General features: G+C 38.6%; 2 protein-coding genes across 4 annotated transcripts; one reads left to right on the top strand and one right to left on the bottom strand.

The window, feature by feature from the left end:
- The first annotated feature begins 19,772 nt into the window (after positions 1 to 19,772).
- Positions 19,773 to 112,479, top strand: RNF13 (ring finger protein 13). 2 transcript variants are annotated; one of them, XM_036756345.1, is made up of 10 exons: positions 19,773 to 19,964; positions 31,326 to 31,448; positions 35,602 to 35,682; positions 46,808 to 46,933; positions 53,954 to 54,041; positions 66,870 to 66,960; positions 86,857 to 86,962; positions 90,590 to 90,683; positions 110,437 to 110,517; positions 110,978 to 112,479. In XM_036756345.1, the coding sequence occupies exons 2-10, from the start codon at positions 31,335 to 31,337 to the stop codon at positions 111,343 to 111,345; spliced, it is 1,149 nt and encodes a 382-aa protein (XP_036612240.1). In that variant the 5' UTR covers positions 19,773 to 19,964; positions 31,326 to 31,334; the 3' UTR covers positions 111,346 to 112,479. The 2 variants fall into 2 exon arrangements, with proteins under 2 accessions (XP_036612240.1, XP_036612241.1); XM_036756346.1 differs by lacking the exon at positions 66,870 to 66,960 and having other exon boundaries at positions 19,805 to 19,964; positions 53,954 to 54,051.
- Positions 112,480 to 114,850: 2,371 nt separating this feature from the next.
- PFN2 (profilin 2) lies at positions 114,851 to 125,223 on the bottom strand. Of its 2 annotated transcripts, none has more exons than XM_036755008.1 (3): positions 124,750 to 125,223; positions 120,782 to 120,974; positions 114,851 to 116,969 (listed from the first exon to the last, which is right to left on the bottom strand). In XM_036755008.1, exons 1-3 carry the CDS (start codon positions 124,879 to 124,881, stop codon positions 116,872 to 116,874), a joined length of 423 nt encoding a protein of 140 aa, XP_036610903.1. In that variant the 5' UTR covers positions 124,882 to 125,223; the 3' UTR covers positions 114,851 to 116,871. The 2 variants fall into 2 exon arrangements, with proteins under 2 accessions (XP_036610903.1, XP_036610901.1); XM_036755006.1 differs by having other exon boundaries at positions 114,851 to 116,659; positions 124,750 to 125,221.
- Positions 125,224 to 127,582: the final 2,359 nt, after the last annotated feature.

Genomic DNA, 127,582 nt, shown 5'->3' with positions numbered 1-127,582 from the left:
AAAAAAATGAAACAAAATGGAATTCTTTATAGCATTTTTAAATTGAATTATTACTACTTTTCCATTATAGTACTGTGGCATGGTTGGGTCCGTTTGCCTCAAGTCTCTCCCCACTTTAGTTCATCTTTCATTTAGCTGTCAAAAGTGATCTTCCCAAAGCTCAGGTCTGACCAAATCATTCCTCTGTTCAATAAACTCCATTCTCCCTATCTCTTCTGTCTATCATTCAAAGCCTTTCATAACCTATGCCCTTTCTTATATTTACAGTCTTCTCATACCTTACACTGCTCTATCCTTCACCCCAACCCATCACCATTTACTCCCTGTACTAGTCTCCTTGCTGTTCCTCACACAAGACACCCCATCTCCAACCTAGTGATTTTCACTGGCTCTGCCCCATGCTTGGAATGGTCTCCCTCTTCATCTCCACCTAAAGGCTTCCCTACCTTCCTTCAAGTCACAACTAAAACATCACCTTCGATAAGAAGCTTAACCTGACCTTTCTTAATTCTAGTGCCTTTACTCTGTGAATTATTTCCAGTTTATCCTGTTTTTAACTTGTTTGTACATATTGTTTGCTTGTGGTTGCCTCCATTAGATTGTGGGCTCATTGAACATGTTCACACTTTTTTCAGTCATAGATTAGGGACACGATACCCAGTAGTAAATGACTATAATAATCTGTTGTTCAGTTATTTTTCAGTCATGTCTGACTCATTGTGACCCTATTTAGAATTTTCTTGCAGAGATACTGGAATGGCTTGCCATTTCCTTCTCCAGCTCATTTTTTGGATGAGAAAACTGAGGCAAATAGCATTAAGTGACTTGCCCAGGGTCACACAGCTAGTAAGTGTCTGAGGCTGGATTTGAACTTAGGGAGATGAGTCTTCCACATTCAAGCTCATGCTCTACTTATTATGGCGACACCTAGCTGCCCTCCTTGAGGGTAGGGACTGTCTTTTACCTTTCTTCGTATCCCCAACACTTGGCATAGTTCCTAGCACATAGTAGGTCCTTAACAAATGTTTCTCGACTGACTGTAGAACTGTTAGAATGAAAAGAAAAATACAAAAAATTAATGAATGCAAATGACTGTTTTTGGCTCATAGAACTGGAAGGGACCTCAGAGATTACTTAGTCAAGCCCCTCCAGTTTTGTACAAGAGAAAACTGTGGCCTAGAGAGGTTAGCGGACTTGTCCAGAGTCACACAGCTAGTAAAATATCAGAAATTATATTCTTTATAATTATTGCAACTTTTCATTTATTTCGATCCATTGAATTTTTCTTCCTTCTATGAAAGTGTAAAATAGATGCTATGTTTTCAAGCTACATTGAAAATTGCAGGGAATGTTTGTTGTGGTTTAGAGGAAGCAGAAAAAAATTAATTACTAGAAGCTGTGCATCATAAATCTAAGTTTGTGCAGCTGTCTCCCTATTCAATGAGAAGGAAAATAGGAGAAATGTTTTTTTTTTCTTTTTCAAAAAAGCACCCTAAAAATAGTTTCACAAGAGCCCGGGTTTTCTGACTTGTTTGAAAATATTAATAGTAAAATAGAACAAAACACAATTTATTTAGATGTGACTAGTGATGACTGATAGGAATTGCCAAGGCCCATTTAGTAAGTTATTTAAGATATTTTTTTAAAAAAGAAAATAAGAGCCATCTGCAATTAAACAGATTTATTGAGCACCTGCAAGTTGTAAGGAGCCACACTACTCAGTGAGTTAAGTAGCAATATGAAGAAACCACCATTCTTGGCCTTAGGAAGTTTAGTAGGGGAGATAAGTTGGGCACAAATAGCTGTAGCCCAAATTAGAATGTGATAAATGCATGAAAATAATATAACTTACAAAATCTCAGGGTTGAGAGAGACCTCAAAGGTCATCTGCTCCGACATATCTTCCATAACAGAGAATCTTCTTCGTATACTTGATAAATTGACATCTAGTCTGTGCCTGACGAACTCCAGTGAGGAGAGCCTGTGGTTTGAATCTCCACAAGGGCTGCTTCTCAGGACTGTGGCTGGGACTGGCTAGAAATAGAAACTGTGGTCTGAGAAGATAGTGTCTTTTCCAGGGCTCATGGGCTGATCTTCCCATTGGTAGCAATTAGTTGATGGTTGTTGTTGGTGGTGGAGATGGTGGGTCTGCTTTCTAGTAGGATTGCTCTACTCAGTGCAGCATCAACTACATCAACTGCAGCATCTGGGCTGGAAGCAGGACCAGGGGGCTAGCCTCATCAGAGGGGTAGAATTTCAATATTTCAATAACCCTTTGACTGGGGACTAGCAGACAGAACAAAAAACTCCACCTTGCCCTCCCAAGTCTCCCTTTTTAGAGGGCTCAGATTTTCCAAGGATCTCCTCATTTCCCACCAGCTCTTCTGCTTTGTTTTGACTCCAACATCATCTGCCTTCATGGCACGCATCCTCCGGTGCCCCCATTCCCTTTCAGCTTCCTTTTGTTCTTTGTCTTCTCCCAGTAGATTGTGAGCACCTTGAGGGCAGACTTTCTTTTTTGTATCCCCAGCTCTTAGCACAGTGCCTGGCACATAGTAAGCACTTATTAAATATTGATTGATTCCTAACTACACCTGGGGGTGGGAAAGGTCATAGAAAGAGTGTAAGTCATGGAGAATCAGTCAAGGAGAGGGAAAAACCTGTATGTTTCTCTCCTTCCCTTGTTTCCACAACACTATTCCCTGCTGGATCTTCTCCATCTTTCTGAACATTAGTACTTGGTCTCCTGTGGCTCATTTTTTTTTCTCCAGTTCTTATATTCTGTCTCAAATGTCTGCTCCTCATGCCTAAATGAAATAATTCTCTTTCTTCATGGTCCCGATCATGTGCCGTCTCTTTCAGGAAGACTTGACCGAACGTGCCCACCAGAAGTCACTCCCTGCCTCTTTTTTGGTTAGTGAACTTTCTCTGGATCTCTCTTCTACCCTCATCATAGCCTATTTTGTATCATAATTGTACAAGTTGTATTTTTTCAATAGATTATAAGTTCCTTAGAGGCAGATTTTTTTTTGTCTTGGTACCTCCAGGGCTTAGCCTATGCAAATAATAGGCATTTAATAAATGTTTAGAAATTGAATCTAGATAAATTAATAAATTTAGAGGATAGTGAGCTGTTCAGTTTGCCTGGATCATCACATTTGGGAAGGAGCTGTATGAGACAAAAGTAGGAAGGTAGATTGTAGGCAGATTGTCGGGGTGGGGGGGGCACAGAATGCTAGGTTAAGAAGTTGGGATTATATTGGATAAGCAGTAGAGAATTTTGGAGTGAAATGATCAGTTTCCCATTTGTAAAACTGCTTAATAATGTAGGCTTTTTGTCAATGAAATTTGGTGACTTGTGATGTAGTAGAAATTTTTCAGCAAAGGTTGGACACCCACATGTCTTATCTTGCCCCCTTCCCTTAATTGAACATATTCTTCATGTCTTTTACCATAAGTACAGTTTATGACTCTTAATATACGTGCAAACATTACTATTTATAATTCTGCTTGTCAGCAAACTCCAATCCTTATTAACAATCAATCAATAAGTATTTATTAGGTGCCCTCTATGACCATGGTGGGAGCTGTGGATACAAATATGAGATGGTCCCTGTTCTCAACATGTTTACATTCCACTGGAATAATTTGTTTCAAGACCACTGTCCTATTTTTTTTTTGAGGCAATTGGGGTTAAGTGACTTGCCAGGGGTCACACAGCTAGTAAGTGCCTGAGTCACATTTGAACTCAGGTCCTCCTGATTGCAGGGCCAGTGTGCTATTCACTGCACCACCTAGCTGCCCCTTGTTCTATTCTTGATTTGAAATAAAGGTGTGCTACAATATTATAATCTTATAATAACCATCATATATGAATACAGCATTCTCCATGAGCAAAACCAATTTACTGATCATGGATATTAGAACTGTGCTGATTAATCATAGTACAATTTATCTTCTTTTAGTGTAGTCTCAAACACATGAGTTATGCTACAGAACAACACATGTGACATTTGTGTAGCAATTATAAAAATGAAGCAGTTCCTGGAGGTCCAATAATTTATTTCTCCTTTAGCAAAAACATATATATAATTCGGTTCATGACTTTAACAGGGATTACAACCAGCTATGGCATAACAATCTGGATGTGGTTCTGTAATGTCAAAAGGTTATTACCCAGCAGATTACTTTAGCAAAGCAATTTATATCTGAAAAAACCCTACCCCATCTGTTTCGACCATCCAATGTCCATATTACATAATAGAATGAAATAGAAATAAGACCACAGCAAAGAGCTTCTGGGCAGTGGAAGAAGTAAGCCAGTACCTGCAGGTCTGCCAGCACAATAAAATATTTATAGCTGGTATGACATTCTATTAGAAGGCAAGAGGAGACTTGTGTGCTGAGCCGTCAGAGCCTCCCATAGCCTTTGCATTCTGGGTTAGGACCATTGGGAAAGGACCTTGGAAGGAAAGCAAAGGTGTAGTTCAAGTGCTTGCAATATTAGACAATAAATAAAAAACACTGAAAGCGGAAGGGGGAAGGGAATAAGTATATATATTGCACCTACTGTCTGCCAGGCACTGTGCTAATTTTTTTTTTGCAAATATCTTATTTGTAAGAAGAGTCACATTTAAATAATTTTACATTAATAAAGCATCTATAGGCTGTTCCCCATGTGTGGAAATGGTTTTTCTCTCTGCTTCCACCTCTTGGAACCCCAGGCTCCCTTCAAGTGCTCCCTCTTTCCAGAAGTCTTTCGTGGTATGACAGAGAGAGGGAAGAAGGTAGGGAAGGAGAAAGGGGGGAAAGAGAAAGGGAAGTTGGAGAAAAGGAGAGAGGAGAGGAAAAGGGGGAAGGGGGAGGGGGAATGGAAGAGAGGAAGAAGGGAGTGCTGACTGAGAAACAGAGAAGATAGTGGAGGAAGAAAAGGGAGGGAGACAGAAAGGAGGGAGAGAGAGGGAGGGGGAAAGGGAGAGGTTGGAGAGAAAGGGGGATAAGGAGGAAGGGAAAGGGAGAGAAACCCATTTAGTGTGTACATTATTTCTCAAAAGGCAATGTTTACTTTTTCTTCTTAGCACTAATTCTAAGGGGAAAAAAGCCTTGAGAGCTGAGGAAAGCTAGGAAGTGTTTTATGTGGGAGAGGGAAATGTCTTTGGTGACCTTTATTTCAGAGACATTTTGCTAACTGGGAAAATGTTGAAAAGAATGAAGAGTTTTGCCAGCAGGGCCAGATAATAAACAATAGCTGAAATTCATATAGTCCTTTAGGGTTTGCACAGAACTTTACATACATTATCTCAGTTCTTTTCACCTAGTAAGTTCTTAATATTTATTCATTCATTCACCCACCCATTTCACTTGAGCCTCAACAAAATATCCTTGGGACACAGATGTTATTACTTCCTCCCATTTTAGAGATGAAACTGAAGCTGCCAGGGAAGTAATTTACTAAGAAAGTCAGTGTCTAAGAGGCGGTGAATCAAACCTGTCTTCCTCACTCAAAGTCTAGCACTCCAGATGTTTCTGCCAAGCTGCTTCTGTGATGAGACATTGTATGGATGAGGTGCCCTGGATATTGAGCCCTGCACCTAGAGTCAGAAGATCTGAGTTCAGATTTGACTTCAAACATTTCCTAGCCATGTGACCTCGAGCAAGTCACTTAACTGCTGTCTGCCTCAGCTTCTTCATCTATAAAATGAGAATGATAACAGTGCCTACCTCCCAGAGTTGTTGTATAAAACAATAAATTTAAAAAGTTGTATAAAATGATGAATGGGATGGATAATTGTGAAAACTTCACAGGGTATGTCTAAGGGAGTAGGAGAGGTTTGGGATTTGGCCTTGTGATTTTGGAAGGTCAGGGTCTGGAGTTGTGGGCATGCCCTTCCCCCTCTCTCTCAGATATTAGAAGATAATGAACTTCCTGTGAGCTATTTGTTCTCTGCTCCAGGAAGGTCTTTCCTTTCCCCCCTGCCCCTCCAACCCCATTTCTTCTCCTAGACTTTCAGAGGCCACCCCGGCAGTTGAGTTCCGATAAAGTAAAACTTGAATGGACCGGATCAACCTTGGTCCCCTGTCTAGTTTTCATGCCTAGACTGTAAGCCCACCTCCAAGCCAATGGAGAAGGGGTAGAGGTGGGTGGGAATCTTTTCATTAAAGAGTATAAATTAAGGCAGGTTCCCTTTTACCTCGCCTCCTCCATTATGGAGGTGTGCCCAAATCTTGCAAGGTTTGTAGAATAAATTTACTTTGTTTCTCCTAAAGATGTCTCTCCTATTATATAAAAATCCTGTCCCAAACAATGAGATGATATTTGTAAAGTATTTTGAAACTATTAAAGGGCTATATAAATACTAGCCCTTTATTATTCTTTGAAGGGTCAATGAGACTGCAGCAATCCATTTCCTCAGTTTTTCTCCAGGCTCTCATAGACTTGCTTCTCTCAAGGGTTTCTTGCTATTTAAAATCACTGATATCAGACATTAAATTTTAATTTAGAAGTGAAGGATTTCCCCTTTGGCCTAAGCAATTATGGTTATGAGGAGTTAGTCAGTTGGCTAACAAGCATTTGTTAAATACTTATTATGTGCCATACTTACTATATGCCACATCACACATGCTTAATACGTGCTAAACACTGGAGATACTAAAAAAGGCAAAATTATGGTTCCTGCCCTCAAGGAATCTTCATGCTAAAGGGGAGAGAACATGTAAATAACTATACATATAATAAATACTGTAAATTAAAATAATCTCAGAGGGAATGGGGGAAGGGAAAGGGCAAGAGGGGCAAAGACTAGGAAAGACCTCTTCCAAGAGGTAACATTTGAGCTGAGTCTTGAAGCCAGAAAAAACTAAGAGGAGGGGATGAGGAGAGAGAGCATTTTAGGAATAGAGGACAGAGTCCAAAGGATTGTAGTTTGGAGTCAGGAGATGACATATATCCCTTTTTCCCCTTTGTACAGGAAATGTCACTGACAGTATAAACATTAAGCCATTATCAACCATTGACCACAGGGTTCCTCATTTCTATTGTGGGTCTGTCATCATCATCAGATCAAAACATTTTAGAAAGAAGAAAATATGGGTTTGATGGTAAGAAATGCCAAAAGATACAATAAACACCAAGCAAGAGGGGGAGAAAATGTACAATTAAGAAAACAGAGGCACTATCCAGGAAAATAAGTTAGACAAAACACGGGATTAGCTAAATTAATGTTTAAGTTACCACTAGGCTGACTGAAAATTATTGAGATCAATCCAGTATTTCAATCAATCCAATATTGTTTGGAGCTGCCAACTCCAAATGACCACAGCTTCATTCAATATTGAGCAGGAAAATTAGACCCAAAGTGGCCTGCTGTTTTTCTTACTCTGTTCTGAGTCTTCTCCTCCACATTAATAATAGTGATAGGTAACATTTATATAGAGCCTACTATGTGTCAAGCACTTGCTAAGCACTTATCGTCACAACAATGCTGCAAGGTAGGTGCTATCATTATCCTCATTTTACAGCTGAAGAAACTGAGGCAAAGAGGTTAACTGACTTGCTTAGGGACAACAATCAGTGTGCTGGTAAACACTGGACAACTATTGCAGGAAATGTATATATGCTATACTTAATCCGCATTAATTTTTTTTTTTTGTTTTTTAAAATTTTTTTTGTGAGGGTGGGAGATGAGGCAGTTGGGGCTAAGTGACTTGCCCAAGGTCACACAGCTAGTAAGTGGCAAGTGTCTGAGGCTGGATTTGAATGCAGGTCCTCCTGACTCCAGGGCCGGTGCTCTATTCATTGCACCACCTAGCTGCCCCTGCATTTATTATTAACATTTTGCTCCATCACTTTCTTAAGTCTAGACAATCAGCAAAACAATAAATCAAACCCTGAATTATAGCATTTGCCAATTTCAAAGGTGTAAGTGCTTAAGTTGAAAATTTAACAGTCAGCTCCGTGGGTTCATCTGGCTCCAGTGAAGTAATGTCCGCTTTCTCCCTAAATATTAGTTTTTTTTTAAACATGTTTATCTTATGTTCTAGAAATGTCTATTGATCCCTTTCTTCCTGTTTGCCAAGAAAGTGTTCATCTCTCTGTAGCCAGCTTAGAGTAAATGGACTCTATGTTTCATTTTGTGGCATTTAAAAAGTTCGAGAGATATAATTTCTGGATGATTAGTCATGTTATTAATAATGCTAGCATTGTAATAAGAGGTCAGTGGCACTTTCAAATGCCAAAGACAATCATGGCTGAGGGCTCCTGGCTTATACGGTCTTGGAAAGGGGGTGTTCCTGAGGGTAGCAATCAACTCTGGTTAACAATTAATGAGAGAATGAATATTACAATGAGGGGCTGGACCTATTCTAATTAACTTTGATTATGTCACTTACCCCCAGCCTTGGGCAATTGCATTGGTAGTTAAGGAGGGCTTTTAGCACTTATTCAATCAAGAGCCCCCAGAAGAGTTTGGCCTTAAATTAGGAGTCCTTGATGACCTCCTTGCTTCAAGGGAAAGCCTAGTTTACATGGATTTGAGTGACATGTTTGTGACATCAGAGGCTTTTAGACCAGGTGGGTTTAAGTCCCATTTTTGTGACACTTTTAGGTCACTGGGTGAGTTGCATATGTGACTCACCTTTGACCCTGAACAAGATATATAAACTGGGAGGTAGGCAGCCTCCCTTGAGGCTCTCACTCTTGGAGGAGTGTTGGCGTGGGACTCTGGGCAGCTGCTGTAAGAGGCTCCTGGCTCACCCAGATGTTGATGGTTTCTTGGTAACTATGAATTGTATTTGGTCTGTTTATAATGTATGTTTGTAATTTATTTGTATTTGCTCTGAAGTTCAGGTTGCTGGCTTTTTCCGCTGAACTAAATGAATGATATTTGTATGTTGGGTTGAAGTAAGATTGTTAACCCCCTAACATTACTTTCCTGTAGTAAAGCAGATCAAAAGCCCCTGTGCTGGCAGCATTCTTATTGTTGGGCTCATGTTGGTCTTTCACCCCCACAGCAGCTGCTAGCCAAATTGTTCCAACAGCAATCTAGTCGAAGAATTCATCCCACCCAAACCTCAGCAGAGCACAATAGTTTCCCCACCTTGGTGGAGTCTGAACAAGATTGTTAAGAAAGTCTATCCAATCTCATTATTAGCAATGTCCTTCAGAGACTGAACTTTGAAATGAGGACTATAGAAAAAGGAGAAACGCTGGATCTCTTCAAATCATTGTTTATTAATGATCATTTCTCTCAATTTCTTGTGTTAGGACACTTTGCCAATTTATTATGATGCATTTAATAGCACATAGGTCAGTGCGCCACACACACACGCATTAATTTGAGAAGGGAAGAAAGCATTAGTAACTTGGATTATACATTTAGAGTGGCAAGGCAAGGTGTCTTAGGGACCATCTTCTCTAACACCTTCATTTTATAGATGAGGAAAATGGAGAGGCAGAGGGCTCAAGACACTTGCCCAGGTTGTAAGTAGCAGAGATGGAATTCAAATCCAGGTCATCTGACTACAAAGCCAGCCTTATTCCACTTGATGAATCGCAGACATCAGGGAAGACACCGTGGAGAAGAGGCACAGACACTAAGGTTTAAAAGCAGATAAGGATCATTAGAGGCAGAGATGAGTAGGAAGTAAATTCTGGGCATTCAGGTTGGATTGTGCAAATACCAGGAGGCTAGAGATGGAATGTCGATTTTGGGAAATGCCTACTAGTTCACTTTGGCTGAAAAATAATGACCATAGCTAGCATTTATATAGAGCTTTAAGATTTGCAAATTACTTTACAAATGTCATCTCTTTTGATCCTGTAGAGTATATGAAGGGCAATAAAAGGAAATAAGCCTAGAAAGGTAGAAAAACATTGTATTTATCTTGAATCCTTTTGGGAGAAGTTTATATTTTATCGTTAACAGAGAATCACCAAAAGCTTTTGAAAAGGAGAGTGACTTGGTCAGACCTGTGTCTTGGAAGGTTATTTTGGCATCTGTGTGGAGGATGGATTAGAGAGGGGAAAGTCTGGAAGTGAGGAGGTAGATTAGGAGGCTATTATAGTTGATTAGGTGAGAGGTGATAAAGTGGCAGCCTAGTAAGTGAAGGAAAAGGGGAGATACTGGTGAAATAGAATACATGAGAATTGACAACATTAGGACTATGAGTGTCTGTGTGTGTGTGTGTGTGGGTTGGCAGGTGGGGAATAAAGGCCAGAGAAGAATCAAGGATGAATCTGATGTTACAAACTAGAAGTGGGGTACCTGGAAAGATGGAAAGCCTTCAATAAAAAAAGGAATATTTGAATAGGGGGCAGATTTAGGGGGAAAGAGGATGAATTCTCTTTCAGGTATACAATAGGAACCTGGCCAGTGGGAGGCTCCATCATGCACAGCATGTTATTCTGCCTGCTGCCAGCCCATTTCAAAGAGGCTGGGGAGCCTATTTCTGGGAATGCATTATGATATAGAATAGAAGGCCCTGTTCCCCAATTTAGAACATGCACAGGTGTTCTGGCTGCTTCTGGTCCCGTTAATGTGTAAAGAAGTCTTTTGATTGGCTGATGAATGAGAAGTGCGAATGTATTCAGGAGTTACTAATCAGCCAAAGCTTTTCTCTTTCCTCTCTGCCTGCCGTCAAGATAAGGCTCCGGAAACCTTGGTGTGAGGTGAGAGCACTTGGACCTTTAGTTCTCCGCCTGGACTTCTGAACTGTAGCCAATGAATATGGGCCCCTGTTCTTGCCTCTTTGCATTGACCAGGCTACAACCTTGTAAGCTGGGGAGCCAGAGTCCATGTCAGTCCCTGGAGACAATGAAGATCAAAGTCCTAAGCACTCTGTCTAACCTGGCATAAGGGTGGATCAGAGGCATCCAAGAGAATGTAACAGCAAATCTTTGGCTATGTCACACTTTCAAATGAACTTGGTACAGCAGCCACTTTAAATCTGAGCTCACTTTCTCTAGGGATCAAGGTTGTGTAAAGGAGAGTGTGCCTCCACTTGTTGGAGGGAAATATTCATACCTCTGTTCTTGTTATAATTTCCAAAGAAATATCCTGTTGTGATAGCAAATTGAAACAAATTGGTTAAATGATACTGGGGCCCTAATCCCTGGTGGTTAAGAGTAGGGCAGAACACACTGGAATGAGTGTTTCATCTGATGACATTAGAGAGAATCACTCTGACCTCCTCAGGGGCACCCATAGAGTCACAAAGGGGGAAATGTAACCTTACTTGGGTAGGGAGAAGGAAGGGACCTGAGACTGGGAGTTAGGATAAGAATTCTTAAGTTTATAAAGGCAACAAGTGTGTTGAGTTTGAGCTGCTGATGGGACATCTAGCAAGCAGGCAGTTGATAGTGTTAGGCTGGATTTGAAGAGAGATGCTGGGCCTGGATATAGCTGGGTAGTATTTCTTCATGGATTTAAAGGCTGTTATATAGAAGAAGGATTAGATAGGTCATTTCTTCCTTTATAGAATTATGGTCAATTATTGCACTGATCACAGTTCTTATTGAATAAATTGTTTTTCTGATTCTGGGTCACTGCTCCCTACATCAGTTCATACAACTTTCTCAAGGTTTCTTGGGAACTGTCCCTTTCATCGTTTCTTATGGTGAAATATGCTACATTTCATTCATGTACTATAACTGGTTCAGCCATTTCTCAATAGATAGGAACTCCTTGAATTTCCAGGTAATTCTTACTAAAAGTGAGCTGCTAGATACATTTTTGTATGTACTTTTCTCCCTCTTTCTTTGATTTCTTTGCAATATAGACCTAGTAGTGGGATCATTCAGTCAAGAGGGAGGTAAAGTTTAATACCTTTTGAGGCATCGTTCCAAATCAGTTTCCAGAATGGCAGGAACAATTCACAGCTTGACCAACAGTGGACGTGCCTGTTTTCTTGCAGCCCCTCCAACAACTGTCATTTTCCTTTTTTGTCATCTTTACCACTCTGAAGGGTATGAGGCAGAACCTCGAAGTTGTTTTATACATACTTAAGTTGTCAGTTTTATTCACATAATTGTGTAAAAGGCTTTCTAATACTGTAGTTTCCTTTTAAAAATTTTGTTAATTCTCCTTTTTCATTTTTGATACTGGTAATTTTTTTTCTTTGCAAAAATCAAATTAGCTAGTAGTTAATGTTTTTAAAAAGCTTTTAATATCTCAACGGTTTTCTCCTTATAATTTTGTTAATCTCTCTGATTTTTTCAGGATTTCTAATTTGATGTTTATTGAAGTTTAAATTTTTTTTGGTTAGTTTTCTTTCAGTTGCCCACTCAATTCACTGATCTAATTTTAAAAATGACACAAGTGTTTAGTGATACATTTTCCTCTAAGAATTGCTTTGATGGCATCCCCATAATGTTGGCGTGTTATCTCATTGTTGCTATTTCCTTTGCTGAAATTATCTGTTGTTTCTATGTTTTGCTCTTTGACCTATAACTATTCTTTAAAAATAAGTAATTTAGTTTCCAATTAATCTCAAAAAATAAGTAATTTAGTTTCCAATTAATTTTTTAGAATTACATATTTTTTAATTAACAAAAAATCTACCTTCTCTCCTCCCCACCAAAACTCTCCTCTCCATTGAGAACAAAAGAAAAACAAAAACACTTTTGCAAATATGGAGTCAGGAAAAAAAAAATTTTCACATTGGCCAAGTCAAAAAAAATCTGTCTCATATGTTCTGAGTGTTTCATTTCTCTATCAGGAGGTGGAGCATGTGCATGTTTCCTTGCTATGGTGGTTAGTCATTACATTGTCATCAGCCCCTAGTTCTTTCAAAGTTGTTTGTCTTTACCATGTTATTGTTATTGGATAAATTGTTTTACTGATTCTATTCACTTTACTATGTATCAGTTCATATAAGTCTTCCTATATTTCTCTGTAATTACCTCCTTCATCATTTCTTACAGCACAATAGTATTATATTGAATGTATATACTGTAAATGGGTCAACCATTTCCCAAATTTATGCCTACCCACTCAGATTCCCACTTTTTCCTATATCACAAAGAACTCTAAATATTTTTGTACATCTTTAATTAGAGTTTGTTGTACTTAGGGTTGCTTCCTACCTAAATCTAAATCTACTGTCTCTCTAATTCTCCCTTCCCCCCCTTTCCCAACTATTTCCCAATCTGTGTGGGTGTTCTTCTCTCCTTTGACCAGTTCAGATGAGGGTGACCATTCAAATGTCAGCTGCTTCCGCACATCCCAATCATGTGGGATAATTTCCCCTAATCTTCCTTTCCCTTCCTCTCATCCTCTCATACCCAGGATAATCCTTTTCCTTTCTTTCTATTCTTCTCTTAAGACCATCAAGACATAATGGAACCACTTCCGGGCCCTTGTTGAATTAGAATCCTTCTATGACCTTTCATGATGCTAAGGTTCAGAAGGGGCATAAATGTCATCTCCCCATTTTAGAATGGAAGTATTTCTTCCTTGTTTAATCCTTTATGACTGTTAATTTGAGTTTACGTTTTTATGTTGCTCTTAACATCTGTATTTGAACTTCAGAGTTTTCTATACACCTACGTTTTTTTCATCAAGAATGTCTTGAAATCCTCTATTTTCATTCAGGTCTATTATTTCCCCTATAGGATCATACTCAGTTTTGCTGGGTAAGTTAGTTTTGGTTGTAAGTCTATACATTTTGCCTTCTGGAATATTGTATTTCAAGTTTCCTTCTTCTTTATAGTGGTAGCTACTAAGTCATGTGTGATCCTGACTGTGGCTTCTCAGTGCATTCATGCTTCATTTCCGACTGCCTGCCTTTCTTTCTTTGACCTGAAAGCTCTGGATGTTGTTCTTGGGATTTTTCATTTTGAGGTTTCTATCAGCAGGTGACTGAATTTTTATTTTCATTTTGTCTTTTGTTTCTAACAGATCTGGGAAGTTTTCTTTTAAGACTTCTTGAAATATATGTCAGTTCTTTTTCTAGTCATGTCTCTCAGGTTGTCCAATGATTCTAAATTCCCCCCCCACCCCACCCTGCCATGATCTGTTTCCCAGGTTAGTTGTTTTTGCTATGATACCTTACATTTTCTTCTGTTTTTTATCCAGTATTCTTATTTGTTTTTAATATTTCATGTTGCTTATAGAATCATTAGCTTCTATTTGGTCTAATTTTCAGGGCTGGGTAGCACAGTGGATAGAGCACTGGGCTTGGAACCAGGAAGACTCATCTTCACAAGTTCAAATGTAGCCTCAGATACTTACTGAGTGACCTTGGGCAAGTCACTTAACCCTGTATGCCTCAGTTTCTCATCTGTAAAGTGAGTTGGAGAAGAAAATGACAAATATCTTTGCCAAGAAAACCCTAAAATAGGGTCATGAAAGGTTGGACACAACTGAAGAGTTGGACACTACCGAAGTGACTCAACAACAACAGCAATAAAAATTTTCAGGGAGTTTGTTGCTTTGTCAAGTTGTAACCCTGTTATGCCAACCTGTTAATTTCCTTTCCAAATCTATCTTCCATAGCTCTCATTTCTTTTCCAAATTTTTCTATAGTGATCATTTTATTTATAAAAGAAACATTTTTACTCTGTGAAATTAATAGTTAAGAATTTTATTAATCACAACAATAGCCATTGTAACCAATTTTTAATGACTTAGAGCTAGAACTATTTTGTATAGGCCTTGGTAGTGTGGTACTTGATAGAAAACTACGTATGTGACTTTGAGCAGTATAATACTTGATAGGAGACTATGTATGTCACTTAGAGTGAATCTACTTCTTGAAGGAGATAAAGAAGATGAATGGGAAATGATTCAACCTGGTCATGGGATGTTTTTCTTAGTATTGGGTTTCTTTGGTACAAAGGAGTGTGGGATTAGGGACTTTCCAAGGATATTGACTAACTCTGTGTTCCTGTTACCATTGGCTTTGCAAGACCCCTTTTGCAAGTCAGTGTAATTATGGACCAATCGCAGTCTTAGTGTAGTTGGCACCAGTTGACATAATGTAATGAACTTATATCACCAGACTGCATGAAAGGATGTTCTGTATGGGTGGGTCTTTGATCACTGAGGGATCATTGGCCTTAATTATTGGTAATTGCTAGCCTTACCAAAAATAGATTATGCTCAGACTTTTGTGACTCAGTTTCCCTTAATCAAAGATTTATCTTGACAGCTCTTTAAAAAAAAAACTCCAAATATTCTTAGGTGGGAAGTGATTATAAACAATGTGGTATAAGTCTAGTTCATTACCAGATTGGGGGTGTGGAGGTCTTTCATATACTTGAAGACCATTGTTGAATTATCCTTCATCCTTTTCCAAACTATGTAATTTCAATTATTTTCATTTTATAGATCTATTTTTCCCACCTCTCCTTTTTGCTGTCCTTTCAGCCTTACTAATTTGGTTAAGTAGAATAACTTAGATTATGATGATCTTTGTTTTTCTTCTAATTAATGTCATTGAGAAGCAGAGGATAATTAGGCTATCAAAGCAAAACAAGTGGCATGTGGTCTTGTTCATTAGATTATTCCCCATTTGAAGGTAAGATCCTTGAGGTCAGGGACTGACTTTTGCCCTTTTTTTTAATCCCTAGCTCTTAGCACAGTGCCTTATACACAATAGGTATTTAATAAATGCTTATTGATCGATTGTTCATAATTGTGTTAAATAATATTTCTGAATACCAGATTTGGAATGAGAAATGTTGGATACTTTTTCATGTCTTTATTTGATTTGAATAAACTTAAGGAAATTTGCCTCATTTGTGCCTTATATTTTTCTTTCTATAAAATAGGGGGAAAACCTTATTAGTTTGCTATGAGGGTCACACAAAAAATCATGGATTTAAATGCATAAGTTATTTTGAGGAAAGATAATGACATATCAATAAATCTACAAGTATTCATTAAGCAACTGCTCCATACCAAGCCTGTTTTAGACTCTGGGGATACAAGTACAAAGAATGAAACAATCCCTACTTGCCTGGGCTTACATTCTAATGGAAGAGATAAGTAAATATAAAAATCTATGTGGGATAAATACAAAGTTAATAAATACCAACAAAGTCATTAAATATAAGGAAGCATAAGATTGGATTCCTGGCCAAGGGAGAAAAGCAAGGCTAAAACTAGTCCTTGCTGTCCAGGAACTCCCAATTGAATGGGGGCAAACAACCATGAGCAGACAAGATACATGCAAGATAAAGTGGGGTGGTTGCAGACGGAAGATATTAGCATGAAGGGGATCTGGGAAAGGCTTTTTCCAGAAAGTAAGACTTGAAGCAGGGGAAGCCAAAGACATTTTAGGAAGGTTTATCTAGGAGGTTTAATGTAGAAGGTGGTGCTTGAGATCCATCTTAAAGGAAGAGAAGAACTCTTTGAAGGGTGGAGGTAAAGAAGAAGTACATTCTAGGCATGTGGGATGAGGGATGGAGATAGGAAATAGGGTGTTGTGTGTGAGGGATAGAGAGACCAATTTGTCTGGATCTTGGAGTGTGGGAAGCAGCCTCTAACAATGCTGGAAAGATAAGGCAGGGGCAGGTTGTATATGACTTTCAAAACTGAACAGAGGAATTTATGTTTCATCCGGGAGGACTTGATGGAGTAGGGGAATCACATGGTGAAATCTGTGCTTAAGCAAAAAATTCTTTAGCAGCAGTATGAAAGATGGACTGGAGTGGGGCAGGACTCAAAGTGTAACAACCAATTGACAGGGTGTGGTCATAATCTAGCTGAGAGGTGATGAGAACCTGAGCTAGGGTGGTAGCCTCGTGACTACAAAGATGTCAGATGGAGGAGATACTGGGAGATAGACATGGCATGATTTGCCAGTGATTGGCAATGTCCCATGAGAGAGTGAGGAGTCCACAATGATGTTGAGATTATGAACCTCTGATGGAGAATGGTGGTGCTATCGATGCTCGAGAAATAGAATGTGATCGTCTTAAGATTAAAATTTGTGATGCCACAAAAATTCACCCAGGAGAATAGTAACACTATTACCATCAAGTTACATATATTTTTAGACTTGTATTCATTAGTTTTTCCTAGGAAACAGTGTGGCAAAGAAGAAAGAATACCAGGTTTGGAGTAAATAGCTTGGAGCTGTCGGTCATTTTATCTATTTATCTGTCTATGTATCTAGTTGGTTTTCAGTTAGGTCTGACTCTTTCCTGACCCTGTGGACCATACTGTCCATGGGGTTTTCTTGGCAAAGATTTTAGAATGATTTGCCATTTCCTTCTCCGGCTCATTTTATAGATGTGGAAACTGAGACAAACAGGGTTAAGTGACTTGCCTTAGGGTCACACAGCTAGTAAGTGTCTAAGGCTACATTTGAACTCAGGTCTTCCTGACTCCAGGCCCAACACTCTATCCACTGAGCCACCTAGCTGCTTCAGTGTGTGTGTCACGGTCCTCTTTGAGATTGAAGGACAAATCACACACAAGCTAAAGAATGTAGAGGAACAGAGAAACTGTTGGCTTATTCAAGCTTATAGGTTTTAATTAAAGGACCTTTGGCAGTAAAAATATTGTAGATGGGTAAGACTTTCTATGTACTGGTAGTTGGAAAATACAGAGAGGTCCAAAAGTCTTGGTGTAGTTTTATGCTTTCATAGCTTAAAGTAGATGATCATTAATTAGTGCCAATATTCTAATGGTTCCTTTCCAATTCTACTGGAGCCATTTAAAGCCATATTCAAGGGTGTGCTGGAGCCAGCCTGAAACACCTCAGATATTGTTGAATTTTCAGTATGAGCATTAACACTTTGAAAACTGGCAAATGCTATAAATCAGGGCTTGGTTTTTAGATTTTTTTTTTTCTTATCTAGACTTAAGTGATGGAGAAAATGTTAATGTGGACTATTCTGTCATCAGATTCCTGTGGTACCTTGGGATTACATTCTTTTTTATACAGTTGTCAGGAAAATGAGAGCTGATGATCTTTCAGGTCACTTCTACCTTTAACATTCTATGAAATGTTTTTAAAATTAATAACCAATTTGGCAGCAGAGAGATAGGTTGGCATTGTGGAAACAGACGGGATTTTAAAGTGAGAGAACCCGAGTTCAAATCCAGCTTCCTGACCTAAGCTCTGCAACCATGAGTAAATCATTTAGATCCTTTGAATTTGTTTATGGTGAGGGTGGCAGGTGGGAGGAAGGAAAGGGAGGTAATAAAACATTTTCAAACTGTGAAGAGGGCATTCCTCAGCTGTTTTGATCTTATTAAAGGCAATGGAAATTCATTTGCAGTGAAGTTGCCCGGTAAAGCATTGGGTAAAAATAAAAACAAAGGAACAAAACAAGCAAAAACCAACCAACCAGAAAGGAGGCAGAGACTAGGTGACTTGTAATTCAGAAGTCATGAGTTCAGAATCATCCGGAGACACTTACTGGATCAGTGTCACCCGACCTGTGGCTCATACTTAACCTGTGTCTTCATCTGTTGAAATGGGGCTAATAATAGCACCTACCTGGGCAGGGTTGAGAGGGTAAAATGAGATAGTAGCTATATCATGCTAGTTAATGTTATTATAATAGTGAGTAGTAGTATTGGGAACTCTTTCTTGCTCCGTCAGTTAGCTGTGGGACGTGCTTTATCCCACCTCGCCACAAAATATCCAGAGAATTGTGCTCAGTTCTTGGCAAGCCAAAAAGCTTCTATTAGGAAGCATATATGCCAGTCACTGCCCTAAGGCCCTGGGGATTAAAAGGAAGGCAAAAACTAGTCCCAGCTCTCAATCAACCCGAAGTTGAATGGGGCAGACAACTTGCAAACAACTGCAAGCGAACAAGATATACGCAGGCTAAATCGGGAATAATATCGGAGGGAAGACACTAGCATCAAGAGGGTCTAGGGTGACAGAAGGTGGCATTTTAATGTGACTTGAAGGAAGCCAGGAGGCACATTTTTAGGAAGGTTTTATCTGTGAACTAGAAGGGTGCCAGGAAAATGTCCGTCACGGTGGTGGACTGCCCAGAGAAGGTATGGTATCAGGATAAGGCGAAGGAGCAGGAATGTTTGGCTTTATAAACATTATCTCATTTGATGGTGGGTTCCCCCTTTCTGGAAATCTTCAAACCAAAAAAGGCTTTTAGGGTGTGTTCTGATTGTATGATATAGGCTGGGAGGCTCGGACTACGGGGTCTCCAGCATTTCTTACAATTTCGAGATTGCTGGACTCAAGTGTTTTCCTAAAACCAGGTCTGGCGATCTCGTCGCCAGACTCCTCCAGCCTCCGATGACAAAACAGACCCCAACCCACCCCAGCCCTTGGGCATATTTTGGCTTCAGTTCTTAGTAGCAGGTTCCAGGGATTTCACCTCCCACAGAAGTCAATAAAGGAGCCGCCTCCCCAGCTCAGGGGCCGGGAGCTGTCTCGTGGCCTGGCCTTCCACTCCCCGCAGACCAGTCCAGTCCTGCCTACGCCGTGGCCTGGGACAGCCAACCCCGTGGATGGGCGTGGGCACTGGAGAAAGGGGGACCCAGCGGGTGCTGCCCAGCCGGCCTCAGCAAGTCGCTGAAACTCTCCAGGCCTCCGGGGTCCGCATCTGTAAAATGGTTCCAGTTCAGCGCTTAGGGGCTGCGACTGCTGCCGCGGGCTGCCAGGGTAGCCCCCTGCCAGCCTCACTAAGCCACCCCTATGCAGCAGGGCGGTTGCGGCGGGGAGGAGGAGAGAAGGGGCGGAGAAGAGGGAGTTAGACTGCCCCGCTCTCTTAACGGACAGCCCGGCCGACCAATCACCTTCCCCAACCCCGCCCTGTCCCCTTGCGCTTCCGCCAATGAGAGCGCCAAGAAGGCGGGATTTCCGCCTCCTCGCTGTGTTGTCGTCTCTTCTCTGGCTTCTCCACCGTTGGGCCCGCAGAGCGAGCTCGGGGGTCATGGATGCCGCTTAGGGTCTCCTGACGCAACTGAAGAGAGACTCGAGACGAATTCGCTCTTGGCCAGGAGGGTCCACCCCCTCACCCCTGGCCCCTCCTCCCTCAGGTGAGAGCCTGCAGTGCGGGGCGCGGTTCCCACTCCTCGGCGGGGGCCTACGCTGTCCGTCCGTCCTTCGGTCCGCCCGCCCGACCTTCTATCCGCCGTGCCATCGGTCCCGGGAGCGCGGAGTTCCCCGCTCCCTCCCTCCCTCGTTCTCTCCGGGGCGCGGCTGGGTGCGGGCGCCCTTGCGGGAATTGATCCCTGGAGTGACCTGTCCGCCCCTCCCCCCTACTCCTCTTTAAAAGGCTCCATGAGTGTGGCAAAGTTTTAATGTGTTTCGGTTTCTTCTGCCCAGCCCCCGAGTCGGGCTGGGGCGCCCCCGGGAGGGCTGTGGCTGTGGGAGGAGGCCACCCCCTGGGGCGCTCAGAGCACCCTGCTCTGCCTGGCCGGGGAAGGGTTAGCTCCCCCTCCGCCTGTCAGTGCCGCTCACTTTAAAGGGCGAGAGACCCCGGCGAGAGGAGAGCGAGGGTGGGCTGGGAGTTGGGGTGATGGTGGGGTGAGCAGGCGGGGCCCCCCCACGCTCCCCCACGCCCCTCCACCTCCTCTTCCTCCTCTCCAGGCTTGTCCCTCTGGTTCAGCACCCTGGGCAGCTGCCCGGGTCCGAGCGCTCTCACCTGCCTCCCCTCCGGGATGCAGCCCGAAAGCGGGGGCCCCTAACGCTGAGGGGTGCGGGGCACCGAGACCCGGCCTTCTGCTTCTGACCTCTGCTCCAAGCCTCGATGTCCTCCTCCGTGCCAGGAGGAGCGTGAGGAGCGCCCCCGCGCAGGGGCCGAGCGGGGCACGGGCCCAAGTCTCTGCAAACTTCAGACTATAGAGATGCGAACTGTGACAAATTTTCATTATGGTGAGGTCTGTTTCCCTTGTTTTTAGTGGGAGAAAATGAACAGTTGAATCACTGTGGCTGATTCTTAAGGGAAGAGCCTGATTGTCCTGGCAGCAGCTATAGCGACTTTGTGAAGTAGGTTGTTCCACCTCTAAAGGCACAGATTCTCCGGAGCAGTGGGTCCGTATTACCTGCATCTGCTTTAGCCCGGTAGAGTTTGGTCAGCTGTGCGACTAAATAGAATCAGACTAGGTGCTACAGAAGCAAGTTCTTGGTCGGAGAGGTAGTCCGGGGTAGTGGATAGATTGCTGGCATTAGGAGTCGGGATGACCTGGGTTCATATCCGACCCCTGACTCTGTATGACCTTGGCCAAGTCATTTACTGTCTCGGAGGCTCAGTTTCTCCATCTTTAAAATGAGAGCATTGGACTAAGTAGATGATCTTTGTGGTTTAGCTCTAAATTTATGAGATTTAAAACCTGAGGATTCTGGGAGAGCCATCAAATGCCCTTGTTTAAAATTAATAGGTCCTAGCCATTAGGGACAATCCCACAGCTCTTCTTAATGTGCCTTTACTTCCTGAGCACGGCTCATCAAAGGTATTTGAAACGCTGATGCCAGGAAGCTGATGTTAGGGCTAGTGGCTTGCCTTGGGTGCTCTTCCTTGAATCCGTTTGAGCAATATAATGTAGTGTAATCAATCAGGCCTAGGCCTTAATACCTATGTGACCTTGGGCAAGTTTTTAGGCTTCAGTTTTCTCAACTGCAAAATGAGGAAATTGAGCTAAGTAATATTTCAAATCTCTTCTAGCTGCAAATCTGTGATCCTATGACAGTATAATACAATTAGATACTTTTTGTTGCTTCCTATATAAATAATGGAAACAAAAAGGGTAAAAGAATTTTCTGTTTACTTTGTGTGACTTTTCCCTTAAAAATGATTACATTTTAAATGAAAAAGAAAAGCTGTCTTGAACATTTTTATGTGTAAATTCCTGGCCTATAGTCCCCTCTTACCTTTCCAGTTTTCTTACATCTTATTCCTCTCCACATACTCTTCAGTCCAGTTGAAGCTGGCCTCTTGGCTATTCATGAACAAGACATTCCATCTCTTGGCTCTAGGCTTCTTCTTTGGCTGTCCCCTGTGCCTAGACTGACCTCCCTGGCTTCCTTTAAGTCCCAACAAAAAAATTTGTGTGTGTGTGTGTGTGTGTGTGTGTGTGTGTGTTTATTTGTTTGCATCTGGTCTTCCCCATTAGATTGTGAGCTTCTTGAGGGCAAGAACTGTCTTGGACTGTCTTTTCCTTTTTTTGTAGTCCCAAAGCTTAGCACAGTGCCTGGCAGGTAGTAGGTGCTTACTAAGTGTTTATTGGTTGATGGGACAGTAAATATTTTTACTAGGAAGTAGTTCAACCAGTTCATACCGTTTCTCCATACCATATCACATGGTATTTTGACATGAGGCATTACAAAAAAATTGTATTAATTGGGAAAATGTTAGGATTCTTAAAAGAGAGGGCCAGAATTATTATTTAGACAAATTATTACTTGTTAATCAAAAGTGTTTCTTAAGTACCTTCTATGTGACAGGCACTATACTAGGCATTGAGGATACAGTGGCAAAAATGAAACATTCCCTTGTCCTTAGGCAACGTCCATTCTTTTGAAGGAGACCACATAGACATAAATAAGTATCTACATGGTAAGTTTTTTGTGGGGAAGGTGCTAGCAGCTGGGTGAGCATCAGGTCATGTAAAAGATGATGCTTGAGCAGAGTTTTGAAGGAAAAAAAGGGTTTCTAAGATACGGTGTGCATGCCAGGTATGTGTCTGTGAGGTGTGCAGTTCATGCAAAGGAGATGGAAAGTTGTATATGAACTTCAGGAAGGCTAGTTTGGTTTTACTGAAGGGTGTATGAAAGAGTAATGTGTAATAAAGTTGGAAGGTAAGTTGAGGAATCATAGTGATGAATATATAAACCTAAAAACTATAGTACTGAATATCTTATATGTTCTATTAATGAAAAAGCAACTGACTTTTAATAATTTTGATATTTTGTACAGATGAAATCACATTCATATGTTACTTGTATTTACCATTTAGATTTACTGTTTTTCCAAGCTAGAAATCCTGGCTAGTCATTTTGAAAATGTGCATTTAGTCACAAGGAAGACTGGATTTGGGAGTGGGAGAGGGAGAATACAAGATTAGTGCAAATCTGTTGCTACTACTGGAAATAAAATCCAAATCCAGTTTTCTGCAGGGGGAAGGGAGAGGGGTTAGCAGCATCATTCCAGTATGCAAATTTAGCCACATTTTCCTATTGCTATGAAGCTGATTTTTTTAGTTCTCTTTACTCATACAATCATTAGACTTTTACTAGTAGATGTTTGTACAGAAAGGTTTAGTGCTTACTATCTTCATCAAAGTGTTCTAGTTATTGTATGGAGACAGGTAGAAAAAGCTATGTGGTGATGTGAAATGAGTGCTGTACTTGGGTTTAAAATGCTTAGTTTGAACACTGGCTCTATCACTTAATATCTGTATGAACAAAATTTTAGAATGTCTTATTGAAAGAATGTTTAAAAAAAGAAGTCAGTGTGGCTGTATTTTTCAACTTTTCAAATTTTTTTTTATCCTGAACTTGATAAATACCAAGTGGGAGCTTTTTTATTTACAAAACAAAACAGGATTGCCCACAAAACTAAATACAATAACATATAGCTTGTTTTATTAAAGCATATCCTCACTCAATTCAGCACATTAAGTGCCAAAAGCTGTCCCACTTGTCAGCACTCCCTTGGAAATTCCTTCTGTTCTCTTCTGTGTATATTAAAAATAGCTTCATTGATGCTCTTATCCTTTTTTGTTTTGTTTTGCTCTCACTGGTTAATCAATAAGCATTTATTAAGCCTTACTATGTTCCAGGTGCTGTGCTAAGCATTGAGGATACGAATATGTGGTGGTGGTGGTGGAGGTGGTGGTGGTGGTGGTGGTGGTGGTGGAGGTGGTGGTGGTGGTGGTGGTGGTGGTGAGGTTTGCTGCTTTATTTTAATGGGAGAAGACTACACTTAAAAAAGGAAGCTGAAAAAAGGAAAGCCTCAGGGGGCATATTGGAGAAGACCAGGACTGCAATCTTATGAGAGATGGAGAGATGACTGGCCTTAAATCGAGGCACTAGGAGGAGCCATCCAGGGAGAGGGAAAAGCTACAGGGGCTGAAGATAAATTCCTAGGTGGGAATTCCACTGCTGAAGTGTTTTCCAGGATGAAGAGGTTTCTGGGACATGGTGAAGAATGCCACAGTTCAAACTGAATCTTGACTATGGAGAACCGAAAGTCATTCCCTCCTTATCCTTTATACAGTATTGCTTTCTTGGGGAAGAACATCTACATCAGCAGGTTGATTTTGTCCCAAACACTGGGGACAAGCTTACCATGGTCACCCCTTCCTTGCAGTTCTCACTGTTCTGACTTCACTCGAGTCCTTTATGCATATTCAGAATGATCAAGAAATGGAGTAACACCTTCTAGGATTTGCACCTTGATATTCAGTGCTGCCCTGAAGCTCTGGTGAAAGGTCTCTGGGCAGATGTCTTCTCAGGGGTAGGCCTCCTTTTCTTGGGGGTGTCCTCTACCACCTTCACATATTAAGGCAAGGGCCCTGCTGAATTGGGAGCAGGTAGTCTGACACCCACAGGGCACCACACCCTACTAGTCTTGTAACAAGTTCACATAGTCACAAAAAAATCTGAATTACATTCGCATACTGACCATGTCTAAAAATGTGTACCTCTAATCCATCACTTCTCTGTCAAGAGGTGGGAGCAATGCTTCATCCTCCCTATGTCTTCTGGAATTGTGGTTGGTCATGGCATTTATTCTTTTAAGTCTCTTTCTTTGTAACATTGTAGTAATATGAGTTATTTTCTTTGTTCTACTCACTTCACTCTATCAGTTGATCCAAGTCTTTTTCATGTATCCTACTGTGCAATATTATCTAATTACATTCAATACCATAGTTTGTTCAGCTATTCCTCAGTTAGTAGACACTCCCCTAGTTCTAGTTCTTTGTTAAAAGAGTGCTACTGTAAATATTTTTGCACATGAGAGTCTTTTCCCTCCTTTCTGTCTTTGGTGTAGTGTATGGGTAGTAGTAGTATTGTTGGGTCATAGGGTATCCATCGTTTTCTGACTTTTTGGGTATAGTTGTAAATGTTTTCCATAGTGGCTCTACATTTTGCAGCTCTACCAGCAGTGCATCAGAATTTGTCTTCCCACGTCCTCTCCGGTCATTTTCTCTTTTTGTCATTTTTGTCATGGGTATGAACTAGATCCTTGGAGTTGTTTTAATTTGCATTTTTCTCATTTAGTGATTTGGAGCATTTTTCATTTTGAGAACTGCCTGTTCATATTCTTTGATTATCTGCTGGGGAATAGAAGGTGGCCTATGGGACATGGCAGCAATATAAAAAAAGATCATTAATAAGTGTTTACAAAGAAAAAAAAAGAAAATGAAGGAGTTATCATAGAGATCCAGCATGGTGTGGCTTGGCTCCCACTCAGAACTTTTTAGCTTTGGGACCGTCACAGCCGTGAGGACATAGAGTCACCCTTAAATCATCATCAGAGTAGGGAGTAGGACTTGATGGAAGAACTGGATGGTAATCTGACTAAAAGAAGTACTTTTATGTTTGTACATCCTAGTAGTTATTCTATATTTTCCTGATATAGCGATGGGATAATTTCATTCTCTTTAAACTTAGTGAAAAGGTCAAAATTCTTTAAAAAAAAAACCCAACAAACTAGCTCCCTATGGATATGTTTTTTATATTACTGAAATAACATGATGTAAGTTGATTAATCCATTACAGAGGACCACAAATATAGATGATGAATTTGAAGATATATTGTCTTGAAAACTTATTTGTCATTTCTAGAAGTAACTTGTTTTTAGCATATCCAGATACATATATCCAGATATACACATATTTTATATATTTTATTGGTATATTGATTTTAATAGCAGGACCAGTTCCCATTTGCCAATTCTCTCTTCCCATTAGTAGTGGTGAAGTAATTGTAAAGATGTTTGCTATCTAATGGAAAAATACACAACTTCCAAAATTGTTAGTAATTTTTAAATACTAAGACTCAGGATTTCATTAACAGGTTGGTGAGTAATATAGAATAATATGAAGAAGAAAGAGGTTATTGGTTGCTTAAAACCATGTATTCACTCATTGATGAAGCTAGGAATAGGACTCTCAGCCTAGTTTTGTATTTGTAAACCTGAAGGTGTAATTTTAAAAAGCTTACTGCATTAGGTTCTGAAAGCTACCATTATACTTTTTACATATAATAAACATTGATTATTTTTACTGTTGAAGTAGAATAGTTTGTTTTGGACTTTAGAATGCATTATAGAATTAAGATTATTACTTGTTCCCTGTACCTATAGTGATTGGTAGAGATTGCCTAGAAGTGAACCCATTATAGGTAGAAGCAGACTGAGATTGATTATTGTTGGGAATGTTCCACACATAAAGAAGAGCAGATTTTATTGCTTTTTGGAATGCCATTTTGTTACACTACCATGAATCATCTGATTATTACATGTCTATGTAGAGAAGTCAGTGTCGGTAAAAAAAAAAAAATTTCCAAACCAGGACCAGTAACCACTCTAAGATACAAATGGAATATTGTCCTGTCAAATGTATTGTGTACTTTCTCCTTTAATGTAGAAATTCAGCTAAGTATATTACAAAGCAATAAAAATTAAAACTCTTCAGAACTGTTTACAAAATAGAGGTTCATTAATGCAACAGATTACACAGCATGTAACAGCATAATGTTCAGTAAAGCCAAAGACCAGACCAACTGACTGCAATGAGGGCTCACAGCCTGACCAAAACTGCTGTGAAACTGGAAAGCACTGACAGAAGTGAGGGTTAGACCAACAATATTGGTTATATAAAATTAAAAAGTTGTTACATAAAGAAAACAAATGCACTTGCAATTAGAAGGGAAACAGTTAATTGGAAAATAATCTTTGCAGAAAGTTTCTCAGATAAAGTTCTCGTTTACTATATTTAAGAAAGTGATGCAATTTTCTAACAAGAAATCCAAGCTATTACTATCTATTTTAAGAAAAAATGCTCCAAATTACTAACATTAGAGAAGTGAAAATTAAAACAACTTTAAGGTTTCCTCTCAGTGTAGTCAAGAAGACAAAAGAGGAAAATGGTACTTGGAGGAGGAGCTTTGGGAAAATAGGAACATTAATTTACTCTTGGTGGAGCTGTGAATTAATTGGTTCAGCCATTCTGGAAAGCAGTTTGGAGCTATACCTAAAAAGTCACCGACTCTGCATACCCTCTGATCCAGTGATAACCCAGGATATTCCCCAAAGAGAAAAAACAAAGAGGAAAAAGATCCATATGTGCAAAAATACGGGGGATAGTAGCACAGAACTCGAAACTAATGTTGTCCATCAATTAAGAATAATAGCTAAACAAATTATGGTATGTGAATATAATAGAATAGTATCGTGCTATAGAAGAGATGCCTTGGAAAACTTGTATGTATGTATGTATAGAGTGAAATGAACAGCACCAAGGAATAAGTTACATAATTAAAAACATTGTAAAGAAACTTTGAAAGATTTAAGAACTTCGATCAATGTAGGAAGCATTCTACTTCCTTCCTGACATGAATGCAGAATGAGACACATGTGGACAATGTGGGAATTAGTTTTGATTGACTTGATTTTCTGTTACAAAGGTTTTGTTTTTGTTTCTGTTTTTCAATAGAAGGGGGAGCTTTGAGGATGAGTAGAGGTTAGGGATAGACTTCCCCCTTTCTCAACAAAGAAAGAGGAAAAGAGAATAAATAGAAGGAAGTCTAGAAATAATAATAATAGAGAAGCAGAACAGCTTTGAAAATTACATGTTGAATTTATTATATATTGAAAAGTAAACTCTATATGATAGAAATTTATAGTTTTAGGTACAATCACAATATTTTGGAAATGTTCATTTTATTTGGTGGCTAAGTTCAGAATTACACAAACTATTAAGCATTTAGATGCTTTTGTCTTTGAAAGACACTGAATCTCTTGGCAAAACAACTGATAAGTTATCAGTAGCTTGATAGGGAATTAGAATATTCCTTGCAGGTTCTGCCTCCACCTCCATCACCCATGCAATCCACATCTTCCACCCAAACAAAATCCTGGTGGTTTTTGTCTACAGATCTCCAGGACACTGCCCTTCCTTCCTTAATGCATCGGTACCTGGCTCACAATCTTTCTCTCCTTCCTAACTCCTACCCTAATATTTTGGGACTTCAGCATACATATTGACACTCCCCGAAACACCCTAATTGTTAATTCCTCAGCCTACTCACTTCTCATTACCTAATTCCCCATTCCACCTCAGTTATACACAGTGATGGGCATAATCTTGATTCCATTACTGATAAATGCACTACTTCCATGTTGAAGAACTGAAATCTCCTTATCTGACCACATTCTATTGACTTTCCACCTTTCCCTCTGCCTTCCCAAACCAAATCTCATTCTTTGTTCACACTGTGACCTGTAGTCCCTTAACCCTTCAGTTCTCTCCTAGGATATCATCCCTGAACTGCCCATTCTCTTTTTTTCCCCCTCCATATTGACTCTCTGGTGAACCAGTTAAGCTCTATATCATCTTCTCTTTAGTCCCTAGCCTCCTTATCATATTGCTGATTGTTCCCTGAAGCCAAACCTCAGCCTTGCATCACTACCATCATCTGATGCCTTTGCCCCTACACACATAACTGCCAAACATGGTTGGAGAAAATCACGTACCCATTCTGAGTCCAGTACAAATTTATGTCACACAACCTCTGTTGGGCCATTGCTGCTGCTGGGCAGTTCTTCTATACTTCCATTATCAAAACTCACTATCCCATTTCCCTTTTCAGACCTCATCTGGTCTCACCTGACTGCTCACCTGGCCTTCATCATTATCTCCAGAAATTCATCTTTTTAAAAAAATTAATTTTTTATTTTCAGCATTCACTTCCACCACAAAAAGAGCTGCTATATTTTTGTACATGTGGGTACTTTTCCCATTTTTATGATCTCTCTGGGATACAGACCTAGAAGTGATATTGCTGGATCAAAGGATACACATAATTTTAATAGCCCTTTGGACATAATTCCAGATTACTCTCCAGAATGGTTGAATCAGTTCACAACTCTACCAACAATGTGTTAGTGTTCCAGTTTTCCCACATCTTTTCCAACACTTATCATTTTCCTGTTTTGTCATGTTAGCCAATCTGATAAATGTGATGTGGTACCTCAAAGTTGTTTTGATTTGCATTTCTCTAATCAGTAGTGATTTGGAACATTTCAGAAATTCATCTTCTTGAAAAATGAGATCAGCTTTGAAACTCAAACCTCCTGCCTCCTTGGGCCTTTTCTTCCCTCTGATTGGAGAGGAGGAGAGCTCCCAGATCTTCTATTTAAGGAGGAGGCCCAGAGCAGAAACCTCATCATTTCCTGCAGGACTTTATCATGCCCCCTTGTGCTGGGTACTCTTTCCCCTCCCCGTGCTTTGATTGTGAGCTCCTTTCAGGCAAGGACTGTCTTTTTTATTTTTATTTTTGATTTTCCTAGTGCTTAGCACAGTGCTTGGCACGTAGTAGACTCTTAAACGTTTTTTGATTGATCGCAAACCTCTTATCTATTCCCCTTCTCTCATCCTTTCAGCAGAGAACCTTGCCTCATATTTTTCAGAAAAAATTGATGCCATTTGCCATGAGTTCCATCTTCTCCTCTCTTTCTTATCTCATATCACTCAGATGCCGCCTGCCACTTATCAGTTCAACTCTTGTCCTTCGCCTCTCTCACAGGAAGAGCTAGCTCTATTCCTTGTCAAGGCAGCTAGCCCCTACCTGCACAAGTGATCCCATTCCATCTGGTCTCCTCCAGCAGATTGTCCTTTTTTATCATCCCTACTGTCTCACTTTTCTTCAATCTCTTTCTCTTTGCTGACTGCTTCCCTACTGCCTACAAATGTGCCAGTGATTGCTCCAACCCCTAAAAACCAGATACCTCACTTGTTCCTTCTATCTCTGCTAAGTATTATCCTGTATCTCCTGCTTTCTGAAGCTAAACTCCTCAGAAAGACCATTTATAACCAAAAGGTGTCTCCACTTTCTCTTCTCTCATTCCTTAACCCCTTACACTCTGGCTTCTGACCTCATTCCACTGAAACTACCCTCTCCAATTACCAGTGATCTTCCAGTTGCCAAATCCAATGGCCTTTTCTCTGTCTTATTCTTGATCTCTCTGCAGCCTTTGACACTGTTGATCACCCTGTTCTCCTTAATACTCTCTTCTCTCTAGGTTTTCAGGGCACCAGTCTCTCCTAGTTCTCTTACATTTCTATTGTTCCCTTGCTGGATCCTCAGCAAGGTCATGTCCTCTAACTGTAAGTGTCCCTCAGGGTTCTCTCCTGGGCCCTCTTCTCTTCTCCCACTATAGTACTTGGTGATCTCATCAGCACCCATGGATTTACCATCTCTATGTCATTCCTGAATCTACCTTTCCAACCTAACCTCTATGCTGATTTACAGTGTCACATCTTCAGCTGTCTTTCAGACATTTTGAAACTGAACTCATTATCTTTCCCCTTTAACTTTCACACTATTCGAATTTCCTCCAAACTTTCCAATTATTATCAAGGGTACCACTCCTTCCAGTTTCCTAGGCTCTCAACATAGGTTTCATCCTCAACTTCTCACTTCCTCCCTTGATATCCATTGCCTCCAATCTATTGCCAAGGCTTTTCTGTTTCACCTTGTTACCAGCTTTCCCACTGGCTGCTAAATTAATATTCCAAAGACATAGGTTTTATTAATTTAGCAGCCAATGGGAAAGCTGGTAACTGGCCCCCTCCCCAAAAGTTTTGCTGTTTCTCTCTTGAAATTACTTTGTACTAACATACTTCTATATGTGTTATAAGCAGGTGCTTTTTCTTTTCTTTGTATGTCAGGTTCCTAGCATATATTTTGCACATACCATAATAAGTACTTGATATATATTTGTTGACTTGGATTAAATTATACCTGTAAAGTGGAAATAATTATAGTAGTACATAGGGTTGTTGTTATGGAAATGTTTTATCAACCTTTTATCATATAAATATATTATTACTAATTAGTTTTTCATAATAAAAACTTCATTTTAAAATGTGGGTTTGACCTGAAACTTTAATAGCATATTTATAATAGATAAGGATACTTTGAAAATTTAAGAATTTATATAAATGAGTTTATATGTATATATATGTATATATTCCATTGAATAAGGAACCTATGCTAGTAATGTCATAAAACAATGTTTAAGTATTTGATTACTAATGAATGTATAGCTGTTTTTCTTTAGTCAATACATGCTCCATTGACAAGATCAGTCAAATATTGTGAATGCTACCTTAAGAAATCAGTAATTTTTTGGTCTACTCATTGTTCTTATGTGTTTATTTTTCAGGTGATTAAGATGCTGTTATCCATAGGGATGTTAATGTTGTCAGCCACACAGATATATACTATTTTGACTGTCCAGCTGTTTGCATTCTTTAACCTACTACCTGTGGAGGCAGACATTTTAGCGGTAAGTGCATCTGAAATAAATTAATGTGTCTGAAGTAAGTGTAAGAAAAATTTAACAAAACACTACCCAAGCTAGGTGTGTGTATGTGTTTGTGTGTGTGTGTTTTGACTTTTATGATGTGGAATAGGTAGTTAACAATTAGAACTTCATGGTTTTCCAAATGGTTTGAAACTGTCTTGCCACAGATGTTTTGTGATTCAGGTAGAAGTGATCTTTACTGAAAAAATGACACTAAGAGGGATTGAGACTGTGCAGATATTTTATACTTCTGTTGCTTTTACCAATTCTGCTGAGCTATGAAGATGGTTTGGGAAGAAAGCCCTCAACGAATGGGACTATTGCATAGACCTTAAGATGATTTTCTCTTTTAAAACATTTTAATTGATAACTTTTGTTTCTAACTCACATACATTCAATAATATTGCTCCTTCTCTACTCACAGAGCTGTCCCCACCAAGAGAATAAAAAAGAAAATCAGTAAAATTAACTTAGCACATCAGCCAAATCTGTCATTATATGCAGTGTTTACATTCCAATTCATTCACCTCTGCAAAGAAGGGGAAGTGTGGTCTTACATCTCTTTTTGGAGTTCAAGCTAGCTCATTATAATTTTGCAGCTATTCCGTTTCAATTGTTTTGTTATTTCTATTCCATTGTTACAGTCATTATTGTTTTGCTGGTTCCCCTTCACTTTGCATCAGTTCATATAAATCTTACTATACTTCTCTATAGTCATCATATTCATTGTTTCTTAGAGTGCTGCAATAATCCATTGCTTTAATGTATGATGATTCACTTAGCCCATTCCCAAGCTGAGAGGAATCCACTTTGTTTTTAGGGCTTTAGTACTACTAAAAGTGTTGCTATAAATACTTTGATCCGTATGAGACCTTTCTTTCTTTCTTTCTTTCATTGACCTCCTTGGAATACCTGTCATGCATGGATCAATGGTTATAGTGATTTTAGTCACTTTCTTAGAATAACAACTGGTTGGACCAATTTTATGATTTCTTCTTATACTTGGAAACACACTTAAACTTTTCTAGCTTCATTTCTTTGAAGGGTTACTGTCCCAGATAAGTTACAGTTTTATTGATTATTGCTTATTAGAACTGAGCTAAGAATTCGAAGTGTGATAAAATGACTAGGAGCCTTTAGGGCTAGTAAGAAGCTGATCTGCATGGTCTTGCTGGAACTTATGCATACAAATACACATTCTGAATGAGGTCTCTGAAGGTCTTGGAGTCTTTTCAGGATGTGAGACTGAATTAGGGACTCTTTGTGGTAGTCAGCATACATTAGGGTGGGCCCCCCTTTTGACTTATACTGTTGGTTTATGTTCATTACCTGCAAGACTAGAACTTTGGGTATCCCTTGATATTATAGGAATAGCCTTTTAAAATGTGCCAATTTTAGCCTAACGTTATTCTTATGTGGGGGTATTGAGACTTTGTGCCTGGAGACCTACATATGGCGTGGGAGTGTGGGTCCTCTTCCACAGTGCCTAGACTATGTAGGTGCTACTGTGTACCAGGGCTTTCAGTACTTATTTCATGTTGCCATGGTGTTCCCCTCCTTTCTCCAGGTGATGTCTGAGGTCTCTTCCAATTCTATGATTCTTTGAAATGTGCCACTTTCAATAGTCCCAAATTCTCAACTCTTCACTATTGTTTATCCAGTAGAATGTAAGATCCTCTAGGACAGAGACTGTTTTATATTTCTTTGTATTCCCAATACCTAGAACGTAATAGGTGCACAGTACATTTTTGTTGACTCCAACACTAGGGTCTCACTTTGTTTTCTTGGGGCTTCTGATAATCTGTATACCTCTCTCTGTAACTAATTCCTCCAAGCTCTCTACAAACATGTCCAGGACTACCTTATTCTCAGAATCTCTTATTTTGACCCTAGCCGTCTCTGAAGCTATTGTTGTCCCCTCCTGCTTATGGCCAAACTCTTTGACACATTCTGATTTCTGTCAAAGACATCAAACTTTCAGTCACCTAAGTTCAAAATCTTGGCATTAGCAGCTCCTTGACCTCCTTCACTTTACATACTAAATCACTTTCCAGTTGTTTTTGATTCTGTCTGGGATATGGACTGCACCCTTTCATGGGCATGAGAGCCCAAGGTTGGACTCTTCCTGTCCTGGACTAATAACTTAACTAATAGAATAACACTAATAGAATGTTCTTTCATCTGGATGAAGACTTCTAGGCATGGAGGTGATACTATTGGAAATGACTCATTAACTCGTTTTTTTATGAGATATTCTAACACTGTAAATATTGGAAGCTATTCAACATCACTAGATCTCAATTTCCTTATGGATGTCTAAGGTCTCTTCTAGTTCTAAATCCCATGATCCATTCTTACATATGTAATCTGTACATATAACTTCTTGTTAGTGGGTAATTTTCTTTTCTTTAAAAAAAAATTTTCTTCTCCTCTTTCCCCGTTTGAAACATTACATCATTCTTCATGTAAGAATCTAAAAATGACAGAATCAAAGAAATCTAGAACCAGAAGGGATCCTAAAGATTGTCCCTAATTTTCCAGATAAAGAAACTGAAGCTTAAATAGGTTAAATGACTTGCCAAGGTCATATAGCACATTATGGGCAAAGTTCTGAAATAAAGAAATGGCATTGCTTTTGTTCTGGTCTAGCATGAAAGACAGGTCATAGAATGTGTGTGTTTGTGTGTGCTGTTCAAATACTGTCTTAGAAATATAAGTAATAGGAGGGCAAGGTAGTGGGTAGAAGTAAAGTAGAGGAGTCAGGAGGAATAGGAAATAAGAGATACACACAAAGATATACACAAAGATTAGGAGTGGAATCTGTTAGGGAAAGCATATGTTTATACATGTATATGTGTGTGTATATATCTGTATATCCATGCTTAATTGTAGCCTTTGGGGGTGGAGGGGAGGGTGAAAAAAAGAACAAAGTAAAAAGTGTACAGCAGAGAGCAAAAGAAAACTTACAAGGACGCAAAGAAAAGATAGACAGCTCTCAACATAACGTTTAGTGTTATTTAATGTATAGGCTTTCTTTAAATGGAAATTTATCGCTATATATTTTGATAATAGGTTTCTTTTTCCTTTCTTATTATATATTTAAGTTTTAGTATTTAAGCCTGAGGTAAAAAAGGATTAAAAAATATAAGAACCTGTTTGAGTGTGTGTGTGTTTTTGTAAATATGTATATATATGTATGTGTATATATACACACAAACACATATATGTTTTTGCTCGGTTCTGCCTAGTGCTTTATTGTTCTTGAGACTTAGAAGTTTAAAAATGAATAAGTAAATATATTGAAGCAAAACTTTTGCTTTCAAAAGTATATTTGAAACTCTTATTAGGAAACATGGTTATAAGAGTATTGATTGGGGTCAGAAATGCTTAAAGTCTGTTTCCAGTGATCTCTACAAAATGAAGAATATCAAAAGGATGTCTTCTGAGGAGTAAATTGTGTGTAAATTTGTAAATCTGTGTGTAAATTAGTTCCCATAGAAGTTGTTATGCTAATTGTCTGAGAAGATACCATCCAATTTGAAACCCTGATCTGTGTGTGTATGAAATCATTTAGGATTTAGTGATTTTGCTAAATTATAGGTCACTAGAAATAGTTTATTAATTTTAAATGGAAATTCTCCCCTGAGATCCTCTTGTGCCTTACAGTGGCATGCAAAGTGCCAGAAGGTCCTACTAAGTTGTTAAGACTTCATATGTGGACTTCTTAATGTCTTCAAGGACTAGCCTAGTTAAATTTGGGGGAAGTTCATTACCAGGTTGGTTGTAATGTGTTGAAATTTTTGTCCAAAAAAAATCTCATGAATATGATCTAAGGTGGTAGAGGGCTTGTGATCTGTATTGGTGATGGGAGAATGCATACCACTGATATTGTAGGTGCTTGACATGTTAGTATTGATGGAGAATAGGCGTTAGGCATATTTCTTTGCAAATTTTATGTGAAAATGCATTTGTAGATGAGAAATTACAAGGATTTTATAGATATGTACAGATATGTATATATATGCATAGAATAGATGAGATACCAATAGAACTAGTTGAATATAATTATAAATGCATTGTTTTCATTCTGTTGCATAATGTGAATCTAACTTGACCATTTTAATTTTATATTTAGTATAATTTTGAAAATGTATCACAGACATTTGATGACCTTCCAGCAAGATTTGGTTATAGACTTCCAACCGAAGGTTTAAAGGTAAGAAATAGTATTTAGAATATAGTTAAACTATTAATGTCATTATTTTATCATAGCATATTTTGTTGATGATGTTTAGAGTATCTAAAAGTATGGATATATAATTCTCTACAAATTTTATAATATTTTGTACCAGTTAAACCTCAATTTTTGATCTCCATCATAGGTTATCCTCAGTTTATGTGAAACGGTTATGTTTCAGAAATTCATTTTAATGCCAACATTTGGAATTCTTGAGTGCATTTCTCTCTAATAATAACTTATATTTGCATGGCACATTAAGATTTATGAAGTACGGTCTTCTCAACAAAACTGTGAAATAGGTCATGCAAGTATTACTATCTCAGTTTTACAGATGGACCTTGAAGCTTTGAGGAGCTGAGCAGCTTGCCCAAAGTCCCACACTGAGGGCTTCAGGCCTGAGCTTGCATTTGAAGTGTGGTCACCTGACTTAAAAAAATCTAGCAGTCTTTTCATTGTACCAGGCTACCATATCAATGATGTAAATGACATTTGGCTCAACAGACCCTCATACAAAACCTGATTTTTAACTCATTGTATAGCAGATATTTGCAATTAAAAATAGTAAATCAAAACTGTGGAAGCACACTTTTCTGTGAGCATTGTAAAATAAATTTAAACATAGCCAAACATTAAAATAAAAAATGTCAACATATTCCACAATGTCCTTAGCATAGTTGACTTGGCACTAAATCTAATAATAATAAGTCTTTGTATTAAGACCAGGAATCTACTTCACTTTGAGTCATGTCTAATCCCCTTTGGCTTTGCTTGCTTCACTTTGCATCAATTCATATGGATCTTTCTGTGTTTCTCTCTTCATCATCTCCATCATTTCTTGTAGCACAGTGATGCTTCATTTCATTCTATGCTATAATATGTCTAGCCATTCCCTAATTGGTGTATGTCTATTTTGTCTCCAGCACTTTATAATCACAAAAAGAGCTGCTGTAAATATTTTGAGTATGATGACTTTCTTGTCAATGGCCAACTTGAAGTGTAAGCCTAATAGCAGATTTTCTGGGTCAAAAGGTATATGGTTGTTTTAGTCACTTTATTTGTAGGATTCTGACTTGCTTTCCAGGAATTATTTTACTGATTTGCAGCTCCACCAGCAGTGTACCAGTGTGCCTATCATTCCAGGCTGATGGGTGGAAGCATTGCTATTCCTATGAGTCTTAGTTTCTGGGTCCTGGGCTATCTCCATCAGGTTCTGAGGGGAGATGGTAGCTAAGGTGGTGATGTACTTGGCACCTGCTGCATCTTGTTTCTCAGGGCATGTTGCTGTGTAAGCTAGGCAAGGTTTACTGCTCTGTGTATGGCATTTGCTTGGCAGTTGGTGAGGATGGCTGGCACTTTCTCCACAAGGGTTGCTTCCCCTGATATGGCTATGAGGGTGGGGCTGAAAGTGGTTTAGGGGATGCTGCTATTCTCAAAGCTTTTGGGATCAGGATCCTGGGCTGTTTTCATTAGAGCCTCAAGGGAGATGGGAGTCAGAGTGATGGTGGTGGTGGTTTGACTCGCCTGGTACTGCTGCCTCCTATTAACATTTTTATTCTTGAAGCATAAAGACAAAGTGAGCTAAAATAAGAGACTAGAGCAATAACTATCATACTTTAGCTGAACTTTAAAAAGTAGCAATCATTACCTTAGACCAAATAGCAGCAAATCTAGGTTTGATTAAGAGATAGTGAAACTACATTTTGCTGAAAGAAACTATTGACAGTGAATTAATATCAATACTTAACATATGAACTCAATGATATTACATTTGAATACTTAAAGTAAAAACTAAATAAGATACAAGGAGAAATAGGCAGTAAAACTGTAATAGTTGGGGAAATCAATGTAGTCTAGGTAAATAACCAAAAATAAGCAGGAAATAAGTGAATGACATGAAAAGAATTTTAGAAAAATTATGTATGGTAGATCTCTAACAATTACTGAATAGAAATTAAAAGGAGCGTGCATACCCCTTAGCTGTGTAGGGCACCTTCTCAGAAATTGATATTGTAGATCACTGGCAATCATTGAATAGTAATAAGGAGCATGTATGTCTCTCTGCTGTATATGGCACCATAACAAAATTGACCATGTATTAGGACATAAAAACCTTATAAACAAATGTAGAAAAGACTAAACAACTTTTGTTGACTGCAAAGCAATAAAATTTATATTCAGTAAAGGGTCTTTAAAGAAAATTCAAAATGAACTTCATTCTAACAAATGAGTCCAAGAAAAAATAGAAATAGTACATAATTTTATCAAAAAAAATTATAAAATTGAAGTTACACAGTAAAATTCATTAAATGCACCCAAATAAATCCTTAGGGGAAAATTTATTTCAACATATTCATTGACAAAAGGGAGAAGTAATTAATCGATGAATTGTTCATACAGTGAAAAAAGCCCCCTAGAAAATAAATTAGACATCAAAATAGAAAATCGTAAGGCTTCAAGAAGAAATTAATAAAATTGAAAGTAAAAAAATGCCATTCAATTAATGCTTATAGCTAGTAACTGGTTTTGTAAAAATATTTTTAAAAATTTATTTAGTTTGTTTTCTGCATTCAGTTTTATAAGGTTTTGAGTTCTAAATTTTTCCTCTTCCCTCCCCTCTCTCTTCCCCAAGATGGCATGCTATCTGATATAGGCTATACATTTACAATCATACTAAACATATTTCCATATTAGTCATGCTGTGAAAGAAGAATTAGAACCAAAGGGAAAAACCATGAGAAAGAAAAAATGAAAAAAAAATAGTATGCTTTGATCTGCAGAAATGGGTGGAGAAGACAGGATACTTTTTAAGTAAGTAGTAAATAGTCTGGTTTGTTTGAAACATGTCTACCCGAAGGAGAGTAGTAAACCAGGGAAATGTGTTTTGGAGTCAGATTTTGTAGATCCTTTTATACTCTGCCTTTTACTCGATCAACCCTTTGGTCCCCCTTAAACTAATCCTGTATTTCTCTTCTGTTTATTAGTCAAATTCTTTGAAAAAGTTGTCTGCATTTGGTGTTTCTAATTCCTCTCTTCTTTCTCCTAAACCCATTGTTATCTGCCTTTTAACCTCATCACTAAACTGTTACTTTTCTCACCAAAGTTCTGTGATATTTTTAAAAAAAAAATTTTTTTTCAACCAACAAAAATCTGCCTTATCTCCCTTCTACCTCTTCTTTCCTCCACACCAAAGAAAAATAAAGCCTCCCTTCCCCCATTACAAACATGAGTAGTCAAGCACAACAAGTTCCCACATTGTGCTTGTTTAAAAAAAAAAGGTCACAATCTGCACTCTTGAGTTTGTCATCCCTCTATCAGGAGGTGTGGGTAGCTTGGTGCATCATAAGGTCTCTGGAGTTGTGGCTGCCCAATGTGTTTATCAGAGTTCCTGAATCTGTTTTTCCCTTGTTAAATAGTATTTTATATTTTTCAGTCGCATGTAAAGACAATTTTTACCATTAATTTTTTAAATAAAATTCTGAGTTCCAAATTCTCTTCCTCCCTTCCCTCTTCCCTAAGACAGTAAGCAATTTGATACAGGTTATATATGTGCAATTATGTAAAACATTTCTATATTAGCCATATTGAATAAGAAGAAACAGAACAAAAGGAAAAAACTGCAAAAAAAAAATAAAGTGAAAATAGTATGCTTCAATCTGTATTCAGACTCCATCATTTCTTTCTCTGCATTTGGATAGCTTTTTCCATCATGAGTCTTCTGGAATTGTCTTGCATCATTGTATTGCTGAGAAAAGCTAAGTCAGCCATGGTTGATCATTCTACAATATTGCTGTTACTTTGTACAATGTTCTCCTGCTTCTGCTTGCTTCACTCAGCATCAGTTCATGTAAATCTTTCCAGGTTTTTCTGAGAACATCCTGCTTATCATTTCTTATACCACAATGGTATTCCATTACATTTATATACCATAATCTATTTAGCCATTCCACACTTGATGGACATCACCTCAATCTCCAATTAATTCTTTGCCACCACAAAAAGAGCTACTATAAATATTTTTGTACATGTGGGTCTTTTTCCCTTTTGTATTATCTCTATGGGATACAAACCTAGTAGAGGTATTGCTGGATCAAAGGGTATGCACTTTGTTTGCCCTTTGGGCATAATTCCAAATTGTTCTCTAGAATGATTGGATCAGTTTACAAGTCCACTAACAGTACTATCAGTGTCCCAATTTTCCCACATCCTCTTCAACATGATATCATTTTCCTTTTCTTTACGTTAGCCAATTTGATAGGTGTGAAGTGGCACCTCAGAGTTGTTTTAACTTGAATGTCTCTAATCAGTAGTGATTTAGTGGATTTTTTCATATGACTATAAATAGCTTTGATTGCTTTGTCAGAAAGCTGCCTGTTCATATTCTTTGACCATTTATCAATTGGGGAATGACTTGTATTCTTCTCATAAACTCTATATGTTTGAGAAATGAGGCTTTTATCAGAGACACTTGCTGTAAAAATGGTTTCCCAGCTTTCTGTTTTCCTCCTAATCTTGGTTGCATTGGTTTTGTTTGTGCAAAAACTTTTAAATTTAATATAACCCAAATTATCCATTTTATAAGAGTTCAGGAGTCTTTCAGAAATTTTTGTCTTTACAGTATTATTGTTATTGTATAAATCATTCTTCTGGTTCTGCTTATTTTACTCTGAATCATTTCATGTAAATCTTCTCTGGTTTTCTTCAAATGAGCTCCTTAGTAATTTTTTATAATACAATGTCATTCCATCACATTCATATACCAGAGCCTGTTTGTGTATTTCTCAGTTGTTGGGCACCCCCTGAGTTTCCAATTCTTTGCCAATATAAATATTTTTATACAGTGTTACAGTTTATTTTATTATTTTTTAAATTTTATTTATTTTATTTATTTTATTATTCTTTCCCCCTTTTCTTCCCCTTCCCTTTTTCCTACTTTTTAAAAAAATAAATTATTTTTAGTTTTCAATTTTCACTTCCATAAGTTTTAATTTTCTCCCCTCTCCGTCCCTTCCTTCTCCCCAAGATGGCACACAATCCCATATAGGCTCTACATATACATTCCTATTAAACATTTTCACATTAGTCATATTGTATAGAAGAATTAGAACCAATGGGAGTAACCATGGGAAAGAAAAACATAAAACAAAACCAAAAAAAGAAAATAGTCTGCTTCAATCTGTATTTAGACTCTACATTTCTTTTTCTGGACATGGATGGTATTTTCTAGCATGAATCTTTTGGTATTGTTTTAGGTCCCTGCATTGTTAAGAAAAGCTAAGTCTTCTCAAAGTCAGTCATTTCACACTGTGGTTGTTACTTTGTGCTTTATTACTTTTGTACTATGTACTTTGTTACTTTTGTTCTCCGGGTTCTCACTTCACTCAGCATTAGTTCATCGAAGTCTTTCCAGGTTTTTCTGAAGTCTGCCAGTTCATCATTTCTTATAGCACAATAATATTCCCCTTTTTCCTACTTTTACTCTGTTCATTTTATGTGTTACATCTTGCCACCATCCTAGCAGAAATACATATTGAAATCAAGCCTTAGGCACCAGTTTTTTTTTTCTTGTAGCACTTTTATTTCTATGCCCAAATCTCTGTTCCCTTCTTTGATCAGTTTAGATGAGAGTGAAGTTCAAGTGTAGCTTGCTCTTCCCCTCCTTGTTGCCTTCTTAGATGCAGTGGATATAGCGCTGGGCCTGGGGTCAGGAATACTTGAGTTCAAATTTGGCCACAGACACTTAATAGCTCTGTGACCCCAGGCAAGTCATTTAACTTCTGTTTGCCTCAGTTTGTTGCAAGGCTCAAAGTTGTTGCAAAGATCAAATAAAATAATATTTGTGAAAGCACTTAGCACAGTGCCTGACCCATAGCAGGTGCTATAGAAATGCATGTTCTCTTCCCTCCTTGTTCATGTGTTCTTAAATATGTGAGTTTATTTTCCCAATCCTTTCCCCGTCTCCCCAGCCCCCCCCCCCCAGTCCTTTTTTTCCTCCTAGTCCATTCTACTTTAAGATCATTGAAACATAACAGAACTAGTCCTAGACTTTCTGTCTAATTAGACTCTCCCTATGACCTGATTATGATAAGATTTAGAGGACTTACATGTATCACTTCTCCATATTAGGTAGTTTATCCTTATTTAGTGTGTTGTCATTGTTTCCTCATTTTTACCTTGCTGTGTTTCTTTTGACTCCTATGTTTACATTTTAGAGTTTCTGTGCAGCTTTGGTGTTCCCATCAGGAATGCTTTATTTCATTGAAGATCCAACTTTTTCCCCTGTGGGATTATATTTGTTTTTTTTGGATAAGTTTTTCTTTATTGTAAGTCTGTATCCTTTGCCATGTAGAATATCATATTCTAAGTTCTGCTCTTTTACAGAGATAGTCGCTAGATCATGGGTGATCTTGACTGTAGCTTCTTGATATTTGAATTTCTTTGACCCGGAAATTATGGATTTTGACTTATGATCTCCTTAGCAGTTTTTCATTTTGAGGTTATTTCAGGGGAAGATATCTCAAATCTCTTAAATTTTTAACCTTTGCATTATCCTGAACTCCTTATTCTTTCTCATTCTATATATCCAATTATTTGCCAAATCTTGACATTTCTACCTTTATGATGTCTCCCACATCTAATCACTCTTCTCTACTTACTCAGATACCCCCTTCGTTTCAAGTTCTCATCACCTCTTACCTAGATTATTGCAACAGCCTTTTAGTTGGTTTCCTTGCTTCAAGTCTTAACTCACTCCAGTTCATCCTACACACTGCTGCCAAAATAATATTCATTAAATGGGAATATGTGACTTCCCTATTCAGTCAACTGAAGTAGTTTCCTCTGGCCTCTAGGCACATTTTCACTATACTCAGTTTAAGAACTGGAAATTCAAATCAAAAGTCCCTTTAAAGGCCATAATAAATAAGTAGGGCCATCAAAGGAAAGAGGTCACTTCTTAAGGTTTGAAGTGGATTAGGTTTGAATCCTGCCCTCATATACTTTCTAGGTGGGTCACCCTGAGCAAGTCACTTAACTTTTCTGTACTTCACAATAGAAGTGTTTTGAAGTAGAAGATGAAAAAAGAGCAGAGGCTGCTTTTACTCACTATCCACTTGATTTCCTAGTTGATTAGATAGATGTAGTAGCCAAGGGCAGTGCGATTTTAGAGTATAAACTTATTTGTAAAACACTACAGAAGTTTCATTGAAGCTTGCTTGCAGTATTGCCTCATAAGAGAATGAAAAGCCCTGAGCACAAAAACAAGTATATAGAAAGTATGGCATGAGACTCAACTAAGCCAGCTCTCCTGGAGAAGAGGGTGATGGATAGCGTCAAAGGGTGCGTCAGATGTTGCGTAAAGGTCAGGAAACACATGGATTGAGAAAAATGCCATTAAATTTGTGAGATAAAATGTCATTGTGTTGGAATTCATATTGCACAAGGTTTAGAATTCAGTAAGAAGAGAGAAGAGCACTTAGGTGGTGCAGTGGATAGTGTCCTGGGCTGGACTCAGGAAGTCTTGAGGTCAAATCTAGCTTCAGACACTGGCTTGTGACCCTGGGCAAGTCATTTAACCCTGTTTGCCTAAGGTTCATCATCTGTAAAATGAGCTGGAGGAGGAAATGGCAAATAGTTCCAGTATCTTTGCCAGTAACACCCCAAATGGTGTTATAAAGAATCTGACACAACTGAAACAACTGAACAACAACCACAAAGAAGAGAGAAACTGGAAGTATGGAGGGTACACTACTTTATTGAAGTGTTTATTTGAGGAAGAGAGAGGATAGGGAGAGGTGGTTCAAGCCAAAGTTTTTTTTAGCAGTGGAAGACTTTGATATATCCTTGTTTGTATAAAAGGAGCCAGTAGACAGGGAAGGATTGAAGATTTAGGAGTGAGAGTCTGCCAGAGATGGGAAGAGATGGCATCAAGGATGCATGTAGATTGGTTTGCCTTAGTAAGAAGGTCCCCCTTTTCATGAGAGACAGGGATGAAAGAAGAGGGCATCTGAAGTCAGGAGAAGGGAAGAAGAGAGAGCTCTTGCCAAAAGGCCTTAGTTTTTGTAAAACTCTTAATGCCACTGCATATTCCTGAGAAGGTGAATGAAATTGTCAGACCTCTGTTTTAGAAATATCAAATTTGGATGGTTTGGATGGAAGGAGGTAGGGAGACCAATTTAAGAGACTTTGGAATATTGTAGGCCAGAGGTACTCCTAAATGCAGGTACCTGTGGTGTGTGTGTGGAGAGAAGAGGATGAAGGCATTAGATGATGTGGGGGTACAAGATATCCAATTGATGACCTACGAGGGGATGAATGAGAGTAATAAGTTGAGCATGACTCCTGATTTGTGAAGGTGGATAATTAGAAGAATGGTGATACCCTTGATAGAAATAGGGAAATTAGAAGAAAGAATGGGCTTATTTATGTAAAGATGAATTCTGTTTTAGATGTATTAAGGTGAAGATGCCTAATGGGACCTCCAGGTGGAATGTCTACATGCATTTGAAGATGTTATACTTGGTCAGGTGACAGATAATGACTACTTATGTACATTCTTTCCTTTGCTGTAGCAGTTCTCTATGGCGTCTTGCTAAGTAGGAATTTAGTTCTTTCTCCATCCTTTTTGGTGCAGCCTTTTTGGACTAGAATTTCAGGGCCCGAGGCAAATATGTTTTTACCACCCTTTTTAAGATTTACCCCATTTCTAGCCAAGATCCCAGTTTTCCTATGTTTTAAACTGCGTCCTAGAAATCCAAAACCCAATTTTCAGCCACTACCTTCCTAACTAGCTGTTCACTTTCTTCTCTGAAACACTTGCCTTTATGCAGCAGCACTTGATGAAAACAGCTGCACTCCAGCATCTTCATAAGCTTCAGCAAGACTTTCTAGATTTCCTAAGACATTGCAAAATCATGACGTACAGTCTAAATCATCAAACAAAAATATATCTTGTTCATTGTAAGTTTAGATGTTATATGTTTTATTACATTTTCAATTTGTAACTCATTTATATATTAGGTAATTTAGCTAGAGTATTTGATAAGTGCATCCTAACAATAACCATCTTGTATAATGAAAAAAAGCTCTTGAAGACTTTGGTAATTTAATATGTTGCTTTTTGACATTCAGGGAGTTTGCGGTAGCTTGAAGGAATTCATATTGCTATCGTGGGGTAAAAGGAATGTCACTTTTAGACCCAGAATAACTTATGTTTGAATCATGGCTATGACACTTACTGTCTACATGTCCTTGGTCAGAGACCATTGCCAATTCCTTAAATTCAGAGGGGCTGCCCAGGCTGAGAGCAATAAATAAGATAGATCTGAGCTATTTCAGCTTAAAAAGCAGTAAAACCTCAGGTAGCTGTTTAAGCAATGTTTTCCACTTACCTTTCCTGGCAGCTATTTATAGAATACTTCAGTTATACTGAATTCATCTTTACCCTATACCTGATTCTGTACTACCAAATACAAATCTTTCGACTAAGAATTATTTCTTTTGGCCTATGTCCTACTAACTGGCATGGCAGGATATAAGGGATTCAAGAGTAGTGTGATGTGACTTGGTCAAACATTATGGGCAAGTCTGCAAAGGAAGGAGAGACTAGAGCAAGAGGGAGACCAGAAAGAGGTGGAGTGACTAAAGCTTTAAGGTGAGGATAAAGAATGGCAAAGTAAGAGTGAATCATAGAGAGCTGGAAGGGGAGGGCTAACCCTCAGAAAGGTTATTGTAGAATTCGAAGGATGTTGGTAATGTATCAGGCAAAAAACAAGTAAAAAAGCTCTTATTATTTGAAACTGCATTAAAAGAGGTTTAGCATCCAGTTCTTCTCAGACCATATCCGGAACAAAATGTTCAGTTGTGTGCACCACAACTTGGGAAGGACATTTGATAAGCTGGAGGGTCCCAGTGAAGTGAAACAAGGATGGTGAAGGGCCTCTAGATAAGTTTATTGGAGGATCAGTTTGAAAGAACCAGGGATGTTTAGACTGAGCGGAACAAACTTAAGCAAGTTGGGGAATGGGAGAACTTATCTTCAGGTAGATGAAAGGCTTACTTATGGAAGAGAATTTTGTTGTCCTTTTTGGTCCCAGAAAGAAGAACTAGGAGCAATGGGTAGAAGCTTTTAAGAAGCAAATTTTGGGTTGCTGTTGGAAAAGATGCAGTGACCAGACTATTCAGAAATGGGGCAGATACTTCTGGTTGGGTGGGATCCTCAATTCTGACATTGCACAGCAGAAGTCAACAAGTACTTCTTGGCCTTTGTAGAGCAGGCTCTTGTTCAGCCGTGTGCCAGTCTATATGGTCTCTGAGTAGTCTACCAGCAGCACCATGGTTTTGTAATTCTGACTAACCTTGCCCACCATTTAGTGCCTTTCCCCAAATACTTCCCACCTTGTGACTCAGCAGCAATTTTGAAACTTTATAAATGTTAGCACTCTGTTAGCTCTTATCAAAGACTGACTAGCCCAAGTACCACAGACATTAATTTAGTTGGCTTTATGGGTTTCATATCTGAGGAGAGTATTAAGTTTTGTGGCTGGCTTTACTGGGTCAATTTATTCAGTAATTTTAAAAGGTATACCTCATATGTGTTTTATAATTCACTAGTTAATTTTCTTTGCATCCTGAAATTGCTAATAGACACATTCTAGTTTCTTGGCTCTTAACATAGACATGTGAACTTACTTTTATTGTCTTTTACAATATGCAAAAAAAGGTATTTATTGCTAATTAAGTAAAAAAAGGTAGTATGTGGCATAGTATCTTTGAGAGTGTTGGACCTAGTATGATCAAAACCTTGGTCTCAATCCTGTCTCTGCCCCTTTAGTTATATGTAAGTCATTTAAGCTTTCTAAGGATCAAGTTTCCTCATTTTCAATGGGGATAATAACACTTATAATACCTACCTCATACAGTTTTTTTTAGATTCAGTTGAGGTCCTGTAAAGTACTTCACAAAATTTAAAGTGCTATATAATTGTCAGTTACTATTTCAAAATAAAAATCAGCTATGTCCTTGGCTTATTTATGTCTTTGGAGTAGAAAGGACAAATTTTAAGTCTTCATTATTAAACAACTTGTCACATCTTTCTTTGTTTCAGGGATTTCTGATAAACTCAAAACCAGAGAATGCCTGTGAACCCATAGCGCCTCCACCACTGAAAGACAACTCCACCAGTGCCTTCATTGTGTTAATTAGAAGACTTGATTGTAATTTTGATATTAAGGTACTTGTATAATTTCTTGTCATTTTTAAAGGACAGTTTTAGGTTACTGTTTTATGCCAACAGACTCTTGTCTCAGCTGGACCTGGGAACCTCCAACTCTTAGTTTTAAATCTTGAATTTTACATGGGAGCAGGGGCAATATTGATAACATGTGTAGTTCCTTCCTCATTTTATTTGTTTGATCAAAGACCCTCCTGTAGTGAGTAGACTGGCTTTACCACCTCTGTCAATTTGACTGGCTTGGATTGGCGAGGCTTCCAGTAGTTTTATTTTAGTGTGATGTGAGGTAGTAAAATGAAGTAGGGCAGGAATCTCTTCTTTGCACGTGAATTTGGTTGTACAGTTATCACTGCTTTACAAGACAAGGAGGTTGCCATTTCCACATAGCTCTCTTTTTCTCCCCTGGGCTGGCTGATGAATGTTGTCATGAATTTCAGTTTTCTTGTTTTTTTTTTTTTTTAGAGGGGGGAGGGCAGGGCATTTGGGGTTAAGTGACTTGCCCAAGGTCACACAGCTAGTAAGTGTGTCAGGTGTCTGAGGCTGGATTTGAACTCGAGTCCTCCTGACTCCAGGGCCGGTGTTCTACTCACTGTGCCACCTAGCTGCCCCATGAACTTCCATTTTATATGTCTTCCTCTCATGTTTTCAAAGAAGAGAGTATGATATTTGCCACAGACAGACAGAAGCAACAGAGACATTTCTTTTAAAATTGTGTTGATAGATCTGGTTCAGGAAAAGCTTTAGGGGAATAACCAGTTAGTTTGGCCTATATGAAACAGCCCTAAGGTTTACTAAACCACTTCTTTTTCATTATTGGTCTAAGGAAAATTTTAACACATCAAATGATTGACTAAATACAGCATAATTACACATGCATGCTTGCATACATGTATGTATGTATGCAATAGATACAGAAGTCTTTCAGAAATTTCCTATGGCCTATCCTTACTCGGTTCTGTACTAAAAATAGTTTTATTATGGCTACACTTTGATTTTATTTTTTCATTTTCAATATGTAAAACATGGCAGAAATGATGTCTAGAGAATAGTCGTGTTGAATGAACTAATTATTGTCGGGTGATTCCAGTCCAGTGCCCAATTATAGTCATCATCCTGGGAAGCAATCCCTGTGGCGATGTATCCTGGCAACTGTTTCAGCAAGTTGCTATGGGTATAGCTCCTGAAGACCCAGAAAGCAGTTCTTGTCATCCAAGTCCTTGTCACTGTCAAAGTGTTCAACACCAGACATTGATAAAATTTTATCGGTTGAAACTGCATTTAAGAAAAGGCTTTGCTATCTGTTTTGTCACTGTACCCTAGGGACCATGGGACTTTTCCGTGGACCGGCAGTTGAAATCTCCCATATGGGTTGTCTCCTCTATTAGAATGTAAGCTCCTTAAGTCAGGGACTGTCTGACTTTTCTGTGCTGTGCATGTAGTAAGCACTTAGGAAATGGGTTTTTTTCCCATTTAGTTATATTTTCATTCATCAGAGAAGTATATGATAAAGAAAAAGATGGCTGATCATGTGTCAAGAGCAAAATGTAACTGTTGGATGGTCATTGTATTACATTGGTGTCCCCAGGTTGTAAAGTGATTGAGAGGAAAGCTCTTAAGATGTTGGGTGAATTCCTTGTGGCAAGTTTATGTGAGAACATGGACAAAAGTCACACAGAATGGGCAGGCAATGTACAGCTTGGATTCTGTGTTATTTGAAATAATATCTACGACAATGAAATCACAGAGCCATTTCAGTGAGTAAGAGCAAAGCATTGTATTCTAGTCGTTGAGCCCCTGGCCTCTAGAAGTTTACATTCAACTAGAGGGTTATAAAATATACACGAGGGTGAGGTGAAACCTTGTACTAGTGATTTGGGGCATTCTTTTATGAGATTCTTAATAGCCTGAAGTTCATTTGAGAACTGTTGTTTCATGCCCTTTTGCCATTTATCTATTTGGAAAATCAGTCATTAAGCATTTATTAAGAGCCTACTATGTGCGAGATGCTCTGCTAAGCTCTGGGAATATAAAGAAAGGCAAAAGATAGTTCTTACCCATAAGAAGCTCACAGTCTAATAGGGGAGACAACATGCAAGCAAGTACGTACAAACATGATATACAGGATAAGTAGGAAATAACAGAAGAAAGGAATGAATTAAGAGGGATTGGGAAAGGCTTCCTGTAGAACATGAGATTTTAACTAGGATTTGAAGGAAGCCCAGGGGAATGGGAGGCATACATGAGGAGGGAGAGCAATCCAGGCATGGGGGACAGCCAGGGAAAATACATAGAGCTGAGCTATGAGGTGTCTTCTCTGAGGAACAGGAGGCCATTGTTACTGGATCAAAGTGTATGTGATGGAGTGTAGTAAGGTAGAAGAAGACTGGAGGCAGGCAAGACAGATTAGGAAGGCCTCTGAACACCAGACAGAGTTGTGTATTTAATCCTGAAGTTCTGGTGTGGAAGTGTCAGACCTGAACTTTGGGAAAATCACTTTGGGAGCTGAATGGAAGATGGACTGGAGTGAGGAGAGATGAGTCTCTCAGGTGCAGGTTATTGCAGTAGTGTAGGCATGGGGAGATGAGTCTTTTTCTTGTGTGACGATAGGGAAAAGTCTGGGCATTGATATAGTAACAAATACAAATCAATCTAAAGAAATCCTATGTAATGAAAATAGAGTCTTTGAAAATAATTCTAAAACTAAGCCTGAGTTGCAGAGACGCTTCCAAACTTGCTTTGGAAGAGAGTTTTCTTATTCAGGAGTTCTATGTATCAATGAAATCATAGGCCCAGATCCAGAACAAAGACACACATAGAGGGTTTGGTTTTGGCAAGGAGGAGAACTGCTTTTATGTCTGAGATTGGAGTGAAGGAAGAGATCTTGGGGAAAGAGGTCTAAATGATGTGCTTCTGTGTGCTAATAGGATAGGGATAGGAGCTGGGTCTGTGATTTTATTGGTACAGGGAACTTTGTGGAGGAAGACATCTAATAGGCAGTTGGAGATGTGAGACTGGAAGATGAGGGTGTGGTGTTGTTAGGGCTGGATAGGTAGACCTGAGAGTTATCTGCATAGAGATGATAACTGAAACCATGAGCTGATGATATCACCAAGTGAAAAAGTATAGAAGGAGAAGAGGGTCCAGGACAGTCTTGGGAGATGCCCAGGGTTAGTAGGCATGATATAAGTGTAGATCTAGCAAAGGACAGAGAGAAGGAGCAGCCATACAGATACAAAAAGAGCCAGGAGAGAGAAGTGTCACAAAAACCTGGAGAGAAGAATGTACCAAGGAGAGAAAGTGGTCCTGCAGAGAGGTTCAAGAAGGATGAGGTGGGAGAGGCCAGTAGATTGGACAGTTAAGAAATGAATACTAACTTTGGAGAGTTTCATTTGAATGATGGGGTCAGAAGCCTGATTGCAGAGTGAGAGGAAAGGAAATGGAAGTACCTATTGTTGATAGGCTTATTAAGGAATTGAGCTACAAAAGGCAGAGAAATTTATAGGATAATAAGTAGCTGGATCAGAAGAATGAGGGGGTTTTTTGAAGATGAGTAGACAAGGGCATGTTTTTGGGTAGTAGGGACAGGGAGCTATTGAAGATTAGTGAGAGTAGGAATGATAGGGGCAGTCTGCTGGAGCAGAGAGGATTGAATGGAATCACTTGTGCACATAGAGTGATTTTGGCAAAGAAAAGGGCCACCTGCCTCTTCATCTGAAACACTGAAGGAAGAGACACTGGCATAACCTTGTTGGAACCTTTTTATAAGGCTAAGGTTGTGGAAAGAGCACTGGATTTGGAACCAGAAGACTTAGATTTAAAGTCTCATGTGTGCCACCTAATGCTTGTAAGACCTTGAGAAAGTCACCATTGCTTTTCTGCACCAGTTTCCTGGCTCATGAGATGGATGAGGCTGTCTCTGCCCCTCTAAGGTTTGTGATTCTGTTATGAAATCTTAAAGAATAGCAGAAATTTATCATCCGTGATTTCTTCTATTTGTGTTGACTTTTCTGTGGTGATTTCTGTTTGTCAGAGTTAAAAATGATCCTTCATTTTAGATTCTACTTTCTTACCCAGGGTTAAAGAGAAATGTGTCAGCCTGTAGTTTCTAGGGCTTTCTTTGTTTGGTATAAAAAATTCTGAGGACATGGAACCTGGAAGAGGATTGCTTATGCTGTAATGTAGAGGCGGTAAAAAAGGTCTTCAAAGACCTTCAGGGAAGTAGACTGCTTTGATCTAGACAACCTGCTTACCTAATCTTTGCTGAGTTGATGTGGGCAGTAAAGCTCCTTGAGGTACATTTCCGGTCCCGCTACCCACTTTTCTCTATGTGTCATCTTACTCTGTCTTCTTTCTCTCATTCTGTTGCTTCCTGCTGACACCATATGTTTGGCAAAGTTACATTTTATAAACTTAAAGCCTTTCACATGCTTACAAAAAGACTTGAGATTTTATTTCTGCTTCATGTATTCTTAAAAATACCAGCTGCTTCTTGGTTGAAAACGTAAGTTAATTTGACTGACACATGTATTATGGTTCATAAATTTGGATGGGTTTTCCTTGTTTATATTTCATATGCCTGTTGGTCCATATGTTAATGTAATTGTTGATTCTTTTCAGGATTGTTGAAACTTTCTCACTTTCTGAAATTTGGAAAACATGTTTTAATATTTGTTAGTGTTTGTTTTATAACTACTGAGTATAATCCTATTTTGTTAGTCTCTTATGGTTATTATTTATTAATATTATTAGTTTATTATGCAAGAAACAGTTTATATTTTTGAGAGAATATTCAGTGACGTGTTAATAGCAATAACTGCATTCAAGTTTAGTGGCCAGATTTAATTGCATCTTTAGCAGGCATTATATATTTGAACTTCACTGATTACGATAACTAAGAACAATGTCTAATTCTGCTCTTGATATGTCCTTGAGTTGTTATTGGCATTTAATAATGTTAAGTTATAATCATGATAATTACAGGTTTTGTGATAGGTTTAGACTTTGGTTACAAAAGAACTGAAATATTTCTTTTTGAAGGAAAAATAAGGAAAATTTGGAAAACTTGTTCACATTTCAGGAGAATCATGAATTGTCATCTTGTTTGTATAACCTACCCTCAGTCATTTAACAATGGAGGTGCTGAAAATCCTTTGAATACTGTGTACTTCTAAAATAAAATACCTATGTCCAGATATTTCTCACTAAGACTTGACATAAAGATACATCATCTGTTGACTATCCAAGGCCAGAAAGCTAACACTGATTGATATTTTGTTGATATTTTAGAACCTAATGGTGAGTGAGAACTGTCAACATGGTAGCTTTTGGAACATTTTTCTGAATTATCCAAATTCGGACATCCCTATGCAGTCTGTTTGCTGTTTGGACCCAGGTGCTGGATTTGTTTAACTGTGAATACCTAGATAATCTGTTAGCAACTCCTAGTAAACAGTCCAAGGATTTGAGTTAGTCATTGGAAACCTTGGAGCTGAGATCATGGCTTCTCACTAGATAATTTTCCATCAGCAGGAGCTTGGTTTTACTCTTAGTAAGACTCAACCCGTGCAGTTTATTACTGCTGAGTCTGAAGTCATTTTCAGATCCTTGTGAGGTGACACACTCCATAGTTGCCATCAGAGGAACTAAGTCCATTAACTGTTTTTGCTTTAAGTATGTTAAGATCATAAGAATAATTTTTTCCTATTATCATGATTTTACATTTCTTTCATAATGGCTCTGTAAGCATTTCTTAGTTGGTGGTTTTGAAGCTTAACAGGAGCATTTTACCTTAACTTTTAGAAGGTTTTAAAACTATACTTTAGTTAACCTTCAGGAAATTTAAAATAGGTTATTCAAGGGAATAAGCATTTATTAAGTGCTTTCTGGGTACCAGATACTGTGCTAAGCATTTTACAGATATGGCCTTATCTGAGCCTTACACAGCCCTGGGAGAGAAGTGCACTATTGTCACCATTTTACAGTTGAGGAAACTGAGGCTAAGAGAGCTGGCTAGTTAGGGTCATATAGCAGGATTTGAACCTAGGTCTTTCGGACTCCAGAACCTGTGTTCTAGCCACTGCATTGCCTCATTGCCTAGTATTTAAGCTCCTGATAAATAACTTTTAATTACAGCTAAATAACCTTTCTATAGACTGATGAAGTGCCCTTTTTCATGACTATTTTTGATGTTTTCTAAGTTTATATGTAGATTCCATCAATAAAATTTTTACAACTAAGTGATGGGATCTTTTAAACTAAAGTACTCTCTTAAAATTTTTCCCATGCCCCAACAGTGGTTATTCCTAAGAAATGATGGCATCATGGTACAGATTTGGCAAGGCCTAGGAAAGTATAACAAGGATTTGCATGCCATAGAATTTCTTCTACTGTGATTTTTCCTAGCTATAATTTCAGGAGGCCTAAAAATCAGGGGAGATCCCAGAAGTTGTTTAGGTATGAGCACTGTCGCTGACCTGGGATTAAGGGGGAAATACCATCCAGATGGAATTCAGAGTTACCTCGTACTTTCATCTGTTATCATCATGATCATCATTATCACCACCACCACCACCATCATCATCATTATCTGTTTCAATAAGAAATCCAGAGCAAGGAAGAAAAGCATCTGTTTTTTATACAATATTTTAAAAGAAATATAAAATTATTTTCATGAAGAACACAAGATTTAAATTTTTAAGTCCTAATAAATAGGAGGCAGGGTTGTGTAGTAATAGTTAACCTCAATCCAGGAAGTCCTATGTTTAAGCCCTGTCACTGTTGCCGACTGCCTGGGATCCTGGGCAATCAGCCTGTCAGTATCCTCGACAACCCTGCAAGGCTGTAAGTTGTAGAGAATTTGCAAGCCTTTGTAGCTAGTAGGTTCTTCACCCATACTGATGAAAACACAGGTCTTGTTCCTGTCCTTTCCTTATCCCTGTAATATTGCTTTACCTCTGTTAAAGTCTAATGTTGAATGAGAAATCAATATTCTTTACATTCTGTACTTTCTCTGACTTACAGGTTTTACACGCACAGAAAGCGGGATATAAAGCGGCCATAGTACACAATGTTGATTCTGATGACCTAATTAGCATGGGATCCAACGACAGTAAGTACAGGTATCACTTTTCTTCTCTCCTGTTTGAAAATTGTACTCAAATTTTACTTGGAATATCTCTTCATTTTATGTTTCAGTTTATGTTTATGCTTCTGACTTTAAAAAGTGGCCTGTGCATTATTAACATAATAAGCATATTTTTCATCCAGCAGACTCGTTGGTTTTATGCTAGGCTGTTTGCATTTTTGTTTCCTTGATATTTTTCAGTTTGAGACAAGTAGCAAAATGTTAAGTCAGAGGACAGTATGGTGAAAAAGACTGTTGAGAATTCTTTTATGATTTACATAAGCAAATATTGTGTTGAGAATATAGCAAAATAATTTTCTACTTTATTTTTAAGTGGGAACTCAGAATTTCAGGGCTCATATTTTTATTGATAATTTTTGTTTTTATAACACCTTCATGTCTTAATATATCCCTCCCCTTCCAACAAAGAGTAAAGAAGGAAAAAAAAGTAGTTTATCAAAACTAAGCCACACCTCAATCAAGTCTTAAAATTTATATTGTAGTCATCATGTATATTGTTTCCTGGTTCTGCTTGCTTCACTTGCATGGAGTTCATATATCTCTTCCTGAGATTCCCAGAATTCTTTTTCATCATTTCAACTTTTTCTGTTACATTTATTTTGGCAAGTATGGACCTTTTTTTTTTTCTTTCTTCAGTCTCATCACTCGGTCTCCAAGTTAAAGGATATAGGCACTTGTGGTACTTCAGAGGTGAGACTGATTAGCTATTAGTCATTTAGCATATATTTGTGTCTTCAGTTTTTCAAGTGAAATTTTAGCCTTTGGGAGAAAGGAGTCAGTTTTGGTGAAATATTTATATTTAAATGTTACTATTGGTTAGGACACATAGATTTGCCAAGACATTTGAGCAAGGCAGGAATGTTAAACTGCTTAGCTATTTAAATGTTAAAATAAAATTTTTGTTAATTTAAAATAACCTAAATATATGCACATATGTATATCTATATCTGTATGTGTGTATAAATATATATCTCTATATCCTTATGGAAAGAAATTTATGCTTCTTATGTACCAAACTAGAGAATTACCAAGATTATGTCCAAAATGGAACTCATTATCTTTCCTCCCAAACTCTTTCTCCCTCCTACCTTCCCTGTCACTGTAGAGGGCAACACCGTCCCAGGAGTCCTTCAGGTTCACAGCCTGGAAGTCATCTACCATATCCAAGCTGCTGCCACAACCTGTTGATTTCACCTCTGCAACATCTCTCAAATATACCCCCTTCTCTCCTCTGACATTGTCTCTACCTTGGTACAGGCCTTCATCTCCTCGTACCTTGATTATTTGAATAACCTGCTGGCAAGTGTGCCTGCATCAAATCTTTCCCCACTTCAGTCTATCCTCCATCCTAAGTCTGGTTGCATGCTTGAAATGTGCACAGGGCTGCTCTGGTGGTCACAGGATGACCATCTACTGTGGATGCTTTGCCTATTTTAACTTGTGTCCAGATGTAGTGAGTGAGGACTTACATATATGTAAGTTTTCGCAGTATGTCTGTGACATAGGAAAGAAAATAGTATTATTGATAACCCTGAGAAGTATTAAGTTCTGCTTATTATTTACACTTTTCATACCTTTTCTCTCATATTATATCTAAACAACTTCATTTTTTTTTATATTTTGGGATTAGGTGGAAGTCTTTCACTACCAGGCTAAGGAAATTGGATGTGATTCTGGAGATCGGAAGAACAATTCATGATTTTAAATTTATTAATTGATCAATGAAATGATCAAAAGTGATACATTTCAGACATTTAATCTGGTGACAGCATAAAGGATCCCTTAGATGTAGAGAGCCTAGTTAGGAGACTTTGGTATTATTCTAGGGATGAAGCAATAAGAATTTTAGTAATGGTGGCAATGGAAAGGAAGGAGGCATGTGTGAGAAAATTTGGGAAGAAAATTAGTGGAGCTTTGCTTACTTTTGTGGTTTAAGAGAGGGGTGGGGGAGAGAGCTCAAGTTGAGTGAGATTTCAAGCTTGGGAGCATTTTAAGATTGTTGTTAGAAATGGAGAAGTCATGGGGAGTATTCTGGGATGCAAGAAAGTGATAAGATAAGAATGATGCCAAGATTGTTAACCTTGGTGCCAGGAAAGATGGTGGTCTCCTTGACATAAATATGGAAGTTTGGGAGGGAAGTTGCCTTTGGAAGAAAGTTAAAGAGTTCATATTTGGACCTGTTGTGTTTGAGACTGCTATAGAACATCCCATTTCAGACAGCTAATAGGAAGTTGGAGATGTGCTGCTTGGAGCTCAGGGGTAAGACTAGGTCTGGATATACAAACTTGGGAGTCATCTGCATATAGATGATAATTAAACCCATGGGATCTGATGTCACCAAATATGAGAATGTAGAGAGAATAGAGACTGGCCCAGGACAAAGCCTGTGAGTATACCCTCAGTAATATGAAAGGTGAAGGAACAGGAAACTGAGAAGAAATGGTTAGATAGGTAAGAGAACCAAGAAGAACAGTGTCAGGAAAACTCAAGGAAGGCAGAGTGTTACCCACGAGGAGAGGGTGGCCAACCATGTCAGATGTTTCAGAGGGATAGAAAAGAATAATAATTTTAAAAATGTGGAAAAAGTTGCCAATTAAGAGCTTGTTGTTAACTTTGGAGATAGTTTCAATTTGAGTGATTGGAAGCTAGAATAAAAAGGTTTGAGAAGTGAGTGAGAAGAGAGAAAGTAGAAGCTGTTATTGTTGGAAACCATAGGTATCTCTGTTTTTACCTCTCTCTTTTTCAATTTTCCCCTTGGGTAATTTGTTTCGTTACCTTTGCCACCTTTAGTTTCTGTATTTATCTTTCTTGTGTTTGTTGTGCGATATTTGTAAAGCAAAGAATCTGTTCTCATCTGGTTTTCTCCCTAGGAATGTTTCAAGTGCTTCTTTAACATAGATCTTTTTTCTTTGCTAAGTTTGCCCTATGAGGTTTTTGTCCCCTGGAGGAAATCTATGTATTCTTTGAATTGGCACTTCATTTTCTATGTTGAAAAGTTGTGGACATTTTTCTTGTATCATTTCTTGCATTACATTTTTAGGTTTTTTGACTTGGTCACATTTGGTCTTCTTGAAGACCGATAATCCTCAAGTTGTCTCTTCAAGAGCAATGTTTTCCTTGTTTAGAGGTAACTTTCTTTTCTTTTCTTTTTTAAAATGCTATCGCCTTTTTGCTTCTCTTTTTTCTAGATTGTCCTTCACTTTTGCTTTGGTGAGATTGCCTTTGTGGATTCAAGTGTTTCTATTCTGCCTATTATTTCTGCTGTGTGGAACATAAAATCTGCTTTCACAATTCTTAATTTTCTCTAGAACTATTCATTAACATTCTGCAGTGGTTCCTTGCCCTCTTGAGAATCCACAAATTCTGCTGGCTCGTCGGATGTTGATGCATTTTCCTTTGATTTTCACATGTATTCATAAATAACTGAATTCATTTAGCTGATCTAGAGTCCCTATTCCCTTCTGTTATTTATATATTCCCTGTTGGTTTACCTACTGCACTCAAGGTCTTTGAGTTTTCTTCCTCTTTAAGATCCTTGGCATTTTCACTCTTTTTTCATTATATTCTCTTGTTGCTCAGTTTCTGACTCCTTTGCCTTCGATGGTGGTTTCCTTTGGGACTGGGCTTCTAAGCTGTCTCAACCTCCTGCTATGATGATAAATTCACATTTTAGTAGCCTCCATTCCTTCCTGAAATGACTTTGTGTGAGAGAGGGGATGACAGAACTGGCCTCAACTGGATGGATGCCGGTTCCTTCTCTCTCAAGCCTGGTGAAGCCTCATGATCACACCGGTATTTTTTTTTTGAAATTTAATTTATATAATATTTTTAGTTTTCAGCATTGATTTTCACAAGAGTTTGAATTACAAATTTTCTCCCCATTTCTACCCTCCCCCCACTCCAAGATGGGATATATTCTGGTTGCCCCGTTCCCCAGTCAGCCCTCCCTTCTGTCACCCCATTCCCCCTCCCACCCCAATCCCCTTTTCCCGTACTTTCTCGTAGGGCAAGATAAATTTCTATGCCCCATTGCCTGTATATCTTATTTCCTAGTTGCATGCAAAAACTTTTTTTTTGAACATCTGTTTTTAAAACTTTGAGTTCAAAACACACTGGTATTCTGCCCCAGCTTTCTTCTATTCTAGGTTCTCTTGTTGAGCACAGAACGCTGCTGCCCTCTTAGGCACAGCATGAATCCTCCTTTCCATGGCACGGGGTAGGGGGTGGGGTTAGAGCAGAATTGAGAACTCAGTTCTAAGTCTGTGGGTTGTGCCAGAGTGTAGGGACAGGTTATTAAGCATATTGGGGATCATCCTTCTTTTCTCCTAGTTCATCAACCTCATTGGGATTCTTGGTATCTTAGACCATAGAGACAGCTGAAATTGTTTGAAATTGTTTTTTTTTCTAGCTATAATTTCCTCTCTTTTAGCGAAAGTAAGATCCAAAATAGAATTTTCCCTTGTTGCTACTCCAGCTTTTGAAGGATGAAATCATCATTAAGGCAAGTCCTGAATTTAGTAGTTGTTCTGCTTTTGGCAGAGAGAACTCCAGTAGATTTCTGGATAATTAAAAGTTCCCCATCACTCAGTATCATGCGTCTATGTCAGGCTTGTGATTTTTCTTAAACTCCTTAAACTCTTCATCATCTGTTTCCTTTCTGTTCAGGTGTTCTGATTATGTCCCAATGCCACAATCACTTTTGTTTCTCCCCCCTTTGAACTTCAACAAATACTCTCCTTTTTTGTTGCCTGTTCTGGTTCCTGGATTTCCCCATAGCTGTATATCTTCCTAATAGGTGGACCTCACTTTCCTTTTTCTTAACTACCCTTCGTAAGAATTTCTTCTGCGTAAGGTGAATCCATTAAGATCCACAGTCCTGTCATGGGTTTTATCCTCTTCAAACCTGTGAAGTCAAATTTGCCTTCTTTCCATAGGACCTATGTATTTCCTTATCTGTTGCCTGAACTTTGGCATTTATGTATAGGTGTGTGAGTTATGTGGGTTTTACCACTGAAGATTTTGTCTCCTCAGCTGTGTAATTTTTTTTTTCCTTCTTTGTGACTGTTGCCTATTGTATTTAACTTGGGGGATATACATACATAGTCGGTCTTTTCTGTCCTCCGTCCTTTTTGCTTTTAAGCCCTTTTGATTAGATTCTCAAGATGCCTGGAAATTACATTCTTGCCAGCCTTTGTTAGGTACACTCCATCTCAGGCTAGGAATCTATCATATTGGCATTAAACTAAAGATTTGTGTGCAGATGGTGATGAAGCCTATTTAAATTCCCTTTTCTGTTTATTTGTCTTTCTGAATGTTAGACTAGAAGAAATTGTTCTCTCGCTGATTGAAAGTTATAACTTGGGCTATAAGTTATTAGTTCAGTATTTTCTGTGTAATAAGTCATGAACAGTGGGAGAAGCAGATGAAAAAAATCTGGGGTTTTGCTTCTCAGGAAAAAGAAGTTTAAAGTTGAAACTAGTCAGACATGTGAATAGAGTGAAGTACAGCTGAAGTAATTCAGGGAAATTAGGGGAGACTAGGAACAGGGTGGTTACTACACCCAAGTTCCCTTTTTGTCCGAGGGATTAAGAGACTGAAAAGCTTAGCAGTGTAATGCTGGAGAATCGATGTAGAAGCAGATGTCACTCTTCTTGATAGCAGGGAAGAAAAGGAGGTTTATCTAAGGGAAATGAGTAAAAAGTGACATCAGAGAATAAGCTTGAATTGGATGTAGGCTGCCCTGGGCAGTTTTAGAACAGAATTTTAAGAGTGAGGGAAAATTGGAGAAATGGAATAAATAAAAATGAAGTGTCATCTCTTCATCTGATACTTATTTGAATTAAAAATTCTATTTTTTAAAAAGCTGCTCTATAGAACTGTATTCTAGGTCTTATTCTATACTAAAACTTCATTTTCTTAGGTCACCAAATATGTTCTGATTGCTGATTGACTAGAATATGAATATGCAAAGATATACCTTATTCAGAATCAATCTATAGTTCTTAAGTGTGGGTCTGACCATGTTATTCCTCTGCTGGCTCCCCATGATATCAAGGATAAGATATAAGGTTTTCAGCATTTAAAGCCCTAGAGTATTCTCTTCCAGCCTTCCTTTCCAGACTTAACACACGACTCCCATTTGTGTCCTTGCTGCCCCTTACAGACAGCAGCCCGGCTCTAGCCTTCTTGCCGTAATAGAGGCAGTTCTCTCATGCTAGAAATGTGCTTCTTCCTCATCCCCACCTCTTAGAATCCCTCCCCTCCTCTTAAACTAAGTTCAGATATCACCTCTTAAAGGAGGGAGGACTCCTTGTAGAGGACATGAGTACCTAACTCAGGACTGGCCTATAGCGTAATTTGGGATGAGACTGGGACTGGGATTTGGTTTTGGAAAAGTATTAAACTGAAAAACTACAAAAATTTTCAGTGATATAAGGGTCTTCAGCAGCCCTTCTCCCCAATCTATACCCCTAGAAGAATCTTCTCTGCCACACACAGATGTTCAGCCTCTGCTTGGAGACCTCTAGTAAGGTGGGTAATGACATTTCCCAGAGGCAGCCTTTCAACTACTGCATAAAAATATGTATAATGAAGATTTTCCTGGCTTCAATCTTAAATGTACCTTTATGTAAGTTCTGAGACCAAGAAGGACAAACCAGATCTCTTCATCTTGACATTTTTTCAAGTACAGCTTAAGTTTTATCTTCACTTGAATTTTAGTAGCCCTTAAGGTCATAAGAATCTGGAGGGCGGTGGTCTCTCTATAATCTACCCTACTCAGAAAAGTGGGTAACTTGGTTTTTGAAGGTTCTGGAACCTATGCCACATGATGGCTAATCTATGAGTAAGCATTTATTAAGTACCTAGGCACTGTGCCGTGCCCTAGAGATATACAGTCAAAAGGGAAACTGTCTCTGCTCTCACTGAGCTCAAATCTAATTGGGGAGGTGACATACACATAAATAAGCATATGCAGAATGTATAGATGATAAAAACAATTTAGAGGGAGAGGGTCAAGAAAGGCTTCACACAAAAGGGGGAGCTTGAGCTGCAGTTGAAGGAAACCACAGATTCCAGCTCCTGGAGGTTAAGAGTGAGTACAGTCCAGGCATGGGATTATAACCATTGCAAAATCATAGAGACTGAAGACAAAATATCTTTTGTGAAAAGTAGCAACTCAGATAATATGATTACAGCCTAGAGTATGTGGAGTTGAGTAATAAAAAGTTAATAAAAAGACAGGAAAGGTAGGAAAGTCCAGACTGTAAAATGCTTTTAAAGAGTTTATAATTATCCTTCCATATTTCAGGGATCAGCGGTGTAGCGCCCTTGTGATCTGGAAAATCCATATAAAATCTCTCCATACCAGAGAAATCTGAGTTATGGCATTAAAAGAAATATGCTGATATTATACAATATTATGCATTTCTGAATTTCTACACTTTTTCTGTGTCTTCTGATCTTTGCATGTTGTCTGAGGCTTTCACAAAACTCCTCCCAAATTCCCATTTAAATTCTTATTCCAACGCACAATATATTGAAACTATGATGGCGAAAGTCACGATGTGGAAGGGGGATAAGTGTATATTTGATTCTGAAGAGGACAGGGAGCCCCTAGAACTTATTGAGCAGGGGCTAAGGCATAGTCATACCTGTGATGTAGAAAAATCATTCTGGAGGATGTTCAGAGTCTGGAGAAACCTGAGGCAAAGAGTCTAGTTTGGAGGCTATTGCAGTAATCCAGGCAGAAGGTAAGGAGGGCATGAATTGGAATAGTGGCTATGTGAGTGGAGAGGAGGGCTTGTATGTGAGAGATGTTGTGGCAGTAGAAATGACAATATTTGGCTTCTGACTTGATAAGAGAGATGAATGACTGGAGTCAAGGATGACACTGAGGTTGTGAATTGGGTGATTGAAAAGATTGTGGTGCCCTCAAGAGGCATACTGATGTTTGGAAGTAGAAGTGGGTAATGAGTGCTCTACTAGGTATGTTGAGTTTGAGATGTCTTTTGGATGTGTTGTTCAAAATATCCAGCAGGTGATGCATGAAAAGAACTTAGGCTGTACATAGAGTTATGAACATCACTCCCCATAGAGGTGATCATTGGACCCAAGGGAGCAAGGAAGGTCTCCATGTCAGAGAGGATATAGAGACAAAAGAGAGAAGAGGAACCAAGACAGTGTCATATTACAGAGAGATGTCAACAACAAGAACTGAGAAAAAAAGCCATTCATTTTGGCAGTTAAGAAATCAGTGGTTGCTTTAGAAAGAGCATTTTCAGTTGAGTAATGAGGTCAGATATTAGAGGAGTTCGGAAAAATATGAGAGATTATGGAGTCAAAGCAACAAATGTAGACAGCATTATCAATGTGCTTGGATGAAAAAGGTAGGGGTGATATACTGACAGGGATAGTGGGATCTAGTAGAGGTTTTTGAGCTTAGGGAGACTTGACTGTGTTTGTAGGCTGCAGGAAAGTAATGAGTAGATGAGAATTGAAGATAAGGGGAGGTGATACTGGGGGCAGTGTGCTGGGAAAAAGGGGTTGTGAAAAGAGAAAGGGACAAGAGGAAGCTCATGACAAAAAGCCTGGGTTTTCTCTGTGAAATTATGTGGCAAGATCTTCTTGAGAAGAGGAGGAAAAGATATGTCATAGGAGACTTGAGGAGAAAAGAACTTTGGAACTTCTGGGAGGAGTTAGGATAGAGACTTCAATAAGGAGAAGGATTGCTTTGCTGTGGTAAGGACCCAGTTGACATATCAGATTTATACTGATATAGCTCCAAAGCACATTTTTGTGATGCTTGATTACTTCCAGCTCTATTTAGAAGCACATGAATAGAAGTAAGGGAAGGTTGATGGTGAGAGTAATATGGGTTTGGGGTTTGGCAAGGCATGAGCAAAGGGACAGCTAGGTAGTGCAGATGGTAGAGTGCTGGACTTGGAGTCAGGAAAACTCATCTTCCTGAGTTCAAATCCAGCCTCAGGCACTAGCTGTGTGACTCTGGGCAAGTCACTTAACCCTGCTTACCTCAGTTTTCCCATCTGTAAAATGAGCTGGAGAAGGAAATGGCAAACCACTCCATCATCTTTGACAAGGAAATCCCAAATGGGGTCACGAAGAATCACACACAACTAAAAAATGACTGAAAGTCATGAGCCTTTTAATATGAAGGTTTTCTGGTAAAAATCATGAAAAGATTAGAGACTCTTTTATTAGATAATAGTAGATAGATGATTAGATAATAGTCAATCAATTAAGAAAATCTATGACAGAGGTGCTAATATCTTCAGTTTCTATTTCTCGATGCATGTTTAATTTACTTTCTTCTCTAATTATAGCAAGTAAAACTAGAATTGGATTTTCATTAGTAAGAGAATACTGGATTTTATGGCATGGCCAAAAGATATTACCATTTTAAAAGTTCAACTTCTTAAATTTAGTTCATCTCTGGATGACAATATTTAGAAAATATTTAAAAGCCAATAACTTCGGAAGGTCTAAAGGCATTTTTTGTTCCCAACATATTTAATTGTATGCAATTACTCAATAATCCCATGCCCTCTTTGTCTTTAATGACAGCCCTTCAACAGTTACACACTATAGCTCAATTCATACTCTAAATCAAATGGTTTTTGATAATATGATAGTATTCCAGTTTAGGAAAAATACTGTAGTTTTCCACACAAAACACTGCAGGATCTACATACCTACAAATCAATTACAATTACAAATTTCTCTTCATTTTAGACCTCTTCCTCTCTTGCTCCTTCCACCTTCTGGTTCTCACAGACACCAGATGACACGGCATCCCCAGCCATCCTTTAAATATTGATTGTACCTTATCTCCTAACTGTCGACCCAGTGATCCCAGAAAGGGAAGCAGAACACTCCTTTGTTCCCCCATTGCTCACCATCACTCAGAAACCTCTCCTCCAATGAGGTTCAACCTATCCAGCCATCATCCTGGAATGCACGTACGATATTGCTGTTACTGTGTACAATGTCCTTTTGGTTTTGCTTACTTCACTTTGCATCAGTTCACATAAATCTTCCCAAGTTTTTCTGAAAGCATGCTGGTTGTCATTTCTTATAGCACAGTAATATTCCACCACACTCACATACTACAACTTGTTCAGCCATTTCTCAATTGATTCCTTAATTTCCAATATTTTGGCACCACAAAAAGAGCTGGTATAAATATTTTTGTATACATGGGTCCCTTTCCCTTTTTTCCCCTTAAATCTCTTTGGGATACAGACCTAGTAGTGGTATTGCTGGGTCAGGAGGTATGCACGGTTTTATTGTCCTGTGGGCATAGTTGCAAATTGCTCTCCAGAATAGTTGGATCAGTTCCAGCTCCATCAACAGTGCTTTAGTTTCTCAATTTTCCCACATCCGTTCTGACATTTGTTGCTTATCTTTTCTGTCATGTTAGCCAATCTGATAAATATGAGGTGATACTTCTGAGTTGTTTTAATTTGTATTTCTTTAACCAATAGTGATTTAGAGCCTTTTTTGTATGATTATAGCTTTGATTTCTTTGAAAGCTGCCCGTTCATATCCTTGACCATTTATCAGTTCAGGAATGACTTTAATTCTTATAAATTTAACTCAGTTCTCTCTATATTTGTGAAATCACCACCCCCTTTTGCTTCCCAGAAATGTCTGGACCAAGTCATAGCTTCACCAATATTACATTAGTATGTCTGTTTTCCTGCACACTTGTTAACATTTATCATTTTGGGTTTTTGTCAACTTTGTCAATCAGATAGAGTTGCTTTAATTTGTATTTCTCTGGTTATTAGTCATTTAGACCATTTTATCACATGGCTATTGATAGCTTGAATTTCTTTCTTTTCATCTGGTCATATCCTTTGTCTATTTATTGGGGAATACTTTGCAAACTTTTAGGTGCTATGCTTATATTATTATTATTTCTCCCTTTTTAGGGACCAGCCTAAGGACTAAAACAGGCCTTATAATGACTTGCAGATCAAAGTATAGATTTCTTCCTAGGGTGGGAGTTTGATGAATCCTAGATCCTGTGACATTCTGGAAGCCACTGACTTCTAAGATACCTTGTAGAAATGTTTTTGTTTGTTTGTTTTCCCACCAAGGACAGGATGGGCTAACCTAGTAAGCCTTCAAATCTGCCCCTTCATATTGGCAGAGCCTCAAAGATAGTGAAATACCATCCTTCCCCCCCAAACCCTCCACATTTGGTCTGCAGACTAATGAAAAGAGCTTTTTAATTTTCTGTAAGTTTCCACAGTGAAAAAAACCTTTTGCATTAATTACATTATTACCATGTGACCTATAGCCAGGGACAGTCAGTTTTTCCTTGGCTTAGGAAATTGTATAAAAGACAGAAGTAACCTGTTATCAGTGGTTAGTAACCTACATAGATTAATACATATCAAAGAAGCATTTTTAAAAGATTTGGACTTCGGTTTGATGCCGTGATAGTTAAAAGCTCTGAAAAGCACTATTAATTGAGATAATTAAAAATTATTTTCTGAATTTTTCTCTATTGGTTACAGGAAGATATGTAGCAGAATCTTTTAAAATCTTAGGCTTATTATCTCTAAAAATGAATCTGCTCTTTCTCAAATGAGAAGTCTATTTAACAGGTCAAATAACAAGACTATATTAAATTATTGTACTGTTAACTCTTTATTATCTAATAATTGTTGGTACCAGTGGTGCAGATATTCCAAGTGATGGCTAATTAAAGTTATTTTTATTTTGTTCTAAGAATGTAAGTTTGTATTAACATTTAAATAGGCATTGTGTCTGAAGTTCTCGGAGCTCACAAAACTTCAAATTGAAAAAATATAGGACATTGTAAAGATCAGACTTAGATGATGCGTTAAGTTTGTCCACCAGTCTACTTGTCATGCCAGCCTAGGGATGTGTATGATTCATTCTCAGACTGTTACCATAAAACATTTTGAACTCAGTTTAGCTGTTCTCTTTAGCATTCTTTATCTGACTTAGAGTTTCCCTAAAAATGGGTAGTATTTTCATTTTTTAAAAAATGCCATTTTTTTGTAGCTGACCTAAGTGTGGAAAGAAAAAACAACATTTCCTGTTCTTTTCTGTCTCAATAGATAAGATTATCACATCAACTTTTCATACTTCAAGAGACCGGGATATTGCTGATCTAGTGAATTCCCTGCCTGATATAAGTGCTTTCTCCTCCATATCTTAGTAGATAAGCTTCCAGAGCTGCTGTAGTAAATGAACATTTGGCTCCCGGTGATGACTTTTCCCTGAATGACTGGTGGTCCCGGGTGACTTTTTTCCCTGAATGATGTCAGTGGTCCAGTGACAAAGCATTCAGTCTAAATGGAGAAAGTGAAGCCTCTCCAGCTTGGTGTAGAATCTGCCAGAATGTGTGCTTTGCTGGCATAGCCTTTAACAACAGCAATCACAGCTGCAGCATTTGTACAGCATGTTAGCTTTGCAGAGCACTTTATATATATTATATATTATCTCTTCAAGAGCTCAGAGCATTGTAACAGTGAGCTGTTAGAGAAGAACTTTAGTAGAGGATCATTTTTAAAAGTAAATAAATTTAAAAATTATCAAATCCATATTGTTCCTTCAGCCTCTTTTTGAAAATATAAAGATTTGCTGAGGCAAAACTTATAATGTCAAAAATCTACCTATAATTAATTAAGAGTTTAGAATTGCTTCTTAAAGTATTAATTATTATTATTAGGGCAATTGAATTGATTTAATTTATAAATAGACATATAAAGATATTTTCTTTTTTTTAAAATACAGTTGGTATTTTAAAGAAGATTGACATTCCTTCTGTCTTTATTGGTGAGGCATCAGCTAATTCACTTAAAGATGAATTCACATATGAAAAAGGGTAAGTAATTGGCAAAAATATTCCTTTAACATTCTTATTTATTCTATATTTGTATTGTTTATGGATTAATCAGATCTCATGCTGATCTTCCCATATTGTCCAACTTTTGCTATTTTATTTCCCATGTTTGGATTCAGTTGATAGGAGGAAAGGTGAAGGGAAAAGAGTGAAATTAAGATCATTTAATTGTGATATTTAGTATAGCAGAGAAAAGTTTGGTTGGTTGAGTAGTTTTGAAACTTGGAGCAAGATGGAAGGTTTTATTAGTAAATTATAATTAACAGCAACATGTCTGTGGAAAGAGAAATAAATTAGACAACTGAGTACTTGGGTTTGAATCTCAGCTCTGCTATTTGCTTTGTGTATGAACTTGGGCAGGTCATTTAACATTACTGAGATGTGATTTATGATCTGTGAAATTAGGGAGCTTGGATTAGGGGACCTGAAATCCTGTGTAATTTGTAAGAACTTTGCTTCAGAGTCTTTCAGCTCTGATTTTTCTCATTTTTTTTTTCTGAATCAGAGTCGAAAGGAACCTCAGAAGCTTTTGAGTTCAATTCTTACTTAACCTAGTAAATATAAAACATAATTTCAGTTTTAAGATTTTGTGATGTTGTTACCCAGACTAAACTTGTTCACATTATCATCAATAATTAATAGTTAATTCATACTCTAAATTTACATAGTACTACTGTTTCAAGTTACTTGTGGTATTGAGGTCCCTCTTTTCTTCACAGCATACTAATCAATCAGTTAGTCAAATAGCATTTAAACTTATTTGTAAGTATTGCTTATTTGTAAGTAAAATCTTAATAAAATAAGCATTTACTATGCGCCAGGCACTATGCTAAGAACTGGAAGATTACAAAGAAAGTAAAAAAAATTAACTCCCTGCCCTCAAGTAACTTACATTTGAATGGTGGAGACAACACACACACACACACACACACACATACACACACACACACACATACATATGCACACACATGATAAAAGGGTAATCTTAGAAGGCAAAACAGTAGTGGCTTGTGGGACTGAGAAAGACCTGCTATCGAAGTTATGGTTTCAGCTCAGTCTTTAAGGAAGTCAGCCTGAGACTCTGGGAGGCTAGATAACAGGAGAATACCAGGCAGTGGGGACATCCATGCACAAAGGTATGAAGAGAGGAGTGGCAAGCAGGCCAGGGAAGCTGTACTGGAGAGTGGGGGAGCAATGTGGTAGAAGACTGGCCAGGGCATGAAAAGCTTGAGTGCTGAGAAGGGGCATTAGCATCTCTGGCTCACAAGGGATACTGGGTGTAGAACCCTGGTCGCATGCTTCCCCTCCTGCCCTTGTGTAACTGTGGCAGATTCCAATGTTGATCATTTCACTAAAGTACAAACCATAATGCATCTTCCTGGCAAACTCCTTAAATTTGTAGTCTTCTGTGCTACCTTGCTTCTTAAAGAAACTTTTTTATGTAACCTGCCCTCTATCTGCCTGTCAGTGTAGAGAAACCTTGGTGATTGTCTCATAAGATAGTATGCATTCTACTGTCTCTTTTAGTCAAAAATGTACCTTAGCAAGAAGTTTATTAGCAAACAAAGAAAGAGGAACAGAATAAATGAATGAATCATTAGCTTTGTTGGCACTGATATTATCAAGCAGTCATAATATACTGAAATAAAGGAGTGCAGAATTCCTAATTTACTAAAATAACAATGAATTTAAAGCAGATATTAGGGTCTAGAGTGGCACCTTCCTCCTTCAAAGGCACTCTGTTCTGAAACAGTATCGAAACTCTAGGCTCTTCAGAGTTCAGAGGGATTTATGCCAAAAGTAGGGCCATTATTTATAGTGTGGGCCTCAGTAAGTCAGTCTGCTAGTGTTGATTGAGTCCCTTCTATTTGCCATGCACTGTGCTACACTCTTGGCATACAGTGAAAAGCAAAAGACTTTCTCTTTGCTTTTAAGGAGCTCCTGGTCTATAACGGCAGAGACAACATGCAAACATTTGTGTTCAAATATGATATATACAGGATTATTTGGAGATAATCAATAGAGGGAAGATACTAACATTAAGGGGGATTGGGAAAGGATTCTCAGAGAAGGTGGGACTTTGGCTGGTACTTGAAGGCATCCTAACAGGAAAGGCAGGAGATGAAGATGAGGAAGAAGAGAATTCCAAGTCTGGGGAATGTTCAATGAAAATGTAGAGTTGGTTTATGTACAAGAAAGACCAGACAGTCTAGTGTCACTTGATTGAAGAATATGTGGAGGAGAGTAAGGTAGAAGAAGACTGGAAAGGTAGGAGAGGGCCAGGTTATGAAGGGCTTTAGGGGCCAAACAGAATTTCATATCTGATCCTGGATGTGATAGGGAAGCCACTGATGTTTATCGAATAGAGGATGATGTGGTAGGAACTGTGATTTAGGAAAACTGATTTGATCTCTCAATGGAAGGTGGACTGGGGAGAGAATGAAAGTATTGCAGTAGTCTAAGCATGAGGTGATGGCAGGCACCAGGGTAGTTGCAATGTCGTAGGGAAAGAAGGTTATGAAGGTAGAGGCGACAGGACTTGACAGCTCATTGGATATGAAAGGGCTAGTGAGAGAGAGTGAGGAGTCAAGAACAGCACCTCGATTTTATATTTGGGTGACTGGACTGATGGTGCCTTTGAGAGTAATAGAGAAGTTAGGGATTGGGGATGGCTTGGGGGAAACAGTAATGAAAGCAGTTTTGGATATGTTGACTATATGGTGTCCACAGGACATCCAGTTTGAGATATTTAGTCGAAAGTTGGAGATGTGAGATTGGAGGTTAGAAAGAGGTTAGAGCCGGATAAGTACTTGGAATCATCATCATAGAAAAGACAATTGAATATGATAAGGTCACCAAGTGAAATATTACAGGGGGAAAAGACAAGTGGGTCTAGGACAGATCTTGGATGACCTGGATGGAGGTTTAGTAAAGGAGACTGGAGAAGGACCTATCAGCCAGATAGGAGAAGATCCAGCAGATGATAGTATCACAAAAACCTGGAGAGAAGAGAGTATAAATAAGAAGAGTGTAAGTGATCAACAGTGTCAGAAGTGGCAGAGAAAAGGCCATTAATTCTGGTGGTTAAAAAGCGTTGGTAATTTCGGAGAGTTGAATTACAAGGTCAGAGGGCAGACTTCAGAGATTTTAGAAGAGACTGAAAGGAAAGGAATTAAACATATTAACTGAGATGGCTTTCTCATGGAGTTTAACCACAACAAGGAGGAAAGATATGAGATGATAGCTAGCAGGTGTGGATGGATCAAGAGAGGTTTGTTTTTTTGAGGACTGGGGGGACACAAGGGCATATTTATAGGAGTAAGAAGATAAACAGAGAGAGATGATGATTAATGATCAGTAGGGATGATAGAAGGGGCAATCTTGTGGAGAAGATGGGAATGAATGAGATCATTTGTCCACGTAGAAGGCTTAGACTTGATCAAGAGAAGGACCAGTTCAAGTGGCAGAAGGGCTATGAGTGATGTGAGATAAAGGTGGCGTTAGGTGGAAAGAGGGAGCTCTGCAAATCACCTAGCTTTTTTCAGTGAAATGTGTGGCAGTTCTCAGCTAAGACAGTGAGTGGAGATGGAGCCACAGAAGGTTTGAAGAAGGATGAAAAAATTTGGGAAAGTCTCTGTGGTGAACAGGGTAGTGAATTAGTTAGAGAGGCATAAAAGGATTGCCTTGCATCAGTCAGAAGCCATTTGAGATTTGTAGTGGATGGCAGGCTGGAATAAGCATTTATTAAGCACCTAACATATCCCAGGCACTGTACTAAATGCTATTATAAATATTATCTTATTCGAGCCCCACAAGAACTCTTAGAGGCAAGTAGCTATTATTTATCTCAATTTTACAGTTGAGGCTAACAGAAGTTAAGTAACTTACCCAGGGTCACACAGCTAGTAAGCTGAAGCTAGATTTGAACTCAGATCTTCCTAACTCCAGGCCAAGTACTTTATCCACTGTGTCATCTAGCTGTCTTTAGTAGACCCAGTAAGCATGGTTTTGTAATTTTCTCTATCTTTGTTAAGTAGCATGTGAGTAGGGGGAAGATAGCAGATGGTGGGAGTAATACAAGGCTGGGGCTTGGCAGAGTCTTTGATAGGATAGTGGGAAAGGGATTTGAGAGAAGAGAGTGGTATGCCATTGAGCTGACTCACCAAAGAATCAAGTGAGGGAAAGGAAAGGAGTGTAGCCAGTGCCAAGGTTGTAACCTGGCTAAGAACTGAGGGATGGAGGGACTGTGAAGGCCAAACAGTGGGGTGAGGGGAGGTTGTAAGGCAGAGTGAGAGGTGGAATGATAGTGGATTGTGAACACACAAGGGAATTTCAGAGTTCATGAAGGTGGAAGTGTGGTGCGTTTGTGTGAGATGGCAAGGTCAAGGGATATGACACCTTTGTAGCTGTGGTAGGGGAGAGGAGTAGGAGAAATGAGTAGGTGAGGAGTTTGGAGGTGAGGGCATTTGAGAATGTATCATTATGTATGATTAAGTCCCCTAGAGTGAGGATAGAAGTTAGAGAAAAGAGAGACTAGAATCATCACTCATAGAGTGATGTCATGGAGCTCACTTGGTAACAGCTACCAGAATCTCAATTGGGTGATAAATATGAATTGAATGTACCCCAGAGAAACTTAGTGATGGAAGTCAAGGTAGAGGAAGTGGCACTGGGGAGCAAGGAATGTTTCACCCCCTAACTTCAACCAGTGAAGTGGTGGGGTGGGCAAGGTGTAGTATGAGTTAAAGGGAAAGGGAAGCCAGAGAAGCCATATTATGAGGAGGGAGTTGGGTTTCAGTGAGTTCAAGAAGATGGAAAGAACAGGAAAGAAAAAGGTTTAAGATGAAAACAAGTCTGTTTCCCATAGAGAAGGCATTCCAGATGGTCGCGCTTTAGAGTGGGATATTTGTGTGGTGAAAAGGGATAGGACAGTGGCTCAAGGTTTGTGTTGGGGGAGGGGCCAGACACTGTCATTCAGAGCAGTTCAGAAATATAGCCTGACTCTTCTCACTGTATGGTGGATTTTGCACTGCTCTTGTGGCAGGCACTTCAGAACTTTACTCAAAGGCCATTCACAGGAATCTTTGTTAGGTTTTCAGTGGAGTTGTAGTCTCAGATGCAGGCATCACTTCATCAATACAGAATGTAACCTATCCATTACTTTTCATCCTTGGCACTTTTCTCCATAGAGCTTTCACAGGGGACCTGCCTAGCTTCCCTGTGGTATTCCTTTAAGCTTTTGTATATTTTAGGGTTAATAGCAGTGGAGCACTTGGGATGTCTGTCCCTTTGTTACCTGTTTCTCTTACCACATGACCTTCCCTCCCCACAAACCCTTTTTAGGTTATATTTTAGGTTATATTTCATATTTCCTGGGTACTATTTTCTATATATTGATCACTGCTGAACACATGCCATAGCCTTCTTGTGCTTACTATTTATTTTTCCGTTCACAATGCAACTTTGATTCTTTATTGACTGTGGTTTTTAAGATTCACAGCCATACAGCCCTAGTGGGAGAACATTTGTGTTTTTTTAAACAGTCTTTGTAATAGGGAGAAACTTGTGATCATTAAAACAGTGCACAGTTTCCAAATGCAATTCAGCCAGTTCTCTTCCTCTCATTCATTTCTGGGACCAATTCACTGTCAGCAATACCTAACCTAGATTTATCTATTGATACATAAACTCAATGGAATGGCCATCAGCCACATGCCTCAGTCTGGACAGTAGGTATTTTTCCATCCTTTTGGGTTTTCCTCTACAAATTGTTATACTGCTCTATTTAGAATAGTTTTAGGCTCCTTTGAAAAGACTCTTTAGTGTTGTAGGGCTTCATGCAGTTGGTGTAACAATAGCAGTTTGCTCCTACACACAGGAGTATTTGTTCCATTTGGACCTTGTGTAGAACATCTGCTATGATAGTAGCAAATGCCTCTGATTAAAATTAGAGAGTCATGGGGGCAGAGCCAAGGTAGCGTCTGGAAAGCAGGGACTTGAGTGAACGGTCCCCCAGCTTCCTCCAAACACCAAAGACCAGAACCGAATAGAAAATTTGACTTTCAAACACAAGAATCAAGAGAAGCATGAAAAGGTAAACAAGAAAGAAAATCATAAGGGACTTACAAAAGTTGAACTGTTTTGTTTACATTCCTACACGGAAAGATGATGTGTTATATAATTCATGACACCTCAGTATTAGGGTAGTTGAAGGGAGTATACATACATACATATATACATATACACACACACACACACACACACACACAGAGGGCACAGGGTGAGTTGAATATGAAGGGATGATATCTAAAAAAATAAAATAAAATTAAGGGGTGAGAGAGGAATATATTGAGAGAGGGAGAAAGGGAGAGATAGAATGGGGTAAATTATCTCACATAAAAGTGGCAAGAAAAAGCAGTTCAACTCAACTGGGCATCTTACCCCACATGAAAGTAGGGGGAAGGGGATAAAAAAGGGGGACAATAGAAGGCAGGGCAGATAGGGGGAGGAGGTAATCGAAAGCGAACACTTTTGAAAAGGGACAGGGTCAAGGGAGAAAATTGAATAAAGGGGGACAGGATAGCAGGGAGGGAAATATGGCTAGTCTTTTACAACATGACTATTTATGGGAGTGTTTTGCATAATGATACATGTGTGACCTGTGTTGAATTGCTTGTTTTCTTAGGGAGAGTGGGTGGGGAGGGAGGAGGGGAGAGAATTTGGAACTCTAAGTTTTAAAAGCAGATGCTCAAAAAAAAAGGAAAAGGTTGTTTTTGCATGCAACGGGAAAATAAGATATACAGGCCATTGGGCACAGAAATCTATCTTGCCCTACCAGAAAGTAAGGGGAAAAGGGATGGGGGAGGCAAGGGAAGGGGGGTGACAAAAGGGAGCGCTGACTGGGGAATGGGGCAACCAGAATATATGCCATCTTGGAGTGGGGGGAGGGTAGAAATGGGGAGAAAATTTGTAACTCAAAATCTTGTGGAAATCAATGCCGAAAGCTAAACAACATCAATTAAAAAAAAAAAGAAAAAAGTAAAAATGAGAATGAGAAAGCTCTCACTGATTCCTACAGCCCTCTAATCAGGAGTGGTATATATGTTGGCTGGCTTTACTTATCCAAGGAACTGAATTCCTAAGGTGATTAATAATAACTCACATTCATTTCTCCTTCCTCATCTCTGACTCTTGGATTTCCTGGCTTCTTTCAAGTCTCAGCAATAGTCCCGCTGTCTGCTAGATGATGTTCTCGGTCCTCTTTAATCTTGGTACCTTCCCTCTGAGACTGTGTTCAATTTATCTGGCATATCCTTCCTGTATGTGTGTTGTTTGCACAAGGGGTTTGCTTGTCTCCTCCATTAGACTGTGAGCTCCTCAGGAGTGGAGTGGGTTTTTGTTTGTTTGTTTTGCCTTTTTTTTTATCCTCAGAGATTATCATGGGCACATAATAGGTGCTTAATAAATGCTTCCTGACTTGAAAAAAAATTAGAGAGTCATTGAACAAAGTTACTTCTTTGGTTATGTTCTTTGTTAAGGAATTTTCTATGATTTTAATCAGAGACATTAGTAGGAATTCTGGTACCTAGGACAAATATTTTTGAGCTTCAGAAAATGAGGTGAATTTCTAATTTGTGATCAGTACTATGCATGATTGAGAAAGATTAAAGCAAAAGATCATGAGTGTTGAAGGTGATAAAGGGCTGAGAGGTCATAGTGTTTTAGGGGAACAATGGGCCAGGAGTAGAGAAAAAGAGAAGGTAAGTACTAAATGTATTTGGGAAGGAAAAGTATGAACTGGAAGTCCATAGATGATAACAACAGGGATCAGACTCTTAACAAATGCTTTTGATTTGTTGGTTGATACATTTTAAACTATCATAAACTTTCTCCCCTCGCTCCTACATTCCTTCTCCTCTCAGTCCCATAATTCCTTTAGCCTCAGACTTTCCTTCAGTCAAAGACACAAAATTACCCCCTCCTTTTCTACCACCTTTATAGTTGTATGACACACTGCCTTGAACTAAGTTTGTTAGTTGGAATAGGGATAGTTTGCTAAAGAAGACTGGAGTCTTGATCTTTAAGGAGAAATGCCTTTCTTAATAGTAAAGTTTAAATTAAGTCCTACTCTGAGGCAGGAGAGTAGGCCTAATGAATTCCAGAGGACTTGTTTAGCTAGGAATTCTAGAATTTTTATTCAGATATTCCTTCTAATCATCACCAGGCTCATGCTAGAAACTCTCCCTGAGAAAAATCAGAGTACTCAGAATCACCTTCAAGGAATTGGAGTAGGCCTTAACTGCAAGGGCGAAGGATGGTTAATTTGTCTGCTGTACATGATGAAATTTTTGCCTAAAGTAACTCACAAAGACCATTTCCTCATTAGTTCCCTCTCCTTTTAAAAGGTGACATAATTATTAAAATCAGTTTAAAAAAGTACTAGTTGCTCTGCTTTAGACAGATAAAGAGCTTTAGAAGATGATTTAGATAATTGAAGTTGCTCATCTCTTATTCAACACTTGTGGAAAAGGGGCCTGATATCTCCACAACTGCCAGCCATGGTTGCTGCAGCCCTGCTTGCTCAGCAGCTGCAGCTCCCAAAGACCTAGAAAAATAAAGTTCTTGCTACCAATGTTTTTGGTACTATCAAATTGTTCAATATCAGAAGTGGAAAGGGTTTTTATCTGTGGAAATATTGTTAAAGAAGATGTTACCATCTACTTTGCAACTATGCCCAAAGTACCTTCTTCTTTTCCATCTGATTTGCAGGTGAGGGCTTCTGTGTGTTATCTCTCCCTATCAGAGTGTGTGGTCTTTTGAGAGTAGGGATTGTCTGGCTTTTCTGCTTGTATTCCCAGCACTTGGCACATTGCCTTGCGAGTAGTCAGTATATGGTCTGCTTTTTCATTCCTTCCTTTATCTAAGGTGTTGGAGAGAGGTTGCAGTCAGTCAGTGAGAGATCTTGTCAACAAAATGACATATCACTGAAGTAATGAAATAATTACTAAGCCTAATAAATACAGCATGGGCTATTCATTTACATAGGCATAGTTTTCTGTTCCATAATTTTCCATTCTGAGCACAAATTTAATCATGTTTCAGTAGGAAAAAATGGAGAAAGCTAACACCAAGTTAAATCAAAGGAGATATCGATGGACTCTCAAACTGAAATTACACCCATTCCCGAGAATGTTTAATGATCATTTGTGCAAGCACTTAGCATGGGCTCCATTCTACATTCTGTAACAATTAGTAGTTAGTGTTAGTCACTTCTTTGTCAGTATTAGTTTATATCCTGTTAATGGCAGGATGATGTTCTTTAAGATGCTTTACAATGTAAAAAACCTGCTGGCACATATATGATCATTCATCCAAAAGTTATTTTTAATTGATCATCTCTTAAATACAGGGCCCTGCTCCTTCTTAAAATCCAGGAGGAAAGATGAAAGCACAAATATAACAAAAGAGACAATGCAGCCTGTTATAAGTACCTCACAAGGACATAAGTTTGAGGCTAGCATAATTTTATTTTATTTTTCAATTAAAAAGCATTTTCTCTCCATTGTTCATTCATTCATTTACCACTGTCATGGAGGAGTTTCCATGCAGGATACTAGTCAAGGAGGCATTCTGTATAGATGGTAAAGTCCCTCCATGTGATGCTGTTTGGGGATAGCATTGCGCTAATTGTTTCAAGCCCCATAACATTGCAAAACCTGCTAAGTGAGATCCATAATCACTCAAAAGAGTTTTACCTATTTACTGATATCCATAATCACTGAAAAAAGTTTAACTTGTCTACAGAGAAAAAAATGAAGGGAACAAAGAATGCATGTTGTTCAGTCTGAGGGTCTTTGGACAAGCCTATAAGGTTATCCAGATAATTAGGTAGATGAATGGATAAAATTTTGGACAGAGACTGCCAATGAACAATGAGTTAGACCCAGAATGAAGCAGAGGAGAGGCTGCTGGATTGCTTTTGGGAATTTACAAAGTTCTTTTAAGATCACTAGACACCAAATAGAATGGACATTTACATATATAAAAAAACAGAGAAAGAGAATTGTTCATGTAACAATAGATCTCTTTTACTTACCTGCTTGCTTTTCTTTTACATATATAAGAAGATCAGCTTGTTGCTTTCAAAATTGTCCTGCTTGTCTGGACTCCTTTCTGGCCCATTCTTTTTTCATGGTGGGGGCTGGGAGGGAAGAGAGGGAGAGAGAGACATAGAGAGATAGGCCTTGGTGTACAGGCCTTTGAGTGTTATCTCTGGGTCAGAGGGCAGTTAATGACTTCTTGATCTTAGTTCTAAGTTGCTTTCTTGGAGTGACTGGACCAATTCACAGTGCCACTGTGCATTAGTGTGCTTTTTTTCTCACAGCCTCTGTGGTTAATGTTTTTAATAGAACATTCTTTCAGTGTTGTTGTATGGTTAAGAGTTATGGAGCCTACAGTTTCTGAAAAATTTTAATTGAGGTCCATCCAGTAGAGCATTTCATGATGAATTTGTAAAGGCTGCAACACATTAGAAGAAAAGAATTATGAAGGAGAAGCTATGTAAAGGATAACATTTTTAAAAAGGAAAAGGAAAAAAAATTGGCTGATTACCTGGTAAGAACTAGGAATAGTCAATGATCCATTTATATCCTCATAATGTCAAGAGAAAGTAAGGGAGACCCCCAGGAACGGGTCATTAGGCAGACCCCCTGGGGCAAACTTAAGCAGGGAATGGATAACATTTTTACAGGATGGACAGGCATGAATGGATTTCATTTGGCATTGTTGGAGGCAGTAGGTACATTGATGAGATCACAGGTCCATTTTTGTATTTAAGTATGAAATTGGGTAGCCCTTTTAACACAATTACTATATTTTTTTCTGTCTATGCTATTCCCTATAATTATTGTATAACTTTAGGTACCAGCTAGAGACACAAAACACTAAACTAGCTTTTTGTGTAGCACTTTGTAGTTTATGAAACACTTTCCTTCTAGCCATCTAAGAATGAAATATTTTGGGGGCTGTGGTGGTCGATCCACTGCTCATTCTCCTCTTTTTTTCTATTTCATTCCATACCTTATTATTTAATATTTGTTTAGTTTTCAGCATTGATTTCTACAAGATTTTGAGTTACAAATTTTCTCCCCATTTCTACCCTCTCCCCACTCCAAGGTGGCATATATTCTGATTGCCCTGTTCCCCAGTCAGCCCTCCTTTCTGTCACCCCACTCCCCTTCCCCCCCATCCCTTTTCCCCTTACTTTCTTGTAGGGCAAGATAGATTTAAATGCCCCATTGCCTGTATATCTTATTTCTCAGTTACATGCAAAAACAACCTTTTTTTTTTTGAGCCTCTGATTTTAAAACTTAGAGTTCCAAATTCTCTCCCCTCCTCCCTCCCCACCCACTCTCCCTAAGAAAACAAGCAATTCAACACAGGTCACACATGTATCATTATGCAAAACACTCCCATAGTCATGTTGTAAAAGACTAGCTATATTTCCCTCCCTCCTATCCTGTCCCCCTTTATTCAATTTTCTCCCTTGACCCTGTCCCTTTTCAAAAGTGTTCGCTTTCGATTACCTCCTCCCCCTATCTGCCCTGCCTTCTATTGTCCCCCTTTTTTATCCCCTTCCCCCTACTTTCATGTGGGGTAAGATGCCCAGTTGAGTTGAACTGCTTTTTCTTGCCACTTTTATGTGAGATAATTTACCCCATTCTATCTCTCCCTTTCTCCCTCTTTTAATATATTCCTCTCTCACCCCTTAATTTTATTTTATTTTTTTAGATATCATCCCTTCATATTCAACTCACCCTGTGCCCTCTGTGTGTGTGTATATATATGTATATATGTATGTATGTATACTCCCTTCAACTACCCTAATACTGAGAAAGGTCTCATGAATTACACACATCATCTTTCCGTGTAGGAATGTAAACAAAACAGTTCAACTTTTGTAAGTCCCTTATGATTTTCTTTCTTGTTTACCTTTTCATGCTTCTCTTGATTCTTGTGTTTGAAAGTCAAATTTTCTATTCGGTTCTGGTCTTTTCACTGAGAAAGCTTGAAAGTCATCTATTTTATTGAAAATCCATATTTTGCCTTGAAGCATGATATTCAGTTTTGCTGGGTAGGTGATTCTTGGTTTTAATCCTAGCTCCATTGACCTCTGGAATATCATATTCCAAGCCCTTCAATCCCTTAATGTTGAAGCTGCTAGATCTTGTGTTATCCTGATTGTATTTCCACAATACTCAGACTGTTTCTTTCTGGCTGCTTGCAGTATTTTCTCCTTGACCTGGGAATTCTGGAATTTGGCAACAATATTCCTAGGAGTTTTCTTTTTGGGATCTCTTTCAAGAGGTGATCAGTGGATTCTTTCAATTTCTATTTTACCCTGTGGCTCTAGAATATCAGGACAGTTCTCCTTGATAATTTCTTGAAAGATGATTATCTAGGCTCTTTTTTTGATCATGGCTTTCAGGTAGTCCAATAATTTTTAAATTTTCTCTCCTGGATCTATTTTCCAGGTCAGTGGTTTTTCCAATGAGGTATTTCACACTGTCTTCTACTTTTTCATTCCTTTGGTTCTGTTTTATAATATCTTGATTTCTCATCAAATCACTAGCTTCCACTTGCTCCAATCTAATTTTTAAGGTAGTATTTTCTTCAGTGGTCTTTTGGACCTCCTTTTCCATAGGCTAATTCTGCCTTTCAAGGCATTCTTCTCTTCATTGGCTTTTTGGAGCTCTTTTGCCATTTGAGTTAGTCTATTTTTTAAGGTGTTATTTTCTTCAGTATTTTTTTGGGTCTCCTTTAGCAAGTCATTGAGTTGTTTTTCATGATTTTCTTGCATCACTTTCATTTCTCTTCCCAATTTTTCCTCTACTTACTTGCTTTTCCAAACTGTTTTTGAGCTCTTCCATAACCTGAGGCCAATTCATATTTTTCTTGGAGGCTTTTGATGTAGGCTCTTTGAATTTGTTGACTTCTGACTGTATGTTTTGATATTCTTTGTCAACAAAAAAGATTCCAGAGTCTGAATCTGAATCTGAGTCCGTTTTTGCTGCCTGTTCATGTTCTCAGCCAACTACTTGACCCTTGACCTTTTTGTCAGCATATGACTGCTTGTAGAGTAGAGAGTACTTTGGAACAATATATACTATTTACCCCTGGAGAATGTACCTATTGTTACTGTGACTTTCTGGCATGGTTTTCTAAGTTTTAATTGTGATATGAACTAGCCTTGAAGAATAGAAAAATCCCTATGTGTGACTTGGAATTGTTCTCAGTATCTGGTTATTATAGAATATTTGTAGGTTAAAAATTGTATTCTTTTATAGATAAGGAAATTAGGATAGCATAAAACTATTTTTGATGGCTAAAAATTGCTTACTTTTAAACAGTGGCATTTTTTAAATACTGACTAAACATAAAATTATTAAGCAAATTAGATTGAAACAGTTTGAAAAAGTAGAATAAAAATACACTTGTTTTTCTTAAGGAGGATTCCCTTTGCTGGTTATTTCTACATGCCTGATTTATTTAACAGAACAAATGTTAAGAAGCAAGGTGGCCAGAATGAAGTTGAAGAGGAGGAGGAGGAGGAGCAAGATAGCTAGTAAACATTATATATAGCACTTTAAGATAAAGTGTGTTATTTGTCTTATTTGACCTCACAGTAATCCTCTGAGGTAGGTGACTACAGCTTTATTATGAAACAAGTACAAATTCAGAAAATATTGTAAAAAATTATATATTTTAAAGTATTCCTCTTTTTGCCATTTTTGGGACAAGGCTTAAACGAGGTAATATTCTATGGAGTTGTGTGCATACTACAGTTTTTGGTGGAGTTTGGCAGAATAGGCAAGGAATGACATTTTATATATGAAGAGTGAATAAATACTTAAAATTAATAATCTTCTTGATGTTGCCCTGTGCTCCAAATGAAATATGATTTCTCCTTAGCTCAGGAATGTCCAAAATGCGGCTGCGGGCCTCATGTGGCCCGCAGTGTGATTTATGGGACCTGCCTATGAGCATAGAAATTTACATAAATGCTTTAGTAAATGAAGCTGAGCTACCACAGAGCTGTCACTGAAATGGCAAATCAAAATGTATTGTCCATTGTTTCAATAAAAACCTAAGATTGAACAGCCCTCCCTTAGCTAATAATCTGAAAAGACAAATTAGCCTATGTGGAGGAAAACTAGTTCCCCACCCTGGCCTAGTAATTTCCTATATGGTCCTTCATCTTAGCTAATCCTTCTATTAACTTTTTTTTCCCTAAAGTTTTCAGCAATGTTTTATTTGCCAAATCTGGTGGGTTTTTCTTTTTAGTCTTTATTCATTTTGATCTCTTTGCCGCATTTGATAATGTTGACTACTCTCTCATCTCTAGATTTTTAGGATACTTCTCCTAGCTTTCCTGTCTGACTCAATACTTGCTGTGTCATCTCTGCCCTGGGACTTTCTCTTTTCTTTCCCTGTCTTATCATTGACTCCATCAACCACCTTGGATTTAATTTTCACCTTTACATATTCCAGATCTGTACGTCCAGCTTTAGTCTCTTTCTTGAGTTTCAGTCTAGCATTAACAGCTACCTATTGTACATTTCAAGCTGGTTATCCTTGAGGCCTCAACATGTCCAAATCAGAACTCATTATCTCCCTCCCTCCCTCCATTCTCCCAGACTTCTTTTCTTTTCTTGAAAGCACTATCATTTTTCCAGGTTCTCGCTTTGATAATCTTGGCATTATCCTCAGTTCCTCCTTTATCCCACATAACTATTCAGTTATTACATTTTGCTATTTCTACTTACACATCTTTTGAATCTGACTCCTGTGTTTAAGGCCCTTATCACCTCTCACCTAGATTATTGCAGCAGCCTCCTAATTTGACTTCCTGCCTTAAGTCTCCATCCACTTCCATACTTCTGTCAAAATGATTATCCTTAAGCACAGATCTGACCATATCCCTCCTACTCAGTAAGCGCTAGTGGTTTTCTATTGCCTCTAGAATCATATATAAACCCTTTTGTTTAAGTTTTAAAGCCACTCATGACTTTGTACCACACCATCTTTTCTAACCTGGACATTACTACCCGTCTTTTACTTTGTACAACACTTCATCTTCCAATTCTTTGCATTAGCTGACTTCCATGCCTCAACTGCTTTCCTTCCTCACTTTGACCTCATACAATCCCCCCTTTCCTTTAAGATACATCTTAGATACCACTTTCTTTTCTGATCCCTTTAACTGCTAGTGTTCGTTCTCTCAAGGAGTTTTATATTTAATTATTTTGCATTTATATTTATTCTTTATACATCCTCATATATATCCTTGTTGTCTCTGTTGAAATAGAAGCACCATGCAGGTAAGGATTATTTCTTTAATTATATTTGTATCCCCAGTGCCTAGCATAGAGGCCAGCACATATTAGGCTCTTAATAAACACCTGTTGATTGATTTTTGCAATAGTTGTCCTATAGGTGTGTCAAATTTAACATGTCTAAAATGGAACTTAATATCATTAACCCCCAAACCCACCCCTTTCCCAAGTCTTTCTGTTTCCATCAGGGTTATCACTAGTCTTCTCATTGCCTAGGTTTGATACCTCCATGTTATCTTTGACTTCTCTCTCACCCCACATATCCAGATCTCTTTTCCTCACTAACAACACTGTAGTTCAGGTCCTCTTTCCCTCTTGCTTGGACTATTATAATAGCTTTCCTTTCTTTAAAAATTTAATTTATTTTCAGTTTTCAACATTCATTTCCCATAAGTTTTAAATTTTCTCACCCTTCCTCCCCAAGATGGCATGCAATCCTATATGGGCTCTACACATACATTCCTATTAAACACATTTTCACATTAGTCATATTGCATAGAAGGATTATAATGAATGGGAGAAATCATGAGAAAGAAAACAAAACAAAAGAGAAAAGAGTCTGCTTCACTCTACATTCTGACTCCATAGTTCTTTCTCTTGAAATGGATGGCATTTTGGAAAAGTTTTAGGTCCTTGAATTGCTGAGAAGGGCTAAGTCTATCAAAATCAGTCCTTGAGCACTGTGGCTGTTACTGTGTACAATGTTCTCCTGGTTCTGCTCACTTCACTTAGCATCAGTTCCTATAAGTCTTTCCAGGTTTTCCCAAAGTCTGCCTGCTCATCATTTCTTATGGCACAAGAGTATTCCATTACATTCATATACCACAACTTGTTCAGCCATTCTTCAATTGATGGGCATCCCCTCTATTTCTACTTCTTGGCCACCACAAAAAGAGCTGTTATAAATATTTTTGTACATGTGGGACCTTTTCCCGTTTTTATCATCTCTTTGGGATACAGCCCTAGAAGTGCTATTGCTGAGTCAAAGGGTATGCACATTTTTATAGCCCTTTGGGCATAGTTCCAAATTACTCTCCAGAATGGTTGGATCAGCTCACAGCTCCACCAACAATGAATTAGTGTTCCAACTTTCCTGCATCTTCTCCAGCATTTATGGATTTCCTGTTTTGTCAGGTTAGCCAATCTGGTAGGTATAATGTAGTACCTCAGAGTTGTTTTGATTTGCATCTCTAATCAATAGCGATTTAGAGCATTTTTTATATGACTATAGATAGCTTTAGTTTCTTCCTCTGAAAACTGCCTGTTCATATCCTTTGACTATTTATCAATTGGGGAATGACTTGTATTCTTATAGATTTGACATATTACAATAGCTTTCCAATTGGTCTCCCTGCCTCAAGTGTTTTTCCTCTCCAGTTCATCCTTAATAGAGCAGTCAAAGTGATATTTGTAAAATTCCTATTTCCTCTAGGATCAAATATAAATAGCTCTATTTGGCTTTTAAAGCCCATTACATCCTGTCGTCAACCTATCTTTCCATCCTCATTCCTACATCTTGTAGTCTAGACAAACTGACTTTCTTTCTATTCCTCCTGCTTAGCCCTCTGATCTCTCTTTGGGGTGCCTATTTGTGCTGTCTCTCCCAAATGTTCTCCACTTCACAGAATACTTCACACACTTCAAGACATAACTTAAGTACCACATCTTTTCCACCTAGCCTTTCTTGATCACCCCCTCTCTTTTACACTTATCCCCAAACTATTAGTCCTTCTCTTTCTAACAAAAAGTAAAAAGTAGTTACAAAGTATTGAATTTGTTGGTTTTTTCCTGTTTTTTTTTTTCTGTACATAATATATTTACATATTGTTTCCCTTGACATACTATAAGTTCCTTATGAATAGGAATTGTTTAACTTTTATTTATATCTCCATCAGCTAGCACAGTGAGTGGTAAATACACACACACACACACACACACACACACACACACACTTAAATGCTTGTGGATGATTGATTGATTACATATTCTTAAGTAGCTATTAGTATAGGCAAGAAGCATTAATTACGTGTTAAAATAGATTAGGGAATCATTACTCTCCTCCCAGTCAATTTCACCAGTAGGTAATAACAATGATACTTATGGCATTTTAAAGTTGTAAAGAACTTTAAATACTTTACTTCATTGATCCTTACAATATCTCTTTGAGGCAATTACTGTAAATTCATTCACTTTATATCTTACTGTTCTTTTTCAAATGTAATGAAGAAGTCTGTAGGACAGGAGTTCTTAACCTGGGAGCTTTAGAGAGATTTCAGGGGCCTATTAACTTGCATAAGAAAAAAATTACATCTTTAGTTTCAATAACCTTTGATTTCCTTTGTAATCTCATATAGTCAGTCAGGTGATTAGAGTTTATTAAGGACCTACTGTATGCTAGGCACTCTGATAAACATTGGGATACTAAGAAAGGCAAAAAACACAGCTCCTGCACACAAGGAGTTCACAGTCTAATGTGAGAAATAACATGCAAACAACTATATACAAAAAAGATCGACAATGAATAAATTGTGTGTTGTTTCAGAGAGGAGGCACTAAGATTAAAGAGGACTGGGAAGGGCTTCTTGCAGAAGAAAAGCTCTAGGTGAGACTTGAAGGAAGCCAGGAGGTGGTGATGAGGAGGCAGGGAGTTGCAGGCATGGGAAACGGCCCATGACAACTCTTGGAGTTAAAAGGTGATGTTTTGTGTTTGAGAAAAGCAAGGAGGCCAGTGATACTAGGGGGCAGAATATATGAAAGGGAGTGTGTTATGGAAGGCTAGAAAGGTAGGAAGAAGGGCCAGGTTATGACAGGCTTTAAAAACCAAACAGGATTTTATATTTGATCCTGAATGTGATAGGGAGCCATTGAAGTTTATTAATAGGGGTTTGACATGGTCAAACCTGGACCCTGTGATTTAGGAGGATTAAATCAATAGTCGAGTGGAGAATGATTTTGAGTGGGAAAAGATGTGAAGGAGACCAACCAGCAAACTACTGCAGTAACCCAGATATGAGGTGAAGAGGGCATCTACCAGAATGGTAGTCCCATAGGAGAAAAGGGGGCTTATGCAAGAGGTGTTACAGAGGTAGAAACGGCAAGATTTGACAACTCATTGGTTGTGGAAGGGGGTAAAAGAATGTGAGTGGGGCAGCTAGATGGCTCAGTGGGTAGAGCCCTGGGCCTGGAATCAAGAAGACCTGAGTTCACATCCAGCCTCAGACACTAATTAGCTGTGTGGCCCTGGGCAAGTCACTTAACTTCCATTTGCCTTAATCCACTGTAGAAGGAAATGGCAAACAACTCCAATATCCATGCCAAGAAAACCCCATGGACAGTATGGTCCATGGGCTCACAAAGAGTTGGACTTGAATGAATGACTGGAAAACAACATGAACAAAAGAGTGTGAGGATGACACCTAGAGGTTTTGATTCTGAGTAGCTGAGAAGTTGGTGGCACTCTCTTCAGAAAGAAGAGGGTTTTTGGTAGAAAGATAATGAGTTCAGTTCTGGACATGTCGAATTTTAATTTATACTTTTAAAAACATAAGCTGCACCAAAGAGGTCCACGAAACAAAAAGCCTAAGAAGCTCAGTTTTAGGGGAGGCCTTTTCAGTCATTGTCTTGGGTCCGTAAAGTCTCACTGCCGTTCACCTACACCTGGCAATAGGCTTCCTTCTTGTTTAAGTCCTGTATTAGTAAATAGCTAATCTGCTTACCATCGTATAGATTACTCCTAATTTGATTTCCTGTTTCATTGACGATGGTTCTATTTGTTTTTCACACACACATGAGCACACACACCCTAAAGGGCCATATGTGTATCATTAATAGCATTTTTACTCCAGTTCTTCAGAGATATATGTTTCGCTGATATGCTTATTCTATCTATCAATACAGACCATGTCCATGAATTGAATCTCAAAAACCAATCATATGGTGGTTAACTTTCTGGTAATGGGCCTTCCTGTGCATAGACTGCTAAACTCACATGACAAAGATTCGATTGTCAGGTTCATGCTGTAATAAGCCTTTCCTTCCTGAAAGGATCCTTCACAGCTTGTACTCTGTGGGCATAACCTCTTGAGAATCCAGAAATACCTCCAAGGTTTATGTATTACATAGTATTAGTATATAAGAGACTTAAGAGTTTAGTGGAAGTTAATGGAACAGAGTGAATTTTTGTTGTCCAGAAGCACACATTTTCATTTAATTGGTTTGGTTTTCTCATGAAAATGAAATTTTTTAACATTTGACACTTTATTAAAATACTTTCCATAGGTTATTCCATTGGAGGCTCAAAACATTAATAAATGAAGAAACCGAATTTCAAGGAGGTAAAGGTGCCTGTGTGTGGTTACCACTGGCTGAAAAGTGTCAGAGGCAAAATCGGAGTCTGAGACTTGTCTGACTGCATTAGGGATTTACAAAATATGATTTGACAAATACTGATGCTTTGCAAATGTTGTTTTGTGTTTTTCCTCAGAGGCCATATTGTTTTGGTTCCAGAGTTTAGCCTTCCTCTAGAATACTACCTAATACCATTCCTCATCATAGTGGGCATATGTCTCATCTTAATTGTCATCTTCATGGTAGGTAATTTTAAATACTTTTAAAAAATAGATCAAGGATTAGGAAAAAAGCAGCATGACACATTTTTTTCCCTATAAGAATAACATGCCTAATAATGTTGACCTTATAAAATGTTTCTGTAATACACACTTAATGTAATCTGAATTAATCAACCAGTCAGTAAACAACTAGGTAGTTGGTGAAAAAGGACTGGAACATTAGAGAAATGAGGGCTGCATAGATAGATGTGATAGTCACCTACTTAGTAGAAATTACTTTTGAGCCCCTTCTGCGAGCTGATGAGGTCACTGAGTGAGAGTGTAGTGAGAAAAGCAGGCCCAAGACAGAGCCTTGGTATATATGTAGTTGATGGAGTTGATGTGACCGGTGGTCCAGTAAGAGATATTGTAAAGGAGCAGTAGGAGCACTCATCCTGGTAGCACAAGAATCAACAGAGAGCAATGTTTTAAAAACCTGGAGAGGAGAGAATCCATCAGTATGGAGTGCTCTGGAATTCTCTGAGAGGAGAGAAAAGGGAGGCAGGGAGGGCAGACAACTTTTTTTTTTTAATTTGGATGTGAAAAGGAAGAGTTGGAGCCTGATAGCTTGGGGGTGGGGTGGAATGTTAATGTCTGGTGAGGGTTTTTTTAAAGGTTAGGAGAGAGGTGGTCATCTTTGTGGATAGGCATAAAGGCAAGAGCCAAGTATAAAGGGAGCTGAATTTAGAGAATGTGGAGTCAGGCTCCTGGAGAAGATGTCAAAGGTATGTGGTTGGCCTTGATGAGAAAGACCATCTCATGTGCAGAGGTCAGAGCAAAGAAGGAGAGATCAGGGATAATGTCAAGGGAAGAATAATAATACAGAGAAGGGAAGAAGGCTCATAGCAAATGGCCTCTATTTTCTCATTAAGGTATGAGTTCAAGTTCTTTGTTGAGGGGTTGGTGTAGAAAGCTGAGAGTGGAGACAGTTTTGAACAGATGGTTAAGATAGTATGACAGAGAATCAATTAGGAGCGTTGGATCTATGTGAATAGAGACTTGATCTTTTGTATACAACTTAGACTATGGTTATGGTGAACTGGTTCTGATACTGTTAAGAGTGGAGTAGAAGAATTCTGAACATTTGGCAGATTTTCATGTAGGAAAGATTGTATAGTTAACCTTCTTTGCTACAACATAGTCTTCTGAGAAAACTTGTATTGAAAAAGAAAAGGTAACTCAGGAGAATTTAGTCCACTATTTAATTCTGTACTATTCAGTTGTAAATTAAGATATTAGTATCTATAATCAAGAAATATTATTTCTTTTCTGCTAGTTTCACCTGATATTATTTTGATTGAGTGAACGGTCTGTAAGCAGGAGATATATTGTATATGTTGTGTAATCCGCATGTATAACTTTGGTCAGTGTTCATCATATTACAATTAAGAATTATGTAAGGATTATTTAATTGTTTGAATTTTTTGACCCCATTTTCATCGGTTCTTCTGGAGTTAGAATATAGGTCTTATTATTTTCAATAACTGTAGTATCAGGAGGTAAGTAACTTTGGTAGGTTCCATCTGATCCTGTATTATTAGTTACCTTAAATCAGATGTCAAATTCATGGCCTAGAGGTGCAAAAGGTCTGCAGAACTCCCCAGTGTGGCCAAATCAGATTAAAATGTAATTGGGAAATATTTAACAAAATAAACCAAAAATACTATACAACATAGATAATGGTACTTTGTGGCTTTCTAAGTCAATATGCACCTTTCAGGAATCCATTTCTATTTGAGTCTGACGGCACCAGCTTAATTGAATTCACTAACTGCTGTGTAAAATTTTGACTCGAACAGTAGGCTGAAGGGACTCGCTTTTGGATCACCAAACAGTGCCAGCTAATATCGGTAGCAAGAATCAGCACCATTTTTACATTGTAAGAGCAAGGGGGGAAAGGTATAGATGGATCCTGTATTCATAAATACTAAGTGAGCACCAGTTTATCTTTTTTGTAGCACTGTGGTGTAGAGTGCAGGCTTATCTGTTGCCATACACATTATAACAGACTGGAACCTCAGCCTTGCCAATGTAATCAGCATTTTTTTCAAGATTCAGTTTATTATACTTTAAGTTGGATGAAGTAAACAACTGTATCATGTCCACAGAGGAAATTATAAAGTAGAACACAACTATAGCAAATATTTAGAATGCCTTACTGAAGATCAGCACAATGCCTTTCACTAGGCTGGATATATAGCGTATAATCATTAACTTGGAAGATTCATTTAGCTTTTTATTTTTCTTTTAAGCTCTTAAAGGCAACACATAAGATCTAAATACATAAAGACAAAGTATTAAATAGTTCCCCGTTACATTTATATTGCATGACAATTTACTCTGTAATCTCCTCCCAGTTTTATTTGAGAAGTTAGAAATTTGGCACCCTTTTTCATGATGTTCAAGAGAATAAATTGTTTGAAATTCTAGATAGGTATATTAGTTGCATCTGCTGTCCTTCCCAAAAAAGAAAAGAATCTTTTAAGACAGTTATGCAGCTTTATTTTGTACAGATTAAAATAGAAATTCTTGTGAGTTCAGAGTACTGCTGACTGCTTCCCGTTTTCCTGCTAATTGTAGATGTAAATCACCCATGGTTGCTTTTTCTGATCTTTAGTTATATTTCTTTTCTTCTCTCCAGTTTATAACTTGCACTTAAACTTTGGCCCATATATAATATAAAATGCCGTATTGTACAATCACAGTCATGTTTTGATTTAATATTTTGAACCTCTTCATTGTTTTTCCTTGTACATGTAGATCTTGGAGTATAATCTTTAATATTAAGTCCTTAGAAGACAGAGAAAGTTTAGCTCTTCCAGTTTTTTTTAATTGTTAAGACCCCACTTAAACTCTCCTATGTCATTAAATGCTTAATAAATGCTTTTTGATGAAAATGCATTATAAAAACTTGCATTTTGTGATCATTTTGACAAAAGAAGTGATTATGTTAGCCATTGTATTGGTATAGATCAAGTTAAGCAGTCTGCATAATCACTGATCAGCAACATAGTGCTATCATTGAGAAAAAAACAAACATTTTACTGAGCTGTGGCTCAGGGGATCAGAATTTATAGAATTCCATTGTAAGTCCCTCATTTATGCCCCATTTATGCATCCATTGTTTTAGTCTTAATCTGTAAGCTTTACATTGTACAAATTTATTTTTTTGTTTTGTTTTTTGGCAGGGCAATTGGGGTTAAGTGACTTGCCCAAGGTCACACAGCTAGTAAATGTGTCAAGTGTCTGAGGCCGGATTTGAACTCAGGTCCTCCTGACTCCAGGGCCGGCGCTCTACCCACTGCGCTACCTAGCTGCCCTTACATTGTACAACTTTGCATTTATTTAGTGATACTTATATTTAAAATGCTTCTTCTTAGTAAATTAAGTGTGTCAGAGTCAATGAACACAAAATGCAAAGGACTGGGAAACTAATCACTAATGTAATTTAATTTAATCATATCTTATTAATTTCAACTTTTCTTTGCAACCATTGTTAAGAAAACTAAAATGAATGGATAAAAAGACATTTATTAAAATTTTATTTTAAAATTCCTTTTCTGTTTATATATAATAATACTTTTACATCCTTTTTATGTCCAATTTTAGATCACAAAATTTGTGCAGGACAGACATAGAGCTAGAAGGAATCGACTTCGTAAAGATCAACTTAAGAAACTCCCTATACATAAATTCAAGAAAGGCAAGTGAATGTTTTCTGTTTCCCAAATGGTCATCTTTAGGATTTAAATACATTGGAATCTTACTGTGATGCTATCTTTTAGGCTGATTTCTCTGGAGCCTCCTTTTAGGGAGTATGATCCTTTGACATGGACCTGTGGATAGTTTGTTAACAGAATATCATTGAATTATGTTTAAGATTGTCTTATTTTATACCAAATTCCACTTGGTAGCAGATAGCATACTGAGGTTCCACTTCATATCCATATTAGCTAAATCCTTTTGACTAAAGTATCTTACTTTGGATTTTCTGAACCAGACAGATGTAAATGAATTTAAGATAACATTTTTCCAAATTTTAGAAGAATGTGGCACTATTGGGCAGCCTCTCCCATTATCTGTCCGTGGTAATTATTTTTAAAGTTTTAGTACACTTTTTATTATGTTTTATTTTAGAAATATTGATCATTTCATAGATTGTTGCATATTACCACTATAGCATTCCTATGGATTCTAGTCTCATGCTCTCAACCCCTATTCTATTGGTAGGTCAGGTTCTTAGATACTCACATCTTTCCTTAGGGCTCTAGGGGTACCCATGTGGAGCCGATCTTCTAACATTCCAAGACCAATCCAGCACATTCCTTATACCATCCATCACCAGTGATTACTGCCCCAGTATCATTTGTCAGTACCAGTTAATAGATCCCCAGTATCATTTATTCAGTTGACATTTCAAAATCACTGAGAAGCAATTAGCATTCATTGCTTTTACAGAAGGATATTTATTGAAAAGATACAGAAAAACCCAAAGTACAAAAATTTCTCCCTCAACTGGGGCACGACCTTCCCCTTGCTGTCTTGGTTCCTAGGAGAGTGGGATCCAAACTTGAGATGACTGCTACCAGCATCTCCCTCGCACAGTCATTTTGAGGTCAGGCATAGTTGATGTATTCATCACTCCCTTTCTTGCAGGGAATTTTGGTGTCTCAGCTGCTGGGCTAGGTAACACAGATTGTCTTTCAGCTGTGGCATCTGTGGCAATCTTTGCTTGGGATTCCTAGCAGTGAACTTCTGGTGGCTCCCCAACCTCTCCAATTCACAAGTTTGCAGCCTGGTCTATTTCTTCTATGATACTCATTCATCCAATATTAGGAAAGAATAGATTCAGCAGAATTGGAAGAAACAAAAGCACTGTCCATATGTTCATGGTCATTTGTCAAACAGCCCAGGTAGGGATTGTAGTCCACTTATGCTATCTGTCCCTTAATCCCAAGGCTTATGGAGGTTCTAATCTCAATCACCATCAGGAAAGAGAGAGGTCGATTTTTGTCTGTTCATGACTTTTACATGCTACTCATTTGTGGCTTAGCAGCCAAGTAAAAGGTCTTTTCTTCATGTAGAAAGCAGGTAAGAAATAGTCCGAGAATACCTGAGCATGTTCTGAAGTACAGGACAGGGCCCTCCATTCTACCTCCTGGGAAACAGATGTACCAAGGCCATATATGGACTGGTAGTAGGTAGTATATACTCTAAGGACCAGGTTCTCCTTTACTATGCTAGTAATGACTTATAGGCAAAAAGTGGTATAAAAGACAGTATCAAAGTTTGGATTAGCCAGAAAAAGAGATGGAAAGGTATGTAAAGAAAATAAGTGACAATAAACGGGCAACCTAGTGCTACACTGGCATCCTCCAGAGTAGTAACAGAACTAGAGAAAACTGTCCAGACAGTTTGGTGGAATCTATTATGAAAAATTTATAGGAAGATGTGGATTAGAATCTTCTGCATGAGAAGGCACAGAGAGTTTTCAGTCCATGATGAATGGAATGTCCGTATGAAACAGTAAGGCAATAATAACAATGTAGATGATAATTGTCAAAATGCCTTATGTGGTTCTGTATCACAAAGTATACGAGACTCTCCACATAGAAGGTCGAAGAAGTAAACCATTTATTCAGACACCAGAGAACCATATCCCACAAGCCATTTATCCAGTCAATCCACTTCATCATAACAGCAAAGAACCCAAAACATTTAATACACAATATAACAACCTGGAGCCTCGCCATCCCAGAACTTCTCTGACCCCCTGCTGGGGTCTTCCCCAAAACAAACTCAAAATACAGCTAAGGCAGCCTGTTCAGTTCTAACAATCATGAGGGCAGCCATTAGCAGCCATTAGCAGCCACCAGCAGCCATGTTGTCTTTCTCTCTCTCAGCATTTTCTGTGACATAACTTCCCTTTCCTGTCAGGAAGCTTCTCCCACCATGTAACTTAGGCTTCCTGTGACATAAGCGGGTCACATGGCCTATTAATGGGTGGGAAAGATCTTCAAATCTAATTACTACTACACCATATCATTGAGATCACAGAACAAAATTATTTGGCTTAAGTGTTTATAGTGTTCATTTGGAAATACAATCATTATTAGAAAGTGTAGTAGGAAGAGATGGGGAAAAGAAGTGCAATGGGAGACTTAGAGAAGATTTGGAACACCTGTAGGGATTTGAGACTAGCTTTAGGAGAAGGATTGCTTTGCTGCAGTGGAGGTCCATGGTAATTGACTTCTTCCAGCTCTGTTCAGAAGCATGTGAATTAAAGCAGGAGAGGCTGATGATTGGAATGATCCAAGACTGAGGTTTAGCGAAGCATGAATAGTAATGAGTTCCTTAGTAGAGTAGGGTTGAACCATTTAACCAAGGGGTTGAGATTGGGAAGGGAACAGAATGTAGCCCAAATGCAGAGGTAATACCCTGAAAAAATACTGACTGAAGGATCGAGGAATTGGTGTGCTTGCAAGGCCATGAAGAATAGATTTAGAGAGAAGTGAGGCAGAGGGAGAGATAGATTGACAGGAAATGAAGAACAGTTAATGATATTTTAGAGTTCTAGATTATGGAAGAGAGTGATGGCAAGATCAAAGGTATAACCATCAAAACAAAATACTATTTTAAAAAAAAGTATAACCACCTATCCCTGAGGTGATCATACCAAAGAGTATGTAGTCAGAAAGGGAGGAGAATCTGTAGGAAATAGAGCTATGAAAGCCAAGGGATGAGAGAAAATGCAGGAAGAGGGTGTTTGTGCTAGTGTCAGAAGCTGTAGAGGGTTCAAGAATGAGGCCTATTAGACTAGCCTGGACTGAGGCAGGCCAGCTCTACCACACCTGTCAATAGTCAGTAAACATTTATTAAGCACTTGGTTATTATCTGCTAGGGGGAGGGAGGGAGTGAATGAAGGCACTAGACTTGGGCACATGATGGAGAAGTCAGAAGTCCCAGATGAGTGAAGCTAGCTGAGAAATGAGATGTTATGAGCTGAGCTGTCTCTGTCAATGGAGGCTTGGGAAGGTCATGGCTCCACTCTTCCATCATAGGAGGCTAAGTATGAGGTAGAGTACTATGGCTGGTATAAGTGACTTCTTCTACCTCAAAAGTGCACAAAAAAATTTCTAGCCCACTGTCAACAGGAAAAGAGGCCACCAGCAAAGTGAGTACCAACACCAGCAAACAAGCACAAACTTGGTAGTGTGACCAGAGAAAGGACAGAGCCACATGTAACCAGTGAGGTTCTCTGTCCAAAGACAGCACTAGTGGAATGCCCCCAAGAGTGCCCCAGGTTGCTTATAAGCCCATAACTGGGCCCTTGGGGAGTAGTAACAACCAGGGCAGATATGACATCCACCAGAGCTACACTACAGTACTCAGACTAGGACAGCCCCTGGGTGCTTTATGTAATAGGGAGGAAGAAGAAACAAGGTCCCTTCAGAATATTAATGTCTCCAAAGAGCATTGAGGGAGTTAAATAAGAAAAACAGTGGACCCTTGGGAGTGGATTAGTTCTGTTCTGAAAGTTTTAATAGGACAAAAAGGGAGAGGAGGAGCAATATACTAGCACAGAAAGAAAGGAGGGATAGAATTTACTATTTCTTATAATGGGGTCTATGAAAATAAGAGTATACAAACATAGATGAAGGGATGCGAGGGGGATACCAAATGAACTTTAATCTTATCTGAAACAGAAGCATTTCATGCTTGTACATGCAGGCACACACATAGTACTTGGGTGTAGAAGTACATCAACTTGACAGGGAAACAGGTGGAGATGGGTGGAAGTGGGTCAGAAGGGAGGATAATACCTTGAAGGAAGTAGTAGCAAGCAAAGCAAACTTCCTGAGGTGGATTTTAAGAAGAAAACATCTAGGCTGTGTTTATCATTTAGGAATAGCTGAACAAATAAATAGCCTTCTCTTCTCTTTGTGATTATAGAAGTAAAAAAATATATAAAACTTTCCTTCTATGAAAATCATTCTATGATATTTAATAATCTGTTTCTTCTTCATCTACAATATAGCCACCCTGGTCTAGGCTCTTGACACTTCTCTCCTGAAAAAATTTTAAAAATATCTTTAAAAATCATCTTCATTTCCTTTTTTTTTAATTGACATCTTTTGTTTTTTGTATTACCTGGATTTTCAAATATATCTCCATTCTTATTCAGAGAGCTTTTAACAAATATATAGAGGGAAAGAGGGAAAACAAAGAATTATAGAAGGAAAGAAAAACATTTCCACAAAACTAACCAGTACATCAGCTGAGCCTTATTCCATATGCTCCCCTCCGGCCCCTCTCCATTGAAGGAAGGGAAGTACATTTTCTCATTTCTTCTTCAGGGACAAGCAGTGGCCATTAGAATTAGACAGAATTTAGCTTCACTTTTTCTTTCCATTTACTTTGTTTTAATTCTCACATATAGTTTTCCTGAATCTGCTTTTATTCAGTTTGCCATTAGTTCTATTAGTATTCTGATGCTTCTGTATTTTCAGAAATTTTACTTTATAGCTGAATTTATTGAACACCAATAAAGGGAGAACATTTAGACACAGGCACGCACACTATCTCAAAACAATAAAAAGATCCTATGAGATGCTACTTTCTTTAAAATTTATAATAATTGAATATATTACTTAAAAAGCTATCTTACTTGTCTGTAATTCTCTGTGAACTTCCTTCTCTTCCCTTCTGTCATGTAAAAAAAAGTCCTTCTTCTTCATCATTTTTGGAAGTCTATTCCAGCCTGGGCTTTTCCTCCATTCTTACCTTCTCACACACATCTCATCTCTAAGTACAATCTGACCATGCTGGTCTTCATGCTATTCTCACACAGTGATGCTCCATTTGTAGTCTCTCTGCCTTTGTCCCTTATGTCTTCCCTACCTGGTTATAGTCCTTCCTCTCCTCTGCTACTTGGAGTCTTTGGTTCCCTTCAAAACTTTGCTGAAGGGCTGCCTTTTGTGTTTCACTTCCTCCCAATTTTTCATGCCCTCCCTCCCAAAACTACCTTGTCACCCTCATCTTCACACTGACCAATTTCTGCTCTGCCATTACTACTCTTCTGTCCTCCCAATCAGATCCCTCCCTGAGTCTATTGGGCTTTATCTTTGCCCCAGCCATTTCTTTGTAAAAAAAATTTTTTTGTTTTTAATCAAAAAAAAATTTTTAATCAATGAAAATTTACCTTCTCTTCTTCTGGCTCCACTTCTTTCCCGTTGAGAAAGAAAAACAGAACTCCTATTATAGCATGTATGGTAAACAAATATGTCTCAGTCTGCCCTCTGAGTCTATCTTTTCTCTATGAGGACATGAGCAGCATGTTTTAACTTGACTCTGGAGTCACAATTGGTCATTGTGTTGATTAGAGTCCTAAGTCTTTAAAAGTTGTTTGTCTTGTTAAATAAGTTATTCCAGTTCTGCTCACTTCCCTCTTCATCAGTTCATACAAATCTTCCCACTTCTGAAACCATCCTCTTCATACTTTGCAATTACACAGTAGTATTCATCACATTCATGCTCATTTTGTGTTCAACCTCCTTAGTTTCCAGTTCTTTGCCACTACAAAAAGAGTTGCTATAAATAATTGTGTACTTCCTTGGTTTGAGATTGATTTGCTTAAAGTTAATCTCTCCTTTAATCTATCCCCTTCTTAACCCCACCCCAATCCCTTTTCCCTCCTGTTTCCCTGAGTAAAATGCCTTTCTGTGTGTGTCTGTGGACATGAACCCCTACATACCTTCTTACACACACCGATTCAGGTGTCCGTTCCCCTCCTCCTCCATCATCTTTTTTTGTTTGTACACCCCACTTTTACTTGTACACCCCAGTTATGTGAGATTTATTTCCCCTCCTTTCATCCCTTTTCCTTCTGCCCTCTCCACAGGGTATTCCTAAAGTCTGGACACATAGGCAAAAATGCATATTTTCAAGAAATGAAATGAATGAAATTTTCAACAATATTTTATTTAATTGGAATATTAACAGATAACATCTTCAATGTGATTTTTATCATTTGTGATGCAAAGGTTGATGCACTTCGCAAGATTCACGTGAACTGGATGCAATAACTCCACATTTCCTATATGTCCAGACTTTAGGAACACCCTGTATATATTTCTCTTCCTCTCCCTTTCCATTCTTTTATGATCATCAAGATAACGGAACCATTCCCTGGCCCTTTGTCTGATTAGACTCCTTATATGACCCCAGTAATTAGATTCAGAAGGGACACATGTATCATTTCCTTATGTTAGAATGTAACAGGTTATCCATGTTTGGTTCCTTGTGATTATTCACGCTTGTTTACATTTTTAATGGTTTTGTTTTTTTTTTTACTTCAGTATGTACTTCTAAATCTTATGTATCTCTGGTCTTTAGGAATGCTTAAAGATCCTTTCATTTAATTGAATGAGTCCTTTCTTTGCCTTATGGAATATTATATTCCAAGTTCTCTGCTACTTTATAGTGGTGGCTGCTGAGTCTTATCAGATTCTGACTGGTTCCTTACTGCTTAAATCTTTTTTTTCTGGCTGTTTGTATTATTTTTTTCTTTGACCTGGAACTTCTAGATTTTAGCTGTGATGTTTCCGGGAGTTTTCATTTTGAGGTTTATTTCAGAAGATGGCTTGTGGATTCAATTTCCACTTTACTCTCTCATTCTAAGATATCTGGGTAGTTTTCTTTTAAAATTTCCTGAAATGTCTCTCTCTTTCTCTCTCTCTCTCTCTGTCATGTCTTTCAGATAATCCAATGAGTTTTAAGTTTCTCTTTCCTTTGCCTGTTTTCCAGGTCAGTTGTGTTTTTTTTTTTTTTTGGTTTTGTTTTGTTTTGTTTTTTTGCTATGAGAAACCTTACATTTTCTTCTATTTCTTTTTCAAGCTTTAGTAATTCTTCTCTCATAGTTTTTAGCTTTTATTTTGTTTATTCTAATTCTCAGGGAAATTGTTTTTCATAAGGTTTTGTACTTATTGTGCCAAGCTGATTCCTTTTCTAACTATTCTACAGCTTTCATTTCTTTTCAATTTTTCTTCTATTACTCTCATTTAATTTATAAAAACCTCCTTTTTCTTCATCTCTTCCAAGAATTCTCATTAAACTTGTGCCCAAGCTGTATTTTTCTTTAAGGCTTTGTAGATGCTCTGGTGTCATTTTTCTCTTACAGGTTTGCATCTTGAGTGTCTCTGTCACCATAATTGCTCATGATGCTGGGATTCTTTTTTTGTTTGCTCATTTTTCCAGGCTGCTTCTTGACTTTGGACTTTATTTTAGGACTGTGCTCTGTAACATCTCAGGGAACTGTCTGCTCTGAGTTTGCAAGTCCTTCTGCCACTTTCCTGGGGCATTGAGTGTTGTTATTCTAGCATCCCAGGTACAATTCAGGTTGGAAGCCTGCAAAGTCTAGTGTGATCCTTGGCAAAATCTGAGCACTGGTCTCCTACTCTGAGTTGTTTCTGAAAGTTCCTATGCTGGGTTTGGGTCTGAGCAACACTGTGGGCTTGCCTCTGGTTGGAAGGTCCAGTAGATTGCTATGTGACTATCAGCCATTTGGACAATTTTGCTAGGTCAGAGTGATAGAGTGGTAAGATTCCTTTTGGTCTGAGATTCCTGCCCTGGTAATCCCTCTACAGGCTTCATTTTGGGACCCTTTTCTTCTCCTAGGGTCAGAGCCACACAGCTGCTGCTTGGTTCTGAACTTGGTTTTGGTTTTTGTTTCTCTATTTTATGCCTTAGGAACCAAGACCACTTCTCAATCTAAAACACTACTTATAGGCTCAGGTCCTCCTTCTCATTCCATGCTGGAACTGTGACCCACAACTGGATGCATTCTTTTTTTAATTTTTTAATGTATTTTCATTTGCTAAATATTTTCCAATTACATGTAAAGAATTTTTAACATTCATTTAAAAAAATTTAATTCCAAAATTTTCTCTTCACTCACTCCTCTGCAAGCAATATAATATTGATTATACATGTGAAGTCATATAAAACATGAAATATTACCCATATTGCAAAAGCAAATACATAAACAAAACAGATAAGGTTTAAAAAGTATGCTTTAATCTGTACTCCAAGTTCATCAGTTCTCTCTTTGCAGGGGGATTCTTGTACATGTAGGTCCTTTTTCCCTTTTGTTTGATCTCTTCAGGATACAGACCTAGTAGTGGTATTGCTGGATCAAAGTCTATGCACAGTTTGATAGCCCATTGGGCATAAGTCCAAATTGTTCTTCAGAATGGTTGGAGTGGTTTACATCTCTACCACCCATGTATTAGTGTCTCAGTTTTTCAACATCCCTGCCATCATTTCCCATTTCCTTTTCTGTCATTTTAGCCAGTTTGATAGGTATGAGAGGATCTCTCAGAGTTGTTTTAATTTGCATTTCTCTAATCAACAGTGATTTAGGGCACTTTTTCATGTAATTATTGATAGCTTTGATTTCATCTTCTGAAAACTGCCTGTTCATATTTTTGACCATTTATCAATAGGAGAATGGCTCTTATTTTTTTTTTATAAATTTGGCTCAGTTCTCTATATATTTGAGATTTGAGAGAGAGAGAGAGAGAGAGAGAGAGAGAGAGAGAGAGAGTGTGTGTGTGTGTGTGTTGTCAATTCAGAGAAACTTGCTGTGAATTTTTTTTTTTTTGCTGTAAAATTTTCCCCAGTTTCCTTTTTCTTCTGATTTTGGATACATTAGTTTTGTTTGTGCAAAAACTTTTAAACTCATGTACTCAAATTTATCCATTTACTTTCTGTGATCTTCTGTATCTCTTATTTGAACAGAAACTTCCCTTTTCCATAGATCTGACCACGTACATTTTTTTGTGCTCCCCTAAATTTAATTCTGTCACCCTTTAAATAAATCATTTATCCATTTTGACCATATATTGGTATAGTGGTGTTGGTCTGTGCCTAGTTTCTGCCAAACTGCTTTCCAGTTTTTCCAGAAATTTTTGTCAGATTGTGAATTCTTACCAAAAAAGCAAACTGGGTACATTCTGCAAAATGTCAGGCCCCTTCTAGTTGGATCTTCTTTTCTCTGGTATACAGCCTCTCCCTTCACCAGAATGGTTTGCTTGGCCTTTCCTGGCTAGAACCTGTCCCCAGTGTGTGTCCACAGGCCTTTGTCTTCTTTTGCTGACCTGGGCTGGAAAAATGAGTTGCTGTGAAATTTTTTTGAATTTCCTGATCAGGAATTAGTTTGGTGCATTTTCTAGATCTGTATTTGGGGTAAATTTTGGCTGTGCTTCTTCTTGTTACTGCCCCTTTTGCCCCGCCTGATAAACTGTATGGGCATACCATGAAGAAGAGGTTACTTTAGGATTTTGGATATTCTTTGAAGGAATGTGGAACATGCTCTTTTATGTCTGTTGTTTTCATAAATGGGAGGCAGAAAGCAATGGTAGCAGAACTACCTTTTCCTAAATAAGGAATTCAGGTTATTAGTTAAATAACTAAGGTGCTTAAAATAATCAGAAAAGATAATATTAAACCCAGCCAGAGATAGGAAGATAGAAATATTTTAGCCATGATTTCTTTGTGGCTTGTCATGGTAACATGTGGATTGGAGGGCAGTGCTTTGAATATAGGAGACACTTAATGAATGTTTTTGAATTGTATTGAATTTAATTGTAAAGTGGATGTTAAGTTGACTGAACAACCATATGCATAGTATTGTTTGATGGTTCTGTGTCAGAGTGAAACTGTGTTAAATTGGAGGGGGATCCACAGTGGAGGGCCACAAGGCTCCCTGTCTCTTTTCTGGTCAAGACTTTTCTCATGGTTTTGGATAAAGATATAGAAGAAATTAGTATTTGTGCACTTAACGCAGAGTTGGGAAGCATAGTCATGTGAGTGATGAATGAATGAAGGTTTTACATAACCTTGATAGGCTATTAGGGCTAGCCTAAAACCAGCAAGATGCAATTTTATGGGAATAAAAGTGAAGTCCTATATTTAAGGTAGGATGATATAGTTGAAAGAATCCTGGACCTGGAGTCAGAGCTTTCATTTATACTATATATGTGACCATAGGTGAGTGTCTCAATCTGTAACGTAGCAGTTTTCTCACAGGCACACACACTATCCACTTCATTCAAATTCACCTCAGTGATGATTTTAGACCTGCAAACCCTAACCTTAAATTCACACTTAAACCAAGATTGGCAGTGACTCATTTCTATCTCCCCTTTAGACAGATAATCTTGTCATCTTTACAAGCCCTATGACGTCTTTCCAAATTTGATTGAGTATTGTGTACATACACATAGATACATGTATATAGGTACATGTATGTTTTTTACTCTGTAACTTGTCCAAGCATATTCCCAAGTACTTTAAGGTGTAGGAGTATAGTTTATAAATTATTATTAAATGGCACAATCAACAAGGTCATAATGTAGTCTTATTTACATCTACTCATTACATTTTCCATCTCTGATTTATATGTTGCTTTTTCCCAAATAAAAGCACAACTTTTGAGACTATTGTTGTGATTAACCACAACATTTTAAAGTATTGATGTTCTTTATTTTTCCTCTTCATTTTAGTATTTCATTTTCTTAATTATTTTCTTTTTATAAAGCTTCAAACTTTTTTTTTTACCCAGTTGTATTGCAGACTCTCACCCCCTACAAACTTCTGACTTTTAACAGTCTCTAAATAAAAAGATAATTGTAGGGTACTTTATATGTTAAAATATATTTAAATTATAACTTGATTTTAAACTTAATTCAGTTTAAGAACACATTTGTTATGAGTCACTCTAGAAGTGATAGATGATGCTATTTTTCCAGTTCCAATTTTTTCAATATACCTGAATTTTAAGTAATTTGTTATTTTGTATGTGTGAAGTACAATATCTTTTCACCCTTCTTATAAATTTAATTATTTTAATTATCATGAAATATTGCATTGTATTTCTATCATAGACCATTCATACTTAATAATTTTTATTTAGTAGAATATTCAGTAATAATTTATCTAATAGATAAATTTCCCTGAAGATAGGGACAGTTGCTTTTGTTGTCTTTGTATCCCTTGTGCCTGATACAGAGTAGGTGTTTAATGTTCAATTTACTGAATAGAATCAGAAATTTCTGTCTGGCTGCTGCCAAAGTAGTAAGTATTTGGAAAATACCTTTTGTAGCCATAAAAAATAGATAGCTTGTGAGCCAAATTTTGGGTAATTTTTTCCCCACTGCTTGGATGGTTGGTTATAACTTGCTTCTTTGAGAAGCACCTAAGTCTTCTCCCTTCAGACAGATGATGCTGTTTATCAAAAGTTCGATAATGTTTTCATAACTAAGAAGATGAAGTCTCATCAGAAGTGATATTTTTTTTTGCCAGGCTCTTCTCAGGCATCTAGTTTATAGTTCTTTCACCCAGATTTTTTGTGTTTTCAGTTTTGTCGATTTTAAGACATCATCTTTAGCCAGCTACAGCTCTGTCAAGGCTGGAGAATCCACATTCTTCCTTTCTTCTTTCTGGGTGAGTGAGGCATATGACTGATGGGAGCATGCAGGTCCCAGAAAAACCACTTCAGCCTCATGTCTTAGAGTTTCTAGCATCTCTCCATGTGGATATAGCGTTGGTATTTAGTCATATTTTTCTTCCTTGTTCACACTGGGGAGTGCATAGAACAAATGTTTCACAGAGTGGTAATTATATCTTTTAGTCTTGAACGTGTTCATTAATTATGTCTTTTGTTTTCAAGGAGATCTCTGGTGGTAAAATTAGTGGGGAATCAATGAAATCTGTAGTGCTTAATGATTTACTAGTGATCATCTGACTTAGTGAGTAGATATAGGGAAAGGAGGTCAAAAGATGGCCCATGTAGTTCTAAGCACATTCATTTGCCCTATTCCTTTTTGCACTCTTAAATGGTATTTCTGAGATGGAGAATTTAAAGAGGAAAATATGGGAGTTACAAAAAGTTGCCTTCACAAAGTAGAAATTCTCACAGCCTACTGTGGGAAGTATTGATAAAGAAAAAAAAAAGGTTAAAAAGCTTAACTAGCTTGGTGTGCTTTTGTACCTGAAATGTATAAATATTTGATAATGACTGATTAGAATATGAACAGGTGCAATTTAGACGTGTGAGTGTAACATTATCTCTGTAGGGGGTTAGCATTTGGGATGACAAGGGAGCATGTGATCGGAGTGAGGGATTCTGGGGGTAGCAGCAGACCAGAGTTGAGGTTTGGCAAGATAGGATCAACAAAGTGATGAGGGGGCAAAGGATTGGAGAGCAGATTACAGTGCAAAGTTTACCACAGGTTCAAAATAGGGAAGCAAGGGGAGTAGAACCAGTGCAAGAGACATGGCCTGGGAACAACAGTGAGGACAGAGAACAGGGTGGGGGTTGTAAAGCATAAAGTGAGATTGATGTTTGATTGTGATGAGAAAGGAATTTCAGAATTCATGAATGTGGGTGTAAGAACAATTGTCGGTGGATTGGTCATAGACTAGAGTATATAAAATAGAGTAATGGGTTATGAGAAATGACTTGAATAAGGAATTGAGAGGTTAGGGTATTGGAGGGAGCATCAGTGGTATATTGAAGCCTTGTCACATGACGGTAGGAGTTGGGGTGGAGAAAAGGACTGAACTTGGCGCCAAAGAATGTTCAGGGGCTATATAGATGATTGCCAACAGGCTCTGTATTATATTCAGTAATTGTTGGCAAATGAAGTGAACTATACTTTCTTGTTATCATGGTTCTTTGAAAGAAATTCCGGGTAGCAAATTTAGGAGATGTTAGTGTGATGGGGATGGGGACTAGATAGGCAGTTTCATTGGTGTGGAGAAACACTGGTTGAGGAAATTCCTTAGATCATTTCTAGTCAGTGCCTCTGCAACTTAGAGTCTTGGAGACTTGCTTGGAGAATTTTTCAGTTCAAGTGACTTGTTAGGGTTACTTATCTAGTCTGTAGTGGAGACAGGACTTGAATCTGGCTCTTACTAAGCTCTTTTATGTTAAGAGCATCATGTTATAATTATGTAAATTTTTTTGTGTACTGGTTTTTAATATACTGATTTACTTCTTCAAATACAATGAACATTATCTAATTAATTTTTATTTAGTCTGTTTTCCTGGTTGTACACTTGATTCAGGTTTCTTGGGGAAAACATATTTGGGAAGGAGTGGGGTTGAGTAATTTTCCTTTCCAACAAATAACTACCAAGAAAATAAGATTTCATACATTTGGCTGAAGTGTTCATTGGTTTAGACTTAGGGTTTCAGACTATCTGATCCATTTTCTCTAATTGTAAAATTTCCTCTTAATTCCTGTTTACTCATTTTACCTTCAAAATGGTAATAAATGTCTTAATATTTTGTTCCTTTTATTTAGAAAGCTCCTGAATGCTCGTTGAGCTCACTTATACAAGCGCACATCCATTGTCCTTCAAATGCAGCCATGTTATGATGTTAGAATTCATAAGGAATAATGAAAAAATAAAAAAGTTAGTGTAGAGTAAGGAAAAGATTTAGGGAAAACTTAGAATTGTCCAAAATGAATTTTTCCCAGCACCTAGAATTTTTATTTTATTTTAGATTTTTCTTTTTCGAGAATTTTTATTTTAGTCTGCAAGAGAGATGTTTTTATCCTTGCCAGTAAGAGTAAATATGTTGCATTCATATATACCTTTGTGTGTATATCTGCCTAGTTGGTGATAAACATTTAATATCCAGTAGTAACTGTTACTTTTAGTGGACTGATTTGATTTTGTTTCTTTACCATATATGCAGTGTAATTTTGCCATCAAAAGGTCAAAGGATGATAGCATCTTGAGCTAGAAGGCACCTCAGAGAACATCAGTTCCAGCTTCCTCACTTTACAGTTGAGGAAACAGAGGCCAGGGAGAGTGAATGACTGACCCAAGGTTACGCAGGTGGTGAGGGTTCCAGATGGGACTGAACTCCAGAGTCAGTATCTTTTCTGCAGTACTCTGCATTATGTGTGTGTGTGTATGTATGTATGTATGTCTAGCTGCTAGACAGAACTAGAGGAAGTTCTCACCGTTATGCTGACTGGGTACATTGCAAATTCATTTTATCCAACCTTAAATGGACCCTGACTACAGTAAGGTAAACCTTTTATTTCTGTCAGTCAAGAAGCATTTATTTATTAAGTACCTGCTAGGTTGCAAGCATTGTAGTGAGCTCTGGGGATACATTGAAAGGCAAAAAAGTGGGCCCTGCTTTCTGGAAGCTCCCTACTTAATGGGAGAAACAAAATACAAACAACCTTGTGCAGAGGATAATTAAGAGAATGAAGGCACTAAGATTAAGAGGGAGTCAGAAAAGCTTCTTGGAGGAGAGGAGGAAGATTACTTCGGGTATGGGGGCAGTAAAAATGCTTGGTGTTCAGAGATGAGAAATAGCAAGGAGACCAATGCTATTAGATCACAGATTACATGGAAGGGAGTGAGAAGACTAGAACAGTAGGAAGAGGACAGGTCATGAAGGAATATAAAACCAAACGGGTGATTTTATATTTAATCCTGGAGCTAATCAGTTGTCACTGGAATTGGGGGTGGGATGTGAAGTTTTGATATGGTCAGACCTGAATTTTAGAAATATCAGTTATTCCTAATTGGTTCCCTATCTCATTACCCACAGAAGCTATTTCAGATCTCTTCCCCCCACCCCTAAACCCTTATACCTCTTCATCTCTACCCCACCTCCCCCCCGAAGACCTTGTCTCTTCTTTTACTAAAAAAATGAAGTCATTTGAGGTGAGCTTATCTCAGAACCCCTTCATATTATCTCCCGCTCTCTCCTTTCTCCCAGTCTCTGACAAAGAAGTAGTGATTCTCTTTGCCAACCCCTCTATATGTGTACATGATCCTATCCTTCCATTTTATCCAGGAGATTGCATCCTTAGTCATCTCCTCTCTCCCCTCTCAAATCTTCAACCTCTCATCAAATGATTCCTTCTCTTCTACCTTCAAACATGCCCAAGTCTCCCTTAACCCCAAAAAACCTTCACTGTTATCTCCCTCAAGATATTTCCTCTATCTCTCCTCCCTTCTCAGTCAAATTACTTGAATAATTCATCTATACTCATGCCTCCATTTTCCCTCTCCCTTCTCAATCTTTTGTAATTAGCCTTTTCACCTCTTCACTCAACTGAAATCACACTTACCAATGATCTCTTGCTTACCAAATCTGGTCATTTTTTTTCTTAGTCCTTATCCTTCTTGGTCTGTCTGCTGCATTCGAGTCTATTGACCATTCTCTTTTCCTGGATATTGACCTCTGGGTTTTCACAATATTCCCCTCTCTGCATTTCATGACATCACTCCTAGTTTTTCTTCTACATAGCTAATCACTCCTCAATCCCTTTAGCTCTCTTCTCTAGCCTCTGTCAGTAACCTCATCAACTTCCTAATTTCAATGCAAATGATGCCCAGATCTGTATATCCAGCCCCTTTCTCTGCCAAACTCAGCTCCCAGATCACTAGTTTCCTATTAGGCATTTTAAACTGGATGTCCTAGAGACAGCTTAAATTCTTATGTGTCTTGCTGAACTCATTCTCTTTTCCCCCAAACCCTTTTTCCAAACTTCCTTCTTCCTAATAAAGGTACCACTTTTGTGTCTCCAGTGCCTCAGGTTGCTGTGTTGGCATCATTCCCAACCCTTCGTTCTCTCTTATACCACAGGTTGTTCAGTTGCCAAATCTTGCTGTTTCTACCTCGGCAGCTCTCTCCTCCCTGCCCTCTGCTCTACTCACTGTAGTTCAGTCCCCCATCACCTCTCACCTAGATTATTGCATTAGCCATTTAAATGGCTCCCTGCCTCAAATCTCTCCCCACACACTGCTGCCAGAGTAAGTTTCCTTAAACGTAGAACTAATCTTGTGACAACTAGTCACTCAACTTCAGTGGCTTCCTAGGCCTCCAGAAAAACAAAAAACAAAGAAACTTTTCAGCTTTTGAAACCTTACATGACCTGGCTCCATCCTCTTTTTTAGTCTCATTGGACATGACTTCCCCCATTCCAGACTGTAATCTGGACAAACAGGACTTCTTGTTGTCCCACACACATGACGTTCTATCATCATTCCTTTGTATTGGCTGTCCCTTGTGCTAGGATACACCCCCTCCTTACCTCCACCTCATGGCTCTCTCTCCATTTAAGATGCAGCCAGCACTATCCTCTGTAGGAAGCTGCCTTTCCTGATCCTTTCAACTGTTAGTGACCTCCCTTTGTATATTTTATATGTACATCTCCTTAGTGGGCTTAGCTTGAGGAACATCTAGGAGGCACTTGGATTTCTTGACTGATTCCACTGTTGCAGATCAACTTTAGCTTTGTGTACTGGTATCCTCAGGGCGGTTCCCTTGGGATACTCAAAGGATAAGCCATTTGCTCAGGGCCCTGAGCAACGCACGCCCCCCCCCCCACCCCCCCGGCCAGCATTTGTCAGAGGCAGGGCTTTAATGTGGGTCTTCTGGACTCCAAGACCAATCCCCTCTCTACTCTCTTGTCAAAGTCTCTCTTTATAGACAGCAAAATGTTACCCTAGTGGCCTGGAAGAGTTACTACAGCTTCTAAAATGTCATGATTTACATCCATATTTAGGAACATGAGTAGTAGAATTTTTTAGCTCATTGTAAAGTAATTTTTTTTAGCAACCATACTGAGATGTTTAGAGGGTATGAGATTTAATGTAAAACTGCTTATAGCATGCCACTGAGTGACTCACTGTGGGACTTCATTCATAGGACTGTTGTCCACAGTTAAAGAACAGAGCCCTGGGTGGACATATCTATCACTCAGTAGCTTGAGATGAATGTGCCTTGTGATTTATCATTATGTAAATTCAAAAATCAAACATTTTCATCTGATATAGCTCCTACTCTTTTTAGTTCTCCCAAGTTTTCCCTAAATGCTATGCTTAAAAAATTTATCTGCCTAGTACATACCTGGGAGGCTTTCATGCTTAAGTCTAAACAGTTCTTCCTAAACTATGTATTATTCAGTTCAGCCCATTTTCTTAAACTCCCCTCCCCAAACAAGGAGTAATCAAAATCTACAATCCGTTACAGATCACTTTGTCATGATTTTACCTCCAAGATTGTTGTCCTTCCAGGATGCTGATCATGGCTCATGGCTCAGCAAAGCCTCCAATTTCTGAAGGTTAGCCCCTATTAGTCAGTACAAAACCTCTGATGTCAAATCCAGTCCAACAAGCACTGAAGTATCTATTAGATGTAGGGTTCTGGGGATACAAAAGCAAAATGGAAAATATTTCTGGCCTTCAAGGAATTATATTGTAAGAAAACATATTTGATGGGCCCTGAATGTGTTATAGAACCAACATGTTCACCCATATAATCATTAGGCTATAATTTAAGTATGTACAAGAGATTACTGCAGTCTACAGCTAATTTCATTTCCTTTTGATATTCTGTGATATATGAAGATGACATTGCTTTATGCCAGCTTTTACCGATAGTGGGACAAGATAGGTTTTCCAAGTTTTTGAAGGAGTTTGTTTGGAAAAGACATTTGTGCTTGCTCCTAGAGAGCATAACTAGGACTGGGTGGGGGGGAGGGGGAGGTGGAAATTGCAAAGGAGTAGTAGTTACCAATAACTCACAGTGCTTTAAGGCTTAGGCACTTCTTCACAAGTATATTGAGTAGGTAATGTAAATGTTATCATAGATAATGAAACACAGGTTCTGAGAGGGCTGACTTGTGCAGAGTAATAGTTAATAAGTAACTAAAGCAAGATTCAAACCTAGAATGCCCTATCCATTTGGCCACATTGTCCCTTAGGTAGATTGAAGGGCTTCCAGGTGGAAGTTGGATGACTGCTTGTCAGGAACGTGTGAAAAGAGATTCCTGCGTAGGTGGAGGTTGGATTAGATGCCTTCTGAGGTGCCTTCTAACTCAGTAATTCTCGTGTGTGTATGTGTGTGTGTGTGCGCGCGCGCGTGCGTGCACGCACATGTGTGGGCGTGCATATGCACACATCACCTAGTGTTAGCTGATTCCATGAAAACAGTACTAGACACAATGTTGTAACCAAAGTGAGAGCCAAGCTTAGCAAGGTTTCGAGCCATGGAGCATTATTGAAAAGCAAATCTGTTGGGGTAGTATTATAAATGTATTTCGCACAACATATCTTTTTAGCATAGTTAATACAAAATATATTTAACATTTGGTACTGTTTATATTTAAAGATCTTGAACAAAAAAACTAGTAATACTTTAAAACTATATAATATCTATATAGTGTGATAGCATATTAGAGTTTACAAAGAATTTTAGATTCTCATTTGAGCCTCACAATAACTTGTGAATATATATTCTATAACTAAATAAATAACTAAATAACTAAAGTCCCTATTTTGCAGATGAGGTGCCAATAATTCAGTTTATTTATCAAACATTTATTAACCAACTATTTACAATGCATTTTTTAAGCATCAGAATAGTATTTGAATCCAGGTTTTCCTGATTCTGGGTTCTAACAGTCTGTTCACTATACCACACAGCAACAACCAAGGCTTGTGTTCTATTCCCTTACTGTGGGACTTGCCATGATTACTAGGTAAAATCCTTCACTTTGGTGTCTGCAGTGGGCTTGAGGCTTCAGGCATAAAGTATAGCTTTCTTGTTTATGCCTCTTTTTGTACATTCTTCCTGGAATTTACAAGAGTAGCTCATTTGGGTTATGATGAACATAACCCTTATCTTTGCAAGGTGATATGCATTGAATTAACTTTGGCATTGTAGATCTGTTTTTTGTAATTTGATGGGGTGGGGGAACAGGGCATATTGATTTGATGAAAAATATATTGCAACATAGTCACTTGGAGTTTTCTGTACATTTGTAATAGCTAAGTTAGACAAACATTGTTGTATACTTATAAGCCAAACAATCCTGACTGAAGCAGACAACTAAAAGACTGTACAAGCCAAAAGAACCATGGAAAGCTGGCCCTCTGTTATTTCATAAATGAAAAGTACTTCTTAAAGACTTGGATCTGAGCCATCATTTCTGTATTAGCAAAATGATAGTAAATGAAGTTTTGAAGATGTCCTCTGGATTAAGAAGTACCAATAATTTGAGCATTTTAGGAAATAGCTAACTTACATTAGAATTCTAATAGCAATTTTCAGATTTTGTGTTTTTTTTTGCTTTCCTAAAAGTCTACTTTGTAATAGTAGTAAGTGTATTCAGTGCATCATGGTAAATAAATACAACATGCATTTTGGATAGAAGTTAATTATGTGAAGAGGTCTCAAGTTTTAAAATAGTATTAGTAAAAGAATTGCTCACATATATACTCCCTTCTCCCTCACCCATGCCCCACTCTAAAACATCTTAAAATAATCAGGTGGGGCCTAATTTGATACACTTGAAAGTTGTGGCAGCTCTCAGTCTTGTAATATAATTTTGATGTACAACTTTCTACCATAGGAGATGAGTATGATGTATGTGCCATTTGCCTGGATGAATATGAAGACGGAGACAAACTCAGAATCCTTCCTTGTTCCCATGGTATGAGCAATTACAAACTGGTTTTCAAATCATGTATTCGGCATGAATTAAACATCTTAGTTATGCATTCTATTTGTGGTATAGGTAAAATTCATATTTAATATGTATTTGAGAACAGCCTTATAAAAATTGAAGATCATATCTTCTGTTTCTGCATGGCATTTATTATGTGCAAAGGCATTTATTAAGTGTTTACCATGTGCCAGGCCCTTTGCTGTCAGCACTGGGGATACAAATAACAAACAATTATGAGCTTACATTCTAATGGGGGAAGACAACACATAATAGGGAAAATGTAGAATGTTCTGGACTGAGCAACTACTTTCAGAAGAAAGTCTAAACTGCTGTTTCCTAGTGTACTTTTATCCCATTAGTAATTAATATAGGACAATTTAACGGAAAGAGATGTATATTCCAAGTACATTTTACCAACTGAATGATGTGTGTTTTCTCTCAACAGCCTATCACTGCAAGTGTGTGGATCCTTGGCTAACTAAAACCAAAAAAACCTGTCCAGTATGTAAACAGAAAGTTGTTCCTTCTCAAGGAGATTCAGACTCTGACACAGATAGTAGTCAAGAAGAGAATGAAGTCTCAGAACATACCCCCTTACTTAGACCATTAGCTTCTGTTAGCGCTCAATCATTTGGGGCTTTATCAGAATCTCATTCCCATCAGAACATGACAGAATCTTCAGACTATGAGGAGGAGGATGACAATGAAGATATTGATAGTAGTGATGCAGAACATGAAGTGAATCAAGAGAGTGTGGTTGTCCAGCTGCAGCCCAGTGATGACAGGGATTACAACATAGCAAATACAGTTTGAACTTCCAACTTTATTCATCCTCATACCTTGTATGAAAAAAATTGTTGATCAGCTTATCCCTTTATGTGTATTTAAGTATATACTTTCATTGTCCATCCACCCCTTCAGTTACTTCTGTAAAGAGAAATCTTAGTGTGTTTTACGGTTTAATCAGATTATATATATTTTTCTTAATCAGGTTTTCATCCACAAGAAGCACACTTCTTCTTACTAAAGCATAACATTATCAAGGTGCTGGACCTCAAGCATCATTCTCTTTTTGGAATGGAATACAGCCAAAAAGTTTAAAAAAGAAAAACCACTATAAGTATGGCTTGCAGTGAAGACTTGATTACAGTATACAAGTATATTTATCACCATGATGAATTCTGCTGCCCACACCACGCATGGCCTAGCCCAATTTCCCAGAATTTTTTGTAGCAACTTGTGCGTTCCTCCTAAACTCTTGTCATTATGACAGGTCAGGCCATTCAGTATTTTTCTCATGAATATTACAAAATGAAATCAAAATACCTAGTAACAGAATTTTCTTTCCTCTTCACAAATAGTATTTTAAGCCAGAAGACAGGAGTTTGTGGTAGAGTGCAGAAAATTTTGATATTAAGATGGTTCTCATATTTAATAGTGTTGAATATTAATTTCATCCAGCAGCTAGCTAAACTAATATGGCCCCACGTTTATACTGACTTAATCTTCAGGACTGAAGGATTGTTTGTTTATGTGTGACCAAAGCAAAAAGATAGGCAATACTGCATAGAAACACTCACTAAAATTTTAGCACATGTTCTTCAGTTGATCTTCTGATTATATATGTGTGTGTGTGTGTGTGTGTGTGTGTGTACGTACACACACACACACACACATACTTCTCAATAAAAAGCATCTTATGCTAATCTAAACTATGTATATAGAGAAATTGTTTTCAAGTATTTGATTTGAAAATGAGTGCTTATAAATATTTAACAGAACTCATGATGTACTTTAACAATGTATTATGAAAAGCTAAATTATAAATATATATGCCATTGTAACTATGTAGAAAGAAGTTAGACTCATGTATAATGAAAATAGAGAATTTTTTATGGCCTTGTATGAGGAAAGTTTGAAAGTTAATAAACATGTTTTCCACTTTAAGTTCTAGTTGACATGTTATACCAAAGCATTATAAACAATTTGCATGTTTGTCACCGTTTCTTAGATCTATGAATAATGCTGCAGAAATATAACAAAAGTAGTTATATCGTGTGTATATACATGTGTGAGCATGCACATATGTGCATATACACACATACAAGATATTTATAGAGGTATGACCCTGACTGCTATTACAGATACTTGAATTGTCTGTATATGTGGCACCCCCTGGCTGGTTTCAAACCCTAGCTGTTCGGCCTCAGGCAAATCATGCCATTTATCTGGGGCTGTTTCCTTATCAGTAAAAGGGGCAGGGGGGTATTGGAATAGATCAGAAATGATGTCTAGCTTTAAATTTCTGATCTCATTAAATACTTTAGTTGTTTATTCACATATTCACTGTTGCTATCTACACCCATTGACAGAGCCCAGTTGCTGGTAGTAATAACATATTCAGTTATATTCAAGATTTTAAATCTCAATAGAAAAGTGGACCAATTCATCTTAGATTTGAAAGATTGGAATAACAAAAGCATCAACATTTAATCATAATTAATTGAAACACTCTGAGTGACAAACACTGAGGTTCTACTGACATCTATTTTATCAGTTCATTCAAACATGCTCTTTGCTTAATTATTCAAAGAAAGCACTTTTTATGTTTTATGATGTATAATACATAGTATTATATAATGTGGGTATAATAAAATTTTCACTAGCATGAGAAGATTATAATATCAAAGTAATATATAGTGATAATGTGGAAAGAAAGGAACATGGTTGTCCCTTTAAAAAAAAAAGCAGTTTTAAGTATTACAATATTACGGTCACTTTTAATAGTTGGCAGCTTTTCTCCTAAGAATAGACTTTTTCTTGGGCCACTTTGCACTAAGAAGTGTTAATTATTTCTTGAATGGACTTCTAGGAGATACCAAAGATTGCTTCGTGAACCAGTTTGGAGTAAGTAGGGCCAGAGAAGGAATGAAATCAGTGGAACTATGAAACTACAAACTATGAAACTATGAAACTACAAAAGTAGTCATGTTGGCAGTGGCAGGTTTATAGGTTACCAGGCGAAGAGCCTCTTACATTGAGTATCTATAGTTGAACAAAGCAGTTAGAATGCATCCCAGTTACTGCATCTCTTGAGCTCTTAAATGTATAATGGAGGTCCCATTATCAATCAAGTTATATTACTGCTGCTTGTTCAGTTGTTTTTCTGCTGTGGCTGACTTTGGGTTTTTCTTGGCAAAGAAACCCTTCTCCAGCTTATTTTACAGATGAGGAAACTGAGGCAGACAGGATTGAGTGACTTACCCAGGGTCACACAGCTAGTAAGTGTCTAAGGCCAGATTTGAACTTAGTAAGATGAGCCTTACACCAGGTCTGGTGCTCAATCTACTGTGCCACCTAGTTGTCCTCAGTACTGCCTGGTTGGTTGTTTTAAAAAGGCATGATGTAAATTCTGTAAAGTTTTCAAATTAAGTGTTATGGAATTTTTGAGCTAGAAATGGGACCTCAGAGCTCCAATCAACACCATTATTTATTCTGGGTGGGTGGCAGGTACAAATCTTAAGAATCTCTACCAATCTCACCCCACCCCCCACCCCCAACATCCAGAACAGTCTTGAAGATAAAAAATTTCAATACAAAAAAGTCAAGATTGTTCTCAAGTCCTTTTAGCTTTTGTCCAAGGGGGTAGAAGAGTAACTACATTTACAACTTCACTTTCCCTGGGAATATAACAACTGGACTTTACTCAGAAATGACAGACAAGAATTAGATTTGTAATTTTATTGGTAAATGCCTCTACCAATGCCCTCTATGTGACTTAGGACAAACGTTCTGGGCTTGGAGGCTGGGCTCTTTACTACACTGCCTATACTAACCTTTAGATAAAAGGAGAGAAAAAATTTATAGAAATGAAGGGGGTAGAGGAAAAGAAATAGTGGGAACCATAACAAATGTCAGTGTAAATGCCAAAAACCAACCACTGGGATAATTAATGGACACAGGCTGTGTGCTCCCTGAGTTTTATATAATGTCAAGCAAATTCAAGGAAGGATCCTTCTTCAGCCCTTTGGACCCCTCTGGCAGATTTACAGGATTTGGACAAGTCATGCTGGATGATAGCATGGATGGGTTAGTTGGCATTAGTGGACTAAGCACCCACACCAGGGAGATCATAGATCATAGGCCCATTAATAAATGCCCTCATGATTAATTTCTAGGGACTATGCTAACTTGGAACTGAATAAGTGGTCAGCTTGCGATTTTCGTTATGATTGTACTTTGTTTACAGGTATGTTCCCATTCTTGTAGAGGAGAGGGAGAAATATACATTAGCACAGAAAAACAGGAAGTCCATATGTTACATAGACAAGAGCCTAGATTTTATTTGGTTGGAATAAATTTATTTCATCTGTCTGTAAACAAGGTGTTTTAATAGTTATGGCATTTTTTGAAATGCATATTAAATCAGATGAGTCAGACTGTATCCCAGATGTAACAAAGTGCAGGGAAAGAAATGGATAAATCAGCAACAAGATTTTTTGTTTTTAAAATCTGTACATTATCCACAAGGCCCAAACAATAGAAGCAAATACGAGAATGTCCCTAAAATAGTGCCATTCAAAATAAGAAACCCTTAATGGGTTAGTTAAGATCCATCTCACAATAGCAACAGTTCATTTTTAACAATAGTATGGCACAGAATACATATTAAAAAATTCATCACAAGACAGCCAAGTCAGTTATTCCAACCAATACCATCTCCCATTTATTTTTATACAGAAGTCTTCATTTGTTTTTTATTTATTTATTTTTTAAAATGAACATACAAGTTAGTTCCGTGCTTTGAACTGACAGCTTGGTTACACATATTTTGGATGACTAGAGCACAAGGCAGATTTACTCCACAGCAAGGGTGTGACAGGCCAAATGCAGGTTTTAAAATTTGAAATGTGTCTACTTCCACTATTTTAGCTTATAAAACTTCCAACCCCCATCCAAATATCGGTATTAAAGCAGCAATTCCATTTACTTTTTACCAATCAGTGATCAGACCAAAATAAGTCAGTCTAGACTACCAGTATATATAGCTGAAGGTGGCAGTTTTTCCCACAATAACAACATAATTTCATACAAAAACCCAAGCTGCAAATAAAAATTGGTCCTATGAAAAAATCGGACACACTCCAGATGGTTATGTTGGGGTATCTAATGTCCATGATGGCAGCCTTTCATAAATCAATTTTTAAAAAAACAGAAATAGGAGCTGATATGAAAAAGAAAAGACAGACACAGACCTCTCAAGTGCCTGAGCTATTGCAGTGACGGAATGTCTCTGGGGAGTCCATCCAGATCGTCTCTGTAAGATCGAGGAGGAAGTGTGCCCTTTTGCACCTTTTGCTCTTGTTTGCCGTTGTCCTCCAAGTAGTAGTGTGTGCTCTAGACACTAGGAACAAACCTTTGTGTCTACTGGAGTACAACAGCAAGACTAAGGCAAAATTTCCTGCAGTTCTCAGCAGCTCATAAACAAAGATAGTGTTAAAATAGCTGAATAATCCAGGCACTGCATGAGTAGATGGAAGCAAAAGAAATACCGTATGTGGGAAGGGAGGAGAGGGGAGGAGAGAAGACATGCATGCACTTTTTCCTCCCAACCATGCTCTATAAAAGGAAGACTAAGGGAGCCATGTAATTGCTCAAAGTGCTGAAAAGACATTGATCAAATCGGAGATTGTACAATCGGCACCTCGCTTATTAGTGTTAACTTATTTTAGTAGTCTCAAGATCCCACTAATTGCTAAAGTAAAGCAATGCCCAAATTGGCATGCCCCCCTCCCCCCAAATTTCAAGGTATCATGCATATCATTATTATGCTGCAATAATGGTGCCAGATAAGGGTTTCTATTACATACAGTGGTTAACATACAAATGATCCATTTGGGTAAACAGAAACATGACATTAGAAAATAGGTAAATAAAAACAAATGAACTACCATCTATAGTCTGGTAGTACTATGAACATAACTGGGGTGGCGATGAAGACAGTTGCTAGGTGGATGGGGAGAGGCTGCTTAGACGTCAGACCTCCTCAGGTATAAAGCGAGTTCAAATGCTTTCTTGTTCAGTGTCCCTCCATGGACACCTTCCTTTCCCATGACTATAACCAATGCTGGAGTACACAAGGAAACAAAAAGTGAACAGAATTACTTATGAAACAAAAACAAAAACACCTTTCCCCACCAACAAAGGGATACAAAGAAGACACAGGTTCATAACCCCATCACCTGCATTGCTAATAAAATTTCCAGAATGAAGACTCACGCTTACAATTAGGAAAGTTTAAGAGCAATCCCCCTAATACTTAACAGTCTTGCCTAGCAGCTAGAACCCAGAGTCTCTCAAGTATTTGGCCATTGAGTATGCCTTCTTATTCAATCCACCTCCATGGACCCCTTCTTTGCCCATTACAAAGACCAAGACTGAAAGAGAAAAAAGAAAAGTGTTTCAAAAGAAGTGTTAGACAAGAAAGTCATGTAAGTTTTAGCAGACAGCACATGGAATAAAAATTAATAAAAGTTATTATATTAAGCTGGTTTTCCACGAGCTACCAAGCACTGGTGCCAAATGGATTATTTAGAAAGTTAAAATCACTCCAAAACAGAACTAGAAGTTTTACTGATGTTTTCAAGCTGACGAGAAGCTACAATTTCATGCACAGCAATTATCTGTGACCACTGCAGAACCCTGAAATAGTTGGGAATGAATTCTATATAAATAAAGGAGAAATAATAACCTGTACGGTATAGAAGAAAACCATGAAATACTATATTGCCTAGGCAAGTAATAACTTAGACTAGGTGCTGTTCTATTTAACAGGAAATATACATTTTTCCCACTTTTTACACATTTTTTTTTTCTCCAACAGTTTAAAATAGTAAGGTTGGGTAAAGTGGACTTTTATTGCTAGATGGGATGTAAAGACAAAAAGTTATTTGAGTTACAAATTTCATTGGATTTCAGCTATGGAAGAAGTAAAGTCTTTAAGGCCTGTGTTTGATGAAGCTCCTATTTAATACCGAACCTTGAATTAGATCCAATATAATAAACAAGAAGTATATCTGTATAATGTGAGTTTTAAAAACAAAACTCATTAAAATTGAGTGGATGGGGAGAAAATATCCAGACTGCCACTAGATGTCAGTAAAATTATAATTGTGTATTTACTTGAAGTATTCACAATTGAAGCACTACAGGTGCTTCCCTCTCCCTTCTCCCCTCAATGAATGCAACCCTTAAACATTTTAAATTCTGATCAAAACACCAAATAAAACAATATTTTCATTTACATTGTAAAACATAAGAAGACAGTACGTGACACTGAGTCTCTAAAGAAGACCTGGATTATAACCCTTCCTGAAGGGGTGGTGAAGCTAAAAGAAAAATTTATCAACCTGCTAGTTAATATCTTGATGATGAGCCTTAGACTCATATACTTAGCCGGTCCCTGGAATACAGTCTATTACCAGTCAGGATGTGCCCCTACGCTTGAGACATTTGGATTTACCATAGTTTATTGGTATAGCCTTAAAGGACTTAGTTTTTAACACACCATGAGATATCAAACGAGGACTTTTTCAAGGAAATCGTTCAAGAACTTCAAGTGTGGGTTGTGTTGTTATTGTTTTTTAAATGGCCTATACCTGACATGGCCCTAGAAAGTTTACAAAGGCTTTTGTGCTATCTCATTTTATCCTTACAACAGGAGACTGACTCCTCTAGGAGTCCTCATAAGTTCCTTCCAGATCAAATGCTATGATTCTGTGAATGAACAACCCATGATACAAACGGTACAAGTGCTTATGCCTAATGTTAGAGATGAAACTGAGGACCAAAGAGGTCGTGTCTGATAGGTGAGGCAGTATTCTTGGACTAGTGACTAAGACCTACATTCATCTCATATCTAGAATCCTTCCTTTTCAGATATACTATACTTATTTGTGTTATACATTGAAAAAAAAAAGTTAAGATCCCAGTCACCTCAGTTATTAGAGTTATAAGCAATTTAACCGAATAACTTTTGAGACGGTGACAATATTACTTATTAGAATCATACTGCAAATGGAAAGCCAATTTAAGAGGCTCATTAGATGTTTGGCTCATGTGTGATGTGCTGTTTCCAGATTCAGTGTTTGAAACCTGGCTATTTTAGAAAAGACAAGGATTTTCCTTTTTTTAAAAAAACGAGTTTTTAATAACTACACACTTTTATGTTAAATGGACTTTACAACACTTGAAACAATAATGAGCACTGGTTATTTTTAGAGTAATTCCCTAAAAAGCAGTTCACTGAATAAAAAGCCTTTTGGAATTTGATAATGCAGTTAAGAAACACCTGAATTAGCCATCAGGCTAGAGTGCTGTCAGAAAAAGAACTTAGGTTCCTTGGATATTTTGAAATGTAACACACCTTCAGATGCTCAGTTCCATAGGATTTTGAAAATTAAAACAAGGAAGATTTGATAAAAGGGACAGAATGGAAAATTCAGATCATCAAAAATCTTCATTTTAGTCAAGTGGGCTTCTAATAGCAAAATGAAATAATTGCAACTTATTAGTGACCCTGACGAAAATCTAGAAGGCATGCTTATCAAATTTGGGTATGACATATGCTAATAAACTAAGAGAATCAAGTCCCAAAAAATCAACCAAATGAAAATGAAATTTAAGAAGATATAAGTAAATGTACATATCTTGAAGCAAAAACTTAAACTACACTAGAATATGAGAAACTTAAAATGCCAGTTTATACATGAGGGGAAAAAATTGGCGTTTAATTGACTGCAAACTCACTGAGTCAACAAGTGACAAAGAAAAGCTTATGCTAATATAGATATAACTTCTATAACAAGGGAAGAAGGACCCTAACCATAATCTGTGATAGGCTTTCCACATCTGCAATACTGTGTTCAGTTCTGAGAACATTTTTAGTACTGTCAAACTGGAGCTAATCCAGAGGCTTATAATAAGGGGACCCTAAACCATGTCATACAAGGAAAGGTTGAAGGAATGGAACTATTATGTTTAGCATAAGAGGAAAAAAGACATAGGGAGAAGACAGGTAGTTGTTTCCTTCAAACATCTGAAAAGACTATCATAAAAGGAGGGATTAGTGTTACTTTGTGTGGCTCCAGAACTAGGCCGAGTGAGTAAAAGTTACAGGGAGATCTTGGCTCAACATATGGAAGAACTTTCTAACAAACATGGTGTAGCAGAGAGTCCTGGATTTAATGTCAGAATACCTGGTCCCGACTCACAGCTAACCCATAGCTGGGTCATCACTGACAGTTCATGTTACTTCTCTCAATCATAATTTCCTTCTTCGTAAAATAAGGAGTAGAACACTTATCCAAAAATGGAACAGGATGATCTGTGAGATAATGCACTCCTTGTCACTAGGTATATTTGAGCACAGAATACATGACCACCTATCAGGGATGCTCTAGGGGAGATTCCTGTGTAACCTAAGAGAGTGGACTAGATGGCCTCTTCCAAGATTCTATAATTTTTCCTTCTTTCTCTAATAAAGTCATGAAGTAATAAAATGAATATTAAAAAATAAAAACAAGGCAAACAAATCAAAAGCTAGAGAGGGCATACTGATAATAAAATAAAATTTGAAAGGCAGTGTTGTACAGTGGGTAGAGCAATGGATTTGGAAGCAGAAGACAGGCTAAATCTCAACTTTACCTCTTACTTAGCTGTGTGACCTTTGGTGTTACCTAATGTTTTCAATGCTCAGTTTTCTAATTTATAAAATGAAATATAAGAGTAAATGGACCCCTGAGGTCCCTTCCAGCTCTTAAATTATGTTTCTATGATCATCCCATCTATTAATTTGCTTAATCAATTTGTACACTTTAATAATCCTATTCCACCATCATTAGTGACATGCCAAGCGTTTTGAAAGAAATATGGGTGACATTTATGATATTTGTAAACATGAAAATTAGGGTTAATATAGAATATATTTAACTTTAGAATGATGACAGAATTGGATTTAGCATCTGACAGGAAATTTTAGTACATTTGTCATCTAGTGCCATACAATACATGGAAACCATCTTAATAGTTTTAAAAAATGGATTAATCCCTTATTTATGAACTGACATTTGTTTTACATATTAATAGGCATTTTTAAAAAGAGGTACAAGTTATAGGGTGGCAATGCAATAGCAATTAACTGATTACCTTACAGTAGCAACTTTTATTTTTAAAAGGACTTCTTACTTACCTCGGCCAGCTCTGCCCACAGCAACATTATACGTTGGTTCACCCCCTTGACTCTTTGTCCTGATGTCCATTGTGCAGTCACCATCCACATACAGACTATCTCTGATTACTGAGCACTTCTTTGCACCAAGAGTCAAACCATTGGTAAAGAAACCCTCTCGATCTTTTCCTACAATCATGTCTATTTCTATTGGCTGCCAAAAACCAAAGCAAAACAAAACAAAAAAAGAGGAGTCAGTACATTCTTTTGAAATTTCAACAACACAAAATTCAGCAAGTCAAATTAGCAAAGTTGTTGCTAAGTTATCAGGGCCTCCAAATTTCACTAGGAGAAATCAAAACTTTGGTACCTTGAATGTAGTTCTATCCAATTCATAGCTTTGTTAGAAAACTTATAAACCTGATTTTGTAAATCTTACTAAACAATTTTAATTAAATTTTAATAAGATGGGAACCCCTACCAAGGACATAAATAATGGCAGAACTTGCTTACTGAAAAACAATCAAATTAAGATTTTTCAAAGCCACGGACACCCTAAAATCATTTCACAGTTTTTACTGGTCATAAATTATATTTCTCATTGTAGCACACATCTATATTACTTTATCATAAACTTCTCTTTATAATAAAGTAAAAAATTTCTATTTAGACCAAGTCAAGCACCTAAAAAACTTATCTAATTATACAGATTCAGATATAGTTTTTTTTTTTTAAATTTGTGACTTGTCTCTCATCCAATATTACCTGAGTTTATCCTGAAATCTCCTAACAAAGTTGTTGCTCTAACATATAACTCTTAGTTGGTATTATTGGTTTGAATGGAGTGGCTCAATATGTTAGAATTTCATATGGATTAAATGTTTCCAAAAGTCATGTTTTTTTCTAATTATTACTCCCTTCACCCCTTTTCATTTCACCATCCCCCTCTTCGTCCCTCTCCCATTTTTGATAACAAGCTCTCGGGCAAAAGGAAAGAGAATTCTTTCTCTAGGACTGGAATAGGCACTGGCGAAAGAACAGAAAATGGAGGTAAGTGAAAGAAGAAAGTAAGGTTGCCAACAAGCCTGAGAAGAAAATGTGCTTTCTAACACTCCAGGACTGAAAAAGAAGGCATCGCCCCCATCAGAACTGCAGAGTCATAGCAGGCCCAGCCATCTCCAAGCACACTCTGGGAATCTGCCCAGCTAGACAGCAGCAAGTCACACAAAGGCAGGGGAAGGCTGAGAGCAGTAAAGGGAAACTTGATCACCAGATGCCGGTCCTCAGTGTTTTCCTTTAACACTAGTCCACTGAAGGTACAGAAAATCTTAAAGGACTAGTTCCAAGATTACCTTTAAATGTCACTAACTCATAAAACACTAAGTAAAGCTACAGTACAGTTTAGAATGATAGGAGAGGAAAAATGAGAGGTGGTGAGAGGAAGGGAAAAGGCAACACTCTCTTTGATAAAGTACTATTTCAATGATTTATTTTGGAGGTCTGTGAGCAGAAACAGGCAGCAATAATGACTGGTGGCTGACGGTTTAAATGGCAAATACTCCTAAAACATGGCAACTAAATCAAGGCCATCACCTCCCACCTCTAATACTTTAAGCACATCAGTTACTGCTTGTGCCTCACACATGATAAAAGGTTGCCAATACAGACTAACAAGCATATTATATACAGCATAAATAAACCTAAATCAAATCCTCCTTTCTGAAATACCACTAAGGAGGAAAGGAGTGGTAGAAGAAGAGAAATTAAGTGTTCCCAAATTATTAAAAAAAAAAAAACAACTGAAAGCTCACCACCCCCACCCCAATACTCTCCTCCCTCCAAGTGTCTCCCTTTTCCTAACTAAACTGCATAACAACGAGATTGGGGAGAATAATGATTAATATTTCCCAGGAGAAGAAGGAAAAAGGTGTATAGAATGAGAGATTAATAGCAGTTCGCCATCTTGGAGAATATTTGGGGGGAAAAAAAAACCTGGTGCCAACGATAAGGTTGGGATTCACGAAAGACACCTACGTTGACCGCTTAAGTCTGCAGCAAGCACTAGAGGCCAGGACGCAGGAAAACCTACGCAAAGACTCAGAGAATTCCCTGTGCCGGCCGGGCCTCCTCCCACCCCAAGCCGCATTGCCGGCAATTCCTTAATATTCAGCTACCGACACTGGAGTACAAAACGGTCCTTCTATCTCTAAGGAGGGGAGCACCCTTTTCTCTCACAACACACGAAATCCCCCAAAGCTGGCAGGTGGGCAAAAAAGGAAAACTTATAAATCAGCAAAAACTGCTGCCATCATCGTTAGGGTCTAGAGGCTGCTTTCTCCTTTTGGTTCAGAAATCCCTCTTACATCCCCGATAAAGCTGTACTACTGAGCTACCCAAAGAAGTGCAATTAAAAAAATAATAATAAAGCCCGGCAGTACTGCAAGGGCCTTGAGTAGTATGCAAACCTCCAGACCATAGCGTAGGGGGTGGGGAAGAGAAGCATTGACTAGGTAAAGTAACCTCTGACTGCACCACCATCACCTTTATCCCTACCACCACACCTTCAACATCTTTAACAATATGTTTTACTTGGAAATTTATATACTATAACACACCCTCCCCTCCTACGTGTTCCAGGGAATCAATCAGTTTTTTGCTGCTATCTGGCTAGGCATATATATATACGTACATACACACACACACACACATAATGTACATACACATAAAGCTTCTGCTTGCATTTTATATATATAGACACACGTACCCATCTATATATACATAAAGCTTTATATATATACGCATATGTATCTGCCTGGCCAGAGAGCAGCAAAACAGATTCCCTGAACAGGATTAATCCTCATAAGGGCTAATCCTACATGTGTGAATACATCAAGATTTTCTAGGTAAGATATTGGGGGACAGTAAAGAAAAATTATTTTTCCTCCTCTCAATATTAACTGGGATCCATGAGTACCTTATAACTGGAGTGGGGGTGGGCAAAAAAAGGATTTTAAAAGAGGGGAAAGGGTATGAAACAATGTGAGAATCCCACCATGTGAAAAACTAGTTCAGCCTCATTTTTAGGCTGTCAAGCTTTTCTTGCTCCCCCATCCCAAAATGCTGGGTAAGTGGGGGTGGAGGAGAAGAAGAGATCGAGAAGGGTAAAACCGCTCCCCTTTGCCCATACTCCTTTCCATTCCACCTCCATCACCATCCTAACCCTTCCTCCTGTATGCATGAAGTTGGGGGTGGTGGTGGTGGAGAGGATTCGGAGATGGATGGGAAGGATTCGATGGTGGCCCTGCCGTGGGAGACACCCTAATAGGGGGCTAAGTCTCCAGCATCCGGGCCAACAGAAGCCAGGAGAGCAGCCCAGAGCCCACAGCCCCCTCCCCCTACTGCAGCCTCCTCCTCCTCTAAGGGGAGCAGCCCAGATCCCCGTACGCCTCCTCCCCTATTGCAGACCCCTCCTCGGAGAGGAGGAGCAGTCTGGAGCCCTGAACACCCCTTCTTCCTCCAAGGGGGGGGGCATCCAAGACTCCCAAGAGTCTCCTCCCTTACTGCAGCCCCCTACCCACCGAGGGGGCAGCATCTCCGGAACTCCGAGCGTCCCCTCCCCCTCCGAGGGGAAAAATATCCCTGGAGCCCCGAGCGTCCCCTCCCACTTCGGGGGGTGACATCCCGGGGCCCCGAGAGCCCCCTCCCCTTCCGAGGGGGGAAGCATCCCCGGACCTCGAACGCCCCCTCCCTCAAGAGGGAGCAGCACCCCTGGATCCAAGCATCCCCTTCCCCTCCGGGGTGGGCAGCTTCCCGGGGCCCCAAGCGCCCCCTCCCCCACGGGAGGAGCAGCACATCATCCTCGGGCCCCGCGGGCCCCCTCTCCTCCCCCGGAAGGGGGACAGCACAGCTCGCCCCCTCCGGCCCCGCCGCCCCCTCCCGGGGGGGGGGTCCGGCCCAGAGCCCCCTCCCACCCCCCCGGCCCAGCTTACCGTGATGCTCTGGAAGATGCCCCCAGCGGTGGCCGCCCACACGTACTTGGCGTCGCAATAGCCGACAATGGCGGCCTCCTGGCAGCAGCCATCGCACATCAGGTTGTCCACGTAGCTCTGCCAGCCGGCCATCTTCGAGCCCTCCCTCCGCACTGCAGCGGGGCGAGCGGGGCGCGGGCGGGCGGGCGCGCGGATCTGCGCAGGCACGGAACCACCCCCGAGCCGGGCCGGGCGGAGGCGGCGGCGGGGACGGGGCCGGGGCCCGGGAGGCGCCGGTCACTCGGGCGACGGTGAGAGGCAGGCCCGGCGTGCGTCCCCGCGGCGGCAGCTGAGGCGGCTTGTCGCGCTCCGCGCCCTCCTCGTGCTGCTGGCTGACGTTGCTGCGCCCGTCGCGTCCCCGCTCCGAGTGAGAGGCCGGCCGGCACCGACGAGCCTCAGCTCAGGCGGGGCGGGCGGAGCGAGCGTGCGCGCGGACCGGCGGAATCCCTCCGCCGCGGCGAGATGGCGAGCGAGTGCGGAGGGATACGCATCCCGGCACCCACGTGTGGCGCGCCCCTCGCCCCCGCCCCCCGCCCTGGGCTCCCGGCGGGCGGTGCGCCAACGGGCCGGGCTCGCGGCGGGGGCACACGGAGCAGGCGCGCCCGCCCCCCTCCCTTCCCCTCGCGCCGCCTCAGGGAGGGGGCGGGCCTCGGGGGGCGCCCCTCGCGACCTTGACCTTGTCCGCGGGCTCCGAATGAGGCTGTGCCGTGGAGCGGCGGCCTGTGCAGGCGCCGCCCCCATCCCCCGCTGCGCTCTCCGCTTGCGAGGCGGAGGTAGCCCCCTGGATCTGAGGGGTCCCAGCGAAAGAGGGGGCCGGGATGGCTCGGCTCCTTTGTTGTCATTCCGGGGGGATGGGCCGGGCTGGGGAATCCCGGTGCTGGCTAGCCCTTGGACGCGAGCCGCGCTTATCGCATCCCTGCCGCTGTCACCTGAACCCGCTCGGCGCGGCACCCGGCTGCGCTTCGGCTGCAGAGGTGCTCTCTCCTCGGGGTCACGAAAGCATGCACCCCTCCAAAAATGCATCTAGTCGTGGAGGGCGGGGGTCCCTCCGCAGCACCTCACTCTGCCCATTTCCCCCCTAACCACTGGCCGTCCTGGGGACGCCACGTCAATCCTGGACATCGTAACCACGTGTGGCCGCGATAAAGCACCAATTCCGAACCCCGAGGCGATCCCCTGAATCTTTTTGTGATGCTCGGTCACTCTTGAGCATTCAGAAAGTATTGTTAGTGCGGGAGGAACCGATGGAAACGGAATAGAAAAGCAGGCATGGGCCTCTGTGTGCTCACGGGATCACTGCTGCACTTTGTGGAGGGCAGGAGGATCCAGGTAACTGGCGACACACAGAACTCCACCACATATTGTCATATAACAGCCATGATGTGCTCAGATTAAGCACAGGCTCAGGTCAAAGTCTAACAAGCCAAGAGAATGAAAAAGTCCCTTAAATGATGAGGTACATAATGTATCTATGTTCTCAAAAGTTACATGATTTGTCAGTTAAGAAGAGAGGGGAAAGCTATTGTTAATCAATGTGCTTTTGCTGAGTAGGGTGGGAGCTGGGAGAAGAGGAGATGTCTATGTTTTCCTTCTTTGAATATTTTGAAATGTAGCTAAAATGCAGCAGAATGAAAAAAATGAAGTACCGGCCACTATGGTGTCGTGGGACAAGGTGGATTTGGTTTTGCAGTCCTGGGTTTAAAACCCCAATCTTTTTGTTGTTCAGTAGGACTCATGACCCAGTGGACCATACCTTCCATGGGTTTTCTTGGCAGAAAACTGGACAGTTTTGCCTGTTACACAGCTAGTAAGTGTCTGAGGTCTAATTTGAACTCGGGTCTTTCATGACTCAGGCCCAGTGCTTTATCCACTGAGACATCTAGCTGTCTGCTGCTTTTCTACTTACTTCTTTGTATGACTTTAGGCTAGTCAGTCTCTTAGCCTTCCTACCTCCTCTGTAAAACGAGGGAACTAGACTTCATCTCTAAGGGCTTTCCAAGCCATAAAGTCTATGTTCTCACAACTTCAAAGTGAGAGAACACTGTTTTCCTACTTTGAAAACAAAGTATCTTGATGTTATAAAAGGATGACCCAAATTAATTCAATGTATCCAACTAATTCAATGTATCCAACTTTTAAGGTTAAATTGTCTACTTGCCTCTGTTACTCCCCTCTCCTTTAATGATTGTAACTTGCAATCCTAGCATGTTACTGCCTTAAAATTTATGATAGTTTTACAGATTTATTGAAACTAAACTTTGCCTTGACGTCAAGGTTTACAAGACTTGTGATTTTGTAGCTATTTATGATCCCTTAACTGCTTTAAGTTTTTGCTAACAATTTTCTGTGGAGCCTTTGTTGATTCAGACAGCACAGGTCTGTCATACTATTTATACTTTGATTCCCTCAAATTGTTGCAGAAATGTTTTAAAACATGCTATCGTTTCTATACAATTCTCAGAATTTGAAATCCCATTTGTACTTTTTTTTTAACCATTGATGAAGTAAATAGTGATGGCATTTTTAAACTACTCCAGATTTGACATGCTATTATGTTGTTTTAAAGTACCACATAGTTGAATTAAGATTTGCAAAATATTTATTAAAGTATTTTAAGTGGACAGCTTTAAAAAAAAACCAATTTGAATTAGTTTATTCTTATTGACAGAATTTTTATGCTTTCTGATTTCACTAATATGCATTCTCTTAAGCCAATTCCTTGGTTATTCTTTTTACACTTAGAGATTGATTTTCCTTCCTATCACTATATATTTTGCTTGTTTTTTAAAAAAAG

The sequence above is a fragment of the Trichosurus vulpecula genome, chromosome 4 (assembly GCF_011100635.1).
Source record: "Trichosurus vulpecula isolate mTriVul1 chromosome 4, mTriVul1.pri, whole genome shotgun sequence".
Classification (NCBI taxonomy): Eukaryota; Metazoa; Chordata; class Mammalia; order Diprotodontia; family Phalangeridae; genus Trichosurus; species Trichosurus vulpecula.
Note: the sequence above shows the minus strand (reverse complement) of the source record. Positions and strands in the feature narration are given on the sequence as shown.

What these genes read in the sequence shown, in the direction of transcription:
- RNF13 (XM_036756345.1), top strand. Translation starts at nt 31,335, where the DNA reads ATGCTGTTATCCATAGGGATGTTAATGTTGTCAGCCACACAGATATAT. An exon ending in ATTGTAATTTTGATATTAAG is followed by an intron (nt 46,934 to 53,953) that starts GTACTTGTATAA and finishes TCTGACTTACAG; the next exon opens with GTTTTACACGCACAGAAAGC. An exon ending in TATACATAAATTCAAGAAAG is followed by an intron (nt 90,684 to 110,436) that starts GCAAGTGAATGT and finishes TTTCTACCATAG; the next exon opens with GAGATGAGTATGATGTATGT.
- PFN2 (XM_036755008.1), bottom strand. Translation starts at nt 124,881, where the DNA reads ATGGCCGGCTGGCAGAGCTACGTGGACAACCTGATGTGCGATGGCTGC. An exon ending in GCATCTTCCAGAGCATCACG is followed by an intron (nt 120,975 to 124,749) that starts GTAAGCTGGGCC and finishes GGTTTTTGGCAG; the next exon opens with CCAATAGAAATAGACATGAT. An exon ending in TGTGGGCAGAGCTGGCCGAG is followed by an intron (nt 116,970 to 120,781) that starts GTAAGTAAGAAG and finishes TTTCTCTTTCAG; the next exon opens with TCTTGGTCTTTGTAATGGGC.